Source organism: Hemicordylus capensis, chromosome 6, assembly GCF_027244095.1.
Source record: "Hemicordylus capensis ecotype Gifberg chromosome 6, rHemCap1.1.pri, whole genome shotgun sequence".
NCBI lineage: Eukaryota > Metazoa > Chordata > Lepidosauria > Squamata > Cordylidae > Hemicordylus > Hemicordylus capensis.
In genome coordinates this window covers 1811762-1916615 of record NC_069662.1, presented here as the reverse complement: position 1 = coordinate 1916615, position 104854 = coordinate 1811762, and the positions used below count along the sequence as shown (strand labels likewise).

The window sequence follows — 104854 nt, the reverse complement described above, 5'->3', positions numbered from 1 at the left end:
GGGCGGCGGGCTATTTGCATATGCAAATGAGGAGGCCTACCTGCTCCCCCGCACGCTGGAGGCTGTCAATCAGGCAGATGGCTTCCCTGCAGGGCGCCCGGGCAGCTGCCGAGGAGAGCCCGCCCCCTTCACCTTCCTCCGCGGCAGGGGGGAATTCTGGCAAGTGCAGCTTCCCACTCACAGGTGGGAGAAAGTCTGCATCCGCTGAAGGCCCCCCCCCCACCCGCCCCTCGCCGCTTCTGCAGGGCTAGGGATAGCCTCGCCCTTGCTTGCTTGCTTGCTGGGGGTCACCCACTCCCCAGCAGCCATGACAGGGGGGGGCGGGGCGGGGGCGCAAGCCTGGCTGGGCTGCTGTGCGGGTCTTGGTGCCATCTTCCGGAGGACTCTTCAGTCTCCCTCATTTCAGCATTAATCTCTAAAGCCCCCTTTGGCAGCCTGCCCCGCAGCGGGAGGCGGGTGAACCCGGGCAGGAATCCTGGCCAGCAGCCGGCCTCCTTCAGAGCCTCACGTGCCGCTTAGCCGCTGGTTAGGAAAGCTGCGGAGGAGGCTACACGAGCAGCAGCCGGCCGCTCCACACAGCTCGCCACACCGGACCAGCGAGCCCAGGAGCCCAGGAGCCGGCCCATCCAGAGCCCGCACCTGCAGACCCAGCCCGGATAAACCGCTGGGCGGGCCACGTGCCCCAGAAGCGGCGGCCGGGTAGGGAGAAGCAGAGATGGGCACCGCCCGCCTTCTCCGCCCAGATGGCAGCTGCAATTTGTGACCCGGTGAAGGGCCGCCGCACCCCGGGCTCCCTTAGGACCTGCTGGGGGCCCCCTGAGCGAGGTCAAAAGGCCCTGTGGCATCTCACACACACACACACACTTCTAACAAAAGGGACAACGCGACTAGCAATAATAACGTTTTGTTCTTCCTTGGCAAAGACGCCACCCAAAGAAAATGTATAATCTCAGCTCTCTTGCAATCGGCTTAGTTGCATTAGAAGTCCCTTTTGCGTGAAAATCCATTCCGTAGAAGGTGAAGTTTAGTCTCATTCATTCAGGGGCCCCTGGCCATGATGGGAGGCGGTCAGCGGTCGCCTGCTGTGCCCGTGTCTAAAACCGAGGGGAAAGCCCCCTCCCCTCCCCTCCCTCCCCTCCCCTCGCAGGCCCCCGCCCAGCGGCAGAGCCTCCCGTCTCTCTCTGCAGGGTTTCCCAGTGAAGTGCCGCTCTGTGTTTCTCGTAGGGCGCAATCAGACCACGGTTGAGTGATTCGGTGATTCCGGCCGGGGGCGGGGCGGGGCGGGGCGCCACTGAGATAGCCACAAGAATCAGGGTGGCCCAAGTGAGTCTCCCCAGCTCTCCTTGGACTACAAATCCCATTGCCTCCCGCTGAAGTGGATTGTGGTTGGAGTTAATGGCCCAGGTCGTCCAGCAACCGCTGGAGTCTTCTGGTTGGCTGTGCCTGCACTACTCTGGCAGGGAAGGTTAGGGAGGAGAGCTGCTCTGGCGGTAGCCAGCATGAATGGCCCCCTTTGCTAAGCAGGGTCTGCCCTGGTTTGCATTTGAATGGGAGACGACATGTCAGCACTGTAAGATATTCCCCTTAGGGGACAAGGGGGCTGCTCTGGGAAGAGCCGCTGCCCGCTTGCATGTAGAAGGAGCTCCCAAGTTCCCTCCCTGGAACTTCTCCAAGACAGGGCTGAGAGAGACGCCTGCCTGCACCCTGGGAGAGCCGCTGCTGGGCTGGGTAGGCCATCCTGAGCTAGATGGGCCAAGGGTCTGCCTTCCTTCCTTACCAAAGTGGACCCCCCCCACACACACGCGCACACCCCCCGCTTGAACAATTATGAAGATCACTGGTGTATGGGGCAGGCTGTTTGCACACTCAAGGGCCACAGATATTGCTACTCTGGAATTGTTATCCCAGTCTCCAGAAAGAGGGGCAGTCCTCCTGCATAGCAGGCAGCCCTACGTACCAGCGTGTGCACACACACAGCATGCTAATCGATCTTTGCTTGTTTGCAGATCCTTGTTGTTGTGAACTGCGGACTCCGTGTGTCAGAGGGGAGCACCCTGTTCCCGTCCCCAGCATGACAGAGAGGTGAGCGAATTTCGTCTTTGCAGGAGCCCTGCCCGCATCATCCTTTGAAATACCTAAAGGAATATAATTTAGGCCGTTCTGGATGGAGCCAGGGTGCATCCTCCCAGCCCAGCATCCCACAATACCCAGCAAGATGCCTCCAGGAAGCCCACAAGGCAGGCAAGAAGGCATCACCCCGTCCCTACGTTTGCACCTTCACAGCACGGGGTATATAGTGATATACTGTCTCTGAATGTGGAGGCTCCATTCCTAACTACCACAACTAGTAAGGTCCTAAGGAAAGCCCTGCTGGATCAGACCAAGGTGAGTCCATCTCATCCAGCATCCTGCTTCCCACAGTGGCCCATCAGCTGCTTACAAGAGACCCACAAGCAGGGCAGGAACAACTGGCGTACTGCCCCTTAAGATGGAGGTTCTGCATTGCCAACATGTGTAGCAGCAGCCATTGAGAGATCCCTCTCTTTCTCTTCCATGCATTTATCTAATCCCCCTTTTAAAAAAAACATCTTGTGGCAGTCAGTTCCACAAGTTAATTTTGCATTGTGTGAAGAAGAGCTTCCACTTCACCAGACAGCAGCAATCGATGTACTGAGATGACCAGTTGTTGGTTCTAGTCCTTATCAAAGGGTCTTGGGTCTACATCCTGAGAGAGAGAGAGAACCATCACCAGCAGGGGAGAGCAAGCTCATGGACTGGACACAGAGCATGGCTAACCTCCACCTGGCCCCTTCCACCCCCAGAATCAGCCGCATCGTGGTGGTGGGCGGGGAGGTGGGGTGGGGGGGGAGAGGTAGGAGGCACAAGATCAAAGAGCCAGTAGCTGGTCAAAATGTATTACATCTTCTTTCTTGGGCGGGAAGTCCATGATTCAGCAAGCACTGCAGAAAAATGAATTAATATTAGATCTGATAGCCAGAATTAATTTGTGGGGGAGAGATGAATCCCCCCCCAGCAGTGAGTTCATTTTGTAGCGTCTGCCAAAAAACTCCCCTCTGCCTCCCCCCCCGCACCCCTCAATACACCGTCTACTGGGAAGGGGGTCTTTCTAAACTGTATCCCCCCCTCCCCACTCCCACCCCCTCCCCTGCCAGCTTGTCTCAGCTCTGGGCAAGGGACTTCTGACCAGGCAATTAGCCGATTGCCTTGGAGAGGAGCAGCCAACACCTGGCAAGGCGATTTCCCCCTTTATTATTTATTATTGGAGAGGGAGAGGGAGAAAATGAGGATTTTATAGCAGGAGCGTAAACCTTAAATGTGGTCCATTATTCCGCTAATGGATTTCATTACCTCGCATGGAGCTCTCTCTCCAGAACAGGTCCCGACAATCTGATTCTGTCCCTTGCGGGAGCGGGGAGGGGGGCGGCAGTGATGATGCAAGGGCGTTTCAAAAGCCCCCCCCCCCATTAATGCAGTTTCCTGGACTGAGCTGCAGCTGGCTCTGGAGTGGGGGTGTCCGTTTATACAGGGTTTCCTCACCTGGCTCTGGGATGTAGGAGGTTTTCAGGGAGAACCCAGCGGGGCTCAGACCTTTGTGCTGAATGCGGAATCTTGAGCCTTCTTAGGCGTGAGAGTTTCATGGAGCCTCCATGTACCAAGGCAGTGGCGGCAGCAAGGGAGGGTTCCTCCTGCCTCCTTGAAGACCCTGGGGGCCAGAGGTGCTCTTACCCCTGGACTTCGGGGCCAAAGTGCAGGACCTCCACAGCCCCTGGGGGCCCCCAAACCCTCTTTAGTCTGTTCTGGGTGGTGTGGTTGCCTGGCAGAGCATGATTTTGCAGGGGAGGGGGCCCTCCAAAGGCCCTTAGGTCCAGGCTCCAAAATTAGCTAGGTGTGCCTCTGCTGGGGGCATCCAGTGGGCCAGCGTGGGAAGCAGGAGGCCTGACTGGATGGACTTACTCTGGTCTGCTCAGCAGGGCTCTTGAAAGGCACTGCAGTCTGCACACGCCCAGATGCCCACTGTTCTTTCTTGTTGTACGTTTGCTGAGCAAGGGCATCCACAACGTAGGAAGCTGCCTGTGGTCTAAGTCAGACCCTTGGCTTTTGCTGGTCGAATGACCGTAACAATGAAGATTGGATTCAGACCCTGGGTCCATCTAGCTGAGTATTACCTACACAGACTGGCAGCGGCCTCTCCGAGGTTTCAGGCCGGGCTCTCTCTCAACTCTCTCTTGGAGATGCTGCCAGGGAGGGCACTTGGAACCTCTGGCATGCAAGCCGGCAGGTGGCCTTCTTCCCAGAGCGACCCCCTCCCCTAAGGGGAATCTCTGACAGTGCTCACACGTGGAGTCTCCCCTTCAAATGCAAACCAGGGTGGACCCTGCTTAGCAAAGGGGGCAATTCATGATTGCTCCCACAAGGCCAGCTCTCCTGAGCAGGTCCTGGGATTGTGCTGGTGGGCTCAGCCAGAGACCTCAGTGCCCCCCAGCAGACAGACAGTGGCGTGGGTCTCTCTCTGTTCCGTGCTGGCCACCAGGGGGCAATAATGCCCTTCACTGCCCTGTGGGGGCTGGGACCATGTCGAGCTGGGTCTGGCCCTCGGTCAAGGAGCTGCCAGCCGACAGAAGCGCTTCTGGACATTGGAGAGATGAGCGCTATTAATTACCGCTATTGGGAGAGTTACTTTAAGTGCCGTTCTGGCAGCGGCCAAATGCCTGGGTCCTCTACGCACCTTGGCCACGCGGAGCTGGGGATGGGAGAAGCTCCAAGTGGGGGTCTTTCTTCCCCAGGGGTCCTTCCTGTCTCCTCCTCCTGGTGGGGCCCAGCCACCGAGGCCATGGTCCTGCCCGGGAACCCCCTCGGTAGTGCCAGGGCCGTGCAGAGTGAGGAGTCTCAATATGCAGAGAATGTGGAGACAGTGCTTCTGAGCATGGTCAGAGTGCTTTTCAGGCTAGATGTTTGGCACCCATTTGGAATTTGGGGTGTGTCTATCCTCCCCATGGGGAGGGCCACAAAGTCTGATGGGGCGGGGGTGGGGAGTCAGTTCATCTTTGTGTGAAGAGGAGCAGGGTATAGTGGTTAGAATGGAGTGAGTCAGGAGCCGAGGCCTCGGGGGTCTCCACACATGTAGGGAAAGAGGGCTGGCCTTGTGGCACCAAGCGGGAATTGTCCCCTTTGCTAAGCAGGGTGCCCCCTGGTTTGCATTTGGATGGGAGACTACATGTGTGGGCACTGTCGGAGATTCCCTTCAAGGGGATGGTGACGTAGCTCACGGGGTAGAGCATCTGCTTTGAATGCAGAAGGTCCCGAGTTCAATCCCTGACAGCATCTCCAGGTAGGGCTGGGAAAGACTCCTGGCTGGAACCTTGGAGACACTGCTGCCAGTCCGGGTAGACAATCCTGAGCTAGATGGACCAAGGGTCTGACTCAGTATATGGCAGTTTCCTCTGTTCCTAGTGTTTGTTCAGTCTGGTTATTCAATCATGGCTGAGCATCTGCTTTGCTTGCAGAAGGTCTCGCATTCAACCCCTGCCACCTCCAGTTCAGAGGACCTCGGAGGGGGGGCACTCTGCACATGCTCAGAGGCACTGACGAGCTGCGTCTGACGTCACAGGGCCGCCATCTCCCGGAGTGGGAGGCCTTGTGGGTGCCAAAGACCCAGGAGGGCCTCCGAGGCGGCCCGCCTGCTGTCCACGCTCCGCTCAGGGAGGGAGTGACTCCCAGGATGTGTGCCAGCCATGTGCCTTGCGCACGGGCGTCTGCGGCTGCTTGCTCGTCTGCTTCTCCCCCGAGCCGCTGGAGTGCTTGTTCTGAGCCCAACGAATGTCACCGAGAGCTCTGGGCAAAGCGGTTGGGGGGCAAACCAGCTGCTGTCACCAGCCCTTGCCCCCTCGTGCAAAGAGAGTGCATTCGCGTGTGAGAATTTAACGAGCGTGCGCTGTGGGGCTGGAGAGAGGGAGGGGAGAGAGCACGGGGGAGAGGCTGAGGCAAGGAGGAGCAGCAGGGAGAAACCTCTCTCTCTCTCTCTCTCTGCAGAAGGACCCGCGCCTTCTTCTCCGCCCTCACGCGGTCAGCCTCGCTTCCTGAGAGGTGTCCTTCTTCCTGCACCCACAGAGAGCGGGGGGGGGGCTTCTGAGGGGCTGGGTCGCTTGGCACTGCTCAGGTGGCTCATTCGTAGATCCCTGTCTAGTCCACCACAAGGGCAGAGCTCGCCCCCTGCAGTGGGCTTCTCTGCCAGGAGGAATTGAGCACCCACCTTGGGCTGCAGTTTGCCCTCGCTCTTCACAGCGGGAAACGACTTGACTAGCAAGCCAGAGGTTGCCGGTTCGAATCCCCACTGGCATGTTTCCCAGACTATGATTCCCAGACTATGGGAAACACCTCTGTCAGGCAGCAGCGATAAAAGAAGATGCTGAAAGGCATCATCATCATCATCATCATTAATGTTATTATTATTATTATTAAAACTTTTATACTGCCCTTCCAAAAGGCAGGGTGGTTTACATTAAAACACCATTGAAATCAGTTAATAATTATAACAAAAATTATAAAAGCATAAAACAATAACAATTAAAAACATTGTAAAACAGCAATTAAATAATCAGAACAATTTAAAAACAAGTTTTAAAAAGCTGAGAAAGCCTAAAGATGTGTTTTCAGAAGTTTTTTTAAAACTGCCAGAGATGGGGAGGTGTGTTGCCAGATTTGGCTTACAGCCCATTTGACCCACGAGTATACCCCTTAGGTTCTGGCAGCAACCACCAAACAAATTGGTGGCAACTGGAGACGGACCTCCTCAAGTGACCTCAATGGGCGGTGGGGCTCATAACGAAGAAGAGGCTCTCTTAAATACCCAGGGCCTGAGCCTCTCGCACAGTATCATCTCATACTGTGCGGGAGGAGGCAATGGTCAACCCCTCCTGTAGGAAGCTGCCTCTAGTGGCAGGCAGCAGTGGAAGGCGAGCGTGTGCTTGTGCATGGCCATCTGCTAGATGTGGAGCATTCCCTCAGGAGCCCCGCGTCCATTCCAGAATGGCTGCTGCCGCCTCTGGCCTGCAAGCCCCCTGGGTTTGCCTTGGAATGGCTACTTTGAACTCCTCGGTGTGGTGGTTCTCCAGACGTGTCAAAGATGCTCTCTGTGCATGCTCAGGGGCACCCTTCTTTAGGGAACACCCATAGCAGTTGGGGATGAGTTTTCTTAGAGCGGGCTCTGGGCCTGATCGCCACTGAGCTCCTGGTGGGAAGATGGGAGGCTCTCTGGGCAACCTTTAAAGCAAGACCAGTCAACCCTGGCTTTGTTGATGGACTACAATAAATGGTGGCTGGGGGTGATGGGAGTTGTAGTTCAGCAACAGCTGGAGAGCCTGTCACTGCCTTAAGGGAGGGACCCTCTGCACAGCCCCCAGGGTGGCCCTCGGCAAGAGGGCGTGCTGTCCAGCTTCTTTAAGAAGTGGGTCACAGCAAGTCAAATCCAGGGCAGGAGGAGACGGTGTCCATGGGAAGGACCTCTAACTCTGCCTGGCCCCAAGCGTGACCAGTTGTGGGGAAGCACCCCATGAGACGGCCTGCTTTGAAAACGGATTCCGGAACTTGGTTCCGCAGCTCCAGGGTCGCGGTGCTCCTTTGAGTTGTGGATGACACACACACACACACACACACACACACACACACACTGACATACACACTCACACACACACGCACTAAACCCCACCCAGAACGAGGGGGCAAAACAGAACACATGCTTGAAGAGTCCTCTATCATTATTTCATTGGCATTACATAATTTCCTGCCGCTGCTCCTCGCCTCCCGTGTTTGTTTAAAATATATATATATGAAATTTTAATGGGGGGAGTCAGGAGCCACGAGAAAGTAAATAGACATCCCAGACGCCGTGCAAACGACAAAGGTGTGATATGCACGAGAGAGAAAGAGAACATGTGCCATCTTTTGCAGGGAAGATGCATGGCCACCATGGGAAGTGTTAAGGGGCTGCTCATTTAAGCCACAGACCCCAGCCCCGGGTTCTCCAATTTAGCCATATAGGAACAGAGGCACATGGGAAGCTGCCTTCTACTGAGTCAGACCCTTTGTCCATCTAACGCAGTCTTGTCTACCCAGACTGGCAGCAGCTTCTCCCAAGTTGCAGGCAGAAGTCTCTCTCAGCCCTATCTTAGAGATGCTGCCAGGGAGGGAACTTGGCACCTTCTGCATGCAAGCAGACAGGTGCTCTTTCCAAAGCTGCCCCATCCCCTAAGGGGGATATCTTACAGTGGTCACACATGTAGACCCTCATCCAAATGCAAACCAGGGTGGACCCTACTTAGCAAAGGGGCCAATCCATGCTTGCTACCGCAAGGCTAGCCCTCCCCACCCCAGTAGCTAAGGGAGACACAACAACAACAACAACAACAACAAACAAACAAACAAACAAACAAATAAATAAATAAATTGTTTATCATATTTCTATACCACCTGATATGTACATCTGTAATGATGATTTTTATTTGTTAGCCGCCCCGTAACAAATTGTTCTTTCAGTGACTCACAATAAAACAAGAGAATAACACACACAATCAAAACACATAAAGTAAAACAAAACAAATATGACAATGAAATACAAACAACATTGTAAACGCTTTTTCAAAACCTACTTTAAAAGGCCTGGGTGAATAGGACCTGGTGTCTAAAAGAACAAAATGGTGGTGCCAGGCGAGGCTCACTGGGGAGGCGATTCCATTTTTGGTGCCACCACCGAAAAGTCCCTCTCCCTCGTAGCCCCCCGCCTAGCTTCATCTGGTGGGGGCCCTTGGTGCAGAGCCTCTGAAGAAGATCTCCAGGTCCAGGGACTTGCTCCCCTATAATTTGAGCGCTGACACTTGTGATAGTCTAAAGCAGAAGAATGTAGGGACTGCCATATTTGAAATGGATGGAAAGAAACCTACCCATATTTACCTGGATCCAAGACGACTCTGATTTCAAGATGAGCCCTAGACTTGGATTCAGGTAAATACAGTCCTGTTTATGACAGGCAAAAAACCCTCCAATCTCTGATAGGATGCCTGTCACTTACGATGGCCTCTCCCCTCCAGGTATTAGCTGGGCTGCTGTGAGGTCATGGAATCTTCACAGAGATACAGGTGTGGCTTCTGTGAGGAAAGTGAAAAGATCAGTTTGGCTGGGGAAATCTTGGCCAAGCTCCAGGAATGGGGGCAACTGAGCAGCTGGCAGGAAAGGGTTGTGGCAGGAACGGAGCTTTGGAGGCTTGGGAACGGCAGGGCAGGGCACCTTGGGGACAGCGCTGGTTGGGTTTGCGGGCGGGGTTCCACATATTGACAGCCAGCTAGGGCAGGGTTTCTTAACCTTGGGCCCCCAGATGTTGTTGGACTACAACTCCCATCATCCTCAGCCACAAAGGCCATCTCTGGGGGTGATGGGGGTTGTAGTCCAACAACTTCTAGGGGCCCAAGGTTAAGAAACCCTGAGCTAGGCAAATCACCAGGCCTGGCCATATGGGGTTTTGTCCTTTTTACTATTTAGATACCACATTTCAGCCATGGAAGTCCACAGAGCGGTTTGCGTAGCCAACGTCTAGTGGGGAGGGACCCCCAGGCCTCCGGGCTGGACAGACCCAGGCCCTCTTGGCGTCCCGTACAGCACCCTGGCGCGCTGACGGTGAGCCCGGCGTGAAAGAGACATCGGCGTCCCCCGTCCGGGTCTCCTGCAAAGGAAGGGCTCTCCTGGCCCAGCTCAACAGCCCCGCCGCGCAAGCAGCCGCCAGCCCTTGGCGCCTTCTTTCAACACAGACCCCTCATAAATCATGGCTTCGCCGCAGGCCAAGAACAATTTAGCCATCCTCTCTCCCGCTCTCCTAGGCCTCCTTGCCGGGAGTGGGGGCCGGTTTCCACGTCCCAGACCTGAGCACTCCTCTCCACGGGCTCCTCTGCCCTTGGCCAGTCGCTTCCCAGAAGTTTGGTCGCCTCCCTCACTCTGTCCGAGGGCTGGGGAGATATGATTTGTCCGGAAGGGGGTGCCCCTTTGGGTCCGGAGACCCACAGCTCCCCCCTCCCGCCTCCACCCCTGTTGCAAACCTCTCGCTATCTGGGAGATCCCATCATTCACACAGGAGTATCGCTCCTTCCTATCGACTGCTCCCAGGGCGGGAATGAGGAGCCATTTGTTCCTGTCCCTCTTGCATTGATTCCTGTGCCAGCCGTTCTCACAGCCACCTGCAAATTCAGCCAGGAGGAGGTGATTTAAGGGTGTGCGTCTGTGCAGTTAATTTGTACACCCACCCACACACACACACACTCCTCAAGAGGTGATGGGATTCAGTCCATTCTGCAGCCACGCCTCGGGTTGGGGAAGCTGCACCTCAGAATCCAGAATGTGTAGGGAGCAAAGGCAAGGGAGGAGCCCTCTGTGCATGGTCAGAGTTTCTTTGCTTTCCCAAATCATCCCACTGAAGATGTAGACTGGGGGTCCAGCCCCGACTTTGCCTCACTTCATTTGGAAGCTGCACTTTTGAATTTGCCCTCACAACAGCTGCAGAGAACAAGGATTCTCGTGTTCAGCCGGTGGACGGACGGAGACCTTGAGAGGCCAGGGCCTTGGTCACCCAGTGAACCCAACACCTAGCGGGATGAAGCCAGACATCCCCCATCCAGTGCCAGTTCTCTGTGTGCTGTTGTGGCTCACAGGTGTGCAAAAAGGAAAAAAAGGGGGGGGGTTACTCTGTAGCTGCTTTGGATCCTTTGTCTTCTTTGAGATTATTTCACACCTTCTAAAACAAGTTCTGCGGCTGACCTCCAAGTTCCGAGGAAGATGACAGTGAATGAAATAGTTCCATGTTCATGGGGCATCTTTGGACTGACAGCAAAGGGCTTTTTCCTGTAAGAAGGCACCACTTTGGATGCAAATTGTCCAGGCGCTTGACGCCCAAAGGTGCAGACCTTTGCCTACAGGGGGCGCTGGCTGCAGCTGGCCCAGGGGGTGCTTTTGGGGGTGTGGGTGGGGGGCGTCCTTGCTGGTGTTCTGGGGGGTTCCCCTAGCCTGGGTCGTGGTAAGCCCCTCTCTTCTGTTTTTCAAGGACACATCTGAATGTAGGAGCCCCCCCTTGGGGTGAGCACCCAGCCTTTCCAAAAGCAGGGTGATCCTCCTATTCGCCCCCCCCCCCCGCCACTGCTCATGACTCATTAGTTTCTGTTGTGCTTTGGAGTCAGCTTGGATCCCCACAGGGGGTGGGGTGAGAGGGGGACGCTCCCTCCCTCCCTCCCCCCTCCTCTCTTTCCCTTTCACCTCTTGGGGGGTGCCCAGAGCCCCACCCATGCAGGCAGAGGGATGGGCAGAAGCAGTTTAGTTGGGGCTTTGGTTTGGTTTGAGGTTCTCCCCCCCACATGTCTGCTTCATTCCTCTTTGGTGCAGAAAACTCCAAGACTTGATTTCTTCAAAGGGGGCTCCCTTTACCCGCCCCCCCCGCCCCCAAACTGGAACGGTCACAAAAGAGAGACGGACCCCACCCCCGCCCGCCCGCCCGCGCTCCCTCCAGAATGCCTTGACTGCCTTCTTTCAGTGACTGTCTTTCATCCATGGTGGATAGCCCTTCCTTTCCCCCTTCAAGGGGGGGGGTGGCTTACAGATTGGGGGAATGCCCCCCTCCCACCACAAGCTTTGTCACGGGGCGTGTGACAGAAGCTCTCTCTCTCTCTCTCTCTCTCTCTCTCTAGCTCTCGCTCTCTGCCACACACACGCGCACACACAGATTCGCATCTCCCTTCCTTTGCCCACACACCCTACCCTTTCTCTCCCCCCCCCCTCCCTGCACATAATTAACCTCTGAAGCTCTGAAGGACACGAGGGCCTCCCCCACCCTTCAGGAGGGAGGGAGCGCAGCGGAAGCGGAGATGGAGAAAGAAAGAAAGATCGTTAATGGTATCAATTTTTGAAAAGAGACAGGCAGACGGGATCACCCCTTCGGGGCTCTTGCTCGCTGGACTTTCCGCATCTTCCTCTCGTGGACCGGCTCTTCGGGAGGATGCTCAGCATCTTTTTTTAGTCCTTCTAATTCCCCCCCACCCTAATCCTTCCCCCCCCCTCCCTCTGTTTCCCTCCTTTCACTCAGTCATTCTTCCCAGGACATCCTTTCACTCCCTGGCTGGGATCGATCGGCTCCTCCGATACAGGCACCTTGAATCCCTCGCTGTCCCGGAATCGACGGAAGAGGACCGACCCGCCTTTGGGCACCCGCCGGCTTCCCGGGACAACCTGACCTGGAGGGTGTGGAAGAGCCGGAGAGGCGCGAGCGCGATCCCCTCCGCGGAGCCTCCCGCCTGCTGGGTCCCTCGGCGAGCCCCCACCCGGCTTGCCTCCGGATGGGGCTGGCATGGCTGCGCTAGCCAGCTCTCTGATCCGGCAGAAACGGGAGATCCGCGATCCCGTGGCCAGCCGACCCGTCTCCACCCAGAGGAAGGTCTGCCCCCGGGGCACCAAGTCCTTATGCCAGAAACAATTGCTCATTTTAATCTCCAAAGTCAGACTGTGCGGGGGGCGGAAGGGCCGGTTGGAAAAAACACCGGGTAAGTGGAGTTCGCTGGCAGGGGGTGGGGGCTGCAGTTACCTTCCCCAAAGAGCAGCGAGTGGGCGAGCAAGCCCTCTTAGGGCCAGGCGCTGCCTGGAAGGGGTGTTGTGCAGTGCTGAAGCCTGTGGGCCACCGATTTCAGTTTGCTTTCCCCTCCTGGAGGAAGCTGGTCAAGTGTGATTTCTTTTAGACGGTCTGCAAATGGTAGTTTCCATGGGTCAACAGCAAGGGGCGTCCTCTGTGGTGGTGAACACAGGCTTGCAATTCACAGTTTCCAAGGGGTGACAGAAGGGGGCACCATTCTGTTGTGGTAAATATGGACTGTTTCCACCTTGCGATTTCCAGGGGTCAACAGCAGGTGGCATTGCTCCCGCTCAGTGTATATGCGCTCTTTGTACCTTGCACTTCCTGGGGTCAACAGCAGAGGGCACTGTGCAATGGTTGGTTTTGAGGATTGATCAAAGCTTTGGTTTTCTGGCATCAACAGAAATATGGGTCGTTTTTGGTTTTGGATGGAGGCAGAAAGGAGACGCCTGTAAAAGCTGCAACTCATATTTCTGAAGCAGGGCCCATTTCCGGTTCCGATGCTGCTCACATAGCTGCGCATGTGCATAAGTGGAGGAGATTGTTGCAAAGGTGCTCAGCCTCATGAGGACTGCCCATCTGTGCAGCACAGGCATGGGAGCATATTGAATATATGCAGAGAGTGTGGGGTGAGAATTCAATCTGGGAAAATTCAGAAGGCCGAGAATTGGTGGGAATATTCTGGCGGGGTTCTAGAGACTTGTCCAGATCCCCCCTACTGGTTGAAAATGGTATTATAACAAAGTCCACCCCCTCCCCACATTGGATCAAATGAGATTGAGACATCTGGGAATATGTAGTAGTTCACAAACAGGCATTTTTTTATGGACACGTCTGTGATGATGGAAGAAGAGGTGGAACATATGTGTAAGAACAAAGACGGAAAGTGGGCAGGTGGTAATCTGGAGTGGATAGGGGACAGGAAAAGGAAGTGGATTTGAAATGCAGACTGTTATGGCTTTCCTTCATCAACTTTTTTTTAAACCTAAGAAATATTTTACAGAGATGCTGGCTTCTGCTTCTGCTTCCAAATATTCCTGTGGAATAAATCAACAGACTGGTCCATATAAAATTCTACCTCTGTCTGCTGCTTTCATGAAATAGTCCGTGGACATTTATTGGAAGGAATTGCTTTTTCTTTTCTTTTGATCTGCTGTTGTTGACATTGTACTTATGGGGTTTGAGGTGTGGGGGAACATACCCCTTCTTTGTGAGACAACGAATTTCACCAGTGACCAGCCGGACTCTCTGGTCCATATTTCAGAGGTTGTACTAATCTCCTTTCTCTTGGAGATGTGCGGGATGAAATTGAAGTAGGTCTATAGAGGGTATCCCAGAAAGTAAGGGCTCTCCAGATGCTGGACTGCATCCAAGGCCATTGTGGCTGGCGCTGCAGTCTGACAACATCTGGGGAGGGACCCAAATTGGAGAATCCCTGCGACAGAAGTTTCGATATTTTGGTGAGGTTGATGGTGAACCTACAGACCAGTCTCCAGGGGGCAACAACATCAGCTATCGAGGTGGCACTCTGTATCCCACCCTCCGAGGGAATTCTCCCCACCCTCTGAGAAAAGCACATTTTGAAACCACAGTTATACGGACTGGTCTGTATCTGGTCAGCTTCTAAAATGAGCACCGTTGGTTTAGAAGCCGATCCAAAAGTCCCATCCTTGGACCCAGAAGGCCTAACTATAAATTCTGACTGGTGCGAAGGAGAATTTAACCACCACATTAAGGGGAAAGTGGCAGCAGTTTACACAGAAGCCCTCTCTTACTTGTTTTATTGTATTTATTCTTAATAAAGATGAAACACATCCTTCTATATCGCTTCACATATTTCAGTCTGAGCCGCAGAACTCTATAAATGTTTAAATAAATATAGCTGGGGCTCATATTAAGGCAAGGATGGCGCCCTCAGAGGTTTTCATAGTGCTTTAAAAAGATAGCCCATTAATTTTAAAGGCCTCTAAATGAAAACGGTAATGTTGATGAATCCTGCAATGAAGGCCTTGTGCCCACACGTGAAAAGCTGTTTGCTTATTCTCCAAACACTCCCTAATGGAAGAGAAATAATTAAGGCTAATTAGCTCTAACGTTCCTGTCTGCACCTCCTACCCTCTGACCTGCTTGGGATAGATGCTAATTCCCTCTCTACATATTTGGCGGGGAGCAGAATGAGGGAGTTGACTCGAAAACTCTTTTCCAGGGGGCCACAGAAAGAACCCCCAGTTCTGAATTTCTTTAAAAAGAGGGCCGGGGTACCAGCCCACCTGGAATAGTTTTGGTTAGCATTGGCTGTGGTTAATTAGTGGCAAAGGAAATGCACTCTGCACATGTCCAGAGGCAACCTGGCTGTTGTTGGGGGGGTGTTTTTTTGTTTGTTTTGTTTTTTGTTTTTTGTTTTGCATTTCAGTGATAAGTGCTGGAAATAACAGACTCCATGTGGGGCATCGCAGATCTGGTGCAAATGAAAACCTGAGCGCAGCCCTCGGCCCGTCTCCATTGCTGCCTCCTGCCATGCTGTAGCTTTATCCACCAGGCCCCAGAGCATGCTGGGAAGGCTGTTCCTCCAAGGAAAGAGCCTCCCCACCCTCCCCACTTAACGCACTTTAAAGATTTGCACTCCACGGATGACAATTTCCATTAAAGCACTCTATGGGGCAGTAAATCTTGTTAAAAGGAGGGGTGGGAGCAGCATTACCGGCATTCGTTCTCGGGTCTCAACAGCTGGTTCAATCGGAAGCAAGCCTGCCAGATTTCAATGGGGCTGACTTCTGGGCAAATCATAATTGCACCTCAGATGGCCACCTAAGCTGATGAGGTCTTGTTTACGTGATCCCAGGAGAACGACCCTTCTGAACTCGCTTTGCCTTCTGGATTGCCGTATCGGTGGGGAGTTCTCCTGTGCAGGAGCATAGCAGTGAGGGTTGTGCAGGAGAACTTCCCCCAGGATCATGCCTCTTTTTAGTGAGTGGCAGAGGGGGTGCAGGCATGCCAGTGGGTCTTCCATCTCAGCTGCCCCAGATATGTATGGTAAGGCCTGATACAGGCTGCTATCCCAGCAGAAGACCTTTGCTCTTCACAATCTAGGGATTCCATGGCATTTCAGCCACACACACCCACACTCTCTGGTCCCCTTGGCATCACTGACGAAGAGAAGCTGTGCTTCTCTTTGGGATGGCATATTTCTAAACCCACCAGAGAGGTGCTGATGGGTCTCTGCCTAGCACAAGAAACTCCAGCCGGCAGGTGAGCAGACCAGGGAGAAGTCGGCCTATTAGCCCGGGGTGGTGCAACCAGCTGAAGCCACTGACGGAGAGCCAGCTGGCAGGGACTAGAGACGGGGCCTTTTCAGTTGTGGCCCCTTGACGTTGGAACACGCTCCCAGAAGAGTTTCGCCATGCTCCCTCTTTAGTGTTTTTAAGAGACAACTGAAGACGTATCTTTTTAGAGAGACTTTTAAATCTCTTATCTTCTGATTTATTTGGTAGGCTTCTTCGTGTTTTAGCTTTCTAGCTTTTTGATAACTTTTAATTTCAGTTTTAAAACTTGTTGTTTAAAAACAATTATGGCCTGGTCTTTTAACTTTTAAACCTTTATTAATTGTTTGTGTTATATTGCATCTGTTTTATTAATGTTGTAAGCTGCCCTGAAGTAAGCTGCACTGAAGAGGCGGGGTATAAATATTTTAAATAATAATAAGCCCCAGGGGAGAGGACAGGATTAATCTTGTGGTGGCTAGTCCTCATGAAAGGACGTGTCGCCTACTCCTCTCTGCCTCAGCCTTTTCCCTTAATTTTATTTCATTTATTTGCATTATATATTAAAACCTTCACACCCTGTATGTAACTCATTACATAAGAACATAACATAAGCCCAGCTGGATCAGGCCCAAGGAGGCCCATCCAGTCCAGCATCCTGTTTCTCACACAGTGGCCTGCCAGATGCGGCTGGAAGCCTACAGGCAGGAGTTGAGGGCAAGCCCTCTCTCCTGCTGCTGTGACTCCCCAGATAATACTGGGCATTATAGGAACAGAGGAAGCTGCCATATACTGAGTCAGACCACCGGTCCATCTAGCTCAGTATTGTCTTCCCAGACTGACAGCGGCTTCTCCAAGGCTGCAGGCTCAGCCCCATCTCAGAGATGCTGCCAGGGAGGGAACTTGGGACCTTCTGCTCTCCCCAGAGCAGCTCCATCCCCTGAGGGGAATAACTTGCAATGCTCACACATCAAGTCCCCCATTCATATGCAACCAGGGCAGACCCTGCTTAGCTCAGGGGACAAGTCAGGCTTGCTACCCCAAGACCAGGTCTCCTATCATAACCTAGAATAAAAACAGCAGTTTGAAGCAGGGGTAGCCAACTTGAGGCCCCAGCTATTGTTGGAATACAACTCCCATCATTCCTCGCCATACTACACATGGGGATGATGGGATTTGTAGTCCAACAACCGCTGGAGAGCCTCAGGCTGCCCACCCCTTTATTCCGAAGAATAACCACCAAGCTACACAGCAACAATGATTCATTCATCTCTTCATTTATGACCAAAGATCAAATATTTAAACAATTACAAAGCAATACTCAAATAACTAATCAGAACAAAAATATCAGAAAAAAGTAACTCCAAATAAACATGCCTAGCAAGTAGGGTTTTTACTCTGCCCCGGAAGATTAAAAGGGAGTGGAGAACACGTCTGGTTTTCTGGGGTGGTAAATTCCGCCACCTGGGTGCCATCACGAAGCAGGCCATGTCCCACGTCCCCACCTGCCACCCCTCAGATGTCAGGGGGACAGGAGGGAGGGCAGTTCACATGGCCATAAACTGAGTAGGAGACCAGTCCTAGCCAGTTTCAGGAGCTGGACACACTCCCATTTTGCAGTGGTGTGTTAGATGAAAACAAGGTCAGAGGCAGGAAGCAGGATCACCTCTTAAACCCCAGCTAGGTGGGATGGACTGAGTCGGATGAGCCTGCCCTCTTCCACCCCCCAGTTTCTGAATGAGGTGCAAAAACTACCCTACCCAGCCGGCGACCCACCATGCCCACAAAACACGAAACGGGAGCACTCCCATCTCCCAAAACTGGGTAGGACCAGTATTCCCTCTAACAGAAAATCCCAGCTGTTCCTGACTACAACTCCCAGCATCCTCAGCCAAAGCCCACTGCAGCTAGGGATTCTGGGAGCTGTAGTCAACAACATCTGGGATTCCCTCTTACAGGGAACCCTGGATGGGACTCCTCCCTACTGAGCTTTTGGTTGTGTGAACTTCCCTAGTAGGCCCTCCGTTGATGACTGAGGCGTGGAGGGAAGCTTTTGGGGGGTAAGGCGGGCTTTAAAGGTACCTTGTTCCAAAACCAGTTAGACTTCTGCCTCACCTTTCTGCACAGCAACCCTGAGGAGCCTCAGACTGGTGGATGGCACCCATCATTACACGTGGCACACTCCTTGCCTCAGTTTACCTTTGAGCGATTGTTCTCTATCATGGGACCCATAAGGAAGAAACAGGCCAGGATAATCACAGGCAGGATTATGGGTCTCCAGGATTGTAGGAGCAAAGCAAGAACACAGACTATTTTACCAGGTGCAGAGTCTCAGTTTCTGTGTGTTTTAAAAACACACACACACAAGTTGCTAGACCTCATGACTGCAAAAGCGTATTTCACAGCCTGTGGGCCATGCCTGCTGAACTCCCAGGAGCCAGAGGAGTGCCTGAATAAGATTTTGAGAGACTGGCGAGCAGCTTCAGTATCCTACTCCCGGAGTCTCAAATTTGGGTCCCCAGAACTTGTTGGACTACAACCCCATCACCCCCCAACGCAATTGTGACAGGGGGTGATGGGAGTTGTAGTCCAATAACATCTAGGGACTAAGTTTGAGAATTCCCTTTGCTTGCCATTCCTCCAGATTAGAAAACCCTGGCTAACGATGCAAATTGGTCTAATTTAATATGTACAGGTTGCAGAATCCCGCTTTTCTCGGTGCAGGATTGGAACATGAGTAGAGCCCTGCTGGATCAGACCAGAGAACCACCAGCATCCTGAGGCTACCGAGAAGCCCACGAACAGTCCAGGAAGGCAGACAGATTCGCGGTGACCCATTACAGAGAGCCTACCCTGTTCTGCTCCCCCGTGCAAAGCCCGATCCCAGGCATTGGTGCCTGCCCCCAAAGGGTCTGGGCCCTCAGACATCAGGTCCTTGGGCAACTGCCCGAAGGCTAGGAGCCGAGGCAGGAAGGAACCAGGTGTGCTCCTCCTCCAGGTGTGTCCTCTTGGCAGCCTCCTGCACCAAGAACACTTCTGCATTCCACCACCAGCCCAAACGATTCAGACTCCTCGGATTTGCCCGAGAGTTGCTCACTTTGCAAAACTGGCTGTACCTCTCCTGATTACAGGAATGGCCAGGTAGCTCTGAAGGCATCCAAGCCCCGCCTTCTGACCACTGGCAGCTGGGCAGCAGAGAGGTCCTCCACATGCTTGCATGCAAGACAGTCTTTTTTGCAGCCTGAAATCTTGTGCTGGGGGGAAAGAGAACCCCACCCGAGCTGGTTGGCAGGCAGAATTCTGCTGCACGTACCAAATTCCAAAGTGGCAGGGGTGGGGGTGCTGCGTGCCTGGAATTGTGGGGTATGTGCTGTATGTGACGGTGACTCCTAGAGCAACTAGTTTGGGGGAGCCAAGGCTGGGGGGGGGTAAGCAAGCACTTTATTAGGGGAGCGAGAACCTTGCTATACATCCAATACTTATAGAGGCAAGGCAATTTCATGTTGTTAGTTCATGTACCTTATTCATGAAGGCTGCTTGACGTTTGCAAACCTATTCAGAAAAATGGGCCAGATTCCTCTTAGAAAAGGCTGCCTTTTATTAGACCAAACCTTCTAGCCTGCTTTCCAGTTAGTTTTCTCTGCCTGTCCAATCCAAGACTGTGTGCGTTGCGGGAAAGTCTGGGGTTGGGGAGAAAAGTCAGTGCCAGGCCAGCTGAAAGCGGCAGGGGAGATGTCCCGAGGGGTGCAGGGTCCACTTAGTCTCCCCCAGCCCAGTTCCTGGCCAGGGGGAAGGAAGCCAGGGGGCTGGGCTGGCTCCCAGGAGGCTGCAGGTGTCTCCTCCCTACCTGGCTGCACCGGCTTCTGCAGCTTGCTCTGGGGCAGAGGAGGGAGTGGAGGCGGCTTCTTGAAACCACGGAGGCCTTTTAAAACAAGAAATTCAAGCTGCAGGGTCATCATATGATGAGAGTGTCTTCTCTGACACTTTGCTGTCAAGTTCCAGACTGGTGCATGGGGGAGCGAATCAGTTCAGTTGGTCAGAGTGGGTGGTGCTAAGAATGTCCGCTTTGATGGTTTGGTCTGTGGATGAGCCAGAATTGTTCCTCCTGTGATCCTCTGTGAGTTGCTAAAACGACACTTCTCTGGGGTCCGGGCGTCTCCCCAGAGTCTCTTGAGCAGGTGTGTGTGTGCGGGGTGTGGGGTGCCTTTGGGTCTTCGGGGCCTGTGTGAGGAATTGCACAGCCAAGAACCCAGAAGTGCCATTCGGTGCACAGCCAGACAGTCACCACACCGGTTTTGAACTTCTAGGATCCTGTAGGCCAATTTATGTTTTCCTCGTGGATATTTGACCACAGAAACAGCTGGGTGTGGCTGCTGCAGTGCCAATGGACGGGACGGGGCACGCTGCAGCCCTTGGCAAGGTGTGGGTGGGTCGTGAGTGGGGTGGGTTCGGGCACCACTCCCACCCTGGGAAGAGCATTCAGGTGTGACCAGCATCCCCCCCACCCGCAAATGCAGTGTTGGAGGGTCTGCAGAGGGAGAGGGTGGCTGCTGGCTGGAAGGAGAGGAGGTTTCCCCAGCAGCCTCATCTTCTCTCCAAGGGATTCTCCAAACCCCATCTCCAAAAATGGGGGCGGTGCCCTCGGGGAGGGGAAAGGGGCTGAGCAGCCTGGGACCCTTTTTCTGTGTGTGCCGGTCCAGTTCCAAAATGTTGCTGGCCAATTATCCTTCTCCAGTTAAATGCTGGGCACCAGTTGGGCTCTAACACCGGTGGTTTTGAAACAATTTTTCTGGAAAGGAGTTTTTGAGTTGGGGGATCAATGCTTTTCTGGCTCTTAGAAAGAGGGCTTAGGAGAGAAACAGTAATGAACAGGAGCCCTGATCGCCTACTGCTCGGAAAGGCTTCCTGCTGTTTCTTGATTGATTGATTGATTGATTGATTGATTGATTGATTGATGAAGTGCCCTCAAGTCGGTGTCAAGTCTTAGCAACCACAGAGATAGATTCTCTCCAGGCTGATCTGTCTCCCACTTGGCCTTGAAGGACTCTCAGTGGTGCATTCATGGCTGTCGCCATCGAGTCCATCCGCCTTGCTGCTGGCCGTCCTCTTCTTCTCTTGCCTTCCACTTTCCCCAGCATTATGGACTTCTCAAGGGAGCTGGATTTTCACATAATGTGTCCAGAGTATGATAGTTTGAACCTGGTCATTTGTGCCTCAAGGGAAAATTCTGCATTCCATTTGTTTGTTTTCCTGGCTGTCCATGGTCTCCTCAAAAGTCTTCTCCACCAGCACTCAAGTTCAAAAGCGTCAATACTTTTTCTGTCTTGCTTCTTCAAAGCTGTTTCTTACATTCTCAAAAATGGCAGTGGGGACCTCTGGGGATGATATCTGTGTGGGGCTGGGTGTCCAACTTGCCAGAGGGCTGGGGGCACTTGTCATTGGCAAACTGGCAAGTGGATTTGGAGATGCCTGCTTTGGACTCATCTCCCCGTGTCCAAGTCAGCGTGGGTTGAAGTCTCCGTCCTCCTCAGGTCACTCTCGTTGATTCTTCTTTATCGAGCTCCAAACAAACTTAACCTGATATGCAAATCCATCTGTGAGCGCAGAGAGCAGAGTTGGGAATTTCTGCTTAAGAGCGAGCAACTCTCTTGCATTCCACTGAGAACTGTGGGCCAGAGAGAAAAGGGCCCCTCCCGTACTTCCATCTAAGTGGAAATTTCTGGTGGCTTTGTGAAAACTTCATTCACAAGTTGCTGTGTTGGTGTTACTCCAATTCCTTGCAATTCTCAGGATCCACCCCAGAGCCCGGTCGAGTGTTCAGTTCCAAGCACCTTTCCCACACCCAAGGACCAATCCTCATGTGCATGCAGAGAGAGAGAGAGAGAGAGAGAGAGAGAGAGAGAGATGCATGTGCTGTAATGCGTGTGTTGGTGCGTCAGATTGAGGCGCCCTCTGACTTGGTCTGTCTTACTCTGCAAGTGACACATCTCTGTATTACTTGATTATCCTTATTGAGTCTTCGGTGTGTGTGTGTGTGTGTGTGTGTGTATAAGATGACAGATCTCTGCCCGAAGGAGCTTGCTTATTTATTTATTTATTAAATTTATACCCCACCCAAACTTACGTCTCTTTAGCTTCCAAGCTAAAGTTCATCACAGGAGAGGCAGCAGAGGATGTGGTGGGAAAGGAAGGTGGAGAATGAAATATGGAGACCTGTGCCCCAAAATCTAATGGGATTTGGCCCCAGTGAGACCTCTGGGTGGGCGGGGAGTAGAAGCAGACATCATCTTTCTTAGTCCCTCTAACACAGGTGTTCTCAAGTTTAGGTCCCCAGTTGTTGGACTACAGTTCCCATCATCCCCAGCCATGTGGCTGGGAATGATGGAAGTTGTAGTCCAGCAACATCTGATAAGAATCCAAGTTTGGGCTAAAGAGAAGTTTTTCTTCCTTTCCTAGAGAATTTGGGTTTATCGCTTGAAAGCGATTGATGGGACTTTCAGGACATTCAGGATAATGAGAGCCTTTCTTTAAGCAATGTAGAATTGGTGTCTGGGATTTATGGAATGTGGCAGTGGCTATTGGCCCCCACCAGCTTTAAAAGAGGATGAGACAAATCCAGGGAGCAGTTGAAGTTGATCAGGGATGGCTGAATGGAGCCTCCATGTTCAGAGGCAGTGTACCTTTTGAATATCAGTTGCTGGGGGACAAGCATTAAGGGAAGAGAGCTGGTCTTGCAATCGTGAGCAAGCATTATCCTCTTTGCTAAGCAGAGTCAGCCCTGGCTTGTGTTTGGATGGGGGTCTACATGTGACTGAGCACAGTCTACTGTAAGATATCAAGGGATGGGCCTGCAGTTCAGTGGTAGAGCATCTGCTTCGCGTGCAGAAGGTCCCAGGTTCAATCCCTGGCAGCATCTCCGGCTAGGACTGGGGAAGACTCCTTCCCTGAAACCCTGGAGAGCTGCTGACAGTCAGAGTAGATGGTACTGAGGTAGGTGGACCGATGGTCTGACTCAGTACAAGGCAGCTTCCTGTCAGGGCTTCCAGCAGGAGGCATTGTGGGGAGTGGGATGCTGGACTTGGGCGCTTCTGGTGTTCTCCTGTGATGCTGTCTCCAGCTGTGGGCTGGACAAATTCATGTGGGCAAATTGGTCTGTTAGTGGCAATTGTCTGAACGGAACCTCCATTTACAGTGGCAGTATACCCCTGAATAGCGGGCACTGGGAACTTAATGCTGGGGAAGCTGCTGTTGCTTTCATGCTTGCTGATTCCCTGGAGGATGATCCCGCTAGGCTTCTTTGTTGGAAACAAAACTCTGGACTGGGTGAAGGTTGGGCCTGATCCGGCAGGTCCCTTCTTGCGTCCTGATGACCCACTTCCTCCCCTCCCCTCTCCTCCTTGCTCCCGTGTTCCCCCCCATCCCTGCCTTGCATTTTCTGTCTGCACCCACTGCAGGGCATCTGTCTGAAACGCTGGAGGCTCACTGCCAGGCAGGGTAGACAGTCCTGAGCAGGGTTCCCTCTCCCAGGGATCCCCAGATGTTGTTGACTACAACTCCCAGAATCCTCAAGCAAAAGCCGTTGCAGCTGGGGACTCTGGGAGTTGTAGTCAGCAACATCTGGAGATCCCTGGGATCTGGTCCTGAGCTTGATGGGGAAAGGGTCTGACTCGGTAGAAGGCAGCTTCCTGTGTTCCTATGTGTTTGGGGGCCTTCTTGGGGAGGAGATCTGGTCTTGTGGTTGTGAGCATGGATTGTCCCCTTTGCTGAGCAGGGTCTGCCTTGGTTTATATTTGTATGGGAGACTACATGTGTGAGCACTGTAAGAAATTCCCCTCTGGGGATGGGGCCACTCCGAAAAGAATGAATGTATGCATGCATACAGAAGGTCCCAGGTTCACTCCCTGGCACCTCCAGGTAGGGTTGGGAGAGACTCTGGGGAGGAGAGCAGGTAGATGGCCACTTCCTCTGCTGCCTTGCTCATGCCCTGAAGAGGTGAAGCCCCCGGGCTGGTGGGGGTTTGGGTTGGCTCCAGCTTCTCGAAATGGCTCAGGGGCCAGGGAGAGGGTCTGCCAGCCGGGACCCAGAGAGCCTCCCTCCTCCCCGGCTTGTGCTGCCTCCCTTCTCCCCCCCCCCCACCCGCCCGTGAGCGCTGAGCGACGGTGCCTGGCTCTTTCCTTGGCGTGTGGCCTGCACCTCATTGCCCTGCTGTGTCCTTGCGGCTGGCAAAGAACTCTTCTTGCCATGGGAGCCGGCCAAGAGACAACCCGCTCAGCCCCTCCATTGGCTGCTGGCAGCTCCAGCCCACTAGACCCCTCTTCTGCATCCCCCCCCCCTTTATCCACACTTCCATCCTAACACACACACACCCAAAAAACCTAGGAAAGGAACCCAGGAGCCCTAACTCACTTTGACTTCTCTCGCAACCCACACAATAGAGGCGTTTGCAGCAGCCTGGATTAAAGCCCCTGACAGAAGGTCTGAACTCCTCTCTCTGCATAGTCCCCCAAAGCCTGAAGAGCCACGGGGATGGGCTGGCTCAGGAGCGGAAATGGGTGCCTTCTCCTCCAGAGCTATACTGCCTCTGGACATGGAGGTTCCATTGGCTGCAGGGCCACTGATAAGTCTCTCCCCCTGCATGAATTTGTCTCCTCCTCATTTAAAGCCAGAAAGTTTGGGTTGGTCCTGAAAGAGAGGGGGGGTGGGAGAGAACATCAGCACTGGAAAAGGTGTTCTCCGCCTGTAAGCTGTCTGGGGCCGGGAAGGGGTCGCCCCCACATTCCCTGCTGTGTCTGTCTGGCACGCTGCTTGTGCCAAATGGGATGTGGAGCAGCAGCTATATAACAGCATATTTTGATGATTGTGTGGTCAACATAGGAAGTGTCCTCACACTGGATCAGACTTTTGGTCCATCTAGCTCAGTATTGTCTTCACAGACTGGCAGCGGCTTCTCCAAGGCTGCAGGCAGGAGTCTCTCTCAGCCCTAACTTGGAGATGCTGCCAGGGAGGGAACTTGGAACCTTCTTTATGCAAGTATGCAGGTGCTCTTCCCAAAGCGGCCCCATCACCTGAGGGGAATATCTTACAGTGCTCACACATGTAGTCTCCTATTAAAATTCAAACCAGGGTGGACCCTGCTTAGCAAAGGGGGCAATTCATGCTTGCTACCACAAGACCAGCTCTAGATATTGTTGGACTACAACTCCCATCATCCCAAGCAGCATAATGGCCTTTGACCATTGTGGGTGGGGATGATGGGAGTTGTAGTCCAGCAACATCTGGGGACCCAAGGCTGAAAACCCCTGACTTCTTTAGAAGCTCAGCCAGCCCCACATGAGCCAGAGGGCCTGAATAAAGGAGAGCAGGGGAGAAGGAGGCAAGATGGAGGGCACACTCCGAAGACATGATGCGCAAAAGTCCCTGAACAGTGAGGGTCCCTTGAAGCATCCTCCATTGAGCTGAGGGTCACTGGGGTCAGCCCTGGACAGCATGTTTAATTTGGAGTAGGGCTTAATAATCTACTTTGTAGATTATTTCATGACCAGGTTTAGCCTTGGCGCACCTGAAGCAGGCTTCAAGAAGAGAGTGGCCTTTGAGCATGAGCAGAGTGCTCTTCTGAATAGTAATCAGCTGCCACCAGCTGCTGAGTGTTTGGAATTAGGGGGTAGGCAGCCGGGTTGGAAAGGACGACCCACAGGCAGATCCCGGCCCCCTTGAGAAAGGGCACCCCCTTCCATTCTTCTCCGGGGTCGCACTTTGGACCAGTGTGCAAATCAGCACCCTTCCCGTTCATTCTAATGAGAGGGGCCGGCGTGGTCGCCCTGCTTGCCATCCCCGAAGGACGGCCCTGTCCCCCACACCGGGGCCTTGATGCCACAGCCTTTCCCCACCTCCATGAGCAAAGCGGGGGGTGGGGGGCAAATCTGGGGCCTGAAGTGGGTGGCAGCAGGCGGGCCGGCCGGGCCGGCCCAGGCTCCCTTTGAGCAGTGGCAGGACCAGCTCCGGCGACCTTCCGCCTTGCTCGTGGGAACACACCCGACCCGGAGCATCGCTGGGAGGACGGAGCCCCCGTCTCGCAGCCGGCAGAGGGGTCAGCAAGGTCCTGGAGTGGGCGCGGCCGCGGGGCCTCCTTCCCCGGCTCTGCGCTCGGTCACGCCGGGGGAGCCCAGCCAACCGGCCCAACCCCTCCTCCTCCTGCTGCTGCTGGGCGGGGGGGGGGGGATCTCCGGTTCCTTTCGGCTTCCCATTATGCGAAGTGATCAGACGAGGCGTCTCCGAAGGGCCGCCGCTTTTATGGCGGAGAATAAATATCTATTGATTGATGGCGGGTTGCAGAAACCGCCGCCGCGGCCCAGCCAGGCTGCTTGCGCTGGGAAAGGCGCTGCTTTTTGAGTTCCCCTCGGATTGGGAAATCGGGGTAGAAAGGGGAGGGAGGGATGATGCCTCTCCTGGTGCGGGGGGCGGGGGGGGCGGCTGCCGAGGAGCCCCGCCGCCGCCGCCGCCGCCAGATGACTCCGTCCCCCCCGGCTGGGCTGCACCCCGCCCCGGCTCTGCACCTCAGTCCCCATCCCATGCGCCCCACCCCCACCCCCTTAGAAGAAGCCTCCAAGGTGAGCGCTGAGCGGAGCCCCCCCCCGCGCCTTAATCCCGCCCCCCCGCCCAGCACTCAGAGCCATTTCGCGCCTGCCGCGACCCCCCTCTGCTAATCCTCCTCCGACTGTTTACTTCGTCTCCAGCTGCCGCCCGGAGGCCCTGCCGCAACGCATGCCCATTAAAATAAATTAAAGCTATTTAAATATATTTGCATACATTGGGGGGCTGGCGGAACCGGCGAGGAAATTGCGCCCTTTAAGAGCAAGCAGCCTCTTCGCGGATTCGGAAGAGAGGCGGGGGGTGTATTTAAGAGCCGGCTGCTTCTGCTCGTGGGGAGAGCGCCGCCGAGAAGACCCCTTCGCCGGCGGAATGGATTCTGCTGGTCCCCCTCCCCACCCCCACCCCGCGCTCCTCTGAAGAAGAGGCGTCCTTAATCCGGATCAGGGAAGATCCCTCCGGCATCCTCCGCTGGGGGCCGCCAGCCCCAGAGCAGCGCTGGAATCCCGCCGCAGCAACCTCCTCAGAGCCCCGCTCACCCAGTAGGCTAGTCCGGTCCTCACAGCCCCCCAGCTTCAAGGGCCTGGTGCAGGAGGCCTCGGGTCCCCTTTATTGCAAGCACACACCCCCAACTTGTCTCTCTCGCTCCCCCTCATCGCCCCAGAGCCGGAGACCTGTCTTCACGCCTCCCGTCCGCTCCCCGGATCCTTGCCATTTCAACCCCCCTAAACTCTCTCTGGCGGCAGCAGCCGCCCACCCCCCAGGGTCCCCCCCACACACACGCAATCCAGGTGTGGGGAGGGAGAGACCACCAAGGGCAGCAGCCCACGCACCCACCCCCTGTGTATCAGTGATGATGCCGCTACCTGCAGTTTCATTCCTGGTGTGGCCCGACCCCCAGCTGACCCCCAGCCAGGCTCCTCATTCTTGACCTGCAGCCACTCCTGGCCCCTGAGCTGCCCAGGCCGCCCCCCCCCCCCCCGCGCGCACACACGTGTTTCAGGCTTCCTCCAGCCAGGGAATTCCAGACCCCCCCGCCCCCACTCTGCCTGTGTCACCTTGGAGGGGTTGCTCTTCTCCCCTCTCCTCCTGCAGCTGCAGTGAGCCAGGGCGGGGAGGGGGAGGGAGCAGGGAGCAGGGAGGCAGGAAGTGACACAACCAGGCACACACACACACACACACCCCGCCGCCCACTGCATTGCACCCAGGCCCTCCCTGCGCCACACCCCGCTGGTGTGTAAGTTCCCCCACCCCACTGCTTCCCATCCCTGGGGCCCCCAGCAGCCTTCATGTTGAAACCCGACACAGAATCTGGGACTTGGCTCTGGGAGTCCTGAGTTCCAATCCCTCCTTAGAAAGACTTAAGATGAACGGAGGCTGACTGAGGCCTCGGCCACCCCCAGGAACCCCCATCTTCAGGGTCGCCATTTGGAATGCACAAGGCACGGGAAGAGAGGGGAGTTTCCCCGAGCATGTGCAAAGTGTCCTTGCCTCATCACTGACACACTGCAAGCAGCTCACCCCACCCCCACGTGCCTGCAGTTAGAGGAGGAAGAGGAGGAGGCGGGTGCTTGCATGGCCCGGCAGGCCAGCGGGAGTCCTATCCAGCCGGGCACAGCACCCCTCCAGTGACTGTTGCTGGTGTCTGCCTTGTGTGGTTGTGTCTGTGCACCCTTGGGGGACAGGGGGCCGCTTTATTTAGGTTTGTTTTCTCTGTGTAAACCGCTTTGGAAACCTTGGTTGGAGAGCGGTGTATATGAATGTGTGCCTAGTGGGTTGTCCAGGAGACTCCCGCTTGTGCTTTCGTGGTGAAGTGGTGGAAAGAAGATTGCCTTAGCCAAGGCTTGAGGCTGAGCCCGGCAGAAACCCCGGTCCATTCCCCAGAAATGCGTGCGTGGCTCAGATGACCAGGGAGTGGAATGTTTCTTACCAGTGAAAAGCAACAGGGGCTGTTCTCACCCACTGAAACGGAGTGGCCATGTGCTTGCAGAGATCAAGGTGATCTGCACCCTGCATTTGAAGGGCCTGGATCCAGGTCCACTTTTAGATCAAGATCAAGGTCAAGGAAACTCCCCTCTCTGCCTGTGCCTTGTGCATTCCGAGTGGCGACCCTGAAGACGGGGGTCCCTGGGGGTGGCCGAGGCCTCAGTCAGCCTTGGTTCATCTTAAGCCTTGCTAAGGAGGGATTGGATTAGGAGAGGAGAGCTGGTCTGGTGCTAGCCAGCATGACTTGTCCCCTTAGCTAAGCAGGGTCTGCCCTGGTTGCATAGGAATGGGAGACTTGATGAGTGAGCACTGTAAGTTTTTCCCCTTAGGGGATGGAGCCACTCTGGGAAGAGCAGAAGGTCCCAAGTTCCCTCCCTGGCAGCATATCCAAGACAAGGCTGAGAGAGACTCCTGCCTGCAACCTTGGAGGAGCTGCTGCCAGTCTGTGAAGACAATCCTGAGCTAGATGGGCCAAGGGTCTGACTCAGTATATGGCAGCTTCCTATGTTTCCTATGTTCCTAAGGGAGGAGGAGGAGAGTGGGATCGTTTGGCTGCTCCCTTCCTACCCAACTCCCGGCTGCCACACGATCCCACTCCCCTCCTCCCCTCCCCTTGATCTTTGCAGGTACATGACCGCCAATTGGGGGGCGGGGGGCATTCAACTCTCTGGCCCTGGCTGCCAGCTCCTCCGACCCTGTTTCAAGTTGTGTGAACAGCCCTAATGTCTGAAATTGTGTTGGGCTGCACATGCGTCGGGGTCAGGTCCAAGCCTGCGACTTCTGGATGGATTTCAGACCTGAGACACCCTCTTAGCTTAGAAATGAGGTACTGAATTCATGTCACCCCCAGCTGGGACTCACTGGTGGCCTTGGGCAAGCCCCTCTCTTTTTCGGCCTCGGTTGTCCTCCTCCGTAAAATGGGTGCATTCTTGCCCGCTTTCCAAGGTCTGGCGCTGTGAGGGTGAAGGCTGTAGTAGATCTTTGGTGCATGACTGGATAAGAAGTCAACTATCTGAATGGCTTTGAGTGTTTTCTTGGACGGAAATAACTGAAGCCCGATTCAGACATGATGCTGTACGAGTGTTCAGTGAATACTCATCTCTGTGTTTGTGTGAATGACTGTGCCTGTGTTCAGTTTAAAAGTGGACCTGGATACAGGCCCTTCAAATGCAGGGTACAGATAGGGAGTGTACCTGCTCTGTGCCTGCATTCAGCATAACGTGTGGGTACAGATCTGTACCTGTGTTCTCTGTACGCTTGTATGAGTGTGGAACCTAACGTGTGGATGGGCCTAGAGGCAAGGATATTTCCAGTAATACTAGTGGGGAAGCCCCAGAGCCAGGCATAGGGCTGGGGGAGCGGGGTGGGGTGGGGGTTGCAGAGAAGGGGAGTTGCTGGGAATCGCCTCCTCCGCCTCCTGCTTGGCAGCGCTGGCTGCTGAGGAGATGCAGTCACCAGCACTTAGAGAAATTACAGGAATGTGCTGAGGTCCTAGTGGTTCATTACCATGATGGGGAGATGCTGCTTGCTGTGTGGGACCTGGAGAGAGGAGGGGGGCGGAGCCACTGTGGGAGGCCAGAGCCAAGGGTCCTGGCCCCCAAATCGAACCCAGGGGCCCCCACTCTCCTCCAGAGAACCCAGGAGTCCTGGCTGCCAGGATGAAGTCACTAGTAGCCTGGGGGACACGAGGCCCCTGACTCTCACGTTCTAAGCCTCCAGTTAAAAGATCCCAGATTCCAAAACGTGACTATTCCTGCTCCAACATATAAGCAGCCCCCCCCATGCAAACCCCCCCCCCCAAACAACCCTCTCCCCATCTCAGTAGTTCCATGCAGGCGCCTCTCCCCTTCCCTGCCCCTTTAAGGAAACAATAGAATTAAAACGTTCAAATCTCCCTTGACGTTGATTGAATGGAAAATCTCCCCGCCGGCTCGTTAAAGGTGCCCATTTTTCTTTGCTAAGTATCATTTGCTTAAGAGTCGTTCCCTGCGTGTCACATCCCAGATGTCGGGCCCCAGAAAAACCCCTCCGCGCCCGTAATCGCTGGTGAATTATTTCCAAGGCCTGTCAGGAGGCACAGAGAGAGAGAAACGGAAGGAGCAATCTTGGCTCGGAGGAAGAAGCCGAGAGGGGGAAACAGCCCTTCACAATAGAGATGTCCTAGCCTGCTTTTGTTAGCCTGCTACGCCTGCCCGCCCCCCCCGCCCCGATGCCGCCCGCGTATCTTTCCCAACCATGCCGCTTTTCCTCGTGGTTACATGTTGGTGTTTCATTTTCAGCACCACAGAGGCCAGGGGCCGAAATCTGCTGTGGGTGCTGCTGTACCCACCGAGGGGGTGCTATCTGCATGACTCTGATGGGGTACCCCAAGGCAATGCAGTGCCTGAGGCTAGGCACACAACGCTGCCCTGCCCCACAGCTTTTGGTGGGGGGGGCAGCCTCCTTTCAAAACTAGCCCTTGCACTTTTTGGCAGTGCATGGGGGTCAGGGGGGAGGAGGAGGGCTGCCCAGTTGGCACCCCAGTAATCTGCCACTGAAGGGCTCTGAAAACCCCTCTTACAACCCTCCTTTGCTTATTGCCTTTTCAGCTTAGGTGATGGGGTCATGACCCCTACCAGAGCCAGGGGAGGAGGGGGGAGATCTCTGGGGCTGAATCCCTGCCTGGACAGGATTCACAGAAGGTAGGCTGCCACCATCCATTTTTACTTTGGTGCAGGAAAACTCACTCTCCATATAAGGTTCAAGGGGTTTGTGTGTGTGCATGTAAGGTGAAGTGTGCCCTCAAGTCAGTGTCGACTCCTGGCGCCCACAGAGCCCTGTGGTTGTCTTTGGTAGAATACAGGAGGGGTTGACCCTTACCTCCTCCCGCACAGTATGAGATGATGCCTTTCAGCGTCTTCCTATATTGCTGCTGCCTGATATAGGTGCTTCTCATAGTCTGCGAAACATACCAGCGGGGATTCGAACTGGCAACCTCATGCTTGCTTGGCAAGTCATTTCCCACTGTGCCATTAGGTGGCTGTGTGTGTGATAAAGTGGCAAATCCTTCCCCAAAAGGGCTGAGCAATCCTAGGCCTCCAAAGAAATGTGGCTAAGGCAGACCCCAAATGATGAGTAGCATACTTCAGCAACAAGGATTTCTTATTAGATTAAAAGAAAAAACTATGCAATCACAACAATCTCTTCTTGCTTCATGAAGCAGAGTGTAAGAGAGAGAGTTTTCATTAAAGCTGGCAACTCCGATTCCAAGCAATACAGAAAAGAAAAACCACTTCCCCCACGCAGCTAACTGACTTGGTCCTCTCTTATTACTTACAGACCTTCCCCTCTCCCCAGCAGTTTCTCAGCCAGCTGCTTCTTCAGGGCACTCTTGGGGCAGAACAAACAAACAGAACCAAGCTTTCTCGTCTGCTGCTGGTGGCTGTGAGTGCAGTTTCACCCAGTCCTCTGGATTGGTCCTACTGTCTTGAATTTCCCAGGGCTTTCCCCCTTATTAGGAAAGGCCTAGCCGGCCAGCAATTGCTCTGAGCGAGGCCTAGTCGTCCTCCCCCAAAGGTGTTTGTGAGGGATAGTAACTGGGGGGGAGCCTCGTGTTAAATTGAACATGCACCTGAGCCATGCAAGGCTGCAGACACAGAAAAGGAAGAGAGAGAAAAAGCAGTTACCAACGTTGCTTCAGAGACAGCCTCACTGGACTGGACCAAAAAGGTCCCTCTAGTCAAGCATCTCGTTTCCTTTCCCGCATGGCCAGCCAGATGTCTCCAGGACGCCCACTGGCAGGGTGTGAAAGTGACGGCCTCCCTCTGTTATCTGTCCCCAGGATCTTGGAGACAGTCTGCCTCTGAACATGGAGGTTCTGTTTAGCTAGCATGGCTACTTGCTAGTAGATCTCCCCTGTGTGAATTTGTCATGCCCTGGAATGACCCTCAGCGGGGCCTCTTTATCATGGGAGTACGGAGAGGGGAGGGCAGCCTTCACATGCTCAGAAACACCTTCCTTCTTGATTATTGCTTTCTATGTCCCAGGGAGGAATTTTGTCTTGCGAGGGATTGAGTTCCAGCACTGGCAAGCCCTGACTCCGATTAAACTGAGTATCCCAGGACTGTCCTTTTTGGTGGGTTTTTGATGGTCCAGTTTCTAGGATCCATAAGAGCAGCCCTGCTGGATCCAGCCCAAGGCCTGTCTTCCCCAACATCCTGTTTCCCACCGTGGGCAGCCCACAGGCAAGAGGTGAAAGGGGCATGCCCTCTCTCCTGCTGTTGCTCCTCTGCAACTGGTATTCGGAGGCATCTTGCCTCTGAGGCTGGAAGTGGGCTATAGCCATCAGGATTAGTAGCCCTGGATGGACCTGTCCTCCATGAAATTGACTAAGCCCCTTTTAAAGCCATTCAAGCTGACGGCCATTACCATATCCTGCGGCAGAGAATTCCACAGATGGATTATGCACTGTGTAAAAAAAAAAGTGCTTCCTTTTGCTGGTCCTACATTTCCTGGCCATCCGTTTAAGGGGATAACCCCTGGTCCTTGTGCTGTGGAAGAGGGAGAAGAAGCAAGTTTGCTTCAGCATTTTAGATAAAGAAGGCGCTAGTCCTCACAAGCAGTGGACGTGAGTTCCAAGACCTCCTTTTTTGTTTAAGAAAAAGAAGAAACCGAGCCCTGAATACTTCCAGCCCCAGTGCATCCACGTGTGCCATGGGAACAGATCCACAGTAGGACAGGAGCTCTCGAAGAGCTGGTCTTGTGGCAGCAAGCATGACTTGTCCCCTTTACTAAACAGGGTCTGCCCTGGTCTGCATTTGAATGGGGGACTACAGAAGATATTCCCCGCTTCAGGGGATGGGGCCCGCTCGGGGAAGAACCCCTGCCTGCTTGCATGCTGAAGGTTCCCAGTTCCCTCCCTGGCAGCATCTCCAAGAGAGGGCTGGGAGAGACTCCTGCCTGCAACCTTGGAGAAGCCGCTGCCAGTCTGGGTAGACAATGCTGAGCGAGATGGACTGATGGTCTGACTCGGTAGAAGGCCGCTTGCTCTGTTTCTCTGTTCCTTGTCTCCGTCTCCCTGCTGCAATAACCTTGGCCCTCTCCTCTCCTCTCCTCTGGGGGATCTCCAAAAAAGACCTGTGAAGGGTTGAGTCCGGAGGAGAGCGGAGGACGGGTGGGGTGGGAGGTGTTCCTTGAGGGCGGCAGCTTCAGGGTGTTCTGGAGGTCAGGAGTGCCTCGTGGCGCGCGCGGGGTGGGGGGTGGGGGGTGTTGCGCAAAGCACACCAGCCCTGGGAGGCGGATCATCTCGGCTCTCCCGTGGCATTTCTCGCTGTCTCAGCAACGTACTAGACACCAACAGCCATCCATCATCCCGAGGAGACTCCTCCAGAGCAAGCAGCAGCCAAGAGGGAAGGTTTCCGGAAGGGCGGCTGCTGAGGAGTCCCAGCCAATGCACAGCCCACCATTGCCTGGATTTGGCGGGGGGGGGCGGGGGAGGGAGGGGGGGGCAAGGCTGCAGGGAGGAGGACCTCTGGCCTCCCCAGGTCGTCCAGGGCTCCTGGGAGGCTGAGGGGCTGTGAAGGAATGGGTTGATTCAGCCCCTAAGCAAGCCTGGCGCTTCACGAAGTCTAGGAGGGTAGATCCCTGCCCCGAGAGGCTTACAAAGCTTGGTGCAGGAGAGATGGCCGAGGAAGGGCAGGGGATCAGGGTGCAAGGGTTGCCGGGGAGGGGGAGAGGTGTGGAGATTCCAGTTCTATAGCCGGTTTCAGCAGGTGTGGGGGCGAAGGGGTTTCCCAAAGGGGTTTCCCTCTCGTTTTGAGGAGGAAGTCTGACAGGCAGGTGCAGGCCTCGGGGGCAGCAAGGGAGAGAGCTGGTCTTGTGGCAGCAAGCGTGACTGTGCCAAGCAGGGTCTGCCCTGGTTTGCATTTGAATGGGAGACTACTCCATCCCTTCGGGGATGGGGCTGCTCTGGGAAGAGCCCCTGCCTGCTTGCATGCAGAAGGTTCCAAGTCCCCCCCCCTCAACCCTGGCAGCATCTCCAAGACAGGGCTGAGAGGGACCCCTGCCTGCAACTTTGGAGTAGCCGCTGCCAGTCTGTGCAGGCAGTGCTGAGCTAGCTGGGCCAAGGGGCTGACTCCGTCGATGGCAGCTGCCTCTGTTCCTATGGCAGAAGCCTTTGAGGGAGCAGCGGGAGACCTGCTTCTTGCACCGGCGGTGTTTCCTGGGCTGGCGCTGGCCTTCATGGTTTGGCCCCGGGCGGGAGCCAGGATTCCGGGATCCTGCTGTGAGGCCGGCATGGGACCTGGTGGGTTTGACCGGGGGGGGCGGGGGCGAGGGGAGAGGCTGCTGCTGGGGTGGGTCTCTGTGTTGCCGTGTGGACACCCTGTGTGTAGGCTGGCTGGCGGCTGGCTCCTTCCCTGTCCAGAGGCCCGCAAGGCTCCGGATGCAAAAGGGGGCGGCTGGAGGGGGGGCGGTGGCAGGCAAGCGGCGCCTCGGCTGCCCCTCCCACGGCTCCTCGGGGAGGGGGCTCCCGTCAGCCGTGACGGTGCTCCTCCGGGTTGCCATCTGCAGCAGCAGATGCACAGGAGAGGCAGGATGCACAACCGAGCCGGATCTGGCAAGCGAGGAAGGCGGAGGAGCCGGGATGGGGACGGGGGACCCTCGGACGCCCAGACCCCGGAGTCCTGCAGGAGGGGAGGAGAGGCTGGTGGGAGCCCAGGCACAGCTAGGCCCACGCTGGGCAGAGGGCCCTTGACTGGTGGTGCCCTGCTGCCTGCAGCTGCTCCTCATCTCTGCTCATCCCGGCCACCCCCCATTCCTTAGCAAAGCTTGTTAGGAACCAGCCCGGGCCGGCAGCAGCCCCCTCCCCTGCCTCTCTTGGATCTTGGGGGATGGCTGGGGCCGGAGCTCAGTGGCAGAGCCTCTGCTTGGCACGCAGAAGGTCCCAGGTTCAATTCCTGGTGGCGGCACCTCCAGGTAGGGCTGGGAGAGACTCTTGCCTGGAACCTGGAAGAGACGCTGCCAGTCAGAGTAGGCAAGACTGAGTGAGACGGATCCAGGGTCTGACTCGGCATAAAAGCAGCTTCCTTCCCGTGGACCTCCTTCCGGTGATCTTTCCTCCCGCCGGGCTCCTGAGCCTTTTGCAGCTGCATGACAAGCTGACATTCACCGAGGGCAGCTGCACAGTTTCCGTGGGATGACGTTTCGCCCTCCGCCCTCTCAGTCCAGGGACCACGGGTGCTGCTGTGCTTCCGCTGAGGTGGTGGGACCCCAACTCGCAGCCCCGCTGCGGCATTCAGGGCCACCCGTCTTCAAGGGCAGCCTCGCGCACAGGGCCCTGCAGCAGTCTAGTCCGGACATTGCCAGCGCATGGGTCACTGTGGCCAGATCCGGTTTCTCCAGCCGGCAGGGATGCAGCTGGTTCACCAGCCAGAGCTGATGGAAGGGGGGGGGCTCCTGACCACGGATCCTTGGGGGGGGGTCTAGGGATCAGGCTGTCAAGAAGCACCCCTGGCGCTGTGTCCTGGCCCTTTCAGGGGGGTGGAGCTCCGTCCAGGGCAGGCCCAGGCCCCTGTCCCTCCACCAAGCGTCAGGAGTTCCAATCCATGGACCTCTGTCCTGCCCAGATTCCTTTTCCATTGGCCTCGGTTTCCGTTCCTCGGCCGGCGGTTTCAAGAGCACCGGAGGCAAGATGGACCCCTGCACGAACCCATCTGGCGGGGCTTCCCAACCATGGATCCCCAGGTGTTGCTGGAATACAACTCCCATCACCCCCCAGCCGCAATGGCTAACAGGGATGATGGGAGTTGTAGTCCAACAGCAGCTGAGGGTGGGGCGAGTCCTGTGGGGAGGAGAGCTGGTTTTGTGGTAACGAGCATGCATTGTCCAGTTTGCTGAGCAGGGTCTGCCCTGGTTTGCATTTGAATGGGAGACTCGGTGTGTGAGCCTTGTAAGATATTCCCCTTAACGTGGCTTAGTGCAGGCCTGCTCAACTCAGGCCCCCCAGCTGGTTGTGGACTACATCTCCCATGATCCCCAGCCACAGTGGCCAATAGCCAAGGATTATGGGAGTTGTAGGCTAACATCGGCAGGAGGGCTGAAGTTGAGGAGCCCTGGCATAGTGCAAGAGCCCCTGCCTGTTTGCCTGCAGAAGGTCGCAAGTTCCCTCCCTGGCAGCATCTCCAGATGGGGCTGAGAGAGAGACTCCTGCCTGCCACCTGGGAGAAGATGCTGCCAGTCTGGGTTGACAATACTGAGCTAGATGAACCAAAGGTCTGACTCCGTATAGGGCAGCTTCCTATGTTCCTAAGTTCCCTCCCTGGCAGCATCTCCAGATGGGGCTGAGAGAGAAACTCCTGCCTGCCACCTGGGAGAAGATGCTGCCAGTCTGGGTTGACAATACTGAGCGAGATGAACCAAAGGTCTGACTCCGTATAGGGCAGCTTCCTATGTTCCTAAGTTCCCTCCCTGGCAGCATCTCCAGATGGGGCTGAGAGAGAGACTCCTGCCTGCCACCTGGGAGATGCTGCTGCTGCCGGTCTGTGCAGACAAGGCTGAGCTTGGGACCCCCTGCGGAATGCCAAGGGCCAGGCTGAAGAGCAGCGGTGCCCCAGCACCACCCTCTGGACGTGGCCCTTCTTGGCCCTGCTGCAGCCGGCCTCTTCCGACGTTCTGCAGATCATGTGGCCTGGAAGGGGGGCTGGAGGAATCCTCGGAGGATGGACCCCCCCCCGTGGCTCTCAGTCCTGATGGCTACAGAGCTCACACTGTACAGGCCGCTCAGCTGCCCTCTGCCAAGTCAGAGCCTAGTTGTCCATCTAGCTCAGGACTGACTTACTTGTCCTGACTGGCAGCAGCACTCCAGGGTCCCAGGCAGAGAAAGAACCTCTCCCAGCCCTCCCAGGAGATGCCGCCAGGCACTCACTCAGCCCGGTGGTGGAGATGCAGCTCCTGCAAACTCTCAACTCCTCGCCCCAGCAGCAGCCCCGGAGGGGGGGAGATGGTGAGCAAGGGAATCCCCTTCCTGACTATGCACTCTCTCCACTCGTGGATCCCCTTTTGTTGGGCTGTTAGCCTCTTCCCAGGGCGTCCCCCTCCCCTGAGGGGAATATCTTGCAGTGGTCACACCCGAACCCTCAGCAAAGGGGACAGTTCATGCCTGTAACCACAAGCCCAGCTCTCCTCCTTCCCCAGAACCCATGCATGGAACCTCCACATTCAGCAGCAGTTTACCTTTGAACGGTCTCTAATGTTGTGGGGCCTAAATGGACCGTTTGCACTCTTGCCTGTCAGAGGCTACTATTGGAAACAGGATGCAAGGGGGTGGGAGGGGACCCCTTGATCTCATCCGGCAGAGCTTGTCTTGTTTTATTTCTATTCTTTAAATGTCCATATGAATCTGGAGAACTGGGTGGGGAGCTCTGGTATAAAGGTGTTTCTCTGTCGAGGAGTGGAGACCTTTGCTCCAAGAGGCAACCCCCTCGAGGCCTGTCGATCTGGGGAGGGAGGGGGGTCTTGCACTGTGCCCCCCCCATTTGCCCCCAGGCTGCGGCCTGTTCCTGACTCCTTCTCTCCTCTCTGTTCTCCGCCGGTTCCTTTGGGCCCCTGTAGAACCGCAGCTGAAAGGCATCGTCACCAAACTCTTCTGCCGGCACGGATATTACCTCCAAGTCCACCCGGACGGCAGCATCGACGGCACCAGAGAGGACGCCAATGGCTTCAGTAAGGGCAGCTGGGGAGGGTCTGGGGGAGGGGGCCTCAGCCACCCCCTTTTCTTCCTGGCCGGGAGAGAACGACCCAGCAGATTGGGGGCCCTGCTTCAGCCACCTTGAGTGCCCCCCCCACCGGCCTGAAGCCACTGGGTGGGGGGGGGCATCCTTCCCTTGCTCCTTCTGCAGCTGCAGTTCTAGCTGTGGTGATCTGCAGTGGGTGGGGGGGCAGGTGGGGGGGGCTAATGCTTGCCTGCCTATATTGGGGGGTCTCGGAAGGAGGGCTTCCTTCTTGCCCTCCAGGAAACACACAGGGAGGCTGAGCTGAATCCCGGCTGTGACTGCAGTGGGGGGGTGTGCTTTGGGGACCCTCTTGCCGGAATGGAGGCCAGCCTCCCCCCCCCTGCAGCCACTTCCGCCCGTGCCCTTGCCCGCTCCCTGGCATGCCGCGCCATCTGTGCTCTCGCTCTCTCTCTCTCTCTCACTCGCTGGCTCTCTGCACCCCTCCCTCCCTCCCTGGCAGAGGCTCTGTCTCTGTATAATGGAGTCTCAGCCGCCCAGCCAGCCAGGGGAGCGGGACGGAGGGCGGGCTGTGTGATGGAGGGACCCCCCCCACCTGCCCTCACTGGCGTCCCGTCCTGAGCCGGCAAGCCAGGCCCAATTCCAGACACACACACACACACACACACACACACCCCACTACAAATCAGGAGGACGGCTGCACACTTCCCCTTGGAGCGGCTGCACACTGGCGGGCCATAAGCGAGCCATAAGCGAGCGTTTAAAACCTCGCCGGCCCCCTGGGAACAGGCTGGCAAAGATGTAGCACCTGGAAGCAGGTTTGTCTCAAGGGGATGGAGAAATCCTGCCTGGGGGACTCCCCCTGCTCACCTCCTCAAGCCCCCCCCCACTTCCCTCCTACAGAGCCCTGAGGCAGACCGTCCTTCCAGAAGGGCCCAAGGATCCTGCCCCCCCACCGTCCTCCCCCTCCTCCCCCCACCCTGAGCCACCAGACCCCTTGTCAGAGAACCCCAGGGACCCAGAGCAGGAAAAAATGCACTCCTGTTTAACAGAACACATAATTGGCTTGCGGAACTCATTGCCACAAGATGTGGGGATGGCCACAGGCTTCCATGGCCTTAGAAGCTGATTTAACAAATTCTGAGTGGGGCGTGGGGGGGGAGGAGGTCATAGTAGTGGCGGCTAGCTAAATGGAGACTCCATTTCAGAGGCAGTTTACCTCTGAAAGGAAGCAAGGGCAGTAGAGAGGGCATGCCTCAGGAATCCTGGCTCCCACCTTCCCTCTTGTTCGATTATAGATCCCACTTGGCAATGAGGGATCAGATTTGTCAGTCGCCAGCCCTCTTCCAGGCCCTCCGACGCTCCTGTGGCTCTCTGGGGAGCCCTTCTTAGCTTATCGGGACTGTGTGTGGGTCAGTAATGCACTGTCCCCCCCCCTCTCTCTTTCTCCCCACTGACAGCCCTCTTCAACCTGATTCCAGTCGGGCTCCGAGTGGTCGCCATCCAGAGCACCAAATCAGGGCAGTACGTGGCCATGAATGCTGAGGGCTATCTCTATACCTCCGTGAGTATCCCTGCCTGTCCCTTTTCCCCTGGGTGGGCACTTGCCGGGACAGCAGGCGGCCGAAGGAGACGGGTGCCGCCACATCCCCCCCCCCCGGCAGGCGGCCTGTGCTTTTGTCACCCGCAGGCCGGGCAGAGACTCAGCCGCGGTGGCGGAATTCCTTGCCCAGGCTGGAGAAAGGGACCCCGGTGGGACTTCTGCCTGGCGTGCAGTCCCTCAATGGGCAGGAGATGGTCACCCGTCTGAAGAGACAAAGCCAACTGTATAGTGGAAGCCATTAGAGGAACTTTTATTTGCTGCTACGGTTGCTTATATGCTGCTTTTCGACAAAACATTTCTCAAAGTGGTTTACAAAGAAAAAAATACCTTTGTTTTTAAATTTTAAATTGTTTTCATGTTTTGATTTTGCTTTAACCTGTATTGCTTGATTGTGAACTGCCCAGAGACGTGAGTTTGGGGCAGTATATAGACATTATATTACCTCTCACATGACTCCAGAACCAGGGGTCATCCCATGAAACTGAAGGCTGGGAAAGGAAGGACTTCTCCACGTCGTGTATAATTAATCCCTGGAATTCTGTGCCACGGGATGTGGTGATGGCTGCCAGCTGGGGTGGCCCTGAGAGGGGCTTAGATCAATTCATGGACGCCACATCTATCCGTGGCTACTAGTCCTGATGGCCGGATGTCGAGTAATCCCAGTTGCCAAGGAGCAGCAGCAGCAGGAGAGAGGGCCTGCCTTCACCTCCTGCTTGTGGGCCTCCCAAGGCATCTGGTGGGCCACTGTGAGGAGCACTTATGAGACCCTGGGCCTAATCCAGACCAGCCCGGCTCTTCTTTTGCATGCTCTCTCTTTCTCTTTCTCTTTCTCTTTCTCTTTCTCTCTCTCTCTCCCTCCCTCCCCCCCCCCGCCCGCTCTCCCCTTCTGAGCTGCAATTAGAATCTGCCCTCTTTAACAACGCCTTTCAAGAGCTAATTCCCTGACCCCGATCCAGAAGGAGAGAGCTCAGCACCTTCCAGCACCCATCCGTCTAGTGGGCCATCTGCCTCTGCCTGCTAACCCTTTTCCCCCAGGCGGCTTTTCCCCCAGGCGGCTTTATCTGCGGGTTGCTCTTTGCTGCCAGCCCTATGAGCCGCTTTTGCTGGGTGCTGTGCCCAATGCAGAAGCAACAGGAACTTTCACTAGGGCGGAGGGCAGAGCCACAATCCCCAGCTGCTGGGGCTTAGGGGGCTCAGAAGGCATGCCCCCCCCCCCCCGGCAGACCGGAGGCCCAACGCCTCTCTGATAAGATCCGTTCGATGCCTGGGAGTGAGTTCAGGCTCCTCTGGAGGGCGCTGGAGGGCCACTCGCTCAGACTATCGTCACATTTCATATTCCACCTATGCAAACAGCAACATGCTTTAAATGCCGCTCTCCCCACACTGTTCACAAGACCCGCTGCCCCATTGCATGTTGCTGAATACTGCCCTCCGTGGGCCGTATCCTGCATTCGTTTTGCCTGCCCTCGTCAGCTTTGCACCAGTTTAAAAGCCAGGAGGGTGTTCTTTGGGCAGGGGCTTTCTCAGCCATGGGTCTCCAGATGTTGCTGGACTACAACTCCCATTTTCCCAAGCCCCAGTGGCCTTTGGCCGTTGAAGCTGGAGATGATGGGAGTTGTAGTCCAACAACAGCCGAACGCCTGGTTCAAAGATATACGAGAAACACGTGGTCAGCCTGCTGCAATCTCTTACCAACAGTCCCTAACAGAGCTGGTCGCGGCAGGGAGTGGATAGAGCAAGCTGCAGAACACATGGGACCCGAGTACTCGTGCGCTTCTGCGTGCATACATGTGTGCTCAAGAGAAGCAGCATCCCTCCTCCCTCACTCTGAGATTTAGCTCCCTGAGCCCCTGCGGAGGGAGCTGACCCCTGACCCCTGCAGCAAGCCAAGCCTAGCAACCTAGCCAGATATTAATGGGGCATGCCAGAAAACAGCAAACTGGGACAAAAGAGGGGCAGAGATTTTTCCAGGGCAGAGCTCAGGAAAGAAACACTGCAGCGTCCAGGAGAGACATGTGAGGCCCCCTGTCCAGGACAGAAGCCTGCTCCCGGAAACAGGTCCTGGGGCTCAGCCCCAGCTCGAACTCAGCTGCCGCCACCCCAACCCCAGCCCAGCAACAACAACATGCTTCTTCATGCTGGCACGCGGCCAGTGGTGGCCACTCTGCCCTCTCCCTGGATGGCCTTTTGGGTCCGGCAGATGCTAAAGCAGCCCGACCCCGCCTTTGCCCTGGGAAGAACCCGCCGGCGGCAAGCGGGCCCCATGCCAGGGGCTGCCTCTCCGGGGCCACTTCCCGGCACCAGCTGGCTGGCAGGGTGGCCTCTTAGGTCCTGCTGCCCCTTGCAGGAGGGGGAGGCTCGGCTGTTGGGGGAGGGAGAAGGCACTGGGGTGGGGGGACGGGGACGGGGGGAGAGACCTCTGTCTGTCTGTGTGTGAGAGAGAGATTAATCATTTATCAGCTGCACAGCGAGGTGACCCCAATCCAGCAGGGGAAGGGGGAGGCAGCTGATGGCGAAGGAGTTTTCCCTGGGAAGATGGTGGCTGTCAGGAGCAATGAGGCGAGTGGAAGATGACGGCCATGTGTGAGAGAGAGAGTGTGTGCGTGGGGGGGGGGAGGTGGAGGAGAGACAGGTGGAAGGGAGGGAGGGCAGGGGAGGAGGGAGGGGGGACAAGCAAGGGCTGTTTCGGAAAGGGGTGTCCCCTGGGAAATAGGAGGAAAGACAGTCCCTCTGACCCTGAGGGTCCCTCCTGGGGGGGGTTGCCTTTCCCTCCCTCCCCCCCGTTTTTCGGGGTGCCGCCCTTCAAAAGAGTCCCAGTTGGATGAAATGGTGCTGAGCTACTCCATAATCCTGCATTCAGACCTTGGGAGAGGAAGGCAGTTGCACCCCGCTTTTACTTCCTTGCTTGGCTTTTGCTCCACCCATGTCTGGATGCGGCCCCTGTTCAAAGGGTTGAAGCCCCCAGGTTCCACTGCATTAAATGGGGGGGGGGGAAGCCAGCTGCTCTTCTCTGCTGGGATGTTCATCTGAGTTGGAGAAGAATTCAAGGGCTTGGGACGTTGGCTTCTCCATGGAGAGGGTTTTAATGAGCCTCCAAAATTCATTTCTGAGCTTGGTGAGGGATAATGTTTCTGGCATTCCAAAGCGGGTGGAATGTTTGAGGAACATGCTCTGTCCTAAAGTTTTGGGGGAGGAGGAGAAAGATACTTTGTGGTGGGGGAGGAGTTCAGTAAAATGAGGGGGGGGACCTCCTCAAATGCTTGGGGTGGATCTGTACCCCTGTGCCTAAGTGAGAAGTGATGGGGCTAAGCCAATTATATTGTCACTACAACTTCTCTCCCACATAAGCCCGAGTCTCAGCTCTGTATGTGTGCTCTCATGGAGAGGCACTCTGCACATGCTTAGAGGCACTCAGTGTCACCACTTGCTGCTTTCCAGGGCTGAAAACAGGCTCCAGACCTGATGAGCCCTGGGCCAAATGAAGAAGGGCAGGCCTCTAAATGTGGGGCGGGGGGGGGCAGGACACAGCAGCTGCCCCCCTTTTCTGATCCCAGCAAAAATCTTTCAGGAGGGAACTTTTCTCCAATGCAGTATCTGCTGGCAGTATTTAAGAGACTTCTTTCTTAAATGCCAATTAAACATTTTTAAAAGAAATTTGGCAGACAGGATGGCATGCCTATTTGAGGGGTGGAGGTTGCAGAGGGACATTTTGCTCTCATTAATATGATGGCTCCCTTGGCTCCTGACTCTTCACGATTCTGGGATGTGAACCCAGTTATCCTGGACAAACCCCCAAGTTTTGGGGTGAGCTCATCCTGGGCTACCAGTTAATATGGTATTGGGCAGTGCCATCTTGTGGCAGACAGCTGATATGACACCCAATAGGAACCTAAGACAGGTTCTCAACCTTAGGTCCCTGGATGTGGTTGGACTACATCTCCCATCATCCCCTTTGCTACAGCATGGGCAAAGGGGATGGGGGTGATGGGAGCTGTAGTCCAACCACATCTGGGGACAGGTCTGAGAACCCCTGAGCTAAAAAGAGCTTGGGCTGTATCAGATCAAAGTGGGTCCATCTAGTCCAGGATCTGTTTCCCACAGTGGCCAGCCAGATGCCTCCATGAAGCCAACATATAGGGCAGGAATGAAACACCCCCTGCCCCATATTGCTTGTCCTGCACCACAGATATGCAATGGCATGCCATCATGAGTAATGATTAACAGCTACTTCTAGTCTTTTTCTCCTTGCAAATTTAATGCAATCCCCTTTTAAATACTTCTGAGCTATCACCACATCATCTTGTGGCAGGGAGTCCCATAAGATAATGCTGTGTAAAGAAACCCTTGCTTTTGTCTGCCTTGCCAGTCACTTTGACCTTGACTCAATGCTCCCATGCTGTAAATACAGCCCGGGGTTTCTAGTTTGGCATTTGTCTTTTACACACACCAGGGGTTCCCAATTCTGGGGACCTAGATGCTATTAGACTACAACTCCCATCATCCTCAGCTGCAATGCCTGAGGAAGTTGTAATCCAACAGCATCTGGGGACCCAAGTTTGGGATCCTGACATATTGAAAGAGAAAGATGGGTCTGGGATAAATCAGATTAATCACTTAGCAGAGAAACATGTCAAAGATTGAGTTGCCTCTCCTTCGCTCATCTGTGCCTCTAATTATCTTCTCTCTCATCTCCCCTTGGCTTCTCCACTCCCTGTTCTGTTCTTCCACACTACCTTTAATAGCAGCAGCCGTAATAATAGTAACTGCCCTGGGGTCTTTGGACGGAGGAGATATATAAATTTATTTATTTTGGCTGACATACAGAGTGAGGATGCCACGATCAGTGAGAGAGCAGCCTAAACTAACTTTCCCATTTAACTGCACTGGTGTAGCAAGGAAACAGGAATATTTGATGTCCACTCCTTCCCCAAAAAGTCATAGGGACATAGGCAGCTGCCATATACTGAGTCAGACCACTGGTCCATCTAGCTCCGTATTTTCCACCCAGACTGTCAGTGGCCTCTCCAAGGTTGCAGGCAGGAGTCTCTCTCAGCCCTATCCTGGAGATGCTGCCAGGGAGGGGACTTGTCCTCAGTGCCACTCAAAAATATGTCCCCGAGGGCTGTCCAGCCCTCAGAGACATACTTTCAGGTGGCAGAGAGGGCTTCTTGGGGAAGGAGAGGACGTCAAATATTCCTATTTCCTTGCTGCACTGCTATCGTTAGTTGGGAAAGTTTAATTTTAGGCTGCTCTCTCACTGCACCCTTGTCAGCCACTATGACTAGGATGTCACTACTAGATTAAACTGTCAATTAACTGCAAGAGCTTTAGTCTATTAACGAATCAGTTAAATGTGCAGATGGGTAAAAACAATAGTTCTGAAGCACTAGGAGGACTTTGTTTTTGGAGAGTGCGTGGTTGTAGCTGGCACCATCTCAGAAGAGACGAGAAACAAAAGGCAGGGTGCTTCTTTTGAGAAGATGCCTGCCATCTGCAGATAAGTCCGTGTGTTAACTGTCCTTTAGATTGTGAGCCCTCGGGAACATGAAACCTTTTAAAAATTTCTTTTCTAATCTACTTTTAGATTGTTTTGTTTGTTGAAGAATGGTTTATAAATCTCCTAAACAATAATATTAAAAATAATCTCTCTTTTAAAAATCTGATGGTTGCTTAATTAGTGGTATCTTTTAAATCCACCAAAAGTTGTTTTTAATAGTTGGGTTGAATGTTGCAGCTGTCATTATGACTAATTCAGACGGCACCATTAATATATATCGTGCTTTATAACAGGGCTGAACAACTTTGGCCCTTCCTGCAGATGTTGAATCCAAGCTCCCATAATTCCTGGCTATTGGCCACTGTGGCTGAGGATGATGGGAGTTGTAGTCCAGAAACAACTGGAGGGCTGAAGTTGTGCAACCCTGCTTTGAAACATGGACAGAGAGCCCTGCCGCAAGTTGCTTACACTTTTAGTCTGTCAGTGTGGAAAGAACAGTGGCGACGAGGGAGGAAGAATAAAGAAAAAAGTTGTGCCATCGAGTCTGAGTCGACTCCTGGCGCCCACAGAGCCCTGTGGTTGTCTTTGGTAGAATACAGGAGGGGTTTGCCCTTGCCTCGCAGGATGAGATGATGCCTTTCAACACCTTCCTCTATCGCTGCTGCCTGATAGAGGTGTTTCCCATAGTCTGGCGAACATACCAGTGGGGATTTGAACTGGCAACCTAAGCAAGTTACTTCCCCGCTGCACCATTAGGAGGCTTGGAGGAAGAATAAGAAAAGTTTAATGTTTGTTTGTTTGTTTGTTTATCAGATACCTGTCTCCTGCATCTTACAGCTGAATAGGGCCCTAAAGTATCACAAAAACAATAAAACAGCAATTGAAACAGCAGCCCTCCAGAATAAAAACGAGCAGGGAAGCAGCACGATAAAACGCAGCGCTCAGACCGAGTGGTTTTTGCCTGGACTCCAATCATGCTCGGATGGGTCTCCTTCCCTGGGCGGGGGATTCCCAGCTCCTTTGTCACAGGCGTTGGACACGTGGCTGCTTCTCATGTGGGCAAAGGGCACTGAGGGGAAGCAGGCTCAGATTTTGGGGCAGTTGGCGGTGAAGAGGTGGGCGGGGTGGGGGGCAGGGAGTTCAGCAGGGGCGTTGCAGAAAAGTGGGGTGTTTCTCTGGGCTGGAGGGAAGAGAGAGCTGTCTCCACAGAAGAACAAAATAACACAAGAAGAGGCCTGCTGGATCGGGCCCCTCAAGGAAGCCCATCTAGTCCAGCCTCCTGTTTCCCACAGTGGCCCATCAGATGCCTCTGGGGAGCCCCCAGGCAAGAGGGGAGGGCAGGCTCCCTCTCCTGCGGTTGCTCCCCTGCAACTGGGATTGAGAGGCATCCTGCCTCTGAGGCTGGAGGTGGCCCACAGCCACAAGACTAGTAGCCATGGATAGACCTCTCCTCCATGAATTTGCCTAGCCCCTATAAGCTAGTAGCCATCACCACTTCCCATGGCAGAGAGTTCCATAGATTAATTATGCCTCCTGAGTGATCCAGGCATCAGGGCAGCAAGGGAGAAAGGACAGAGTCCTTTCAAAGGTTTATCTCCTCTTCTGGCCATATTGACTCCTCCTGCCTCTGATTACTGTATTTACCCTAATTGAAGGTGAATTAAGGACTCCCTTAAAAAGTAGAGATGAAATACAAGTTATACCCACATTTATTCAAAAGGAACAGGATCGTATGTTCTTATGACTCGGAACTTAAGATGACTTTCTAATTTCTAATATCAAAAAATTGGTGTGTGGGGGGGGAGACGAGACCTAGTCTTGGATTCAGGTAAATACAGAATCTTGTCTCCCTGCTAGACACACAGTGCAGTGTTCCTTCAAGTAGTTTGAGCTGGCAGCCACAACGGAATGGTTTGCAACAGGAGCAAAGAACTCTGGGTGGGATGCCGAGCATTGTCGTTGGATATCGGAGAGCGTTGCACTCTTCCGGTTTTTACTGATCCGTGGCAGCCAACTTGGGGCTAATCCTGCTGTCTCCCCTCCCACAGACTCACTTCACCACTGAGTGCCGTTTCAAGGAGTGTGTCTTTGAGAACTATTACGTGATGTATTCCTCCACCCTGTACCGGCAGCGGGAGTCTGGACGGTCGTGGTATTTGGGCATCAACAAAGACGGGCAGGTGATGAAGGGAAACCGTGTCAAGAAGACCAAAGCTGCAGCTCACTTCCTCCCGAAATTATTGGAAGGTGAGAGAAAAACCCCATGGTCTTTACATGGGCTTCACATGTAGGATGGAATTACATCCCATAGGTAGTTCCTTGGGTGACTGCTAAGTACAATTCCTCCCTTGCAAGTGATCTCTTGCACAGCTGCCCTTATGCAGGCAGTCTCTTGCACAGCCCTTCTTATGCGAGCAACTGGTTGTGCCATCCTGTCCTGCTGCATACAAACCCTGTCACGCAGGCAGTCTTCTTCTCTCGTGGCAGTCCTTGGGCATGTAGACGCTTGCACAATCACGGGTTTTGCTGACTGTGTTTGCTTGTGCCAAACGTCTCTGTCGTGAACGGCTGTGCCTGTGCTCTTGAGCAGCACCTATTCATTTCAATGGGTTGATCCTGGAGGCCATCCCAGCGGATTGTGACCATGGGCTGGGATGGGCAGGGAGTGGGGCTAGGCTATGGAACTGGACTGGCTCCCCTGTGACTGTAATATTTCCATTCCTGCTTCTCTCCCCCTCTGTCCTTCTCCCCTCCCTCCAGTGGCCTTGTATCGGGAGCCTTCTCTACACAACGTTGTCGAACCAGCCCTGACTAAGAAAGCAGAAGAAGGCAACAGCCCTGCGCCCCCCATCAAAGAGATATCCAAGGCTGAAGCAACGTAGCCCTGAGGATGGAGGGGTGTGTCTATTCTCCTCCACCCCCTACCTCCCCTGTGCGTGTCCCGTCTGCACGTACGTCACCCTCACCGGCCACTCTCCAGATGACCTTCCTCAACACACGTTCACTATTCTTCCTTCCCCCCGCCCTCAGGATATATCCCCCCCACCCACCCACCCCCATCTCTCTCTCGTCTTCAGCCTCCAGAACTTTTAAAACCAATAAAAGATGACCAGAAGAGAGAAGACACATAGGCCATGAACTTGGCCACATCTTGGCCGAGGAGAAATTCTATGTACACTGAGTCTTCCATTTCAAGCCAGAGGTGCAATACAGCACCCAGCCACTGGGGGGGCGACATTGCGATGCTGCGTTGGGCAGACACCCATCTTTCAAAAACTGCAACAAATCTACTGTGGGCTTTTTAGCCCCCATGTGGCAGAAGTTGTTGCGTCTGTCAGGGATATTGTTAACATAAAAGATCAATCTATTCCGTCTTCCAGGCAAAGTGGCGCAACAACGGTGCTTTGCTTCTCCTGCACTGATGACATGACTTTTTAAACAACATCAGGGAGAAGTTGGGTGAGAAGAGGAAAAAGTGTGTTAATATTCTTTTAACAGCCAGCGGGAAGTGATGTTCTGCCACCTACTACAGGGAAAAAAGATCTTCCATTTCATAACTAATTTTTAAAAATATGCTATACTCTTTTCAACCACTGGGTGGTGACATTGTCCTATTTGGAACCATTGCAAAATATATAGTGATTCCATGGCTGACCTTTTAGGGTTGGTGAATAAGGTCAGCAGTTAATGATGTGGGATACCTTGTGGGGGAAAGAAACAATGGATCTGATACTGCTATAACCAGCTTACGCTGCTCTCCTCTGGGTAATTTTGCAACCCCAAGGGAGGGGATGACTTTCTTAATAATAATGATAATCCAGGAACATTGTTCTGGGGAAGCAAATTTTAAAAAGTGGAATCCCTACCGTCATTCACGGGATGTCTTCGTTGCCGAAGAAGGAAACACTGACCAACCCCAAGTTGCAATGGCAATTCAGGACACTCATCGTACAAAGGATTAAGTGTTGCCTGCCCGAGTCCACCTTTTTCAGCAAGAAGATAAGAGACTGCACTGCTGTATACGGCTAGCAAGAGCCAATGAAGAGAGAACGTTGCCCCTAAATGGTGCAACACCCCTTTTGGCCACCAGATGGGAACATTGCATCCATGGGAAGAGGACGCGAATGTCAATGTGTTCCAGCTTCTGTGGAAGAAAACAACAACTGAAAATGCAATATTTATATTTAGCCACTGAGTGGCAACACTGTGGTACTGGTGTGGGGTGGGCGGGTGGGGGGGCCTTATACTATGTTATTGTTCACAAACTGCCACAGGGACATTTCTTGGGCATTTGGACCGCTGGGGAACGAATAGCCAATAACTCAGGGGAAGGTGCATGCCATAAAACTCAGCACCCTCCCCTCCCTGCCCCGCCCCGCCCCCGCACCATTTGGCTCCTCCCGCCCCCCCCCCCCCGCCTGCATCCCAGGAGCCCAGTTTGCTTACACCCACCTTCACCAGATTTCCGCAGGCAGTACATGAAAAGCGGGGGGGGCGGAGGCAGCCAGCTGGAAATCGGACTCTAGGGGAGCAGTATGTGTGGATGCTTCTGGAGTGGGGGGGGCCCTCTGTGGGCAGGTCTGGAGGGAGGGAAATGGGAAGAGGGGTCTTGATGTTAATCTCGTATTGCCTTGTATATGTCTTCCAAAACCAGTCGCCGGAGGCCCTGCCTCCTCGCTCCCTTCACACATAGATATATTTCCCCTGCTTTCCAAATCCCTTGTGCGCCCCCCGCCCCCGCCGCCCCCACTCCACCAGTCCCGTCTCCCGGCTGCAAACCTATCCAAGCCCCTCCCCCTCCTAAGCCAGAGAACCCCCCCATCCTGGTAGTTGCTCCCGAGAACCCAGGAGTCCTGCTGGGGCCCCCCAGCCTGCCCCCCTCCGCTCGCGTGCACACGCCTCACTTCCACACACCCCCACCGCCCAGTTTGCAGCCTCTGGTTCCCACGAGCCTCCAGCCCCTTTCCCGAAGGTGCTGCTGGGTCCCAGCGCTCACAGCAGGGAGCCGAGGCCGAGCACCACGTCCGCCTGTGGGCTCCCACTCCCCTGGCCCTGATCAAAGCCATGCTTGAAAGGGGGATCCTTGTCTCTGTGTGGCCCGAGGAGAGGGGAAGAGGCCGGAGCAGCGCTCCCGACGGACATCCCAGCTGGCCAGCCCTTCAGTGAGCCAGCTGTATGGGCAGTTACTACCTACATCTCCCTGCGGGGGGGGGGGGGTGGTGCCAGGGCACCAAAACTGCCCCATCAGGGCAACAGCGGCCCCTGCTCCCTGGAGTCCCAAATGAGGCAGATGCCCCACCATTTCCTTTCCACCGGTGGTCACAGGGTTCACGTGAGCTCAGGAATTCTCTGAAGTCTCTGCTAAGAATTCAGCAGGGGTGCCAGGGCATTTTTGCAGGGTGCAGCCTCTGGTGGGCAGGCAGGCAGGCACGCTGCCAGGACCATGCCTATAGCGGAGTATTGCTCAGCCCAGCCAACAGAGGGCAGCAAATGTGTGGGTCCCCCTTAACTGGGGGTTTTCCAGTGTGCTGTGGTGGGTTTTTATGTGCACAGGGTCAGCCCTTCTCTGCAACATGCACTAATGCACACGCACAGGCACACACACGCCACCTTTCCTCTCCTTCCCTAAATGAGAGCCAAAGGTCTTTAATTCAGGATTCAGACTCGGCACGGTGGGTCTCAATGCAAGCCTCTTCACGGGCCAGCGAAACTGCAGACCCTGCTAATCAGCAGGGACGGGTCAACGTTCAAAACGTTGCAAGGTCCAGTTTTCCGTGATGGCATGTGAAGCTGTGCATTTCGGCGACACCTCTTGAATTTTTGCCAGGGAAACAGCCAGTCCCTGTTGTGATCTCTGGGGAGTTTAAAGTACGCCAGCAAGACTGCAGTGCCAAAGCCGCAATCTTCAGGCAAGGGTTGTGATTTGGAAGGCAACCTTTCGGGCCCAGGACCCCACCAAAATGCAGGTGTGGCGGCTTAAAGCAACCTCCGCTAGCCTTAAATTCAGCAATAAAACCCACAAATGTTAAACTTAACAGTTTTAATCCAAATCCGACTATTTTGAACAGATTGTATTTGTCAAATTTTTACTGTCAGCGAAATTTCAGTCCTTTCTGAAACTATCTCATGTCGCCAGGGTTTTATCCTCCCACTAAGGAACATGACACCCATCACCCACCTCGGCTCCCACCCCCAACCCATGCAGTATACGTCCCACCCTGCAGACACAGGCATAAGTATGCAGCTCAACCATTTCACCTCTGGATAATTTCACTGGAAGTGATTTGCTATCCCAGGCCTTAACCCTCGACCCGTGTGTGTGTGTGTGTGTGTGTATGTATGCACCAGAATAAAGAAACCACTGGAGGTCTCTGGTTGGTGCAAAAGGTCGTGGGTCCAAAATCAAACTTCTTCCTCCCTCCCATTTTCGAGGACTTTGTATTTGAAGACTCTGCTGTACATAACTGTGTTTCCCCCTCCCACTGGACTCCCTGTGCCTCAGCCTAAGAACTGGGAAGAGGCGAAGCTCTGGCCAGTGCCTCTCCCCGCCCCTTGGATAGTAGCTCCCCCCTTCACTCACACACACACCTGTGTGTTGTCCCGTAGCTCTTCCCAAACCTTGAGCCCTCCCACCCAGTTTTTCCTCAGCCGCTCTTCTGCTTCCCACCTTCCTCTCCATTCTCCCATGATCTTCTCTAGAGGTTGCCAGGTGAAAAACTGCAATATCTCAACACTTCCAGGCAGCAAGGGCTCCCAAGTTGCTTGGAGCCACAGATGGTTTGGACTACAACTCCCATCATCCCCAACAGCATCTGGGACCCCAAGCTCCCCGCCCTGCCAAATTCCTGATCCGGGTATGAAATCGACAGCACTCTGCACTGCTGTTTAAACTACAGGCTTCCAACACTTCAAAATGTGGACATCATAGGCCCATCCACATGTTATGTCCAAAACTCATGTGCGTGTGCGGGGTACACAGGTGCAGATCTGTGCACAGGTGCAGTCATTCACATGTTATGCAGAACGCAGGAAGAGAAGTACACTTCCTCTCCGTATCTCACATTTGGAGGGCCTGCACCCAGGTTCACTTTGAACATAAACACAGGCACAGTCAGTCATTCACACAAAAATGTGTACAAGTGAACAGACATCTGTACACTTGTACAGCATAATGTCTGAACTGGGCTTTAGAGGGACAACTTCCCCCAAGTTTCACATTTGCAAGGAAGTAAAGGTTTGAGGTTTGACAACTGCAGGAAGACGCGGGGGGGGGGCTGCCCTCCTCTCCACCCTCCTGCCTTTCCCTTCTACCAGCACAGAAAGCAATAATTGCCGGAACTATCTCTGCCTTTGGCCCTCGGCTCAGCTCCCTGCATGAGAAAATGGCCCTTCTCAGCAATAATAAAGCCCTGTGTCGTGAACCTGGTGCGAAGGGCCAAACTCCTCCCTGCCCCCTGGTCCTGCACTCTGGAAATAAAAAGAGACATTTCTACTACTCTCCCTGCCTCGTCTCTGCAAAGAACACTGCTGTGCATGCATGCAGCAGTGGTGGGTGGGTGGGTTGGTAGCTCCAGCAATCCACTTCCGGGGTTTATTTATACCTCTCAAACCCTTCCCAAAGTGGTTGGTTCAGGAAGCACAAAAAGGGATTGAAAATTGCCCCTTAATTACTCCGTTTCTGTTTCCCATGGAGGGTAGTAATTACTCGTTTCCTTGAATTATTTTTCTCTTGGAAAAGGAGGGACTCTCAGTCTTGGTCCCCAGATGTCCTTGGACTACAACTCCCATCATTCTCAGATGCATTATATTTCAACCCAAGCCATGTTGTTCCCTTGGGGAGCATTACAGGATGGATTAAGGGGCCCTTTGTCTGGCATTGTGCCCAGCTGCATAAAAGAGGGAGAACCCACAGGCAGATGCTCCGAACTGTCCCTGCTGAAGGGAACTATGACGACGACGGCGACAAATATTTATATACCGCTTTTCAACCAAAGTTCTCAAAGCGGGTTACGTAGAAAAAACAAGCGAGACAGTCCCCTGCCCCCAAAGGGCTGACAATCTAGAAGGCAATAAGGTAGACCCCAGTAACAGCCACTGGAGGGATGCTGTGCTGGGGATGGAGAGGGCCAGCTGCTCTCCCCTTGCTTAATATCAAGAGAACCGCTGCTTTGAAAGGCGCCTCTTTGCTCAGCTAGCAAAGTACTGACTGATGAGTAAACGCTCTAGAAGGACCTTCCGCATTGCTGGATCAGGTAGCACGATACTAAGTGCAGTGTGGGATGGCTGATTGACTTCTGCGTCCAGGAGTTTGCGGGGAAGCCATGTCTCCACGGCATGCAGGTACTCTGGTGGTGTGGAAGGTACCCAGGTTAGACCTGCAAAGTGTCTAGATTCAGACTTGATTCCTCTCCCTTGTACAAACAGGGGTTCCACAGGCATCTGCCGTTGTGGCATGCTTGGAGGGTTCGGAGGTTGCAGCCACGTGCAAGAAGTGTTAGTGAGACTCTCCCACGGGCCTCACTTACAACTTTTTGTAAGGTGCTCTCTGGACTCACCAGCAAGAGGCAGCAGGGCTTACATACCTGAAATTACAGACGGATATGATTGCTGACCTATCCGTTATTTATCTCCCTGGCATACAACTATGACTTCAGCCCACGGAGCCTCCATCTTGAGTCTTTAATGATTACCCTTTGGATGTCCTGCTGGTTCTGTTCCAAACATCCACTATAGGTTTTCTCCATTTCTGCCTCCAGCTGCTTTCTTGCTTCCAGTCCCAGAGCCTTGGAAATCCAGCTCCATGTTTTGCACTAAGGAGGCAGAAGGGAAGGCTGTGCTCAGTGGCAGAGGCCCTGCGTTGCGCTCCAAGGTCCTGGGTTCAATCCCAGGCATCTCCAGGTAGGGCTGGGAAAGACCCCTCTCTCAGAGAGGGGCTTTCCCAGCCCTATGTGGAGATGCTGGGGGTCTCTGTCTGGAACCCTGCAAAGACACTGCCAGTCAGAGTAGGCAAGACTGAGCTAGGTGGACCAAGGGTCTGACTCAGGCAGCTCCCTGCATGCACAGAAATGCAGCTGATCTACCTGAGACCTCACGAAATCACTCAAAGAGAGGGAGAAAATACCCCGAGTTCCAACCCCTCGCTGTCCACGCTGGATTTGCAACCAGAGAGGGTTGGGAAACATTCTGTCCTCTGGAACAGGTGCCCAGGCCGGAAATCCCGTAACAGCTGCGAAATGCGGCCAGTAACTCTATATACTTCCCCTAGTGAACGATTGTGCCTATTTCAGCAGCCCACTGAATGGCAGGAATTGGTGCCGAAAGGAAACTGTGTCTGGTCTTGGAGAAGGGGGTGGTGAGGCCGGAGCAGAGGGCAGCAGGCCACGGAGCGTACGGATCAACGAGTGGGCCATGGGTCACTGGGCAATGCTTTGGGGGCTCCTCTGGGCTCTCTCCTCAGTAGGTAAGCACAGACTTTGCATTTGCTCTTGTAGGGCACCCGGGGTAGTGGGGGGGTGTTTGTGTTTGGGGCAGACCCAAAAGTGACTTACCTTATTCCTAAAGCAAAACAGTTTCCTCAGCCTGGTTTTCTGATGCTTGTTTGCTGGGTCCTGCTGTGCATCTTGGGGGTCTGGGGTACATTGTGAATGCTGAGTGGTTTTGCTCAGTAGGGAACTGCATCTATAGTATGTTTGACCAGAAATATATTATTCTGCACGTCAATATGTTTTCTTAAAGGAGAGATTTGGAAATAGCATGACATGGATGGAAGGAAGGAACAAAAGGCAGAGAGAAAGACAGAAGGGAAGAAAGCAATCTCTCTCTCTCTCTCTCTCTCTCTCTCTAGCTGTGAACGCCTCAGAAATCGAAGGCCTCCTGTTGGATAAACTCTTCGAGAATTACACGTCGACGGTCCGTCCAGCCCACAGCATCACTGACAGGGTCCCCGTAAGGATCGGCATGTCTCTCTCACAGCTCATCAGCCTGGTAAGTGATGGCATGGAAGTGGATATGTGGTCTGCGGATGCAGTACCAGGAGTGCCCTGTAGAGGGAAAGGCGTGGCGATGCAGGAGCCAGTGGGAATCCCACCTGTAGGTGGCAGTATAGGTGTTGCCTCTAGGTGGCAGTATAGTTTCTGCTTCCCTTTGGTGAGGTACCGTAATTGCTGGAGATGGTGGGACTCTGGGAGTTGTCACACGCTGCAGCTGGGGATTATGGAAGTCGTAATCCAACAACAGCTGGACAGTCTCAGGTTGGCCACCTGTGTAGTACCCTGAGGCAAATCCAACATAGGAACATGGGGAGCTGCCTTCTGCTGAGTCCGACCCTTGGTCCATCCAGCTTGGGATTGTCTACCCAGACTGGCAGCGGCTTCTCCCAGGCTTCAGGCAGGAGTCCTTTCCCGTTGGAGATGCTGCCAGGGATTGCACCCAGGATCTCCTGCCGCTGCTCCACCACTCAGCTACGGGCCCCATCCTCGGATGCAAAGGGCAGCAGAGCTGAATTGTCCCCCTTAACACGGTTAAGCTCAGACGCACCAACCAATTCCTGAAGGGGTGCAGAGAAGGGAAGGGCGAGCCTGTCGCTTCCCCCATGCAGTGATGAGGTGGGCCAGCTGTCAATGCAGTTTCTCTGGGCTCTCCTCGGCTGAGAGATGGGAATAGTTAATGGCGGAAGCAGCAGCAGCAGCAGCAGCAACACAACAGCTGAAGTTTGTGGCCAGCTATTAATAACCCAGCTATCTGGGGCGGGGGGGGGCACTGGGAGAGAGGCAGACCGCCGGGCAAGGGTCTCGGGTTTAACTTCCCAGCCCTGATGGGGAAAAGCTTGCCTGCCCCACGGCCACTCTGGGGGCCAAAGGGCTTCTGCTCACAACGAACAACAACACATATTGATATACCGGTTTTCAACAGAAGTCTCCAAAGCGGTTTACACAGAGAAATAATAAACAAATAAGATGGCTCCCTGTCCCCAAAGGGCTCACAATCTAAAAAGAAACACAAGATAGACACCAGCAAAAGTCACTGGAGGTCTTGTGCTGGGGACGGATAGGGCCAGTTGCTCTCCCACTGCTCAATAAAGAGAATAGCCACTTTTGAAAGGTGCCTCTTTGCCAAGTTACCAGGGGCTAACAAAGGAGGGACGCGGCCCCCACCCTACTGCTCCCACCCCCAGCGGACGTGCAGTCTGCTTCTTAAAGAACAAGACAGGGCAGCCTGTGTCATCTGTGGCAGAAAGACCATCCAGTGCCTTTTGCTCCAGCGCAGCGGATGTGCCGTGGTCTTGCAGATCAGACTGCTTTCCTTTGTGAAAGGTGGGAGAACTGAGGCCTGGGTTCATCCTTAAGGACAAACACATTGGTTGGCGGGAGATGTCGGATGGAGCAAGGGGAGAGCTTCTTCCACAAAACATGTAACAGATCTGTGGAACTGGCTGCTGCAAGGCGTGGTGATATGGCCATTGCCTCCTATGACTTTAGAAGGACCCTGCTTATTTATATGACCCTGCTAACTGAACAAAAGAGGCATCTTTTATTTATTTAACATATTTTTATACCATCCAAAACTTACATCTCTGGGCGGGTGACAACAAAATAAAAACAGAAAAAGTAAAACATTAGTTAAAACAAAAAGTTTAAAACATTGCAACAATTTAAAATTTTTAAAACAATATTTTAAAACAGCATTAAAACCATTTAAAACACTATTAATCTTATCTTTATTAATCTTAATTAATCTTATCTTTTATAGTGTTGATTCTCTTTATTTGGCAGGGGGAGAGCAACTGACCCTATCCATCTCCCAGCACAGCATCCCTCCTGGGGCTGTTGCTAGTGTCTCTCTTATATTTCTTTTTTAGATGGTGAGCCCTTTAGGACAGGGAGCCATTTTATTTATGTATTTTATATCTATGTAAACCGCTTTGGGGACTTTTGTAGAAAAGCAACATATAATTATCCATCGTATTCATAAGGAGAGTAGTCAAGTGCATGGAAGAAAACAGGGGTGTAGCTGGGGGAGAGGGGGCCCGTGTTCATCCCTCTCTCTGGCGGCCCCTCAGAGTGAGGGAGATAATGAAGAAAATACGGAGGGGTGGAGCTGGATGGTCCTCAGGAGCTGGCGGCCCGTGTTCTTTGAACCCTTTCGCTCAATTATAGCTACGCCCCGGGAAGAAAAGTCTATGAGTAGAAACTAGTTTTGATGGCTGCAGCCCACCTCCTGGTCGGATGCCGACATGCCCCATTCCTGAGCTCCTCAGAGGGAGGGGATTGGTCAGGAGGGGGTTGGTCATTCTGGGAAAGAGGATGCTGGACGAGAGAGTCCTTGGCCTGGTCCTGCACTGCAGGGGTCTTGTGATGCTCTCCTGGGCTCCCAGCCAGAAGCTTCCAGGGCTGGGCGCTGGCCCAGAAGAGCTGGCCCCACAAGACATCTCTCAGGCTGAATGAACTGGGAGTAAGCCCCACTGACTGCAGTGAGAGCTGACTCCTTTGTCAACCCTTGCACTTAAAGCGCCAGCAGACCAGGGTCTGGGTGCAGCAGGGTCAAAGGGCTGCTCTCTGCGGGAATCTTGCAATTGGTGAGTTTTCTTTGAGATGCTTCCTTCTCTTTAGGATGAAAAAAATGAAGAATTGACTACAAAAGTCTACATGGATCTGGTGAGTAAAAGTCACGGCCTTGGCCTGACCCAGCACTCTCGGGCAGTTGTTCTTCACACGATCAGCATGAGGGTAGGAGACGGCTTCGCCCCTAATTCGGGAGCTGATCTTATGGTAGCAAGCCTGACTGGTCCCCTTAGCTAAGCAGGGTCTGCCCTGGCTGCATCTGAAGGGGAGACTTGATGTGTGAGCAGCACTGGAAGAGATTCCCCTCAGGGGACGGAGCTGCTCTGGGAAGATCAGAAGGGTCCAAGTTCCCTCCCTGGCAGCTAGGGACAGAAACGGAGTAGGGCATGCTCATCCTAGCCAGCGGGGACTTAGCAAACCCTCAAGCCTCCGGCCTTGTTTTTAACTCACACAGAGTCAGATTACGGAAGTGCACACAGCTCCTGAGCTAGAGTTGGATATACCCATTCTGGTCATAGGAACCTAGGAAGCGGCCATCTGCTGAGTCAGACCCCTGGTGGTCCAACTAGCTCAGTATTGTCTACCCAGACTGGCAGGGGCTTCTCCAAGGTTGCAGGCAGGAGTCTCTCTCAGGCTCAGCCCTATCTTGGAGACGCCAGGGAGGGAACCTGGGACCTAATCTGCATGCAAAGCAGATGTTCTAGGCAATGTACTAAAATGAATGACAAGGAATGCCCACTGAAAAGCCCTGGTTCCTTCCAAAGGCAATGCATGGAATTTCCGAATGGCCGTTCAGAAATTCAGTGCCTTTCATCGCCATTTGGAAGGAGAAACATAGGAAGCTGCCTTATACAGGTCAGACCCTTGGTCCACCTAGCTCAGTATTGTCTACACAGACTGGCAGCGGCTTCTCCAAGGTTGCAGGCAGGAGTCTCTCTCAGCCTTATCTCGGAGTTGCTGTCAGAGAGGGAACTTGGAACCTTCCATATGCAGATGCTCTTCCCAGAGTGGCCCCATCCCCCGAGGGGAATACCTTACAATGTTGACATGTAGTCTCCCATTCAAATGCAAACCAGGGTAGATCCTGCTTAGCAAAGGGGACAATTCATCCTTGCTGCCACACCAGCAGCTCTCCTCCCAGATCCTATGGACTGCCCTTCTTTCTTGCAAACCCACAGCATGCAGGAGTGGTGGGTGGCTGAAAATTCAGCTGGGTTCAGAAATTCCTTCCTGGCCATTTGTTTTCAAAATGGACCCAGACCAAGTGGGGCATGTTCCGTTTGGGTCCCTTTTATTTCAGAACAAACCCATCATGCATGGGTGGGTGCAAAGGAGTCTGAATGGGCTTCTGTAGTAGATTACAAGCCTTTGTCTCAGAGCAAGATGGCGTGAGGGGAAGAAAAATGCTGAATCATCCCTCCTATGCTTTCCAAACAAAGGCGTCTCTCAAAACTTTCCAATAATCTTTATAGGATCTAGGCTGCCACCACCACCCAGTTATCGACAGAGTTTAAATCCGACCCCCGGCCACCCAGCTTGGGTGGAAATCCCAAGGAAACTCTCCTTTTTCCTACTGGAAAGGTATACAAAAAACCTTCCATGTGCAAACCTGCACGTGGTAAGAAAACTGGCCGTTGCTGAATGTCTGAGGAGTGTTGCACCAGATAAAAAGCCCACTTCCCCTGAGTTAAAAATCCACTAAGAGAGGCTTGCAAAATGTAAAGAACAAAAAGGAAAAAAGCTTTATTCAAAATACGACAGACAGCTCCCGTCTGAGGCTCTCTCAGTTTTTAGTTACAGGTAAAAGGAATACTCATCAGGTTACAAGAATACCTCAAAAAGCACCCTAGATGATGTCAGTGTGGCACACTTTAAAAATCATGGTAACCCAGTTGCAAAGAACATGAATGTAAGAAAATACAAAAGCCCCTTTAAAAAGCTTAGAGTCTTTTGCAATGCCCTAGCTGGATGGGCACGGGCAGAGCTGCTGTAAACGGGACATGGTGATTCCTTATTGACAGGGTGCTTTGCAAAGACAGGTCCCTGCCCCAAGGGACTTACAATCTAGATCATGGCTCTCAGCCTTCGGTCCCCAGATGCTGTCGGACTACAACTCCCATCATCCCCAGCCCAAACGGCCAAAGGCTGGTGGGAGTTGCAGTCCAACACCACTTGGGGGACCAAGCTTGAAAACCCCTGGATTTGTTAAATGAAGGTGGGCCATAAACCTCATGAATATTTGCCATCTCTCTGCCTCTTCCTTCTTGCTTCTTGTGCACACACACTGTTCTCTCCACTGGTACCAGACATGGACGGACTATCGCCTCACCTGGGATCCTACCCACTACCAAGGAATCACCTCCATCCGGATTTTTTCTGAAAACGTCTGGCGCCCGGATATCGTTCTTTTGAACAAGTGAGTGGCTATGCGGAAGTCTAGGGCTGTTAGCAAACAGATGCATCTCATATGGGGGCCGGAGCTGCTGATCACTGGGATCCAGAAACTTGCGGGGGGGGGGCGCAAGGGGGCTATATATAAATAATGTATCTCCCACTCTTCCTCCAAGGAGCCCAGAGCGGTGTACAGGGTGACGGTTATCCTCACAACCACCCTTTGAGGTAGGCTACTCTGAAAGAGAAGTGACTGGCCCAGAGTCACCGATGGAGTTTAATGGCTGAACTCTAACTGCTTTGCCACACTGCCTTTTGGGGGAAGTCACCCCAGGCCCCACACTTGGATGGTCCCATCCAAAGTATGGTTCCGTATTTGAAATAATCAGATCAATTATTCCCATTCAAGGCAGTAAAAGTAGTAAGTAGAAACGTCAACCCAAGCAGGATCAAGAGTTGTTTCAGTATTCTGGATTTCCCCACCCTCTCCCCTGACTGGATCCTTGACTCCAGTGGACAATGGGGGTCCTGTTGTTGGACCTGCACATTTTATCAACGTATTGCTTAAATTTATCTTATGTATATATTTGTTATTTCTCTATGTAAAACTGCTTTGGAAACTTTTGTTGAAAAGCGGTATATAAATATTTTTTGTTCTATTGATTAATACATATTGATGGTCCGAATCAGACATTATGCTGCACCATGTCTGTACACTTGCACACGTATTTGTGTGAATGACTGCACCTGGGTTCATTTTTGAAGTGAACCTGTATACAGGGCCCTCAAATGCAGGATACAGACAGGAATTGTTCTCCTGTGCCTGCTGCATTCAGCATGTGAATGACTGTACCTGTATTCATTGTACTTCCGTCGTACCAGTGTAGAACATAACGTGTGAATGGGCTTATTGATGTCAATATAAATATATTTTAAAAGGTTATATGTGTATGAGTGAAGACTGCCCTTTTTATTCAGGCTTTTGGCCAAGGAGCTGTCTCTGCTCTTTTGAAATGTTTAGCTGTGTTTTGTCCTGTTTTAATTGAGTTTTATTGTTTTATCTTGTTGTTAACCACCCTGGGGTCTTAGAACGAAGAGAGAGAGAGAGAGAAAGCATTTTTTTCAAACTGAGGAGGCAAATCACATTGACACGGAATGCCGTGGCTTACGTACAGCACGGTACGCCGTCCACGGAAGAGGGGTGGGCGCACACACCTTCTGCCCCCGCCAAGCGCTGTGTTCACACTATGGGGTGTGCAATCGCTGCTGCAGCAACACTACTGCTATTTGTGTGCAAGCAACAGACAGCCCCCGGGCTCTCGGCTGGGGCGGAAGGTGTGTGTGTGTGTGTGTGTGTGTGTGTGTGTCCCTCTTCCCAGAGGGTGGGGGGTGCTGTGTTGTACGTTAGCCAGTGCTGGGCATTCTGCCCCCGGTCCTCTCAGAGTCTTCCAAAGGCCCTGCCTGGATCTGGGGTGGAGGCAGCTGGCCATGTTGACCTGCAGCCTCCTCCATGCCAAGCAGAGGGACGGAAGAAACCTGTGGATCAGCATTCCCTCCAACAGGGAATCCCAGACGTTGCTGACTACAACTCCCAGCATCCCCAGCTGTGATGGCCTTTGGCTGGGAATTGTGGGAGTTGTAGTCAGCAACCTCCAGGATCCCCTGGTTGAGGGAACACTGCTGTTGATAGCAGGGATCCCTGGCTGGGGAAAGAACATAGGAACATAGGAAACTGCCATATACTGAGTCAGAGCATTGGTCTATCTATCTCAGTATTGTCTTCACAGACTGGCAGCGGCTTCTACAAGGTTGCAGGCAGGAATCTCTCTCAGCTATTCCCTCACTGAGGGGGGGGGAAGCTCTTTGACCCATCCTGTAACGACAGAAGAGGTCAGAGCAGTTATCTCAGCGGGAAAGAACACTTCAGCCCCGGGGCCTGATGGTCTGACATGGCCTTTCTATAAGATTTACGCAGACCAGCTACTACCAGTTTTAGTAAAATTATTTAATTTTGTCCTAGACAATGGGCGTTTACATAGGTCCTTTGGGGACGGCCTCTTAATTTCCCCCCCCAAGAAAGGTGACACCACTTTACCACAAAACTGGAGACTGATAACCCTCACAAATATCGATTACAGAATCTTTGCTAAAATCTTAAATAATTGGATTGGTGAAAGTGGCCCCTAAATTGGTCCACAGCTTGCAGACAAGCGCTATCTCGGGAAGAAAGATGACAGACACATTGTGTCTGCTGAGAAAACTTTTTTACTCTATACAGAATGAAAGTTGGAAAGGTCACCTCCTCTTATTGGATCAAGTTAAGGCCTTTGACAAAGTGAACCACAATTATCTGTGGACATTGTTGAAAGCTAAAGGTATACCACCCCTATTCGTTATTTGGATACAGCTGCTCTATACGAATGCAAAGGTGACACCACAGATTAATGGATGGAGGGGCGACCTGATCACTTTGCATTTGGGTGTCTGCCAAGGATGCCCACTGAGCCCATTACTTTATGTTTTTGCCCTGGATCCGATCCTGATCAGGATTCGGAGAGAACCCCATCTGCAAGGACTCTCGGTCTCTATCCCTCTGCCCTGCGAGATCTTCCCGGGAGGGAGGAGGAGGGAGAGTGAGGGGATAGCCGAACCACCTGTCCACTCAAAACCGCATACTGAGTTTAGGGTAAAAATTTGTAGCTCATGCCGATGATGTTACATTACTGTTATCGAATGAAAATGAAATCTCTGTAATACTAGACATCTTCTGGGAATATGGCAAGATCTCGGGCTCAGAATTAAATGCTGACAAAAGTGTATTTGTTAAAATGGACCCCGGACACCAGCAACTCTCGTGCCTACCCATCTCTGAATGTAAAAGCGAAGGGGTCCCAGAGTCCAAACTGAAGTGGGTAGATACAGTAAACATTTTGGGGATTGAATATGGGATTAAGGAAAAAGTCTGGGGGGGAAATTGGACAGATTGGGAAGAAAAAGTAATGCTTAAAATCACCATGTGGAAAAAATGGAGCCTTGCCATGTACCAGAAAGCGGTTTACATCCGGACTTACCTGATACCCCCGGTGCATAACCTGGAGGTAGTCTATCCTCCCCCACTCGATCTCCTTCGGAGAGTTGAAAGCCAGATCTTCCGTCTAGTATGGCACACAGCGTCCTTCCCTTTGGCCCGTGCGGTAGCATTTAAGGAGGTTGAGCGGGGAGGCCTAGCCCTACCTGACCTGCAACCCTATTTTGTAACTGAATTCATGTCCTACAATTTTGGAAACTGGATTTTCGTGAATGTCCATAATATGTCCAGCCTCTTGCAAAAAACCTGGGTCTCGCTTTTCGCTCTGCATTGGCGCAAGTCAGCATGGGGCATAGCATGGTGGGGGAAAGGATCTTTCAATGGTAATATCACACAAGTATTAAAAAGAGAACACCCGGACTACTTGAGAGATTTGGTAATGTTATTCACACTTTTAAAATGGAAGGTTGAACCAGATCTATTTAAAGGATCCTCCTCAGTTAAGCAGCTAAGGAAAACAATTTATGGAGAGATTCTAGAAGTGGGTTTCTTAAAACCTGATTTAGAACGTAACGCTACAAACACCACACTTCACAGTACTTGTTGCAACCCTATCAGCTTATCGCTCTCTTTAAGGAGAAAAAAGTCCCTTTGCATTTATGGGAAACAAGGTGGCGCTTATACCATCAAGTACGACCACTTAATGCGGCTAAGCCATGGCTCCCAGAGGACCAGCAAGAGTGCCCTAAAATCACCTGCAAACAGAAAGCTAGTGAGCTAGGCAAAACATTCAGGGAAACCCACTCACATTTCTTAAAAGAGTGTGTGGTAGCCAAAAGAGTGTGGCAGGGAGTAAGCAAGCTGTTAGAGTGGCCTGATCTGGAAAAACAGACTTGGGAAGAACTAACCTCGGGTTTGAGCGATAGAACCTCTTTTCGAGGTCCCAGAAAGAAACCTTCAAGGAAACCGGATGGAACGGGTGCCCTCATACTAGGGAATTGGAATGTTCCCCTCCTCGTAATCAGGTTAGTAAACCTGTATGTCATTTATGCAATGCTCCTGCATAGGAATAGGGAGGGAAGACGCGACCAAGAGGTTCACGCAGATGAGACAGTAAATCTCTTCTGGAAAAGTTTGTATGGTTATGTGCAAAAAGGCAAGAGTATCTCTTCTAAACAGCAATGGGACAAATTGTGGAAATGGATGTCGGACGTAACCCCCCTCCCGATTACCTGATGTGCCTTGAAATCCCCCACCCCCGATTTACAGTACTACCTGCATATACTTCATAACCTTGTGGGTTTCCAAATCCTTGTGTGTAAATCTTTGTAGATATATGATGTACAAACAACCACTTTGTATATAATTGTGTTTTGGCAACGTACTGTATGCTTTGGTAGTTTGTTGGTTCAATAAAAAAAATCTTGTCCTATTAAAAAAAAAATAATAATAATAATCTTGTCCTATCTTGGAGAAATCAGGGAGGAGAGGAGGTGTGGAGGGAGTGAGGATCCTAATACCCCCCCCAAAAACCCCCACACATTAAGGATGTTAATTGCATTTTATGTCTTTCACATTCAGCAATGACGGTACCTTTGATATTGCTTTGGCGGTGAATGTTTTAGTGAGTCACGACGGAATCGTCCAGTGGCAACCACCGGCCATCTACAGGAGCAGCTGCAGTATCCAGGTGAGTTTTGCCTGGCGATGGGCCTGGTTGGCTACTACTAGCCGCTGAAATGTCAGCAAAGCAGGACCCGCTGTAGTGGTTGGCTCTGGAATGAATTCGTCAGGGGGGACCTCTGAGAAACCATCCCATATTTCAGTTGTGTCCACAGACATTGGAATACAAACCCCATCCTCCCCTGCTGCAATAGTCAAAGGCTGTTGTGGCCAGGGATGATGGGAGTTGTAGTCCAACCACATCTGGGGACCTGAAGATTAGGGACCCAGGAGACAGTTGCATGGAGGATGGAGGAGTTAGGGCAACATAGCAGTTACGTAAGGCTGGAGACCTGATGGAGTGAGTCAGGCGACTGGTCTACCTAGCCCTACATGCCTACTCTGACTGGCAGCGACTGACTCCCAGATTTCAGAAAGAGAGTGAGCGAGAGCTCCCGGACACACTGAGGACTGAACTTGGGACTTCCTGTATGCCAAGCAGGCACTCTGCCCCTCAGCCAGGGGCCCTGCCCTAAACATATGGAGCAGGCCTTTGATCTGACTTGCTCAGTATTGCCGGCACTGTAGGCAGGAGCTCAGTCATCCACAGCTGAGGGGGCCCCACCCTAAGAGGGGGGGCTCTGAATGCCCCCCGAATTATACATTTCAAGTTTGACATAATGGGTTGGAAAATAAAGGGGAAAGCGGGGAAAGGCTCAGAAACAGAGGTGATTGTTCTGCTAAGACAGAAATAGACTTATATGGCTAGCCAGGGGGTTCCCCTGGGCTAGACAATTATGTATCATAATGGGTTTATAAATCTGTGGAGAAAGAACTGTATATTTTATTTGAGATTTTGTGAGACAAAGGCTCAGTTCACACTAACACCCATCGTCAGGTTACAAGGGAGGAGAGCTGGTCTTGGGGCAGCCAGCCTGACTTGCCCCCTTAGCTAAGCAGGGTTCACCCTGGCTGCATCTGAATGGGAGACTAGAAGTGTGAGCTCAGCAAGATATTCCCCCCTTAGGGGATGGAGCCGCTCTGGGAAGAGCAGAAGGTTCCTCCCTGGCAGCATCTCCAAGAAAGGGCTGGGAGAGACTCCTGCCTGCAACCTCGGAGAAGCCGCTGCCAGTCTGTGTGGCCAGTACTGAGCTAGATAGATCGATGGTCTGACTCAATATATGGCAGCTTCCTGTGTTCCTAAGCAGCATCCATCTCTTCAGACGAAAGCTGCTGTAACAGTGAGCAGGGCAGCAGACGTGCTGGGGTGGGGCGTCTGACCTGTTTTATCATGCAATCAGGTCTTCTAAGGTTTGCACAGCTTGAAATACAGAAAGCTGCCATTTACTGAGTCGAACCATCTAGCTCAGCAGCACTGTTTACAGGTCGGCTCAACTTTGGCCGCGCAGATGTTTTCGGACTACAACTCCCATAATCCCCAGCCACAGTGGCCAATAGCTAAGGATTATGGGAGTCATAAGCCAACTTCTGCAGGACAACCAAAGTGGAGCAGGCCTGGTCTGCACAGACGGGCAGCGGCTTCTCCAAGGCTGCAGGCAGGAATCTCTCTCAGCCCTCTCTTGGAGATGATGCCAGGGAGGGAACTTGGGACCTTCTGCTCTTCCCAGAGCGGCCCCATCCCCTGAGGGGAATCTCTTCCAGTGCTCACACATGGAGTCTCTCATCCTAATGCAAAGCATTAGGATAGGGCAGGCAGGGCACGTGCTCCGGGCGCCACTTGAAGGGGGCGCCATTTTTAAAAATTAAAAAATGGCTGCGGAAAACAAAATAGCCACCGCGCATGCTGGCTTCTGTGATGCCCTAGTCCATGCCAGGCCTTGCAGAAGCCAGTTGAGCATGCACGGTGGCCATTTTGTTTTCAGCGGCCATTTTTTTAAAAAAAATTAATGGCCACCGCACATGCTCAAATGGTCCCTGCAAGGCTCTAGAGGCCAGCGAGGGGGGGGGAACCTTTGCAGACACCCCCCCAAGGCCTTTAGGAAGCCCCCCGAAGGGGCTACAGGTGTATGTGTGTATGTGTATGTGTGTGTGTGTGTGTATATATATCTATATATCTATATCTATATCTGTGTGTGTGTGTGTGTGTGTGTGTGTGTGTGTGTGTGTCACTGTACACATATTCAGTTTGGCACTATGTACAGAGAATCAGGGTTTGTGAATACTGAGCTGAAGCTTATGAGCTAGGATTGTATTCATTTGCTCTTACTTTGCTTCTTGTGATAAGTTTTAATAATATGGCTATTAATGGTGAGTTTGTCTTTGAATCAGTGTGAAATTCTTAGTATTAAGGCCCAGTCGGAGTTTCTTGCTCTCTTTCTCTCATTTTGACTGTCTTTCTGAAGTACTAGAATAAACTCCAAGCAGTGACACAGTTTACTCTGCATATCCTTTAATTATTTTCAGAGTATCTGGGAAAAGTCAAATTCTACATTTATTTTTAAAACTTATGTAATAGTGATGCTTCAATGCATAGTAGAGAATTAGACAAGCACTTCTGTTTAGTTTTCCAAGTACACCTCCACATAGTCTTTGGGTATTTCATGAGCCCCAGCATACTGAAATGTTTAGTTTTCCAGCATTTTTTGGTCTGGCTACGTCCACTGCTAAATAGTTTTTGATATTTTAAAATATTAATGAGCTTGACTTATATTTTTCAGCTGATATTATAGTAAAGTTATCTGAAAGATGGGTGTAAGATGTTTGGACAGGGGGCACAATTTCAGTGCTTGCCCTAGGCGCTATTTTCCCTAGATACGCCTCTGGCAGGGTGGGCCCTGCTTAGCAAAGGGGGCAATTCACACTTGCTACCACCAGACCAGCTCTCTTCCCCAAATCTCCATCCATTCAGTCCAGCCTTGGGTATGGCTGATAATCTGGCTGATCATTTATCACTTTAAAAGCTTCTGACTGCTAATGAAGTCTTCCAAATGACCTCTATCTCCTCCTCCTGTGCGGAAGACAAATGGGCTATCATGGGAGCACGCAGCCGAGCTCGTTTGGGCGGGGATCTGGCCGGCCACTCGCTACTCCCACATCTGCAATGGAGGGTCCACTGTGGCCAAGCACAGCCTGGTACAAAATCCCTGGACATCCTTCTCTAACAAGGCAGGAATCCTCCTGTCAGCACCCCTTCGTTCCCAGGTGGTGTTGGAATACAGCTCCCATCATCCCCAGCCTTGTGGCAGGGGATGATGGTAGTCCAGCAACATCTGGGGACCCCAGCCTGAGAACCCTGGCCATAAATGCCCTGGGCCATTTTTGGAAGGGTGGAATAGAAATAGAATAAATAATATAAATAATATAAACAAATAATATAAATAAATAAATAAAGGTTCTCTAAATATATAGCTCAGAAGAGAGATGCCCAGATTAATCGCAGACTTGGCAGTTCAGGGTCTCCCTCCTCGGGCCCTGTCTGTAACCATCACGTACTACAGTGTAGTCCTCTGCAAAAGGTACCTCTGAAAGAACTGTTTGTTAGATTTTAGTCCTCTACAATAAACTGCTTATTGATTTTAGTCCTCTACAAAAGGTACCAGCATTTGGACACAACTTCTGATGAAGAGCATCAATGCGTTTGAAAACAGAAGTGGTGGGAAGGGATGCCACGCGTGCGCCCGGAGTGGCCCCCCTGAGGCTCCCCAGCTGCTGTTGGACTACAATTCCCATCATCCTCAGCTGCAGATGGGAGTTGTAGTCCAATAGCAGCAAAAAGGCCTCTGCACGACCACCCCTGCCATAAATGGACGGGAGGCAGAGGCGTATCTAGGGAAAATAGCACTTAGGGCAAGCACTGAAATTGCGCCCCCTGTCCAAACATCTGACACCCATCTTTCAGATAACTTTACTATAATATCAGCTGAAAAATATAAGTCAAGCTCATTAATCTTTTAAAATTTCAAAAACTGTTTAGCAGTGGACGTAGCCAGACCAAAAAATGCTGGAAAACTAAACATTTCAGTATGCTGGGGCTCATGAAATACCCAAAGACTATGTGGAGGTATACTTGGAAAACTAAACAGAAGTGCTTGTCTAATTCTCTACTATGCATTGAAGCATCACTATTACATAAGTTTTAAAAATAAATGTAGAATTTGACTTTTCCCAGATACTCTGAAAATAATTAAAGGATATGCAGAGTAAACTGTGTCACTGCTTGGAGTTTATTCTAGTATTCCAGAAAGACAGTTAAATTGAGAGAAAGAGAGCAAGAAACTCCCAGTGGGCCTTAATACTAAGAATTTCACACTGATTCAAAGACAAACTCACCATTAATAACCATATTTTTAAGTCACCACATTTAACTCACTTATCATAAGCAAAGTAAGAGCAAATGAATACAATCCTAGCTCATAAGCTTCAGCTCAGTATTCACAAGCCCTGATTCTCTGTACATAGTGCCAAACTGAATATGTGTACAGTGACTTATATTATATTAAATTATTATTTTTTACCTGTAGCCCCTTTGGGGCGCTTCCTATAGGCTGGGGGGGTGTCTGCAAAGGTTACCCCTCCCACTGTTGGCCTCTAGGGCCTCGCAGAGACCATTTGAGCATGTGCAGTGGCCATTTTTTAAAATAATTGTGGGTTTTTTAATGGCCACTGAAAACAAAATGGCCACCGTGCATGCTCAAATGGCCTCTGCGAGGCCTGGCATGTCCTAGGGCCTCACAGAGGCCATTTGAGCATGTGCAGTGGCCATTTTGTTTTTGGTGGCTATTTTTTTTTTTAAAAATTAATTTTAAGAATATGTGCCCCCCTTCAAGTGGCGCCCAGGGCACGTGCCCTGCCTGCCCCACCATAGATACGCCCCTGATGGGAGGCGCTGTGTGGCCAGAGGCTCTGCTCCCTGAACTCTCTTCTCTCCCTCCCTCTCTCCCTCTTGCAGGTCACCTACTTCCCCTTTGACTGGCAGAACTGCACGATGGTCTTCCGCTCGTACACTTACGACTCCTCTGAGGTCAACCTTCTGCACCCACTCAAAGAGGACGGGGAGGAGCTGAAGGAAATCGTCATACACGAGAGCACATTTATCGGTGAGAAATGGCCAGAAGGGGCATGGCAAGGGGACCTGGGCTTGCATATCTCTCTCTCAATCTCTCTCACACACACACACACACGGCCAGCTGTGGACGCCTCTCTCGTTTCCTCTCGCAGGGGTGGGCATAATGGATTTGTACCAACACAGGAAGCTGCCATATACTGAGTCAGACCCTTGGTCCATCTAGCTCAGGATTGTGTGCACTGTCTGGCAGCAGCTCTCCAAGGTTTCAGGCAGGAGTCTTTCACAGCCCAATCTTGGAGATGCTGCCAGGGAGGGAACCTGGGACCTTCAGATGCTCTTCCACTGCGCTATAGCCCCAACCCTTAAGGGGAATATCTTACTGTGTTCACATGTAGTCTCCCATCCAAATGCAAGCCAAGGCAGGCCCTGCTTAGCAAAGGGAGCAATCCATGCTCACTGCCACAAGACCAGCTCTCCTCCAGCATTCCCTCTAGCAGGGAATTCCAGATGTTGTTGACTACAACGCCCAGAATCCACAGCTGTGATGACCTTTGGCTGGGAATTATGGGAGTTGTAGTCAGCAACATCTGGAATTCCGTTAGAGGGGACACTGCTCTCCTCCGCTACTGAGGTTCACATAGACTTAGTGCCAGGACTTTTCTCCCATCGTCAAGAAGAGGGGGCCTTAGCAAAGTCCTGGGGCCTTCCTCATTCTCATTCGCCCCCCCTCCTTTTCTCCAGTCTCTGCATACATGTAGTATTTAACCCGGGGTCTTTGGACCCCATGACACCTTCCATCTCTCACACCCACACAGGAAACATGAGGCTTGGGAACCTCCCAGCTTCTGCTTCTCCCTGTTCTCAACCTTGAGCGAGCCAGCATGGTGTGGTGGTTAGAGTGCTGGACTAGGACCGGGGAGATCCGGGTTCAAATCCCCGTTCAGCCATGAGACTTGCTGGGTGACTCTGGGCCAGTCACTTCTCTCTCAGCCTAGCCTACTTCACAGGGTTATTGAGAGGAGAAACCTAAGTATGTAGTACACTGCTCTGGGCTCCTTGGAGGAAGAGCGGGATATAAAATGTTAAAAAACAAACAAACCCCAAACTTTCTTTCCCAATACACCCAACAAACAAAATGGCAGCCAAGATGGAGACCTCACGTACGTCCTGCTAGGGCCAGGCTGCACAACCTCAACCCAGAGGAGAGCCAGAGGCACTTTTACCCCTGGACTTACCCGCTCTAGAGACCGAGGGGGTAGTGGAGAAAGAAATACGTGGGATGGGAAGATGTCCAGTGGTGTGTTGAAATGTTTCTGCTAATGCATATTTGCAGAAATAGTTCCCCATTTTTATGCTTGCATTCTTGCGAGTTCAGTTGCTGTTTGTGCCCTCCAGAACCCACATGTGTCAGAGGGGAGGGAGGAAGGGGGGGACTCCAAAGGCCTTTAGGTTCAGGCTCCCAAATGACCTAGGTGCACCTCTGCCTCCAGCTGCTGTTGGACTATAGCTCCCATCACCCCCAGCCAATAACTAGGGATGATGGAATTTGTAGTCCCTCCCTCCTTAGGAGGCAAGGCTACAGCATCGGGGGCTCTTTCATTTGGAAAGGAGGCGACTGAGGGGAGACATGATTGAGCTGTATAAAATGATGCATGGTGTGGAGAGAGTGGACAGAGAGAACTTTTTCTGCCTCTCTCACAACTCTAGAACCCGGGGTCATCCCATGAAACTGAAGGCTGGGAATTTTAGGACCGGCAGAAGGAAATACTTTTTCCACACAGTGCATCATTAACCTGTGGAATTCTCTGCCCCAGGGTTTGGATGGCCCCAACCTGGATGGCTTTAAAAGGGGCTTAGACATATTCATGGAAGACAGGTCTATCCATGGCTACTAATCTACAGGCCACCTCTGAATCCCAGTTGCAGGGGAGCAACATCAGCAGGAGAGAGGGCTTGCCCTCACCCCCTGCCTGTGGGCTTCTCAGAGGCAGCTGGTGGGCCACTGTGTGGAACAGGAGGCTGGACTGGATGGCCCTCCTTGGGCCTGATCCAGCAGGGCTGTTCTCATGTTCACGGCTGGCCCATGGTGCTTCCGTCCTTCTGCAGACAATGGACAGTGGGAAATCCAGCACAAGCCATCCCGCAAAAATACCATCCCCGGAGACCCGCTGTACGAGGACATCACTTTCTACCTCATCATCCGTCGCAAGCCCCTTTTCTACCTCATCAACGTCATCATCCCTTGCATCCTGATCACAATCTTGGCCATCTTCGTCTTCTACCTCCCACCGGATGCCGGTAAGTTCCTCAAACCAAAAACTCAGCTGTTCCAGCTTGCCAAAAACTTGGGTTTTTTTCCTGTATTCTCTTCCAACAGGGGTTCTCAGCTTTGAGTCCCCAAAGGTTGTTGGAATACAACTGCCATCATCCCTATATGAAGAAAGGAAGCTGCCTTCTACCAAGTCAGTCCCATGATCCATCTAGCTCAGTTTTGTCTACCCAGACTGGCAGCAGCTTCTCCAAGGCTGCAGGCAGGGATCTCTCTCTGCCCTATCTTGGAGATGCTGCCAGGACGGGAACTTGGAACCTTCTGCTCTTCCCAGAGCGGCTCCATCATCCCCTGAGGGGAATCTCTTCCAGTGCTCACACTTCTAGTCTCCCATTCAGATGCAACCAGGGTGGACCCTGCTTAGCTAAGGGGGCAAGTCAGGCTGGCTACCACCAGACCAGCTCTCCCCGTTGTGTCTGGGGATGATGGGAGTTGGAGTCCAAGAAGCTCTGGGGACCCACGGCTGAGAACCCCCTGCCTGACAGTCTTCCCGATTGCCACCCCACATAGGAGAAAAAATGACCCTCTCCATCTTTGCGCTGCTCACCCTGACCGTTTTCCTGCTCCTGCTGGCCGACAAAGTGCCAGAGACGTCCCTGGCCGTGCCCATCATCGTCAAGTACCTCATGTTCACCATGATCCTGGTGACCTTCTCAGTCATCCTCAGCGTGGTGGACCTCAACCTCCACCACCGCTCCCCCAACACCCATGAGATGCCCTTCTGGGTGAGGCAGGTATGGCTTGGCTCTCTGGGATGGGTTGGGGCCGCAGGAAAGGGAATGGGGTGGGCGTGGGGAGAGGTCTATAAATGGCTCTGATGGAACTTCCAAGTTCAGAGGCAGTATACCTCTGAAGACGAGGCTGCTGGACTAGAGGGGCCTTTGGTCTCATCCAGCAGGGCTTTTCTTGTTTTTATGGGATCCTGATCCACCATGGGTCTTCAGAAGTGACATAGGAAGATAGGAAGCTGCCATATACTGAGTCAGATCATCGGTCCATCTAGCTCAGTATTGTCTTCACAGACTGGCAGCGGCTTCTCCCAGGTTGCAGTCAGGAGTCTCTCTCAGCCCTGTCTTGGAGATGCTGCCAGGGAGGGAACTTGGAACCTAGATGCTCTTCCCAGAGTGGCTCCATCCCCTGAGGGGAAGATCTTACAGTGCTGCTCACACTTCTAGTCTCCCATTCAAATGCAACCAGGGTTAGCTAAGGGGACACATCATGCTGGCTACCACAAGACCAGCTCTCTTCTCCTCAAGCCCAAGGAAGCCCATTTAGTCCAGCACCCTGTTTCACACAGTGGCCCCCCAGATGCCTCTGAGAAGCTCACAGGCAGGGGGTGAGGGCATGCCCTCTCTCCTGCTGCTGTTGCTCCCCTGCAACTGGAATTCAGAGGCATCCTGCCTCTGAGGCTGGAGGTGGCCTATAGCCACCAGACTAGTAGCCATTATTGGACCTATCCTCTCCATGAATTTGTCTAAACCCTTCTTCAAGCCATCCAAGCTACTGGTCCCCAGATGTTGGTGGACTACAGCTCCCATCATCCCCATCTCCAGTGGTCTTTGGCTGGGGGTGATGGGAGCTGTAGTCCAACAATATCTGAGGACCCATGGTTGGGAGTCCCCCAGTCCACATCGTGCTTTCTGTTTTCTCCCTTCTCACATGGTAAGACGTTCAAGGCAACGATTGTGAAACCAGGTCCCATCTACACAACAAATGGAAGCCAGTTTGACTCTGCCACAATTGCCATGTCTGGTCCCGCCCTGCCCCCAAAGAAAAAACTTGAGAGCTGAGATTTCATACTAGCACTGAGAGCCACCTGTTGGGGTTTCAAGCCTTTGAAACAGATTTTAAACTGGTTTACGTGTGCAGTGTAGACATGGTGCCACTGCCTCCCACTGAACTTGCCCAAACCATGGAGCTCATTATCAGGGGGGTCTTGCTTCGTCCTCCTCTGCTGATGGAGGGGCAGCGGGGCCTTTTTTGTGGTGGCACTGAAACTCTTGGATGCGTGGCTCCACCTTTCCTGGTCCATCGAGTTATTTTAACTCTCCGGATTCAAGGCAATGCTAAGAATGGCCTCCAGCCACCCTTCAGAAATGTAGAATGTAGGAAAGCATCCTAAAGCTGTATTCTCTCCCTCCTTCTCTAGATTTTTATCCACAAGCTCCCCCGATATCTTGGCCTGCGGCGCCCAAAGGTGGAACCCGCCCTCAACCCCCCGCCCCCCAAGCAGGAGGTCACCGTGAAAAACAACCGCCGCACGGACGAATATTTTATCCGGGCCCCCACCTACGACTTCCTCTTTCCCAAGCCTAACAGGTGAGGTCCTGAGCCAGCAGGGGGGCACTTGGGCACGGGGGGGGGGGAGAAAGGAGCAGGGGCAGAAGAAAGTGCCCCCACCCCGTGCCAAGAAACAGCAAGAAATGCGTGGAAAGGGAGGCCAGTATTCCCCTATCTGAGCCAAGAGACACCTTCTTTAGTGAGCAGGGGGGAAGCAACTGGCCCTCTCCATCCCCAGCACAACATCCCGCCAGTGGCTGTTGCTGGGGTCTGTCTTGTGTTTCTTTTTTAGACTGCGAGCCCTTGTGTGTGTGGGGGGGGTGCATACGAGGCTCGGCTGCCTGTTTCTCCCATCTCGCCCCACTCCCATTAACGAGATCTGCACTGCCTGCATAGGAACTTAGGAAGCTGCCATAGACTGAGTCAGACCCTTGGTCCAGCTAGCTCAGTATTGTCTGCACAGACTGGCAGCAGCGGCCCTTCCAAGGTTGCAGGCAGGAATCTCTCTCAGCCCTCTCTTGGAGATGCTGCCAGGGAGGGGACTTGGAACCTTCTGCATGCAAGCGTGTAGAGGCTCTTGCCAGAGCGGCTCCATCCCTGCTGAGGGGAATCTCTGACAGTGCTGCTCACACTTCTGTTGGAAATTCTCTGTGGTGAGAGAATCCCTTTCTCAATATAGCAGAGTGCACAGAGGCACAACACAGCGGTAGTTTAGTTAGGCATGCGTGTATCCTGAGAGTAAAGTAACTTGGAGCCAATTCATAGTTTCAAATCAATATAAAAGGCATTTATTAAGGAACTCCATTCTAGATAGGAAAGTGAGGAGTTAGGATCTCTAATCTATCTATCTAGCTAGAAGCAGATGGATTCTGCATCCTCTCTGCACATTTGGTGCAGGGAGAGGAACTTGCCATGTTGCAAGGTAGGCGGGCAGGTGGGGGGGGGGGAGGAAATTGAATCCCCTGAGATTAGCAATCTACATTTCAAAGGAATAGCATCAGAGCAGTGGAGAAGTGATGACAAATGTCTTGACCCTCTAGCCCTCTGACTTACTAGTCTGTCCTCCACGGTCTGAGACAAGAGACCGCGCAAAGTCCTTTATCTTTCCAACAACTTCTAGTCTCCCCTCCATATGGGACCAGAGCCAACCCTGCTTAGCTCAGGGGACAAGTCAGGCTGGCTGCCACCAGACCAGCTCTCCTCCCTGCCACTCCTCAGGCTGACGGATGACTGGCCTGTGGGCAGCAGCAGGGGGGGCTCTCCTTAACACAGGGTAGGATGGGAGAAACAGAGGCACTCACACTGCCGGGGAACCAGAGATGGCTGCGCCTCCTATGGCCTCACCCCACCCACCCCGGCTCGTCAGAACCGGCCACTGCTGGCGGAGGCTTCCCTAGCCTGCAGGGGGGAAGAGGCTGCCCCTAGCAGGGAAGCCCACCCTCATCAGATAGTTTTGAATGTTGTCTTTTTAAAATATATTTGGGGCTCTGGACATTTGCATGGGGTGGAGACCCCATCGAAAGGAATGGGAGCTGGAGCTCCGTTTGCCTTGGGCGCCCCCTGGTGGTGGAGAGCTTCTGCTCGGCCTCCGCAAAGGGGTGCTTGTTAAATTGGTGGTGGCTTCGCCCTTGCAAGGTTTCAACCGGAGGCCTTCAGCCTGGACATGAAGAAATTCATTGAGGGCCCCAGCCACTGCCTTGCCCTCCCACCAGACCTGAAGTCAGCGATCAACGCCATCACGTACATTGCCGAGCAACTGCAGGAACAGGATGACTACAGTGCAGTGAGTTGGGGGGGGGGCATAGGGGGGCTGCCACCCTGCCCGTCACACCCCCAGACGGTGGGAGCGGGAAAAGGGTCTCCCGCAGGAGCGGCCTTTTCCTCCAGGCAGTGGGTCTGGGGGCAGTGCTCAGTGAGAGAGACCTTGGGACACTGCAAGCGGTCTTCTGCCGCGTCAGACCCTGGGTCCATCTAGCTCAGGATTGTCTTCACAGACTGGCAGCGGCTTCTCCAAGGTTGCAGGCAGGAATCTCTCTCAGCCCTATCTCGTTGGAGATGCTGCCAGGGAGGGCACTGGGAACCTAGATGCTCTTCCCAGAGCGGCTCCATCCCCTGAGGGGAACAGCTTACACTGCAGATATGTGGTATCCATATGCAAATGCAAACCAGGGCAGACCCTGCTTAGCAAAAGGGACAAGCCATGCTTGCTACCACTAGACCAGCTTCCCTCCCTGCAGACCAGACAGACCATGGGGTGTGACTCCCTGGGCCATGCTCTGGTGCAGGAGAACTTCCCATCAGAATCCCACCCTATCTCGATGAGCGCAAAGTGGTCTAGGGGTGCCACTTGAACCTCCAGCGCCACTCAGGGGCATCCCAAGGGGTACGAGCCCCCTTCCCTGGGTCTCTGGGTCTCTTCCTGGCCTCTCTCATCCGTGTCTGCTTCTGTCTTCCCTCTCCCAGCTGAAAGAAGACTGGGAATATGTGGCTATCGTAGTGGACCGCCTCTTCTTTTGGATCTTCATCATTTTCACCACGATCGGCACCCTCAGCATCTTCCTGGATGCCAGCTTCCATCTACCCCCTGAGCATCCCTTCCCGTGAGCCCTCTCTTCCTCCGCCCTGAAGGATTCTGTCTCTTGCTTTGGCATCAAAGACCCGCCAACGGAGCCACGAGGCCGGGAGCTTTCCCAGACAACATGCATTTGGTTTACTGGGAGGCTTTACTGCGAGTTCCAAGTTGCCCCAAAAAACCGACGCAAAAAGTGGTTGGTTTTTTTACCCCATTTATACATCAGGCTACACTCTAACACGCAGTGAAAAACCCAAATTGTATGTGATGTGCTCCCCAACAACTCACAGGGACTTTGGGGTAAATTTGGCCAACACATGAATGCACACCTCCATTCCAGAGGAGACGCGAATTAAATGTGGAAAACTTCCTGGAGAATTTGGTTGTGTCCACCCAGAGTCATGCTTTGGGGGCCCAATCCAATGCACATTTACTCGGGAAATCCCATTTTGTTTCAGAGCCCGGCAGCATTCGGTGGAGCTTACAGCCTGGGGAACATGGATAGGATCAAAGCCTTTGTGTCCATGGCTTAATTGCTGATTTCAGTCAAGGTTATAAATGAAAGATTCGTCCCCACTGGCTTTCCATTTGGGAAGCACATGGAAATGAGGTCTTCCAACAGAACTTCTAAAAGCCTTATCATGGTGTGGACCACTAGCGGATCGGCTCCTGAACTCCCCATAGAGTCACTGAATGGTTATACTAGACACGGGGTCTGTCCTCACAGTCATAGTTGAAGTAGGAGATGCCGCCTACCTTAATTCAAGAGCTGGGCGCCCTTCTGGTTTCCGATCACGTGTTAGATGAAAGCAAGGCAGGGAGCGGGATCGTCAGTCAAGCCCCAGCTGCATCAGGTGATCTTCTTGCCTACCTTGTGCAGAGGCTGGGGGCAGAATCTGGGCAGGCCACACCCGCCCAATCCGGCTGGGGCTTCACTGACAATCTATGTCTCCACATCCTGCCGTGCTTTTATCTAACACACGATCAAAAATCGGGAACACACCCAGCTCTCAAATTAGCGTAGGAAGCTTCTCCTACTAACGCCAAATGTTTAGGTTGGCTGCTTCAACCAGCCTCTGCAGTGGGGGTGGACCAACTAGAGCGGTCCACCCCGGGAGGCTTATGGATCCATTCAGCTTCCAGACAGCCCTCGGGGAATTTCCAGTGTCCAAAACTGGTGACATTGTCGAAGTCCTGTTGAATCTCTAGAACATGAAGACAGCCCGGGCTATTGACATGGTCACTCCTAAATGCCTTCCCTGGCTTGGTGGAGCCTGTTTTGCTCCTTGGTTCTCCTTTGAGCTTGGGGCAATGAACCAAATCAGACGACGGCTAGAGCAATGCTGGAGGAAGACCCATAACGAATCTGACTGGACACGGACTGTTTGTACGTCCCATTGTGAGGACTACCCCCCACTCGGTGGCACTAGGGTTGGTGAAGAAACCATTTTTCTCCGCCTCCATTCCGTCTGCCTAGGCCAGCAGAGTTCTTCCATGTGGCAAAGTAATTGCTTCACACAGGTAGCCCACTGTGCCCAGTTTGCTTGACACTTTGCAGACAAAGTTGCTCGCATCTGTGCCACTTTGGACTCCAGAGATGTGCCTCGGCAACCATCTGGTCCTGCTGTGTTGGATTCTTCCCAGTGAATGCCGCCTGAGGAGGTGGTCAAGATCCTGGGCAGTGTGCGGGCAACACTGTGTGCTCTGGACCCTTGCCATTCTTGGCTAATAAGATCTGCCAGGGATAGAACAGGTAGATCGAGCCTCAAGCAGGTGGTGGTAAGACCTCGCCTAAGGTGGTAAGACCTCACCTAAGGCTCAGGTGGCAATCCCTCTACTAAGAAAGCCCTCCCTTGATCCTCCCAGCCCTTATAACTATGGGCCCTTTTTTAGGCACGGTGATAGAGCATGTGGTGTCTGTGCAGCTGCAAAGTCTTGTATGACACAGATTATCTGGACCCTTTTCAAGCTGGATTCCGCCCCGAGTTTGAGACTGAAACAGCCTTGGTCGCCCTGGTGGAAGACCTACGCTGGGAACGAGACAGGGGGATTGCATCCTTGCTGGTTCTGCTGGACCTCTCAGCAGCGTTCAGTACCATCGGCCATGGTATCCTTCTGGACCGCCTCTCAGATATGGGGACTGGAGGGTGCTGCATTGGAGTGGTTCCGGTCCTTTCTTGAGGGGAGGTTTTGGACGATGGTGCTGGGGCTCAACTCCTTGGCCGTTGGCCTACGGGGTCCCGGAAGGCTCGGTTTTGTCCCCCATACTATTTAACATCTACCTGGAGCCGCTGAAAGAGGTCATCAGGAGGTTTGGACTGAAGTGTCATCAATATGCAGATGACACTCCTCTCTGTCTCTCCTTGTCGTCGGGTCCTAGGGAGGCAGTGGATGTACCTGACTAGGGGATAGAGGCGGTGATGGGCTGGATGAGGGCTAGCAAACTGAGGCTAAATCCAGACGAGATGGAGGTGCTGTCAGTCAGTAAGAAAGCCAGTTGGGATGGGGGGATTCAACCAGCTCTGGATGGGGTTGTACTCCCTTTGAAAGAGCAGGTGTGCAGCTTGGGGGTATTGCTGGACCCGGCTCTGCTTTTGGAAGCTCAGGTGGAGGCAGTGGCCAGCAGGGTGCGCCAGCTGCATCTCTTTCTCAAGAAGGCAGATCTGGCCACGGTTACCCATGCCTTAATCCCTTCGTGGCTGGATTATTGCAATGAGCTTTACGTGGGGCTGCCCTTGAAGACTATTCGGAAACTTCAGTTGGTGCAGAATGCAGTGGCTAGGAACTGTGCACTTGAGGCATATTACACCCATTTTGGAAGAGCTGCACCAGCTGCCAATTTCTTTCAAGATCCAATTCAAGGTGCTGGATATTCTCTTTAAATCCCTTAATGGTTTGGGCCCTGGATTTCTGAAGGACTGCCTGCTCCCAAGGGCTTCTGCCCACCCAACAAGGTCATCGGAGGGGGCTCTGCTCCGTGTGGCGGCAGTGAGGGAGGCTCAACTGTGGTGTGGGCAGGACGGGACCTTCTCTGTTGTTGCCCCCAGGCTCTGGAATGCTCTCCTGGTGGGTGTCCATTCTCCGGCATCTGTGGCTGCTTTTAAAACAACAACTGAAAATGCTTTTATTTGTTCAGGCTTTTACCCCTTAAGGGTTGCCTGTCTCTCTTTTCCCATCACTCTGTTTTTGTTTTTAAGGCTGTTGCTTTCTGGTGTTTTTATGGTCTTAACAGAGATTAATATTTTAATGTGATTTTATGGAATTGTATTGTATTAACTTTTGTAAACCGCCTTGGGATGGGTTTTTATGAAAGACAGTATATAAATGGAATGTTAAACCAACAAACGTTGATCACATGGACAGCCTTAATTTAGAACTAATGTTATCATGTTTTCGTCTGTAGTTCTATAAATTAGAAAGGGTGACACTCTCTTTGTTTTAATGGAATTATATTCTGCTCTGGCCAGTGTGAGAGCTGGAACTATCCCACTGGGTTACGGCAGGGGTGTTCAAACTTTTGTTGGACTACAACTCCCATCATCCCCAGCCACAATGGCCAAAGCCCAAGAATAATTGTGTGAAAGATTTATGGCACAGTTGGGCCCTTTGCATTTGCCTATTCCTGTTAATTATCACTCAGGCCCCTGACAGAGGGAGAGCATCAGGCTGCAGATCTGGGCTTCTTGGGGCGATGAGGAATTCGAGAAATTAGTTTAATCTTAAAAGGGAGCTAGACTCAGGTTAAAGATTAGTTATGGGGGACCTCCAGTCTAGTTATAGAATAAACTTCATTGAACATTTCCATGGTGGTCATCGTCCTTCAGGGCAAAAGGATTCTGTGGGCCCCTGGGTGCTCCAGAGAAACGGACTCTTTCCCCCAAGAGGCGAGGGGCCGGGGCTCAAGCCCCCTCCTCTTGTTCCAGATTTGCAGGACCTGCTTGTGGTTAGTCGGGGAAATGACAGAGGCATTCTGTGCATGCTCAGAAAACAACTCTCTTTTATTGTGACATAGTCCTGGCACTGAAGCAAGGCCCAGGGCTACGTCCCAGTGAATCCCAAACACGTGGCCTCCCTCCCCTCCTGAAGGCCCACTCACAGGACACAGCAGCTCCATTCCTCCCCCAAAAGGCTCGGTGCTCAGGAGGGTCACCTGTCGGTGGCTAGAACTTGCTCTGGGCTGCCATCTTGCGCAGCGATTCTTCGTAGAAACGGAGGAGCTGCCAGCCTTCTTTGACGGTCAGGTCTTCGCCTCCACGTCGGAACAGGAAGTCTAGGTTCTCCGGCTTTTGCGAGGATGTGTGCATGCGCAGCTGGGTGCAGCCATTGAGCCAAGCAGCCTGAGGGCAGAGGACAGAGGGCAGCCCAAAGGAAAGTCAGTCCCGTCTCCACCGCTATCTGGGGGTATCAGTAACAACCCATCCAAACACTGGACCAGTAACAGAAGAGCAGCCCTGCTGGATCAGGCCCAAGGAGGCCTCTCTAGTCCAGCATCCTGTTTCGCACAGTGGCCCACCAGATGCCCCTGAGGAGCCCACAGGCAAGAGGTGTGTGCATGCCCTCTCTCCTGCTGTTGCTCCCTTGCAACTGGTCTTCAGAGGCATCCGGCCTCTGAGGCTGGAGGTGGCCTATAGCCCTCCGACTAATAGACGTTGATAGACCTGTCTGTGAATTTGTCTAAGCCCCACTTAAAGCCATCCAAGCTGGTGGCCATCACCACATCCTGGGGCAGAGAATTCCATAGATTAATTACGCGCTGCGTGGAAAAAGTACTTCCTTTTGTCGGTCCTAAATTTATTGGCCTTCAGTTTCATGGGGCGACCCCTGGTTCTAGGGTTCTGAGAGAGGGAGATAAATTCTCTCTCTGTCCACTCTCTCTCCTCCATGCATAATCTTATATACCTCTGTCATGTCTCATGATGACCAGTAACAAGCAATATTGACCAGCCCAAACACTGTTTTGGAGGGATAGCAGGCCTCCTGCAACCAGCTTCACAGGCGAGCCATCCCACACTCCCCTTGGCCTTGGGCCAGTTCATAGTGGCCAGCAACAGTGACGTGGGGACTCCTTCCTGTGGTCTCTCCTCCCACTCTACTCTAGTAACGTGTGTCCCATGTGGGCAGCAGCCTGTGATCCCAGCACACCTCTTCAGAGGCGTAACTATAGGGGGGCAGGGGGGGCACGTGCCCCGGGCACCATCTTTTCTGGTCACGTGGGGGGCGCCGCCATGACCAAATTTTTTAAAAAAAATTAAAAATTTTTGTTAATACAAATGTTTCCTGCTCAGTGCAGCAGCGCTGCAGCAGTCAAGGGAGCGCGTCGGCGCCCCCTTCCCCACGAGCGGTCCCTTCCGCGCGCCGCCTGCGCCCCCCCCCATTGCTTTGCTGGCGCCTGGCGGCCAGTCAGTGGCCTGGCTTGGCGGCGGCAGCGGGCGCTTGTGAGGAAAAACCTAAGTATAATGTAGTATGTTGGGGGGTGGGGGGGCGCGGTGGGGGGCGCCATTTCAGTGCTTGCCCCGGGCGCCCTTTTCCCTAGTTACGCCTCCGCACCTCTTGGATCGTGAGATCCTTGGAAATGACGTGGCCTGACCCCCCAGCCACACACCGGCACCTTCCTCACCGTCCCTCCTCTCAGGAAGAACAGAGCTGAATGGGGACAAAGGGTCGGGCCGGGCCCAGATCCGGACTCACCTCTGCCGCTCGCAGGAATAACATGTCCCCAATGAGCTTCCCTGCAAGAGAGAACCACAGGAAATCTGTTGTGAGATCATATCAATGGACTGAAGTCGGATATGGGTGGGAGAGAGTGGGGCAGGGAGCTAGGTCTCCTGGGTTCCCTCTCCAAAGAATCCAGTGGGTAGTAGCGGGTGTGCCTGTTATCGGAATGAATGGAACCAGTGTTCCCAATGTCCGAAGGTCACTGCAGCTGGGAATGATGGGAGTTGCAGTCAACAGTATCTGGGAATCCCTGGTACAGAGAACAAGGAGCGGAACCCTAATCAAATGGGATCAGTTTGACCCCAAACGACTGGGATGAAGGATAAATGGGGGCCTGTTTCTGGAACTCCCATTCATTTGCGGAAGGTAGGATGGTGCAGGACTTTTAGTCTGCCTTTTTGCTCTGGTGGCAGGCATGATTTGCAGATCCCCTCTGAGTAATGGCTAGCTTTTTACCCATGTTTGACCCAGGGTGGTGTGGATTTGTTTGTTTTTATAAAGGCCATGGGGGGGGAGTGCTATTTTATCATGGCAGCGGTGGTCATTTTTGTACCCAAATGGCCCTAAGGTTATTTTATGCAAGTGTGTATTTATTTATAGCTCCATTTGTACACTGCCTTTCATAAAACTCATCCCAAGGTGGTTTACACGCATTAAAATATAATAAAACACCATAAAAATCAGACTAAAACATTAAAACCAGTAAGAGCCATAAAAACACCAAAAAGCAGCTGCTATTTTTTAAAAAAAGAGCAGGATCAAGCAGCAGGGGAGCAGAGAGGCTGGCAAAGGGTAAAAGCCTTTTTCAAAGCAGCCCCAGATGTCAAAAAGCGGACATTCACCGGGAGAGCATTCCAGAGCCCGGGGGCAACAACAGAGAAGGCCCTGTCATGTGTGCACGACAATTTAGCCTCTCTCAATGTTGGCACACGGAGCAAAGGCCCCTCTGACGACCTTGTTCGCGATGATTGATTGATTGATTTGTTTGTTTGTTTGTTTGATGATGATGCGTCCTGGATGGTTGGGTGAGGGGTGCAAGTTGCCTTGAAGCTGCTGCAGCTGCTGCAGGTGAAAGCAATAAAGAAGCAGCTGAAAGCAATAAGTTTTTTATTTGGAAACCCTCAAAACAAATTGGAACTCTTTGAGTGGGTCCTGAAATGAAAGGAAAACTAAACACTGAAAAGCCAGAATTTTAAACAAACAAACAGGCGCCCAAAAAATAAACATGGCTTAAAAACGAAAGCAAAGCAGTGCACACCTCTACAGAAGAAAGACACATTTTTCTCCCTTTCTCATAATCCTAAAATTCACCAATGACTTTAATTAGCGGCAGATCCTGCACTGGCAAGAGGAAGAAACTTTTCATCCAATTTCCAGCTAATTGATGGAATCTGTGTGTTTATTGGTGCGTTACATAATGCCTTTTGTACAGGCTTCATTTGCTGCCAAGGGCGTGAGGAAGGCCACTGGCTTAGGTAACCTGAAAAGGAAATTAGACAAACACATGGAGGAGGAGGTCTTTCGATTACTATTCACCATGTTGGCTAAGTGGAGCCTCCAAGTTCAGGGGCAGCCAACCTGAGAATGTCAGGGGCTGGAGGGCAGCAGCGGGAGAGAACTCTTGCCCTGCTTGTGGGCTTCCCACAGGCATTGTTTGGTCAGGGTGAGACGCAGCGTACTGGATCGAGTGGACCCCAAGTGTGATTTTCTGTTTGTCCCTCTGGAAGAGGGGTAAGGGACTGCAGAGTGCTCTACTCTAGAAACCAGATCATACCTCTAAATTCGGGCATGACGTACAGATTGTCGATGTACAGGTTCTTCCCTCTCCAAATGCTATAGGTGTAGACGGACAGGATGTACCCGATGAGAGTGTGACCTGTGGGGCAGAAACACAACACAGCCAGTTTGGCAGGGTGAGGGCGTGGGGGAGACTGCTGAGCCCCCAGCCCTGGAGGGCCCCCAGCCCCACACAGCCTTCCGCGCATCTGTCAATGGCACTTGGTCTGTGCCAGGGAGAAGAAAGGCCTTTGAGAAGCCTGCAACTGGGCTGCGATCTTCGCCGCCACGGCCCTCCTCCACCCAGGATTCCACACTCCTATTTATTTTTATGCATTTATTGCACTTATATGTCACCCCATATAAAATCTCTGGACAGTTTGCAAACTCAAACACAGCAGCAATTAAAACCTTAACTCATCTAAAACACACGGAAATAGCAATCAATACACTTTAAAATATTATGAACTAAAATAGGTACATTGTCTTTAAAATATGAACTGATGAAAAAGGTACATTTTCTCCTCCCCCTTCCCCTCCCTTTTCCTTTCCGACTTCTCCCCAGACACTCTCTACAGGATCCTCATTGGGACAAACGTCTAAACAACAAAATAGAAATAGTGGATAGAATACAAGCCCCAGTTTTGGGTTGCTACAAACGGGCTGGTGGGAACTGCAACCGGACCTCCCCCGAGTATCTTATTTACCTTCCTTGGTTTTTTGCTCGGGAGGAACCTCAGCCACAAAGCACTCGTATCTGGGGTGCTTCCCGAATCCAGCCTCCTTCAAATCTGGGGCAGAAGCAGGGAAGGGAGAGAGAGGGAAGGGGTTAGCAGCCCTGCAACATTTAACTGGTTAATCAGCTAAACTACTTCACTTTAAAACTTTTTATTGACTAAAACAAAGCAAAAATAGGCAGCTGCCTTATACAGAGTCTTGCTGAGTCTTGTCTACACTGACTGGCAGCAGCTTTCTAAGATTTCAGGCAGGAGCTTTTCCCAGACCTTCCTGGAGATGCTGCCAGGGATTGAACCTCTGACTTTCTACAGGCAAAACAGGGACTCTCCCAATGAGCTAAGCCCCATCCCTCAAGGCAAGGGTTCTCAAACTTGAGTCCCCAGATGTTGATGGACTACAACTCCCATCATCCCCAACTGGGAGCTGGAGATGATGGGAGTTGTAGTCCAACAACATCTGGGAACCCAAGTTTGAGAACCCAACCCTGAATGCTTGATTGATTAAGTGCCATCAAGACAGGGTCGACTTTTAGCAACCACACAGGTAGATTATAGACAGATTCCTTACCTACCTTAATGAGCCCCAATTAATAGGACAGCAGGGGTTTTTTTAAGTGCATTGTTTTATTATTATAAAAACTGCAGATACCAAGAAGAGGCCTTCCCCTTTCCCCCACACACAGGAGAGAAGGCTGCTTCGTAAACAATGCCTACTAACAGAATCCAAAAGCAGGAAGCATGTTTTCAATACAAAACTGTGCTTTTTACTCATATGCAAATTTAACAATTGATTAATTAAAACTTAGGGTTTCAGCGAAGAAACCAGTGAAGAAGTTGTTAATTGGGCAACGGTCCTAATGAACATAGGAAGCTGCTGCCCTATACCGAGTCAGATCCTTGGTCCATCCAGCTCAGTATTGTCTCCCCAGATGGGCAGCATCTTCTCCAAGGTTGCAGAAAGGCGTCTTATCTCTCGGCCAGATCTTGGAGATGCTGCCAGGGATGGAACTCGGGACCTTCTGCAGGCAAGCAGGCAGGTGCTCATCTTCCCAGAGCAGCCCCATCCCCGAAGGGGAATATATTACAGTGATCAGACAAACATGTCATCTTTGCTCGTCTTTGATGGGAAACAAGGATTCCCAAATGTTGTTGACGGCCATAATCCCCAAACCAAAGTTATTACATAATTTAAAAAACATTGTTTTAATTATTTTATTCTATTGTTCTTATTGTCATGTATCTTAATCTGTGACTTCTAAATATTTTAAATTTTGTACACCGCCTAGAGATATACATATCAGGCGGTATAGAAATATGATATATAAATAAATTACAACTGGGGATTCTGGGAGTTGTAGTCAACAATGCCTAGGAACCCCTGTTAGAGGGAATGGGGACCCCTGTCTCCCATTCAAACAAGGGCAGATCCTGCTTAGCAAAGGGGGAAATTCATGCTTGGTTAGTCCTGCCACAGAAGCAAGAGGGCCTGCAGGGATGAACAGGGTGATCACGCCAATTGTAAAAAGCAGGATCCATTTCCAAGCAGGATCAGGCAGGCCCGGCCAAGAGACAGCTGAAGGGAGGAGCCACTGAAGACATCGAAATATCTGAGGACCGGCTTGCCTCTGGTTCTGGGACCCAGGCCAGCAGCCCTGCTTTTGATTCTTAAGCTCAATCGTAAACTCAGTCGTAATAATTATGCCTTTTAAAAAAAATTATTCTGATTTTTATTTATAAAGACAACACATCCAGAAATATTAAAGATTACAATGTCTAATCCCAATCTTTGTAATATGCATTTAAGCAAAACAATTTAAACAAAATTGAGAGAATCAAAAGAAACTAAAATACAATTTAAATTATTACCGTGTTTCCCCGAAAATAAGACAGTGTCTTATATTAATTTTAGCCCCCCAAAATGCACTAGGACATATTAGCGGTACATCAGAAATTACTGCTAGGTCTTACTTTCGGGGTAGGTCTTACTTTCGGGGAAACAGGGTATATTAAATGGTAGCAAGCATGAATTGTTCCCTTTGCTAAGCAGGTTCTGCCCTGGTTTGCCTTGGAATGGAATAGTGCATGTGAGCACTGGAAGACAGTCTCCTGAGGGGATGGAGCCGCTCTGGGAAGAGCAGAAGGTTCCAAGTTCCCTCCCTGGCAGCAGCTCCAAGATCGGACTGAGAGAGATGCCTGCAACCTTGGAGAAGCCGCTGCCAGTCTGTGAAGACAATCCTCAGCTAGATGGACCAAGCGTCGGACTCTGCATAAGGCAGCTTCCTAGGTTCCTAAGAAAGAAAAGGTTCTATGACATGCACAACAATTTTAAATGCAACAAATCTCATCTTAAATTATTCCAAGAAACGTACATGTTTGTACATTATCCTGAGTTTTATTGTTCCCGTAATGATACTTGCATATGTTTTTTAAGGTCTCTAATGTTCCAACACAGCCCCTTTGAAGGTGGAAGCAGCCAGGTGAGGCTAGGAGGAGCTCTTCCCCGCCCCCGCTCTCGGCAGGTGCCTCCAGCGTGGCTACCCTTCCTTCCTGGGAAAGGTCACGGAGGAGGGAGGTGGCTGATGAGATTCAGAGCTCTGAGGAATTCCTTGGGGCCCGTGCCCCACGGGCCACCCCCTAATGATGCCCCTGCCAGGCAGCCTCAAGACAAAATGTCACCCACCCAGACATACGCATCATAGCCCCTTCCTCACCTTCCTCTTTGATGCGGATCGTGTCCACGGGGACGCAGTATAAGCCTGCAATCTCCTGCAGAGAGAGAGAGAGAGAGAGAGAGAGAGAGAAATGGGACTCAGCGGTGCCCGTCTGCAAGGGCAGCAACAGAACTCTTGGGCGCCTCCTCGTTCTTCTGCCGCTCCCCAACCCAGCAGGGCCTGCTTTAGATGCCAGGACACCAGGCATCTAAATAGATTTAGGTTCCAGAACCCAGGAAACTGGGTTCTCTGGAGCAGGAGTGGCGGGCTGGCCTAAGCCGGGGTGTTGATGCCTGCAGCAAAAAATGCAGAGGGCAAAGGAAGAAAAAAAACCCACACACACCCCAAATAACCCACCCACCCACCTCCGCTCATTCACTTGAGGCCTGCTTGCTTCAGTAGGCCTTGCAAGGTTGGAGAACTTCCCGGTTAGATTTGCCGTGCCCCACCGCCCCGGAATTCCGGGGTTCACCTGGGTTTTAAGCATCTCACCCAGCTTGCTTTGCCCACCCAGATTCGCCCAGATTCCAGCTTTCATTCAGCAACAAAACAAAACCAAAAGCTAAGCTCCCGCCCTTGTAGAAGCAGAGTTCTGGAGCAAAACGTGCCGTCACTCTTCTGCTCGACAATTATTTTCCAAACTTTTTACATCAGATGCAAATTAGACACCCGGATTTGGAAAGCCAGAATATGGCCACCCCATTCCCGGTGGATTGGGCCCTGTGGTTCAGGACTATCTCTTTCTCACTCTGGCGCCACACACACACCCCAGGCCCCCAGGCCCCCAGGCGCCTAGTTCCACTTGCTTAGGGCTGTGGGGCTGCAGAGAGGCCTTCCCACCTCCTGCCTCTCACCCTCACAAACCGCATGAGGTCCTTCATGTCCTTGGGAGCGCACTGGCGGATAAGGAAGCTCATGGCGGCGGCGGCTGCTGCTCCTGCTCCTCCTGGCTGCCTTCCCCTCTCCCTGGGCCCTTGAAGGAAGGTTGGATCTGCACACCGCCCCCCTTGGTCTTCCTGTCCCCTCTGCTGCTGCTCTGGCTCCTGGGTGCAAGTCCAGCACTTGGCAGCTAGGCTTCAGCAGGCAGCAGCCTGGGATCACGGCTCCCCCCCCCCCCCCGCTTGCCTCCCTGACTTCCTTTGGGGAGGGGCCTGCAGCAAGAAGGTCCCAAGGTCAACCGGAGCAGCCATCCCGCAGGGCTTGGAAGACGGAGGACCCGCCATCGCTCAGAGGCCGGACACGGACACGGACACAGCCTTGCAGGCTGAAGGTCGCTGCTTCCGCTAACAAGACCTCAAGTCGCCAGTGCTGGAGAAGGGGCCTTTTTTGGCCTGAGATCTGAGAGAACCGCAGCTGCCAGCCAGGGCAGGGCGGTCCTGGGCAAGGCGGCCCAAAGGTCTGACTCAGCACAAGGCAGCTTCCTAGGTCTGGAACCCACAGAGCTCTGCATGGCCTGATGTCCCCCACCCCCACCCCAAAGAGGCTTTTAATGGCAACCACTGGACAGGATGGTTCACCTTAAGTGGCACAGCGGGGAAAGGCTTGACGAACCAGCAGAAGGTTGCCAGTTCGAATCCCCGCTGGCGCTATATCGGGCAGCAGTGATATAGGAAGGTGCTGAAAGGCATCATCATCTCAGACTGCGCGGGAGGAGGCAATGGTCAACCCCTCCTGTATTCTTCTACCCAAGACAACCACAGGGCTCTGTGGGCGCCAGGAGTTGAAATCGACTTGACAGCACACTTTACCTTTACTGTATAGGATGAGGAAATCCCATGCAAAAGCAACATCAGAGCCTGTCTGGAGGAGGCCAAACATCCCTCTTCTCCAGCATCCAGATTCCCACATCGATGCCTGTGGGGAACTCACAAATGGTGCAAACAGCCCACTCCCACTGTTGCTCCCCAGCAACTGGTATTTAGAGATAGACTGTCTCTGCATGGGGAGGTTCCATCTAGCCATCATGAATAATAGCCATTGACAGACCTCTGCCCCTCTTGCATTCATTATTTCCCCCTTTTAAGCCATCTAAACCGGTGGCCATCCACGCACCCTGGAGCACCGGATTCTACAAAACAATGTGTTGTGTGCTCACTTATAAACAAGTTTCAAAAGCTGCAGTCCCAATCCCGGGACTGCAACCCCACTTCGTCGTTCTCTTCACTGTGAGATTTCTCCATGCAGGCCTCCTCTCTGCTTCCACCAGTGACCAGTCCATACACGAACCCACCTGCCCTCTGACCCCGTGACTGCCCCTCCATTTGCTCAGCAGCCTCTGGTGAGAGACCTGGGCGGAAGGGTCTCAAACGCCCGAGTACGCAGGGTTGTTGTCCTGGCCACTCTCAAAGAAGGCAGAGGAGCAGATGTTTGGTGAGGCAGGGCTTTCCTCCAGAGAGGCCATGCTGAATCTTCCTCAGCGTGGCCTGTTCTTCCGTATACTTCGCCGTCCTGTCTCCCATTACAGCTCACCCAGGACGGACGTCAGGCTAACCAACCTGCTCTCCAAATCCCTTGCGGAGAAAGGCTACAAACAAAATATCAGCAGGGTCTTCTTATGAGGGTCTATGGAGATGGGGAAAGCTCTCTGTGCTGCCCGGAGCTCCTTTGAGGCAAGATGGGGGCACGTATGCAATGAATACCCGGAAAAATGCAAGGATTTCTGACAGAGACCCAAATGTCAAGACTGCCAAGGCTTTCGTTATCCTGCGTCAGCCGGTGACACTTCTTGCCACCGTCAACCTCGCCTCCGCTGCTTTTTTCTCCCACTCCTTACTGAGGGATTCGGGACAGGGACACCTTATCTCTGACTTGTCCACACCTGGGATTTGCAGGAGGTTTCTCCAAATGTTTGCACAGAAGGGAAAGCTGCCTACACGTCCTTCCAGGGAGCTGAGCGCTTGGCGGGGTGCCCTCCCGACCTGCTGACTGGTTAATGTTTCCTTTGCCCCTAAGCCCCAGGACTTCGCCTTACAGGCCAACACCTCCTCCGTGGAGCCTCCCTTACACACCCAGGCTGGGCCCTGCCACCTGTTTCGTAAGCAAGCCCATCCACCTCTCCAGATCCCCACTTGGGATCTCGTGTTCCAGGAGACTCGGGACCTGAGTTCAAGGGCGGCTTGCCATGCCCCCCCCGCCCCCTGTGTCCAGGTCCTCCTCACTCTCCTCCACTGCCTCTGGTGTCCGCAGTGGCTCCTCTCCCCCTCGTCCTGCCTGACCCTGGCATTCATGAGAGCCGCCATGCTGCCTGCAGGTGGGCCAAGCGTCAGGTAGAGCAGCATGCAGCTGTGCGCAGCCCTCCCTGACAGATGGTCAGCCTGCAGGCAACGCAGCTCTCCTTAACACCAGGGTCAGGCAGGATGGGGCAGAGAGGAGAAACCAGGGGCCAGAGGAGGTTGCTTGTCCTTTGGCACACACACACCCCCCCGCAAAGTTCCAGAAGCTCTTTCGGAAGAGTCCTTTCTGGCCCACTCATGGAGCAAGCAGGGGGAAGGGTGCCCTTGTTCCTGTCCAGGGCCTGGGGAGATCCAGGCTGCTGCAACCCCACGAACAGGAGGAACAAAACCGGAGGCTTGTGCTTGAGGAGATGGCACGGGAGGTTTTGTAGGGCATCCAAGCTGTGGGGTTTGCTGGTGGGGCCGTTCTGAACATGGTGGGGAATGTTCAGTGCGGGAGGAGAGCTGGTCTCCTGGGAGCAAGCATGATTTGTCCCCTTTGCTAAGCAGGGTCTTGCATATGAATGGTGTATGAGCCCTGTAAGATATGAGCACTGTGAGCTAGTGTGGTGTAGTGGTTAGAGTGCTGGACTAGGACCGGGGAGACCTGAGTTCAAATCCCCATTCAGCCATGAGACTTGCTGGGTGACTCTGGGCCAATCACTTCTCTCTCAGCCTAGCCTACTTCACAGGGTTGTTGTGAGGATAAACTGAAGTATGTAGTACACCATTCTGGGCTCCTTGGAGGAAGAGCGGCATATAAAATGTAAGAAACAAACAAACAAACAAACAAATATTCCCCTTCAGGCATGGGGCTGCTCTGGGAAGAGTATCTGAGGTTCCAAGTTCCCTCCCTGGCAGCATCTCCAAGAAAGGGCTGAGAGAGATTCCTGCCCTGCAACCTGGGAGAAGCTGCTGCCAGTCTGTGAAGACAATACTGAGCTAGATGGACCATGGGTTGGACTCAGTAGATGGCAGCCTCCTACGAGTTGCTAGCTGCCCCAGAATGCCCCTGCAGGACAGAGAAAGTGTCCCATCATTCTAGGCAATTCTTGCTAACTCAGAAATGACAGTTGAGCTGTGCTGGATTTTTAGGCATGAGCTGAGTGGGCTACAGCTGAGGGCCTCCTCGTGTTATGAGGGACCCGCCTCGAGTACCAAAAAAGGACTGAGGTTCAGGATTTACACTGTGTATTTTCACTGAAAGGTATTTCTATTGTAAGGTCACTGTTTTGTTCCATTATGAGTTTTCCGTTGCATTTGCCAAGGAAAAATAAAGCTTTATAATTCCTGTTTCCATTGTCCTTTTTGTCAGAAGAATATAAATGTTTGTCATGCTATGGGACCTTTGAGGCTTGACGTAGCTTAGGGTCTCAGCGTGTCATAATCCAGCCCTGCGTTTGAGGATCGGCACCGTAAGGTCTGCACCAGCGTAGTGTGTGCTGCTAACTCCTAAAGGTATGCAGGAGAACTCTTCTGCAAAACTGCAGGAGAATTGCTGTGCATAACTAAATGTGAGGATTTAATGCTGTCCTCTTAAGGAGGAGAGAAGTTTGCAGGTAGAGGCATGCTCAAAGGGAACAGAAGAGCCGACCAGGCAGAAATAGCTCTATTCTGCGGCCTGTGATGGGTCTCTACACTTCAGGGCCTCAAAGAACGACCTGGGCTTCATAGCACAGAGCCTTTGCACATAGAGGAATCTTTAGGCATGGTGGTGGAGCTGGCCATGAGAAAAACCGAAGCCAGGGCAGTTTCTCTTGCCGGGGCCCAGACGGCAGCAACGCGCTCCAGGCAAGGCACTGCCACTCGAGTCCAGACCCAATACGGGCGGCACTCTGCACAGACAGAAAGTGTGTTGCAGAGGAGCCCTTCCCCTTCTCTTCTCTGGGCTCTGCAGCCCAGCTCACCACCAGGCAGGAACATCCCCCCGTGCTTCTTGCACGTGATGTCACACGACCACAGGCCCAAGGAAGCCTCCGTCTCTACTCCAACACCCCTTTCCCCAGAGTGGCCCACCACCAGGTCCCTCTGGGAAGCCACCCAACCAGGAGGTGGTGAAGGCAAACCCCTTCCCTTGCTGCTGCTGCTGCTGCTCCCTTGCAGTGGGTATTCAGAGGCCTGGAGCCACCAAACTAATGGCATGCATGCACACCAGGCTGCCGTGCCTAGCTAGCAACTCCCACCTGGCAGCCGGAAAGGCTGGAAGGCCCCTAAGAGATGGGGAAGGAGGACACCGAGCGACCCTCTGATGTTTCCAAACAGACAAGGCTGGGGAGGGTGCAAGTTTGGGCAGGGCGCCCCAGGAGTGGGTGGTTAGGCACCGCCTGGCAGGGGTGTCTCCTGCTGCTGCTGCTGAACGTCTGCTTTATGCAAACCGGGGAGGTGGGGAGGGAGGCAAGTGCATTCCTCAAGCGGACCAGAGTCCAGGCCAAGCAAGCGTAGAGGAGGGACCTCAGAGCAGCCATGAGCTACATCATCCGGCCTTGGGCCACCAAAGACCTGAAGGATATCATGCGGCTGATCAAGGTGAGGTCTGCAGGGGTGGGGGGTGTCGGGGCTGTGCTGCAGAACAGATTGGAAAGAGGATGCACAGGATACCTACAGGCAGGCAGGGAGCCCGATTTCTGCCCACCCACCAATACACTCCCTTTCGCGGGGTGGGGGGGATGTTATTTGGGAAACAGGGACTCTCCTTTCCCGGGATTGTAGACAAAATTTTGACCTGGAGAATATGCCCCAAAGACTTTAGTGGCTGCAGGAGTCTTTGAGAGGGGAAAGGCCTTCCCACCGGAGTCTTGCTTTGGATCCTTTTAGGGGTGCCCAGATAGGACTCCTGGCCGACCCAGTTTTGGGGGGATGGGGGGGAGGAAGTGGCAGTGATGGGGAATCGACTCCTTGGAATCTCCCTCTCAGAGAACTCAGGAGTCCTGGATTCAAGGGCAGAGGTGCCGCTGGGTCATTTTGGAGCCTGGACCTAAAGGTCTTTGAAGGGCCCCACTCCACGGCAAGTTGAGCATCATTTTTAACATGTAGGTTCTTGAGGGCACAAACCACACCACCCAGGACAGATTAAAGATAAAAAATGGGGCAGGGGGAGAGGTTGTGTGGAGGCCCTGGACTTGGGCCACCAAGTGCAGGGGTAAGAGCGCTTCTTTTCAAGGGTGCAGCAGCATAACTGTATATAAAATAAATAAATAACCCCCCAAAAACCATGCTACATACAATCCACAACTGCCACCTACATCCAAAAGGAATGCAAACTTAATGTCTTTCAGGAATGCGCAGCTTTTCACAAAGCCTTGGACCAGGTGAAAACCGACCCAGAAAGTAAGAAACTGATTTTGGCGTGGCTATTTGCAGTCAGATCGATTCCTGTTTTGATCCAGTAGATCAAATGGCCTTTGGCCGTTGTGTCTGGGAATGATGGGAGTTGTAGTCCAAGTTTGGGAAACCCTGCATGAAGCGAAAGTTGCATCCTACAGGATTGTTCAACCCACCCAGAGGAATTAACCGTTCCTGCTTTCACACTGCCGGGATATGCCTTCTGGCTTTGCATATTGATTGATTGATTCAAAACTAGCAGGTGAGGCCTGTCCTTGACTGGGCAACGTCACTTTGTGTAGATTACACTTGTAGGAATTGAGAACAAATAGGACCACTGAAAAAGGCCATGTCTACCAAGTAAAGTTTCCATTACTCTTTCTACTACTGATCTGGATTGTTTTGTGACCTGTAACAGTAAATGTTTATTTGCACTAAAATGGCAGTTGAATAGGCAACTTGATTTTAATTTTATTAGCAAATATATTTTATGATCACTAATCATAATAGTCATGACATTTTCCTGATAAAAAATAAAAAACAGTATTTAAAACTTCCACCCGGCATATTCCAGTGTAAAAAGTAGTCGTGCGTTCAGCTACTTTCAGCGGCAGGGTTGTGTATGCAAAATTTGGTGTCTGTAGGTAATTCAGGACTTTATTTTGCTCAAACAAATCCACAAACAAACAAACTCTTCAAAAGATGTGATAGGAACTAGGCAGTGAGTCCTGTCGTTGACCGGGCAAAGGCATTTTGTATAGATGATACCGATAGGAAAGTTCAAGAAATGAAATCCATGTAATAGAATTTTTTATGTGCTTGCAAAAGGGAAGCAAAAGAACAGTTTGAAATCTGTAGGACTTCAACTTCAAAAATTACTCATGTTTTTGAATAACTACCATACATAGTAAATTTGAAAGATCTGCCGCTTCTCTTGTGCATGATGTCATTTTTTAATGATGGATTGGATTATTGTGTGTCAACAGTCTGTTGAAAGTAACAGCTAAAATATGATGATTATATTCAGAATTTATTCCAAAAAACAAATAAATAATCATATATGTAAACCTTCCACTCAGCATATTCTAGAGTAAAAAGTAGTGCATCAAGGGCTAATTTAAGTGACAGGATTGATTAGGCAAAATTTGGTATCTGTAGGTACAACTTTATTTTGCACAAACAAGCAAGCAAAGTCTTCCAAGTATACATGGGAGAGTTCTGTCCTCCTCCACCAGTGCAGAACTGCTGGGGCGGCTCATGACAACAAAACACATCAGGAGTCCAGTGAGAAAAGAAGAGGCCGTCCAGGCGGAGGGCTGCCCCTCCCTCGGATCAAGGGCTTTCCTTTTCCTGGCACACCAGGACTGCCCAGGTAACAGTGCAGGAGATGCCCTCGATTTCTCTTGCTGGTGTCGATTCCACAGCTCCAAAGGACCCCCACATGGCTGGAGACGTTGCAAGTAAGTCTGAGCATAAGTGGCCCCCTAGCAATAGGTATGTTTGTCTATTCGTGAATAATATATAAATTGAAATATTTTGAAAAACCTTCAATTCATTGTGTGTGTGTATTTCCCCCCTCCATAGTGCTCAGAAAGGATGGGTTTGGGAAAGAGGCCACCTTTGGATGCCTGGTAGCTGAGGTGCCCCCAGGACAGAAGAGCAAAGAGGGTGAGAGCAAGAGCTGGTCGGCTGACCACTTTTTGGGAAGCGGGGAGCGTGGCCTAGTGGACGGCGGGAAGAGAGCTGGTCTTGTGGCAGCAAGCATGACTTGTCCCCTTAAGCTAAGCAGGATCTGCCCTGGTTGCATTTGAATGGGAGACTAGAAGTGTCAGCACTGTCAGATATTCCCCTTCGGGGATGGAGCCGCTCTGGGAAGAGCATCTATAGGCTCCAAGTTCCTTCCCTGGCATCTCCAAGATAGGGCTGAGAGAGATTCCAGCCTGCAACCTTGGAGAAGCCGCTGCCAGTCTGTGTAGACAATACTGAGCAAGATGGACCTATGGTCTGACTCAGTATATGGCAGCTTCCTATGTCCCCATGTTCCTATGTTGTAACAGGATTGTAGCAGGTGTTGTAACGGAGGAGGCTGCACTCAAGCAAGCAAGAGCAGAAGACGGCATGCTGTAGCTGCTAAGAGAAGTGGCTGCACACTGGCATGTTGTTCCCAGCACAAATCTTGCTTTTTTTCGTGAAACTCACTGGGTATAAGCCACATTCTTGGTTTCAGTCCACCATCTAATGCACGGCCGCAGAGCGGGAGCTCACTCAGCTCCCAAAACTGGAGGGGGGGATGCAACTCCTACCCAGTTTCTTGTCATGTGAACGGCCCAATTATGATGCTTGCGTGTTCAGATGTCTGCCCACTTGTATGCCGATTTGTGTGTATGGCTGTGCCTCATTGTACACAGTCATCCCTGCCCAACATTAACCTACAAACTGCACAAGTGTTGAATGTAACCTATGGATAGAGCTATGATAACTGGCCAATCTGACCAGGGTGGGGGTGGGGGGCTGCCCCTTCCTACACCCTAGATGGCGGCTATCAGACTCTGGAGCTGAGTAAAACCCACCCCGCTGAAGGAAATGCTCCTGGCAACCACAACGCCATGCCAGCCAGGTTCCTGAGCTGTTGCAGCTCCTCCGTGCCCCCTGCAAAGTGTGTGGGGCCCTGAAAATGCTCACCCCCACCCCCCGCCCATGGCAGTCCCTCTCTCCAGTCCATCGGCCGCCCCTCTCAAAGCATCCAAGATATGTAAAAACCCGAATCCTGGTGATAAAAAAGAATACATGGGCAGATGCAGGCCAATTTGCTTAACTTGCATGGGATATGGACTGTACACATGAAGCAGATTTATTTATGTGCTTCGTTTCTACACACTGCTGTGCAAATGAAGGATCACAAAATGGCTGTGACATCAGTGCAGAATCTGGCCTCAGGAGGGGGATTCGGACTTGGACTGAGCCATCTCTACCCAACACTAACCTTTGCTCCTGTTTACATGCCATTTCTCTCTCCAGGTCACACTATTATTGGGTACCAGTTCCATTATTTGACCTACTGCACGTGGGACGGCCCAGTTCTCTTTGGCGAAGATCTCTACGTGGTACCAGATTTCAGAGGTAATAAGGAAGCTGGAGTCCCTCTAAGCATGTGCAGAGTTCCTCGCTCTAATAAATAGTGGACACCTTGTCAGTGGGCTCCCTATAGAGTACTGGGGTGGGGGATGTCAAGCCAGGCAACCAAGCCCACGTACAGAGGCTGGACAGGCATCTGTCAGGGATGTGATAGCAATTTCCTACACTGAGCAGGGGGTTCAACTAGAGGGTTTCCAGGGTCCCTTCCTACAATTCTGTGGCCTTTGCTCCCCGCATCATTAGGGCCACTCTCAAAAAGTTGAAGCTATTGACTTTCTTTTTGCTGCTCTACAGCGCCACCCACATGGTGGCCAGAGAAGGTACTGCAGCTTGTCAGGCCCAGCCAGACCAGGTGATGTGAAGAACCAAGAGGGGCCTGGATGGGCCTATATAGCTGTTGCTTCAGCCTTAGTTCCTCAGTGAGCAACCTGTCACCATGAGTAGCTACACAGGCCACCTTGCCTTAGGAACATAGGAAGCTGCTGCCGCCTGATACCAAGTCAGAGCATTGGTCCATCTAGCTCAGCATTGCTGGCAGCAGCTCTCCAAGGTTTTGGGCAGGAGTCTTTCTTTCCCAGTCCTCCCTGGAAAGGCTGCCAGGGACTGAACCTGGGACCTTCTACATGCAAGCATGCAGAGACTCTGGCCCCATCCCCAAAGGCAACATGGGTGCTTGACTTTGCCTTGCCTCTCTCTTCTTGGTGGCCTGATCCTGCCTTTGTTACCTGCCCCTGGTCCCTCAGATCCCTGTCTGCATGCCCAGAACCTGGCCTCCAAACAGATTGCCCTGTTTGGGCCTGACGTGCCCTCCCAAGGAATCTGCCTGCTCACCCTTGGAAACAGGGCACTGGGTTAGGTGGGCCCATCATGCTCTGAGCCAGCAAGGCAGTTCTTATGATCAGCAGCTCTCGTTGTCCTGGAGTGGAGCCTTTCCCCATGCTGCTGTTGCGTCTGGGGAATACGACCCAGAGATCCTGCGCTCTAGCAATAACTGTGTGAATACCCGAGTCCCATCGCCCCCCATAGTCTGCACACTAAGCAAATCGCTGACATGGAAAGGTGGTGATCCGTTCTCCTCCCCAACCCCCTTTGTTTCCCTGAACAGGCAAAGGTGTTGGCACAAGCCTGATGAATAAAGTGGCCAAGGTGAGCTGGGATGGAAGGTGGGCTTGTGGGGCAGCCCAGCCGGACACCCTGGGGGCTTGCCCACACACTGCCCCACTGCCACTGACCCCTCCCTTCTCCCCCACGTTAGGTTGCGCTGGAGAAAGGCTGCTCCCAGTTCCGGTTCATCTCGGCCAGCTGGAACCAGCCAGCGATGGATTTCTACAGCAAGTTGGGCGCTCTGAATGTCACCAGCACCGACCACTGGAACCTCATCCATCTCGACAGCGAGCACATTCGGAAGCTGGTGGAGCAACCCCAGAAATAGAGGTGGCCCAGGTCTTGCAAGGGGGCCACCCCACCAGGACGGAGCTCTGCCTCTCAGGCCCCCTTGACCCCCCCCCCCCATCTCCTCCTGTGCCTCCATGTTTCCCACCATGGAAGCAATTAGTCCTCTGGAGTTTCAGGCATTCTTCCCAGAAACGGCATGCATTCCTAGGGCTGCTTGGAAGAGTGCGGGGCAGCGGGGAGGACCACCCTCTGCCAGCCATTCATGTTATGACATCTCCCTGTCCCAATGCTTGAATTTCAAGGGGGGCAGGCAAACCCCCAGCTCCTTCCCTCCCTCACAATGCAAGCCCTGCCCTCCCTGACCCCTCCTAGAGAAACCAGGAGTCTTGACTCCTTTGCTTCCCCTTCTCTCGCCTTTCAAAATGCATCCCTGCCACCCTGCCGAGAACCCAACTGTATGCCCTGACTCCCCTCCTCACCCCACTCAAAGAAACCCAGAAGTTTTGGATCGGAACCTGTTCCCATTTTGCAGGTCCCTGTTATTTCCTGGGAAAACTTGAATGCAGGGGTGCTCAACCTTGGGTCCCCAGATGGAGTTGGACTAGCAGTCCCAGGGAGTTGTAGTCCAACCACACCTGGGGACCCAAGGTCAAACACTTTTGCTTGGAGGCATTAATTCCAAGCAGGTACCCTCCTCCAGCTAATCCTCTGGACACACTGAAAGACCGGCTATTGAAATGCATTGGTTTCCTCCAAAGGCCCATTGAAATGCATTGGATTTAAGAATTACCATTCAAATGCATAGAGCCCTGGGTGACTGGTTGGTTACACTTTTTTAAAAAAAGGTCTATAAATAGCCAAAGGAAAAACAGCCTCAGAATAAATAGGTGGTTGTTAGTCCCCGATGCAGCTCACAGGCCTTTCTGAAAAGCCTCCTCACTCAGAATGACCATTCCAGTTGTGATGGGTAACTGGATTCTGCACCCTGCCCTTGGGACTCAGAATAAAGCTGCAAAAATAACAGGGCTTCCTTGCTGGTGGCATCTGGCCGCCTGTTCAAGTCCCGCTTCTCCATTTTATTGCTTTCCCATTCCAAAAGCATTGCATTCAGTCGAATAAATCAAAATCACCATGCAAAAAAGCATGAAAATGCAATAAAAAATCAATTTAATTTCTATGAAAGGTTGAACAATGTCAAGCTGCCCAGAACGCAGCACCCAAAGGTGGAGAGCCGGGTGCCCTTGCCTTGTCTAGAACCCAGAGGTGACTTCCACTGAACCAGGCATTCAGAAGGAGCGGGTGCATTTCCATAGCCAGCTCTTCCTGGTCTGGGGTGTCCCCTCATTCTGGAAGGACCCTCCCCAAATGTTATGCAGTTAACTTTCCCCCCAACTTGTCATGCTATTATATAGATGGGTTTCTTGCACTGATATGTTTCCTAAGGTAGAGTTCCCACATTGGAATCCCAGATATTGTTGGACTATAGCTCCCATTATCCCCCACCACAGTTGCGGCAGGGGATAGTGGGATTTGTGATCCAACATCTGGGGACCCAAGTTTTGGAAACCCCATCCTAATGCAATGAAAGGTTCAGACCAACCTTTGAAAGATGAGAAAGAAAGAGAGCATTATGCATGACAAAATGCTTTTGTGAGCCCCTTTTGATTTTTTATAAAAATGCACCTTAAGGGAGGGGAGAAGCACCCATCTGTATTGCAGTCCCAATACAAATATAAGAAATAAAGATAAGAATCTCCTCCTCGGATCCCAGACTCTATAAAGGGACCAACATCCACCTTTCCGTGACTGGCAGAGGATCAATCCACTTTAGGGATTGCGTATCCGTTGGCTGCCCAGGATACCTGTCAGCTCTCCGAATTTTTCAATGCAGGACACCCAAGTGAGTGGAGGAGGGGGGCAGTGTTGGAGAGGCAGACCACACACACACACACACAATCACACACACTCCCTCCCTCTCTCCCTCCCTCCCCAATGTTACTGCTGAGTTTATGATTGTTCCAGGGATTATGTTGTTCTTTGGACCGATGGTTATGTTTATTGATTGCCTTTGATATTGTTGTCTTATCAGCTGCACTGCGTTTCCTTCTGAGCAGCATGGAAATAAATTCATACACAGAAATGAAATGTCCCCAGAGGTGTGTATGGTCTCAGAGCCTGCCCTTGTGGAAGAAGCAAGCACAAATTGTTCCCTTTGTTAAGCAGGATCTGCCCTGGTTTGCATTTGAATGGGAGACTACCTGGGAGCACCCCTCAGGGGATGGGGCCGCTCCTGCCTGCTTGCATTTAGAAGGTTCCATCCAGGTTCCCTCCCTAGCAGCAGCATCTCCAAGAGAGGGCTGAGAGAGATCCCTGCCTGCCGTGTTGGAGAAGCTACTGCCAGTCTGGGTAGACAATACTGAGCGAGATGGACCAAGGGTCTGCTCGGGAGAAGGCGGCTTTCTGGGTTCATTTCTTTCTTTTCTTTTTAAGAGCAGAGAGAGACTGCCGTCTCCAAACAGCCTACAGTTGTGGGTTATGTTTCTTGCACAGGAAGGAAGCAACCAAAGGCAGCTGGGAGGGGAGGGGGCAGGGGGGCAAGTACCCCCCAGACAAGTAATCACCCCCCCATTTCTAAATATGATAAATGGGACACAGCCCGGCTGCCCATAAATGCACTTTGTCCCTCCTCTGCCCCCCACTACATTTTTGTTCCTGGTGCCATCACTGTGGAAGCCAAGAGTCTACTAGACCTAGCTGGCACAGGGGGACTCCAGGACAACCAGTTGGGGGGAGCAAAAGGGGTGGCTAAGAAGGTTATTAGGGGGGCGAGGATTCTGCGATACAAAGGGAAGGTGCTTCATGTTGTTAATTTGTTTACCTTATTAGTGAAGCTTGGCATTTGGAAACGTATGCAGCAATTAGGTCTAATTCCTCTTAGAAAATACTAGGTTTGTTCACGCATCATTTGAATCTAGGTTTAATGGTTGGTTGGTTTTTTAACCAACATCGAGGAGATCGTGTGAACCCCGGCCAAGGTGGTTTATGGCCTAGAATTTCCACCTGGGATGGCATGGGTTCACACAATCTCACAAATGTTGGTAACCCACATTATTAAACCTAGATTCAGACGGTTGTGTGAACAAGCCTGTTGTCTTCTTGGATTAAGCCAAACCTTCCCAGGCTGCTTTCCAGGCTAGTTCTCTTTTCCGGCCCAAGTCATAAGAATAGTCCTGCTGGATCAGGCCCAAGGAGGCCCATCTAGTCCAGCATCCTGTTTCACACAGTGGCCCACCAGATGCCTCTGGGGAGCCCACAGGCAAGAAGTATGTGCATGCCCTCTCTCCTGCCACCGCTCCCCTGCAACTGGTATTGAGAGGCATCGTACCTCTGAGGCTGGAGGTGGCCCACAGCCACCAGACTAGAAGCCATTGATAGACCTGTCCTCCATGAATTTGTCTAAACCCATTTTAAAGCCAGCCAAGCTAGTGGCCATCACCACATCCTGTGGCAGAGAATTCCATGGATTAATTATGCGCTCTGTGGAAAAGTACTTACGCTTGTCGATCCTACATTTTCCAACCTTCAGTTTCATGGGGTGACCGCTTGTTCTAGTGTTGTGAGAGAGGGAGAACAATTTGTCTCTGTCCACTCTCTCCACTCCATGCATAATTTCATACACCTCAATCATGTCTCCCCTTAGTTGCCTCTGTTCCAAAGTAAAGAGCCCTAGATGCTGTAGCCTTGCCTCCTAAGGAAGGTGCTCCAGGTCCCTAATCATTTTGGTTGCCGTCTTCTGCACCTTCTCCAGTTCTACAATGTCCTTTTAAAGATATGGTGACCAAAGCTGTACTCAATACTCCAGATGTGGCCGCACCATAGATTTGTATAAGGGCATGATGATATTAGCATTTTTATTTTCAACCCCCTTCCTAATGATTCCTAGCATGGAATTCGCTTTTTTCACAGCTGCTGTGCACTGAGATGACACTTTCAAGGAGCTGTCCACCAGGACCCCAAGATCTCTCTCCTGGTCAGTCACCAACAGCTCAGACCCCATCAGCTTATATGTGGGTTTTTTTGCCCCAATGTGCATCACTTTCCACTTGCTTACATTGAACCACATTTGCCATCATGTGGCAGGAAAGACTTGGGCTTGGGCAGAGAAAGGTCAGTGCCAGGCCAGCCAAAATCTGCAGGGGAGATGCTCCTGCACCCCACACGTCGCACGCGGCCCAGTTCCTGGCCAGGAAGGAAGCCAGGGGGTTGGCCCGGCTCCTGGGAGGCTGGAGGAATCTCCTCCCTACCTGGCTGCACCGGCTTCTGTTGCTTGTTCTGAACATAACCTAAGAACAGTCCTGCTGGATCAGGCCCAAGGAGGCCCATCCAGTCCAGCCTCCTGTTTCCCACAGTGGCCCACCAGATGCCTCTGGGGAGCCCACACAGGCAAGAGGTGGGGGCATGGCCTCTCTCCTGCTGCTGCTCCCCTGCAACTGGGATTGAGAGGCCAGACTAGTAGCCATTGATAGACCTAATGATCCCTAGCATGGAATTGGCCTTTTCCACAGCTGCCCCACACTGAGATGACACTTTCAAGGAGCTGTCCACCACGACCCCAAGATCCCTCTCCTGGTCAGACACCGACAGCTCAGACCCCATCAGCGTATATGCGAAGTTGGGGGTTTTCGCCCCAGTATGCACCAGCAAAATAATGCTCAGGATCATCCAACGCAGATTAGAGCCCTATGTGGAAAGGGGAATGCCGGATGTTCAAGCTGGTTTCAGAAAACGCTGAGGAACAAGAGACATCATTGCGGATGCATGCTGGATAGTTGAGAAAGCCAAAGCATACCAAAAAGAAGTCAATATGTCCTTTATTGACCACAGAAAAACCTTCTATTTCATCCACCATGTCAAGTTGTGGAATATCCTTAGGAAAATGGGCGTCCCAGAACATCTCATTGTTCTCATGAGAAACCTACACACAGGGCAGGAAGGCGAACATGGTGAAACAGACTGGTTCCAGATTGGCAAAGGAGTAAGACAAGGCTGTATACTTTATCTGTATTTATTCAATGTATATGCTGAACGTATGCTGAGAGAAGCTGAATGGGAAGAAGATGAGCGTGGTTCTAAAGTTGGAGGAAGAAACATCAATAGCCTGCGCTACGCTGATGACACCACTCTGAAAGCTGAGAATGCAGATGGTCGCAAGCTCTAGTAATGAAAGTCAAGGAGCACAGTGAAAAAATGTGACTACAATTAAATGTAAAGAAGCCTAAACTTATGACAATGGGTACAGCAACCAGAATCGACAGTGAAGACATTGAAGTGGTGGATAGCTTCTGATGTTAGGATCAACCATCAACAGTAAAGGATCCAGCCGTCAAGAAATACACTGCAGACTAGCACTTGGCAGGGTTGCAATGAAAGCCTTGGAAATGATATTTAGATGCTGTGATGTGTCTACATGTACAAAGATTAGAGTTGTTCAGACAATGGTTTTTCCAGTGACACTCTATGGATGCGAAAGCTGGACTTTGAAGCAAGATAGAAAAAGTATTGAGGCTTTTGAACGTTGGTGCTGTAGAAGACTTTTGAGGAGACCATGGACAGCCAGGAAAACAAACAAATGGAATACAGAATTTCCCCTTGAGGCACAAATGCCCAGGCTCAAACTAGCATACTTTGGAC

General features: G+C 52.4%; 4 protein-coding genes and 1 non-coding gene across 8 annotated transcripts; 4 read left to right on the top strand and 1 right to left on the bottom strand.

The window, feature by feature from the left end:
- The first annotated feature begins 989 nt into the window (after nucleotides 1-989).
- Nucleotides 990-48366, top strand: FGF11 (fibroblast growth factor 11). Its single transcript, XM_053258834.1, has 7 exons — nucleotides 990-1017; nucleotides 2007-2082; nucleotides 12147-12587; nucleotides 38095-38205; nucleotides 39674-39777; nucleotides 47362-47560; nucleotides 48074-48366. The coding sequence occupies exons 3-7, from the start codon at nucleotides 12395-12397 to the stop codon at nucleotides 48193-48195; spliced, it is 729 nt and encodes a 242-aa protein (XP_053114809.1). The 5' UTR covers nucleotides 990-1017; nucleotides 2007-2082; nucleotides 12147-12394; the 3' UTR covers nucleotides 48196-48366.
- On the top strand, nucleotides 22775-22849 carry TRNAA-CGC (transfer RNA alanine (anticodon CGC)). The gene has a single exon. It is a non-coding gene; the product is annotated as a tRNA-Ala (tRNA).
- Nucleotides 48367-54618: 6252 nt separating the features above from the next.
- On the top strand, nucleotides 54619-77512 carry CHRNB1 (cholinergic receptor nicotinic beta 1 subunit). Of its 3 annotated transcripts, none has more exons than XM_053262902.1 (11): nucleotides 54619-54773; nucleotides 55158-55297; nucleotides 57922-57966; nucleotides 60180-60289; nucleotides 64874-64982; nucleotides 69864-70011; nucleotides 72087-72278; nucleotides 72892-73043; nucleotides 74459-74628; nucleotides 76225-76372; nucleotides 77053-77512. In XM_053262902.1, the coding sequence occupies exons 1-11, from the start codon at nucleotides 54722-54724 to the stop codon at nucleotides 77191-77193; spliced, it is 1407 nt and encodes a 468-aa protein (XP_053118877.1). In that variant the 5' UTR covers nucleotides 54619-54721; the 3' UTR covers nucleotides 77194-77512. The 3 variants fall into 3 exon arrangements, with proteins under 3 accessions (XP_053118877.1, XP_053118876.1, XP_053118878.1); XM_053262901.1 differs by having other exon boundaries at nucleotides 72820-73043; XM_053262903.1 differs by lacking the exon at nucleotides 76225-76372 and having other exon boundaries at nucleotides 72820-73043; nucleotides 77053-77173.
- A 3629-nt stretch (nucleotides 77513-81141) lies between these two features.
- LOC128331945 (diamine acetyltransferase 1-like) lies at nucleotides 81142-89221 on the bottom strand. Of its 2 annotated transcripts, XM_053266048.1 has the most exons (6): nucleotides 88955-89212; nucleotides 88101-88155; nucleotides 85360-85443; nucleotides 84651-84752; nucleotides 82850-82890; nucleotides 81142-81498 (listed from the first exon to the last, which is right to left on the bottom strand). In XM_053266048.1, exons 1-6 carry the CDS (start codon nucleotides 89015-89017, stop codon nucleotides 81322-81324), a joined length of 522 nt encoding a protein of 173 aa, XP_053122023.1. In that variant the 5' UTR covers nucleotides 89018-89212; the 3' UTR covers nucleotides 81142-81321. The 2 variants fall into 2 exon arrangements, with proteins under 2 accessions (XP_053122023.1, XP_053122024.1); XM_053266049.1 differs by lacking the exons at nucleotides 81142-81498; nucleotides 82850-82890 and adding an exon at nucleotides 83967-84356 and having other exon boundaries at nucleotides 88955-89221.
- Nucleotides 89222-93329: 4108 nt separating this feature from the next.
- On the top strand, nucleotides 93330-101312 carry LOC128331946 (thialysine N-epsilon-acetyltransferase-like). Its single transcript, XM_053266050.1, has 6 exons — nucleotides 93330-93838; nucleotides 94588-94639; nucleotides 96218-96301; nucleotides 97652-97753; nucleotides 98874-98914; nucleotides 99024-101312. The coding sequence occupies exons 1-6, from the start codon at nucleotides 93776-93778 to the stop codon at nucleotides 99198-99200; spliced, it is 519 nt and encodes a 172-aa protein (XP_053122025.1). The 5' UTR covers nucleotides 93330-93775; the 3' UTR covers nucleotides 99201-101312.
- Nucleotides 101313-104854: the final 3542 nt, after the last annotated feature.

Excerpts from the sequence above, each read along its gene's own strand:
- LOC128331946 (XM_053266050.1), top strand. The coding sequence starts at position 93,776 with ATGAGCTACATCATCCGGCCTTGGGCCACCAAAGACCTGAAGGATATC. Across the intron at positions 96,302-97,651 it reads AGGACAGAAGAGCAAAGAGG|GTCACACTATTATTGGGTAC; the intron begins GTGAGAGCAAGA and ends TTCTCTCTCCAG. Across the intron at positions 97,754-98,873 it reads CGTGGTACCAGATTTCAGAG|GCAAAGGTGTTGGCACAAGC; the intron begins GTAATAAGGAAG and ends TTCCCTGAACAG.
- LOC128331945 (XM_053266048.1), bottom strand. The coding sequence starts at position 89,017 with ATGAGCTTCCTTATCCGCCAGTGCGCTCCCAAGGACATGAAGGACCTC. Across the intron at positions 88,156-88,954 it reads ACCTCATGCGGTTTGTGAGG|GAGATTGCAGGCTTATACTG; the intron begins GTGAGAGGCAGG and ends CTCTCTCTGCAG. Across the intron at positions 82,891-84,650 it reads CGTCATGCCCGAATTTAGAG|GGAAGCTCATTGGGGACATG; the intron begins GTATGATCTGGT and ends TCTCTCTTGCAG.
- CHRNB1 (XM_053262901.1), top strand. The coding sequence starts at position 54,722 with ATGGGTCACTGGGCAATGCTTTGGGGGCTCCTCTGGGCTCTCTCCTCA. Across the intron at positions 54,774-55,157 it reads CTGGGCTCTCTCCTCAGTAG|CTGTGAACGCCTCAGAAATC; the intron begins GTAAGCACAGAC and ends CTCTCTCTCTAG. Across the intron at positions 64,983-69,863 it reads GGAGCAGCTGCAGTATCCAG|GTCACCTACTTCCCCTTTGA; the intron begins GTGAGTTTTGCC and ends TCCCTCTTGCAG.
- FGF11 (XM_053258834.1), top strand. The coding sequence starts at position 12,395 with ATGGCTGCGCTAGCCAGCTCTCTGATCCGGCAGAAACGGGAGATCCGC. Across the intron at positions 38,206-39,673 it reads AGAGGACGCCAATGGCTTCA|CCCTCTTCAACCTGATTCCA; the intron begins GTAAGGGCAGCT and ends CCCCACTGACAG. Across the intron at positions 39,778-47,361 it reads AGGGCTATCTCTATACCTCC|ACTCACTTCACCACTGAGTG; the intron begins GTGAGTATCCCT and ends CCCCTCCCACAG.